Source organism: Muntiacus reevesi, chromosome 3 (genome assembly GCF_963930625.1).
Source record: "Muntiacus reevesi chromosome 3, mMunRee1.1, whole genome shotgun sequence".
In the NCBI taxonomy this organism is placed as follows: domain Eukaryota; kingdom Metazoa; phylum Chordata; class Mammalia; order Artiodactyla; family Cervidae; genus Muntiacus; species Muntiacus reevesi.
The window spans coordinates 109,629,544-109,770,745 of NC_089251.1; the positions used below are offsets into that span (position 1 = coordinate 109,629,544).

Here is a 141,202-nt window from a genome sequence, read left to right on the forward strand (position 1 = left end):
GACTGAGCGACTTCACTCACTTTTCACTTTCATGCATTGGAGAAGGAAATGGCAACTCACTCCAGTATTCTTGCCTGGAGAATCCCAGGGACAGAGGAGCCTGGTGGGCTGCTGTCTATGGGGTTACACAGAGTTGGACACGAATGACGCGTCTTAGCATCAGCAGCAGCTTGGTCATAGCTTTTCTTCCAAGGAGCAAGCGTCTTAATTTCATGACTGCAGTCACCATCTGCAGTGATTTTGGAGCCCAGAAAAATAAAGTCTCTCACTGTTTCCATTGTTTCCCCACCTATTTGCCATGAAGTGATGGGACTGGATGCCATGATCTTAGTTTTTTGAATGTTGAGTTTTAAGCCAGCTTTTTCACTCTCCTCTTTCACTTTCCTCAAGAGGCTCTTTAGTTCTTCTTCACTTTTTGCCATAAGGGTGGTGTCATCTGCATATCTGAGGTTATTGATATTTCTCCTGGCAATCTTGATTCCAGCTTGTGCTTCATCCAGCCTGGCATTTCTCATGATGTACTCTGCATATAAGTTAAATAAGCAGAGTGACAATATGCAGCTTTGTTGTACTCCTTTCCCAATTTGGAACCAGTCTATTGTTTCATTTCTGGTTCTAACTGTTGCTTCTTGACCTGCATACAGATTTCTCAGGAGGCAGGTAAGATGTTCTATTATTCCCAACTCTTTAAGAGTTTTCCCCATTTTGTTGAATCTGCACAAAATGGATCACAAATGACTTGCGTTGGCATAGTCAATAAAGCAGAAATAGATGTTTTCCTGGAACTCTCTTGCTTTTTCAATGATCCAATAGATATTGGTGATCTCTGGTTCCTCTGCCTTTTCTAAATCCAGCTTGAGTATCTGGAAGTTCACAGTTCACATACTATTGAACCCTAGCTTGGAAAATTTTGAGCATTACTTTGCTAGTGTGTGAGATGAATGCAATTGTGCAGTAGTTTGAGCATTCTTTGGCATTGCCTTTCTTTGAGATTGGAATAAAAACTGATCTTTTCCAGTCCTGTGGCCACTGGTGAGTGTTCCAAATTTGCTGGCATATTGGGTGCAGCACTTTCACAGCATCACCTTTTTGGATTTGAAATAGCTCAACTGGAATTCCATCACCTCCACTAGCTTTGTTTGTAGTGATGCTTTCTAAGGCCCACTTTATTTCTCATTACAGGATGTCTGGCTCTAGGTGAGTGATCACACCATCATGATTATATATGTCATGAAGATCTTCTTTGTGTAGTTCTTCTGTGTATTCTTGCCATCTCTTCTTGATATCTTCTGCTTCTGTTAGGTCCATACCATTTCTGTCCTTTATTGTGCTCATCTTTGCATGAAATGTTACATTGGTGTCATTGATTTTCTTGAAGAGATCTCTAGTCTTTCCCATTCTATTGTTTTCCTCTATTTCTTTGCACTGATTGCTGGTTACTGAGGAAGGCTTTCTTATCTCTCCACTCTGTTCTTTGGAACTCTGCATTCAGTTGGGTATATCATTCCTTTTCTTCTTTGCCTTTAACATCTCTTCTTTTCTCAGCTATTTGTAAGTCCTCCTCATACAAGTATCTTGCCTTTTGCTTCTCTTTTTCATGGGTATGGTCTTGATCACTGCCTCCTGTATAATGTCTCGAACCATTTATGTATGACCTAAATCAAATCCCTTGTGATTATACATGGAGGTGACAAATAGATTCAAGGGATTAGATCTGGTAGACAGTACCTGAAGAACTATGGATGAAGGTTCATAACACTGTGCAGGAGGCAGTGACCAAAACCACCTCAAAGAAAAAGAAATACAAGAAGGCAAAGTGGTTGTCTGAACAGGCCTTACAAATAGCTGAGAAAAGAAGAGAAGTGAATGGCAAAGGAGAAATGGAAAGACATACCCAACTGAATGAAGAGTTCCAGAGAACAGCAAGGAGAGATAAGAAAGCCTTCTTAAGTGAACAATGCAAAGAAATAGAGGAAAGCAATAGAGTGGGAAAGACTAGAGATCTTCAAGAAAATTGGAGATATTAAGGGAATATTTCATGCAAAGATGGGCTCAATAAAGGACAGAAACAACAAGGACCTAATAAAAGCAGAAGAGATGAAGAAGAGGTGGCAATAATGCCCAGAAGAACTATACAAAAAAGGTCTTAATGACCCAGATAATCACAATGGTGTGGTCACTCACCTAGAACCAGATATCCTGGAGTGTAAAGTCAAGTGGACCTTAGGAAGTATTATTTAGAACAAAGCTAGTGGAGGTGATGGAATTGCAGCTGAGCTATTTCAAATCCTAAAAGATGATGCTGTGAAAGTGCTGCACTCAATATGCCAGCAAATTTGGAAAACTTAGCAGTGGCCACAGGACTGGAAAAGTTCAGTTTTCATTCCAACCCCAAAGAAAAGCAATGCTAAAGAAAGGTCAAACTACTGTACAATTGCTCTCATCTCCTATACTAGCAAGGTGATGCTCCAAATCCTTCAAGCTAGGCTTCAATAGCATATGAACTGAGAACTTCGAGATGTGCAAGCTGGATTTGGAAAAGGCAAAGGAACCAGAGATCAAATTACCAATATCCGTTGGATTATAGAAAAAGCTAGAGAATTCCAGAGAAACATCTACTTCTGCTTCGTTGACTACTCAAAAGCCTTTGTTGGATCACAACAAACTGTGGAAAATTCTTAGAGAAATGGGAATACCAGACCACCTTGCCTACCTCCTGAGAAACCTGTATGCAGGTCAAGAAGCAACAGTTCTAACCAGACATGGAACAACAAACTGGGAAAGGAGTATATCAAGACCATATATTGTCACCCTGCTTATTTAACTTCTATGCAGAGTACATCATGTGAAATCCTGAGCTGGATGAATCACAAGCTGGAATCAAGACTGCAGAGAGAAATATCAATAACTTCAGATATGCAGATGGTACCACCCTAATGGCAGAAAGTGAAGAAGAATTAAAAAGCCTCTTGATGAGGGTGAAAGAGAAGAGTGAAAAAGCTGGCTCAAAACTCAACATTTGAAAAAAGAAGGTCATAGCATCTGGTCCAATCACTTTATGGTTAATAGATGGGAAAAAATGGAAACAGTGACAGATTTTATTTTCCTTGGTTCCAAAATCGCTGTGGATGGTGACTGTCACTATGAAGGAAAGAAAGGAGGAAAGCTATGAGCAACCTAGACAGCATATTAAAAAGCAGAGACTTCACTTTGCTGACAAAGGTCCATCTAGCCAAAGCTATGGTTTTTCCAATAGTCATGTACGTGTGTGAGAGTTGAATTGTAAAGAAGGCTGAGTGCCTAAGAATTAATACTTTCAAATTGTGGTCTGGAGAAGACTCTTGAGAATCCCCTTGAACAGCAAGGAGATCCAACGAGTCAATCCTAAAGGAAATCAACCCTGAATATTCATTGGAAGGACTGATGCTGAAGCTGAAGCTCCAAAACTTTGGCCACCTGATGTGAAAAGACAACTCACTGGAAAAGACCTTGATACTGGGAAGAATTGAGGGCGAGAGGAGAGGGGGTGACAGAAGATAAAGTGGGTGGATGGCATCGCTGACTCAATGGACATGAGTTTGGGCAAACTCTGGGAGATAATGAAGGACAGAGAAGCATGGCATGCTGCAGTCCGTGGTGTCACAAAGAGTTTGCCATGACTTATCGACTGAACAGCAAGTCTGACTGGTCAAGTTGTATCTTGTGCTCATCTGTGGACCAATAACAGCACCAAAACAGTGCCAGGAGCTGCTAGTATTAGCCTTCACTGACTCCACCCCTAGAGCTGAAACTGGGGCAAACATTCCCAGAATAGGGGGGCTGGCCAGAGGACTCTGCTAGGAAGGTATAAGGAGGGGTATGGATGCAACTTTAAAGAACTGCTGGCCCTTGTTAGCTGGAGGACTGGGGGAACCCTGGGTTACACAATCCTGTGTGCTCATCCAGTGTCCAGTGGTGCTGGATCCAGAGGAAGAAGAGGTTTGTTTGGATTGAGGGTGGAGGTATGTTTTTGGAGGATCCCTGGAGGCTTTGCCTCTGAATCTTGAAATATGAGAAAGATTTCCTCAGCCAGGAAAGTCTGGAAAGAGAGTCAGAGAGTATAGCATGAGCAAAGATCTGTGGATCTGGGGGAAGTTGGGACCCTGGGCAGAGTAGCCTGGGGGGAGGGAGGTGTAATGTGAGATGGGGCCTTCAGGGCACAGGACTCCTGTCCTCCCCACCTCACCTCTGGGCTGAGAGGACCAGAATAACAGATAACATTACCAAGCGCTTGTTCTCTGTGCATACTTTCTGGGCAATTAATCCTCATGACAGCTCTAGGGAGAGGTACTGCTACTGTCCCATTTTACAGCTGGGGAAAGTGAGACACAGATTAAGTAATTTGCCTAAGATCACACAACTGGACAGGGCAGGCCTGGGCTACAAATCCAAGCAGTCTGACCTCAAAGCCTATGCTTTCAACTTGCCCTTGACCTTCCTGGCTTGTCCCCATCCCAATAGGGGCTGAGCAGCATGGGGCGGGGGGGGGGGGGGGGGGGGGGAGAGAAGTTCCATCAGGCCTGTGCGTCATTTTGTGTCACTGCAGCTGGTGCTTGCCGCAGCAGGGGCACCTGCATCTGGCAGACAAAGGCTCAAGAAGGTTTTGTCTCCAGTGGGCAGGGAGTCGGCCCCCTTCCTGAGGCACGGGAGACAGGGAGAAGGTGGGAGAGCTGACGTGCAAGGAGCTTCAGAGCCAGGAGATCTTCCTTCCTAGTACTTGAGTTCTTTGAGTCTCCGTTCTCTCCTTTGAAATAATAATAATTCTCATTATTCCAAATATCATGCTATTAGGAGGAGGCAGATGGAACTCGGTAAAGAATACAAAGCTGCTTTTTACCACGTCATTCAAAGGTTATTTGTTTTTCTTGCTAAAGCAGAAATCCTGGGTTGGAAATGTTAGCAGTGATTGCCTTTGCAGCTTCATTCTTTGTTCTGCTTTTCATTCTTTTTTTTTTTTAATCTTCTATACAATGAACATATTTTACTTTTTAATGGACTCTCCCCCACAAAGAAGAACATTAAAATTCATTATTAAAATTCTTCCATGGGATATATCTACATAAACCTATGCAGATGTATGTATAATGGCTTTGGAAGACAACCCAGGAAAATGACTGCGTGCTGCCTGGGGGAGGGGAAATAAGAGCCGGGGGTGGGGGTGGGGGACTGCCCTTGAGCTGTAGGCTCTCTGGGACTGCTTGAATTATTATTTATTTATTTTACCCCTTGCTTGCATAACCTCTCAAAAACTGTTTTTTTTTCAGCCAAGAGAAAGAATCAGACCCAAGCCCCAAATCCTCGCTGGGTCCCCTGGTGACCATACTTGGGATCCATCTCTGAGCTCCCCTTCCCCTTCTCTGTTCTGGCTTTTTAAGAGGTGCCTTCGGGAGGGACCCCGGTGGGACTGGAAGACTGACTTGCCTTGTCTCCCAGCCACGTGGCTGATTCCAATGAAGTGGGTGCCAGACATCTTGTGGGGGGCGGGGAGTTCTTCCCCCACTCAGCGTGGAGCTACTCACTGCAGCCTCCACACCAGGACCACATTTCTTCTGTTTTTAGTTAATAAAATTAATTAATCTTTAGCTGCGATGAGTCTTCGATGCTGTGCATGCTCAGGCTTTCTCTAGCTGCAGAGAGTGCGGGCTACTCTTCGCGGTGGTTCGAGGGCTTATTGTGGAGGCTTCTCTTGTGGAGTGCGACTCTAGGTACTCGGGTTTCAGTAGTTGAAGCCTAAGAGGCTTAGTTGCTCCGCTGCATATGGGATCTTCCCAGACCAGGGGTTGAACCCACGTGCCCTTCATTGGCAGGCGGATTCTTAACCACTGGACCACCAGGGGAATCCTGGCCACATTTCTTAGGGCAGTATAAGGCCCTCCCTGCCTGGCCTTTCCTCTGTCCAGTTTCACCTTCTCCACCCCCTCATCTCAGACGGATGGCCAGGCACCAAAAGAGCCTATCTTCTCTCACCCCAGGTCCACGCACAAGCTGTTCCCTCCACCTGAACAGTCCTTCTCCCCCGTCTGCACAGCTAATACCAACTGATTATGCAAACCTCGTCTTAGATGGAACCTCCTCCAGGAAGCTCTCCTTGATCCATCCTGTTAGGGGCCCTCCTCTGGACTCCCACAACACCCTGGGATCCCCTAGTGCAGAATTCTAGCTGCGCCACTTTTGCCCTGGCTGTGTAACTCTGGATTAATGATCTAACCTCTCTGTGCCTCAGTTTCCTCATGTGTAAAAGTGCACTTAGCTCAGAGTTGTTGTAAAGATGATATGACTCAACGCAGATAAAATGTTCAAAATCGTGCCTGGTACTTTGTAAACTCTGGATAACTCTCGTTCTTATCACGTGATATTTGGAATGGCCTGTTTATCTGTCTCCCCTGCTAGATTGTTATGAGCTTCCTGAACTCTGGGTCATGTCCTGATGTTCACTCAGGGCCTGGTACATATTAAGACAATCTTGAAAAATTCCTGTTAAATAAGCGAAATAATCTGTTCAGATTAATAAACATTTCTTGAGCACTTGCAAAGCATGTACAATATGTAACACTCCTTATTAGACACAGGGCTACTAGGTACCTTCTAAGCAATATTTCACTTAACCCTTATTACAAGGGTTTGAGTTAGGTACTTGCAGCATTCCCATTTCACAGACAGGTAAACTTTCTGTCCCCATGACCTGTTTCATTTTTTCACCATAGCACGTCACCTCCTGACATATCATGCATTTATTGGTCTGTGAGAGAGCCTTCCTCCCCTGGCAGTTCTGTAAGAGCAGAGAGTCTATTTTGTGTTATATTTTGCAGTGTTCGCAGGGCCTAGGACAATGTCTTACACAGAGCAAGTGCTCATTTTTTGTCTGTATTAAACACCATTGCCTCTTTTTTTTTTTTTTTTTACCATTGCCTCTTGAGAAAACTTTGATGACTGCCTTCCACCCCAGACTAAGTTAGATGCCCCCATCTGTGCTTTCGTAGCACCTGGAAATTATGTGCACTTCCCCTAAGCCAGCAGTTATCAGGCTTTGCTGATATTTCTTCTTAAATCTTGGCCAATTGGCAGACTCTGGGAGGGCAGGACCTGTGGTTAATAATACTAATAATAAACAATGAACATTTGTTGAGTATTTAGCGTGGGACAGCTCTTTCCATGAGGTATCTATCCCACTCAGCAGTATCTGTCCTCCTCAGTAGGACCCTGTGAGGAAGCAAGTTGTCTCCATTTTACAGAGGAGGAAAACTGAGGCTCCTGGAGGTGAAGACACTTGCTGCAGATAAAGTGAGTAGCAAGTCACGTGCTAGCAGTGCCTGGCCCGGGCAGTCCGAATTTAGCACTGGGATCCTTAACCACTACACCTATTGCCTCTTTAGAAAAGACAACAGCTATTTATGCCACAAACTGAGTCAGGAGCACTTGAGAAAAGTCTGCTGAGTGCCTCTGACAAGCAGGAAACAAAAAGGTGTTCCCGGTTCCGGTTCTGCTCATTTCTGGTCCACTGGACACAATAGGGGGCGGGGTGCTGAACCAGTCTGCGCAAAGCGAGGAATCACGCGGGGCTTTCTGGAAAGGGCGCAATAGTGCCTCTTCCTTCTCTCTCCGCAGCGCAGGTCCCAGAGGCTCAGAATCCCTGGAAAGACCAGTGGTTAAGCCGGTACTGCTGTTATTTCCTGGCTGACCCAGCCCTTCTGGTCAGACTTGGGGGTGGCCCCAGCGATGGTGATCTAAAAGGCTGGAATGTCTTCCTGGCTACTAGCAAAAGGGAAACCAACCAACACATTAAAAAGTCCTTCAAAAGAGAGATATCATAGAATGAGTTCCGTTGCTTCAGCCACTCCAAGAGAGCGGGAAAAACTCCCTGGATTTCAGTTAGGGATCTAGCTTTTCCTGCCTCCGGGCCCCTAGGATGTTTATTTTAATTTAAAACAATTTCAAACCAACAGAAAAGTTGCAAGAATAATATGAAAGCTCATATTATTGATAAGTTTATTTATATGAGATATATAAATATGTTATTTATATATGAGAAATATATACATATTTGTCACCTAGATTCCACAAACTTTTTACATTTTGCCGCTTTTATTTTTTCTCTCCATTGATAGATAGATGATAGATATTAGATATAGGTCGATAAATAGATGGATATTAGACATAGATAGATGGTAGATGTTAGAAATATGGATATACATCTAATTCTAGGATATATACTATGGTTTCTGAACCATTTGAGAGTAGGCTGCAGACATCACACTCCGTATCCCTTGATACTTCAGTACATACTTCCAAAAAATAAGGATATTCTCCTCCATAACCACAGTACAGCCATGAAATTCAGGAAACTTAGCATTGACATGATTCTGTAATTACTATGCATACTGCCATTCTGTCAGATGACGCAGTAACTCTCTTTATGGCATTCCTTTCTCTAGTATAAGCTCTGGGCTGAGGTTATGTGCTGTGTTTGGCTGTTGCGTCTTTTTACTCTCCTCTAACCTGGAAAAGCCCCCTACCTTTCTTTACATTTGTGACATTGAAATCTTGAAGAAGACAGAGCGTTTTACAGAATGTTGCTCGTCTGGGGTGTGTCTGATGTCTTCTCATGATTAGATTTGGGTTATACACTCTCAGCTGGAATCTTACAAAAGTGATGCTGTGTGCTTCTTCGGATATCACTTCAAGAACCACCCAATGGTTGTCTGCTTGGAGAAGGTGCTCTTTTTATTTTTCCTAACTTGTTATTTAATATTGGAGTATAGATGTTGTGGTAGTTTCCGGTGGACAGCAAAGAGATTCAGCCATATATATAAATGTATCCATTCTCCCCCAAACTCCCCTCCCACCCAGGCTGCCCCATAACATGGAGCAGAGTTCCCTGTGCTACACAATTGGTTATCATTGGTCCTCATTGGTTATCAATTTTAAATAAAACAGTGCGTACGTGTTGATGGAGAGTGTGCTCATTTTGATCACCGGGTTAAGAGGTGGTCTGGCTTCTCCACTGTACAAGTTGCAATCTCCTCCCTTGCCGGGGGGATAAAGCAATCTGTTAGGGGTCACTTGAAGGTCAAGTAAATATCCTGTTCCTGCTGATTCTTGCAGTGTTTATTTCTGATCAGCAGGAAAAGGTGCCCCATCCCCTTTTACCGTCTTTGTCCCAGTCAGCCCCCACACTGTGAAGCTGGGATGAGGCCTCTCCTAGCATACTTCATCAGCGTTCTGTGGGGCTCGGACATGTTTACCCCACCTGACCCTGTTATTTGAATCCAGGGACTCTGGTGCATGCCTTAACAGGGTGGACTCAGCAGCTGAAGGGTATGGACAGGTTTTGGGCAGGAAAGGACTCCTTTTAGAGTTTCACTTGAAAACAAAGAGGCAAACCAAGTGGGAGGAAAAAAAATAAGTGTTGGGCTCAGCCTTCAGAAGCCTGGCCATGTCTGCGGTCAGCTCAGGAGCAATGGCTGTGGTCCTTCTGTTAGGGACTGTCCCCTGTGTATATACAAATACTGGCAGTCCTGGTCCAAATACAGACAGCCCAAAGGAAGCACAGTGCTATTTAAGGAGATGAGTGACTGATATGGGAAACAAACAGATCAACTAGCCAAGCCTCCAAGTATCACCAAGCCACCGACCACGGAGGGAGCAGGTCAGAGCATGTGGGATGCAGCTGGGAAAACACCAACCCGCGGCTCGCAGGTCTCCTCTGGCTGCTGAGAGTCGGCGTGGCTCAGAGCTGGGGGCCCTGTTTATTCTTTTGAAGCGTGAATGGTACATCTCAGCTTTGAAAAAATACAGTCGCCAGCTTGAGTTTCAAATAGTTCAACACCCTCTCTGCTACCTAGCTGTGATCTAAAAAACTGGGATCGTTCAGACCTCAGAGTACCAAATAAATGAACTGTGAATGCCCAAGGATTGAGAAAGAAGTGTCCTTATTCAAATCAATCTTTGTGGCTGGAAAAGATGGTCGATTTTTGGTCTGATGTTTCAGGGAAGCTGCTGGGGGCTGGAGACCCACCCCTGCGTTCTCCTGTGGCAGCACCTGGCTGTCCCTGCACCTTTAAACGGTAGGAAATGGACAGCGCATCTGAGTCGAGGCCTCCAGCTCTGGCGCTGAGAGCTATTTCTCTGTGCTGAAGGTCATATCCATGGTCTTAGGTCAAGAGGCAAAGGGTGGAACAGGCATTTGGTGGAAGACGGTTGAACACAGGCTATTGCCCACAGGATGGCTGTGGGTGATGGGAGGGGGTGGTGCAGTCTGGAGTCAGAATCGAGTTGGGTTCAAATCCTGCCTCTGTCTCTTACTTACCAGCTATTTGACTTGGGCAACTGATTGAGGGTCTCTAAGCCTCAGTTTCTTCCTCTGTAAAATGGGATTCAATAATAACAGTGGACTTGGGTTGTAGGTATTATATGACATTGTGTATACAGTGTACTTAATACAGCACGTATTAAGTGCTAAAAGCACCTCTAGTAATAAGAACAGTGATGATGGCGGTTGTCATTATTATTATTTCTGAACGTCCAGGCTATGTTTGGCTTGGCTAGGAGGTTGGAGTTGGGGTGGAGGTAGGAGTGGGGATGTGGGCCGAGGGAGCAGTGAGTGGCACTGAATTGAGGCCACCAGGCACAGAATGCCATCATCCTGATGGCCAGCTCCACTAGCTCCTACCCTCAGCAGCAGCCTCATTCTCAGCAACCTTGAACACCAATTTAAGCGACTGTGTATTATTGCATTGTGTGGATGAACTATGGGGGTTTTTCAAACTATGCTTTATTTGAGGAATTTTTAACAGCTGCAGAATATTCCAGTGATTGGTTGGATCATGTTTTGACAGGGGAACAAAATGGTATATTAGAATACAAACAGGCTTTGGAAATACAGATCTTCAACTGTTTAGTCAACATTTTTTGAGCATCAACTTTGGGCCAGGCCCTGTGCTGTGTGCTGGTCATACGAGGGTAAAGAAGACTGACGGGGATCTGCCCTCATGATGCTTAGGGTCTAGAGGGGCCGACAAGCATGCGAGCGGACCTGAGTTTAAACCCCGGCTGTGTGATCTTAGTCTCGTGTCTTCCCTGAGCCATAGTATCCTCGTATACAGAGGCTCAACGTAGAGTGTTACAGCCACAATATTTGGCCAACAAACATTAGTTCTCTTTTATATATATGTGGTTTTATATATATGCACATATATGTGTGCATATATATGTGGCTTTATATATATGCATATATATATGCTTTAGTGGTTTTATATATATGCATATATATAAACATTTATACATATATATCTGTATTATATATACATATCTAATTATAAAATATACTATACATAATTATTAATATATACATCTTTTTTTGCCCTTATGGGTAATATAGCCATGGATAGCTTCCTAAAATATCTTTTTCTTTTGGGGATGGATTATTTATTGTCATGAGATGATTTTTGCTATCTAGCTAAAGAAAGTTTTTTTTTTTTTCCTTTGTTTTTTTAGGCTGTGCTGGAGGCTTGTGGAATCTTACTTTCTGGACAAGGACTGAACCAGGCCCTGGCAGTGAAAGCACCAAGTCCTGACCACTGAACCATCAGGGAATTCCTTGAAGAAGTTTTTCTAAACCCTCTGCTACTCTCCAGTGTTCGTCGGGCAAGAAGTGGGCAGGAGCCACTGAACTGGCAGGAGGTCTCAGCAAGCAAGTAAGATCTCTTGTTTCCCATCTGCCTCCTTTGTGACACCAAGGGAATTCCTGCCTCAGCGCCTTTGCACTTGCTGTTCTCTCTGCCTAAAGCACTGGATGCTGCCTAGACATCACCTTCATTTTCTTCAGGTCTTTACTTAAATGTCATCTTATCAGAGAGGCTGTTCTTAACCACTCCCCCTCAACTCCTCTCTTCATCTCCTTTCTCCTATTTCTTCTTCTTCATAACTCTTATTACCTCCTAGCATAGGTATATTGGCCTGGGTATTGGCTTATTATCTGTCTTCGTCAATGTTTGTGAAAACCAGGATGCTATCTGACCTGGGCCTGGAACAATGCCTGGCATATAGGAGGCCCTCAATAAAAATGTGTGGCATAAGTTAATAAAGAGATCACATGGGACTGCTCATAATACGTACAGTATATTCTAGTGTCTGGAAACAGTAAAAAGCTGTTCAAATGAAAGGGAGAATGAAAATAATTGGAAACTGAATATAGTACCTTATTTGGGTGATAGGCCATTGAAGATCTTGGCTGGGGTGTATGTGAGTGGGGATTGGGGTCGGAGAGACGGTATTTTTTCCCTGCCAAGCTGCAGTGAGAGACTAATGGCTTCTATGGGGATCCAATCCAATTAAGGCCCTGGCTCCAAGTCAGCTCGGGTTCCCTTGCTGGCTGCAGCAGCTTCCAAGTAACAGAATGAAACTTGTAACTTTCCCAAGATTAGACAGTCTCCAGGCGAGCAGGGCAGAAAGGGGCTGAGGGTAGGGTTTCTGCTCCCAAGAGAGCAAATCTGCCTTGCATGCACATCGTTCTAAAATTCTGTGTATGTGTGTGTGTGTTTGTCTGTGTGTCTATATGTATGTCTGTCTGCCTGTCTATGTGTGTCTGTGTGTCTATGTGTGCGTTCCAGGCAAAGTGGCTATTTACCATCCTCAAAAACCAGTGCTCACAGTGAAGCAGCTGGATGCGGTGGAAAGACGTCAGAGGCAAAGCAAGGGGACGTGGGTTCTGAGATCTGCTCCCACATAGCTGTGTGACAGGGCAAGAAACCAAGAAGGCAGGGAGGCTGAGACCTGCCCCGACTCACACAGCTCGCTACTACAGAGCTGGAGAGGTGACTGTCCACAAGTTTAGGTTTCGTTGCACTCAGAATGCTCTTTCAACTGTTGGGTTGTTTTTTTTTTCCTTTAAAAAAGCATTTTTTGGAGAGGTAATACATAGCCAAAGGAAAAAATTTTAAATTTTTATTAAAAAAAATCTCTATTGTAGTAAACAAATGTACACCTCTATCCCCAGTGAGCTAGTTCTCCATTCTGGGGGTAAACACTGTGTCCAATTTCTTGTGTATCCTTCCAGAGAGAAATGCACTTGTGACATAGAGTTATGAAAAGGTTATTATGGTATGTGAATGTGATACACAGGCATGCAGAAATGATGCACAAGTATTACATTAAAATTTAGACTAATATAGAGAAATCTAACATCACAGGTATAGATTATGCTTCTTCATGTATCCAAGCATTTTCAAGGTTTTTTGGTGAATATATTATATGTGTGTGTATGCTCAATTGCTCAGTTATGTCTGACTCTGGACTCCCTGGATTGTAGCCCACCAGGCTCCAATGTCCATGGGATTTTCTAGGCAAGAATATTGTGGAGTGGGTTCCCATTTCCTATTCCAGACTATCTTCCCAACCCAGGGATCAAACTCACGTCTCTTGCATCTCCTGCCTTGGCAGGCAGATTCTTTACCACTTTACCACCTGGGAAACCTGGTACATATATATGGGTATCAGTTCAGTTCAGTCGCTCAGTCGTGTCCAACTCTCTGCAACCCCATGGACTGCAGCACACCAGGCCTCCCTGTCCATCACCAACTCCCGGAGCTTGCTCAAACTCACATCCATCAACTTGGTGATGCCAGGTGATGCCATCCAATCATCTCATCCTCTGTCATCCCCTTCTTATTCTGCCTTCAATCTTTCCCAGCCTCACGGTCAGGGTCTTTTTCAATGATTCAGTTCCTTGCATCAGGTGGCCAAAGTACTGGAGTTTCAGCTTCAATATCAGTCCTTCCAATGAATATATATATATATATATGAATATATATATTCTAAGAACGCATTCTAAGCATATATATATGCTAAGTTGCTTCAGTTGTGTCTGACTCTGTGATGCTATGGACTGTAGCCCACCAGGTTCCTCAGTCCATGGGATTCTCCAGGCAAGGATACTGGGATGGATTACCATGCCCTTCTCCAGGGAATCTTGCTGACCCAGGGACTGAACCCGGCTTTCTTTTTCCTGTGTTGCAGACAGATTCTTTACTGCTGAGACACCGGGGAAGCCCAATTTCCCTTATAAGATGCTTTATATTATATATCAATAACATATATGTGCCATATATATGTATGTTTCTCAAAAACAATTTTGATAGAACTTCACATATTATTGGAGGGATTTCTTATACCCAGATATTTTTATGTTTTTGGTTGCAGTAATAACTGACATGTTTACTTCTATTATAATTTCGAATGGGCAGGGCTTTGAATATAGGAACACTGGTTTCTAAAAAAAGTAATAACTTTATATCTTATCATTTCCATGAGATTACTCACTATTTTGTTGTTGTTGTTGTTGTTTCAGTCATGCCATGTGGCATGTGGGATTTTAGTCCCCAGACCAGGGATTGAACCCATGCCCCCTGCAATGGAAGCATGGCGTCTTAACCACTGGACTGCCAGGGAAATTCTAACGTTGCTTATTGTTGCTTACGGATTTCCAGTTGTTTTTCTTTGTAACTAATTTAGAAGACAGCCCAGTAGATCCTGCTCCCATGGATGCTTTGTTAATAAACTCTTCTTAATGTGACTGATGACCTATCACATCTGTGTAAACTTCCCCTTCTTTCCCTGACTCAACATAAGCCTCTGTTATAGATATTATCCCCACACTTGACAGAAGAAATTGTGGCTTGGCAAGGTGAAATGATTTGCCTTAGCTAGTGAGTGGCAGACCTGGCATTTCAACTGAGGTCTGTTATGCAAAATCTTTTGATCTTAGCGTGGCGAAACGAAGGAAAGAAGAGGTTAGAGAGGGATTTGTGCAAAAGCAGCAGAAGACGACATTTTTTGAATGCTTAAGCCATGCCAAAAACTTTATGTACTATCTTTTTGAATGCTCATAAGACCTCTTGGAGGCCAGTATTATGAGCAGATGGTTGGCCAGGGCCTGGGCTCAAGGACAAAGAGATCTGGGTTTGATTATTAGCTCGGCCGCTTTCCAGCTGTGTGACCCTAGGCACATTGCTTAACTTTTCTGAGCCTCAGTTTCTGTGCTGTATCTTGTTACAAATGGTGCCTGAATGGTCCTCCTCTCAAAGGTCTGTGTCCTGGAGCTTGTGGCCAAGAACACCTCAGTCCTTGGACCCACACACTGGAACTCTGTTTCTAAAGCCTAGAAAAGCTGAATTGACATGTGTCTCCAGCTCCTATGTTTGCTGAATGACTTTGCTTCCTCCAGAGGAACCCATATCTACAGGGAGGTGGGAAGTTGGTGCTTCTGTGGACACAGCATTCAGGTTAAACTTTAGCCAAAATTATGGCTAAGTCACAATTAGCAGGATTTTATAGGACCTAATTGTGGGGACACATCTGAAGTTCAAAGATGCATTGGGATTTTCCAGAACTGAGTTGACTGACATCACTGGAGATTAGTTTGTTGTTGTTGTTTAATCGCTCAGTCGTGTCCCACTGATTTTGACCCCATAGACTGTAGCCCATCAGGCTCCTCTGTCCATGGGATTTCCCAGGCAAGAGAACTGGAGTTGCCATTACCTACACAGGGGATCTTCCAGACTCAGGGACCAAACTCATGGCTCCTGACACGTCTCTGGCATTGCAGGTTGATTCTTTCCTGCTGAGCCACTGGAGAAGCCCCCAGAGATTAATTAAGCACCTGTCACAGGTGCAATGAGAGAAACGACGATGTGAAACTTAGGAGATGGAGGTTAAAAGGCAATGTTTGAATTTTACTTATTCTTTCACTGAATCTCATCAAACTTGGGGCTTCCCAGGTGGTGCTAGTGGTAAAGAACCTGCTTGCCAATGCAGGAGACATAAGAGTCTCAGGTTCAATACCTGGGTCAGGAAGATCCCCTGGAGGAGGGCGTCAAGATTATTATTATTTTATTATGTCTCAAGCACTGAGCTAGGTATAAGAAAGTATAAATAGGAACTATAGGCATACATGATTTTGTTGTACATCATTGTATTGTGCTTTGTAGATATTGCATTTTCTTACAAATTAAAGGCTTTTGGCAACCTGGCATTGAGCAAGTCTATTGGCACTATTTCTCCAACACTGTTAATTTATTTAATATACTTATTTTTAAAATGTATTTCACATCTGTAATGTATCAAGTACTCTGCTAAATCATTTGCATGTATTATCTCACTTAATCCTCACAATTACCCTGTGATATTAGTATTCTTATCACCCTTATCTTATACATAAAGAAACTGAGGCTTACAGACTAATTTGCTATTTTTCCCATTGTCAATTTAGTTAGCAAAGAATAAATATTTGAAACCCAGGTCTAGTGTACCAACAGCATTATTTTTACTTACTTAATTACTTTATTTATTTTTGTTTGTTATTTTTGGTTATGCCATGGGATCTTAGTTCCCCAACTAGGGATCAAACCTGCGCCCTCAGCAGCGAAAGTGTGGCATCCTTCCGCCAGGGAGTTTCCTAACAGCATTATTTCTTTTTTGAATTTTTAATTTTTTTAAAACTTTTAATTTTGTATTGGGTTATAGCCAATTAGCAATGCCATGATGGTTTCAGGTGAGCAGCAAAGGGACTCAGCCATGCATATACTTGTGACCATTCTCCCCCAACCTAGACAGCATGTTAAAAAGTAGAGACTTCACTTTGTCAACAAAGGTCCGTCTAGTCAAGGCTATGGTTTTTCCAGTAGTCATGTATGGATGTAAGAGTTGGGCTATAAAGAAAGCTGAGAGCCAAACAATTGATGCTTTTGAACTGTGGTGTTGGAGAAGACTCTTGAGAGTCCCTTGGCCTGCAAGGACATCCACCCAGTCCATCGTAAAGGAGATCAGTCCTGGGTGTTCATTGGAAGGACTGATGCTGAAGCTGAAACTCCAATACTTTGGCCACCTGATGCGAAGAGCTGACTCATTTGAAAAGACCCTGATGCTGGGAAAGATTGAGGGCAGGAGGAGAAGGGGATGACAGAGGATTAGATGGTTGGATGGCATCACCGACTCAGTAGACATAGGTTTGGGTGGACTCTGTGAGTTGGTGATGGACAGGGAGGCCTGGTGTGCTTTGGTCCATGGGGTCGCAAAGAGTTGGACACAACTGAGTGACTGAACTGAACTAAACTGATTCTCCCCCAAACTCCCCTCCCACCCAGACTGCCATATAACATTGAGCAGGGTTCTGTGAGCTGTACAGTAGAACAGCATTATTTTTTTAATTAAAGTATGTATATTATTTTTTCAGGATAATGCTACTACACACTTAATAGACTACATACAGTGCAAACATAATTTTTATATGCACTGGGAAACCAAAAAAATCTGTGTGACTTGCTTTATTAAGATACTGGCTTTATGAGTTAGAGGTAGCTGCAGAGGGAATTGAAAACTTAGGCTTTGCTGTGGTCATGTTTCTTCAGTATTACTACAGTGGGCAGGGAGACCAGGTCTACACGCTGAAGAAGCCTGACTCTATGGGACAACAGACCCACTGGGCCTATACCGCTCAATTCTCCCTGGACGACAAATACGCTCAAGATGAAATTACCATCAAGAAATGCTTCAAGGTGTTCATGACCCAGCAACCTCGGCCCGTCCTCTGAGGATCTCTTAAAATCTCATATCCCTTCTGCTGCCTGCTAGCCCCAGGAGACTTTCTGAAACCATGCTCTTCAATCTGTGAGCCTTGAAGTCTTGCTACAACTCTTGCTTCTTGAATCCGGTCTCATCCTTTCCTTTGATCATGCTTGTTGTGAAGCAATTATGGTAGCATCCTCTTTAAAGGGAAGATGTTTGAATCATCTTTTCATACTCTGAATCACTGCTAGGTTATTAAAATGATTTGAAAGAGAAAAAAAAAGATACTGGCTTTATTATAGTGGCCTGGAACTGAACTCACATCTCAGTGGCCTGCCTCTCATGTTTATTAGCATTTAGTATATGTCAGGCAGTGTGTTAATAAGCTTTACATTTATTTACCTGTTTAATCTCCATAATGACTCCATGAGATAGGTATTGTAATTATCATCATTTTATAAGAGGAAATTGGTATAGAGAGGACTACTTTCTCAAAATTCACAGCTGGGAAATTTCGCTCAACTAAAGATGGATATAAGGTTCCTTCTACTCTGAGAATCTCACCATATACCAAGGAAGAAGACATTGATATGAACAGTAATAATAGCTAACATTTATTAAATGTTTATAATTAAATGCTTTACATGGATTATCTCATTTAATCCTCAAAGTGACTTTATTAGGTTCTATTCTAATCTCTTGTAATGAGGAGGCTTGCTTGAGTTAAGTAACTTGTCCAAATGGAATTCAAAATCAGGCAGTTTGCAAAGAAGCTCACGTTAGTACATGCAATACCACCTAACCTCCTTGATGGATGATGTAGAATCCAGACCAATACACTGGTTCAAGGCAGCTCCTTGGAGCAGGGGGATACTTGAGTTGGGCCTTAAAGGATAGGTAGAACCTTACCCATACCCACTAAGTATACAATGTGGTGAAAAGATAATTGTGGGTTGAACTCTCAGCTCTGCCATCTTCCCAATTGAATGACTTGTGTTTAATCTCCTCCATTCCCTAGTTTCCTTAATTGTAAGTGTGGACAATGAAAATTATTCATCTGAAACACCATGAGGAATACAGTTTTTTTAAAATTTTTTTAAGAGTGCAGTCTCAGTAGTTGTGGCACGCACAGGCTTATTTGCCCCAGGGTATGTGGGATCTTCCAGATGTACAAGCTGGATATAGAAAAGGAAGAGGAACCAGAGATCAAATTGCCAGAATTTTTTGGATCATAGAAAAAGAAAAGGAAGTTCCAGAAAAACATCTACTTCTGCTTCATTGACTATTCAAAAGCCTTTGACTATGTGGATCACAAAAAACTGTGGAAAATTTTTAAAGAGATGGGAATACCAGGCCACCTTATCTGCCTCCTGAGAAACCTGTATGTGGGTCAAGAAGCAACAGTTAGAACCTTACATGGAACAACTGACTGGTTCCAAACTGAGAAAGGAGTACATCAAGGCTGTACATTTTCACCCTCTTTATTTAACTTATATGCAGAGTACACCATGCAAACTGCTGGGCTGGTCACAAGCTGGAATCAAGATTGCTGGGAAAAATATCAACAACCTCAGATATGCAGATGATACCACTTTAATGGCAGAAAGCAAAAAGGAACTAAAGAGCCTCTTGATGAAGGTGAAAGAAGAGAGTGAAAAAGCTGGTTTGAAACTCAACATTCAAAAAACTAAGACCATGGGATCTGGGCCCATCACTTCAAGGCAAATAGAAGGGGAAAAACTGGACGTGGTAACAGATTTTCTTTTCTTGGTCTCCAAGATCACTGAGGATGGTGACTGTAGCCATGAAATTAAAAGATGCTTAATCCTTGGAAGAAAAGCTATGACCAACCTAGATAGCATATTAGAAAGCACAGGCATCACTTTGCCAACAAAGGTCTGTGTAGTCATAGCTATGGTTTTTCCAGTAGTCATGTATGGATGTGAGGGTTGGACCATCAAGAAGGCTGCTGGTGCTGCTGCTAAGTCGCTTCAGTCGTGTCCGACTCTGTGCAACCCCATAGACGGCAGCCCACCAGACTCCCCTGTCCCTGGGATTCTCCAGGCAAGAATACTGGAGTGGGTTGCCATTTCCTTCTCCAATGCATGGAAGTGAAAAGTGAAAGTGAAGTCTCTCAGTCGTGTCCGACTCTTAGCGACCCCATGGACTGCAGCCTACTAGACTCCTCCGTCCGTGGGATTTTCCAGGCAAGAGTACTAGAGCGGGGTGCCATTGCCTTCTCCCAAGAAGGCTGAGCACTGAAGAAATGATGCTTTCTAATTGTGGTGCTGGAGAAGACTCTGGAGAGTCCCTTGGACTGCAAGGAGATCCAATGAGTCAATTCTCAAGGAAATCAACCCTGAGTATTCATTGGTAGGACTGATGCTGAAGCCGAAGCTCCAAAACTTTGGCCACCTGATACGAAGAGATGACTCATTGGAAGACCCTGATGCTGGAAAAGAATGAAGGCAAAAGAAGAAAAGAACAGCAGAGGATAAAATGGTTAGATAGCAACATCAACTCAATCGATATGAATTTGAACAAACTCTGGGAGACAGTGAAGGATAGGGAAGCCTGTAGGCCATGGAGTCGCAAAGAGTTGGATGTGACTTAGGGACTGAACAACGATATGTGGGATCTTAGTTCCCCAACCAGGGATCAAATCCACATTCCCTTCATTGGAAGGCAGATTCTTAACCACTGGACCCCCAGGGAAGTCCCCATGAGGAATAAATGTGATTGGATATAAAAACACTCAGATATCTAGCATGCAGGGAGTTCAGTAGTGGAGATTAAGGACAGATGGGTTTGAGACCAACAGTTCGTTCCTAAGCAGCACCAGGCACCATTGCAAGCATTTAACATGCATTTATTTATCCACAATCCTATTTACTCATTAAAAATCATAACTATAATTAGTTACTATTTTTAGACCCATTTTATAGAGGAGCAAAGGGAACACAGTGAAGTTAAATAAGGTATTCTGAGCCAGCAAATGACAGTGGCAGAACTGGAACCCAGGCAGTCTGACCCAAGAGTCCACATGCTTAGCACTTCGCTGCCTCAGTGGCAGAGAGTGGGTTTGAGACAGTCAGCTAGAGCAGCACTACAGAATCAGAACTGGGAAGAGGCACGTGTGCCAGCAGTGGGGGCTTTCAGGAGGTGCCACCTTGCCCCTTGGAAAACCTGACTTCTCATGTAGCAGCAATCATAGACAAACACAAACCACCCGGCCTCTCAGAAGGGGTGAACAAGACCTTCCAAAGGGTACATCAGGGGTACAGGAAACTGTAGCTTAAACAAGGCACATACACCCATTCCATAAGTTCTTACTGTGTATTATGAATTGTTGTATGAGCTGGGAATATCAGCCATAACCAAAAATCAAACAAAAAGTTCTGCCCTCATAGAATTGATGTTTAGTGGCAGGAGAGAGACAATAAGCAGCTAAACAAGTAAAATGTATTTCAGAGGGTGATAAGTGTTACGGAGAGAAATAAAGTGGAGAGTAGAATGAGGTTGAACCACTTGCAATGTTGAGTAGGATGGTATTGGGGGAGATTTCCCTGAGAAAGAAGTATGTGAGCAAAGACCTGAAGGAGGCAAGGGAACGGGAATTGCAGGAATCCTGGGAGGAAGAATGTTCCTCTGGGGGAGGAATGTTCCATAGAAGGAGAAGAGCAAGTGCAAAGGCCCTGAGGCAAGAGGCCATTTGGCACATTCAAAGAATAGCAAGGAAGCAGGTGTGCCTGGGATAGAGAGCAAAGGGGAGAGGAATAAGAGATGAGGTCAGAAGCGGGTGGGGGTGGAGGAGGGAGGAGAACACATCTCTACCTGTCTTCAAGATCTGCGTGTGTGTGTGTTATAAAAACAAAACAATATGGAATGTAAAGCATGCATGCATTTCAATACTGGAATATGAGACTTAAATGCAATATGCTTGTGGACCCTCCCCCACATACACTTCCTGGTTCTCTCCCTTTCTACCTCTCTCTGGACTGGCTCTGCCCCTTCATACAAGCCACATGGTGGTGGAAACTGGGAAAAGTAAGTATAAGTGACTGTGATCAGATTTCTAAGCACAGGCTCTGGGTCTCAGCCTTGGAGATCATCACTGCCTCAAGGTTCTGTGGGGGAGGATGTCAGTGGCTTCCTCTCAGTTAGGATCTGCTTCAGTAAGGCCTAAAAACTCCTGGTCGGCTCATCCCTCCACGCCTTGGTCACTTAGATGTCCTCGGCCGAGAGGCCAGTATGGGGCTGTCAGCAGACACTCACCACAGGTAACAGTGACTTGATTCAAGCTGAATTTGATGACCATCAGGCAATCTTTGGAAAAGAGAACTGCCTGGAAATACTCCTTTGCCTCAGGGCCAGTCTGGGGTCATCTTGGAGGTACCATTTGATTGTTTTGAACCTGGATCTGCTTTGAACTGGTTCACCATTTTGGTTCCTTTTCAGGCAGGGAGAGACTGGAAGCAAACTTTGGTTCACTTTCCTGACCCCATGAAGAACTAACACTAGGTTCAGTTGGCACTTCAGTTTTTGTTTTGTTTTTGTTTCTTTTTTTTTTTTTTGGTTTGGGTTCTCATCTCGGGGACAGCCTCCTAGCATTTACTTCTTTTCAACAAATGGGCTGGTCTCAGAGAGTTGAGTATGATGCCATGCTTGCCTGCAGGGGTGGACAAGGACAGTAGGAAGCCTAGAGTAGCGATAATAGCTATCACTGACTAAGCAGGAGGTGAGGTAAGGAAGGTCCAGTAACAGCCCCACCCCCATCTAGAGAATGAAACTGAGGCTTAGGGAGTTGGGGCGTCCCAGGTGGCTCAGTGGTAAAATAATCTGCCTGCCAATGCTGATTCGATCCCTATGTCGAGAAGATCCCCTGGAGGAGGAAATGGCAACTCACTCCAGTATTCTTGCCTGGAGAATCCCACAGACAGAGGCGCCTGGCAGGCTACAGTTCATGGGGTCGCAAACTGAGTGACTGAACAGGCAGGGATTGAAGGATCTTGCAGTTTTAGGGCTTAGGCTGACTCTAGATCATGTGCTCCTAACCCCTGGGGTAGGATGTTTCTTTAACAGAGTTCCTGCAAGAGAACTTGAGCAACACGCTATGGACTGGGAGAGGGAGGAGCTGCAGGTTTCACTATATTTTCACACACACGTTCAGTTTGTTAAAACATTCTGACAAGTGCTACGCTCTGAAGACGTGGAGAGATAAACATCAGTCTGATCCTCTCAGGACTCAGCCTTCAACTTAAGCTAGGAGGTGGGGAGGAGTAGCTGAGTCATGTGTTACCGAAAGTTAGAAGAGGGGACAAGTAACTGTTTCCAGAAGGGATGACACTTGCCCCAGGCGTTCATCAGTCGCAAAACCAGACCGGTGCTTACCTCCTGCCTGACTCAAAGTATACCGCCACTGTCCTCAAGGACTTCAAATCCCAGTAGAATTTTTCCAGTTTGAAGACCATCCGCATCAAAAAGGTCCCGGTGCTTGTTAAAATGGGAATTTGTCTCTTCCCCTCCGGAGGAGAATCAGAGAATTGGGTAAAGCAGGTCTGGGAGTAGCACCCAGGTGATTCTGGTACACACTTCAGGTTTGCCAGGTGGATGGGGAAAGGAAATCACTTCAGGGAAGAGGAACCCTATGGATTAATGACTTGAGAGTCCTTCGTAGCCTCGGGCAGAGGCGTTCAGCTCCAGACCTTAGGCTCTCCGAGGAGAGCGATCACGGTCCGTGCTGTTTACTGCGGGGGCGGGGGGGTAGGCACACTGTAGGGCCTGATAAATATTTGTTAATACGCTGGCTCCCAAGACAGAAGTGACGGGAGAGTCAAAATGGAAAACGGAGAAGTCGGAGAGGAAGGATAAAACAGTGCTTCTAGGGGGATGAAAACTTTCTCCGAAGAGGCAGAAGGGAGCTCTGCCTAACTGAGGGTGCTGGGGGGAGGCGACTGCTGAGGGAAAGGGGGACGAGTCCCGGGGGGCTGCAGCAAAGGGGAGAGGGCGGGAGATGCCGTCTCACTGCTCCGGGCCGGCCGAAGGCTGAGGTCACCTGGCGCAGCGCCAGCAGCAGCTGCGAGGACGGGCCCGCGCTTCGGCGGGAGGCGGTGTCAGGCGCTGGTCCCTGGGGGACTTTCCCCTCCGCCCCACCTCGGGAGGCGAGGCTCGGAGTCCCGCCCTCCGCTGGCCCAAGCCCAGGCTTCTCTTGGTCCCCACCGGCGCCACGCCCCTGAGCCGAGGTCAAGCCGCGTCAACAGCCTCCAGGGGCCCGAGCCATCCTTCGGCCGCCAACCCCCCGCCCCACCTCAACACCCACTGGGCCGAGGCCACGCCCCCAGCCGAGACCCCGCCCCGGCGCCCCGCCTCCGCGACTTGAAGGGGCCGGGGCTGCGGCCGCCTCAGAGTCGCGCGCGCGGGGCGTGGGGCGGTGCTGAGGAGACGAGCCTGAGGCACGGAGGCTGAGGCTAGCTAGACGCCAGGACAGTCCAGGGTGCTGCAGCGCGGCGGGAGCCCGTAGCCGGAGCAGTCCCGGAGCAGAAACAGCCGCCGCCGCCGTCCGCGGAGTCCAGCCGAACCGGCCATGGCGTTGTCGATGCCGCTGAACGGGTTGAAGGAGGAGGACAAAGAGCCCATCATCGAGCTTTTCGTGAAGGTGAGCGCTCGCCGCCGTCCCGTCCTCCCAGAGCCGACCACCCCCCGCCCCCCACCCCGCCCTGCGCCCGCCGGGCCGCAGGGGGCGGCGGCCCTTGGGCGCTCCTCCGCCGCGGCGCCCCCACGCGGCGCAGGGCAAGCGGGCTGGAGGGGAGCTTTGCTCCCGCGCCCCCGGCCCATTGTCTTGGGCCCACCCGCGCCTTCCCGCCGCCGAGGCCGGTCGAGGGAGCCGGGGTGGGACCGGGACCCCAGAAGGCCAGCACTGCGGGGCGGGGAGGGAGGGCGGGCACCGCCTCCAGCCGCGGGGACCCCGGCGGATGCCTCACCATCGTCCCGCGTCCGGGTGGGGCGAGCTTCTCCCTCCACCCGCGCCGCCACCCCGGGGCCCCGGAGGCCCCAATTCCTGGGACCGGGACGTGGGTGGGTCCTGTCACCCCCCTCTTCCCAAGCCACCGCCGGGGCGCCCGACCCCACCCCACCTCAGCCCTCGGCTCTCGACCTAAGTCCACTCCCAGCCCGGGAGGCGAAGCCTCAGCGCCGTCGTGAGCTGAACTTGCTTGAATACTTTCTGAAAGAGCGTGTCACTCCCGGCTGTAGGAAACTAACTTTAATTTTCAATTCCATCTGAAAAAAATATTTTAAAAAGAGCAGACATTCCTGGGCCTCCGGAAAAGACCGAGATTCCCAACTTGGGTTTTCCTGTCTTAGGTATTTTACCACCATCTGGTTTCTTGTTTCTCAAGCGCGAGTGTTTTGTATGATGCAACATTTTGGCTGCTCCCCTCGGTGTTGCTGCCTCGGGAAAGATTATGTGCCCTTTTGTTTTGAAAGAAAAACTGATGAGGAAAGAATTCGTAACTTGTTTGGGCTTTAAAGGGTTGATTTTTTCCCCCCTTCTTGTCTCTTCAGTTTTTATATCTTGGAACTACCATGTTTGTTGACAGGTACTACCTCTAGCCCTTTACTTTTTTCTTCAGTATTTTTCTTCTTCGCAAAGGAGAAAGATAGAAGTTATGAACATCTGGATCCAACTGCCTCTCTCAAAACTTCTTTAAAATCCTCGAGATTTTCTTTCTTAGTCACTTACTTAAGCCAGCTCTCAGATTTAAGCTCTTAGTTGGAAAATTTAACAGAAATCCAGAACAATTTTGTTCTTTATTTCCTGAGTTTTTCTTCTGAAGTACAGAAGACATTTAGGGGTGTGTTTGAGACATGGAAGGAAGAAATGCTCTGCAAATAATGGAACGGTGTTTTAAGATTTCTTTCAGTTATCAGTTTTAGAAGCAGTTTGATTCAGGGAACTGAAACAGCAGACAGGTATAGAACCCGCAGAGTATCTTCAACGAGTTTCAGTTATTTATAGTGGCAAATATAGTACTTTGAGACACAGAGAATGTAGGAAGAAATCTGAAATAAGAAAAAGGAAGAGGCCTGGAAGGCAGCATGGAGAAGGGAGAGGGGTGGGTCAGAGAGAAGTATTCAAAAAATTTCACTGAGCCAAGGAATAGGAAGGAATTTCCATAAATTCAGAAACAGTGTATCTACTGAAAACCTAAAAAAAATGTTACTTCAACATATTACTTTAGAAGTATCATTAAATTTACAGTCAGATAAAGGTGCTATCAGTAGTGGCCTTTCAGCATTGTACTGGAGGTCTAGCCAATACCATAAGACAAGAAAAAGAAATAAAGGATTTGAATTATAGGCAAGGAGATCAGTGCTTAATTCCCTATTGCTATTAATTAACTCTTCAGTTAGGAGAGATATGTGGTGCCTTGTTTCCAAGACTTGAGTCACTTGTATACATCCCTTCTTAATTTTCTGTATATTTCTTGAATTGGTCTTACTACTAAATCCAGCTCACTTTTTAAAAAGCATAAACACATTGCCCTAAGCAATAATGCTTGGGAAACTGGATTAGGTGTGGTGATTATATTTCTTATGTGCATAACTATCAAAATAAATGTTTGTGAGCCATTTAAAAGCATCCTGCTTATCAATAGTTGTAAGCCTCTGTCACTGGGCTTGGTGGCAAAGAACCAGGTTCAAGTCATAGTTCTGTGTTCACTGGCTAGTTTAACCTGGGCAGGTTATTTTCCCTCTCTGAGACTTGTTTTCCTTTCCTTCTCTGAGACTTGTTTTCCTCTTTATGAAGTAAGAGGTGAAATGTTTTCTGCTGCCCCATGATTCTGCATAGGCAAAACTTTGTACTGATATAAATCAGGATAGCTGTTTCAAAGAGGGAAAAAGGGACAGGTAAATTGTGGTAAAGAGTATTCTTGATTACCAAAATCTATGTGTGGGAAATGCCAGTGGGGAAAATATTCTTGTAAATAAAATTATTTTGAGAGCAGCAAAGGGGTGGCAACTGGTTGTCCAGTGTGGTGTATTAAACATCTGAGTTTGTAGCAGGAAACTGTTACCTACACCTAAAGGAAATGAGTATAAACATGCTGCCTGTTTAGGTAGCATTAAATTTTATGGAAATAGGCTAGGACCTTACGAGCTAGTGTGACTAGACTCACTGCTACATTTTTTTCCCTTGTGAGTGTTGTTTTTGGAGTTGTCTGTTCATGAGCCCAGTGAACTCTCATTGCCTATATAACAGCAGTGCTCCATTTTTGGTTGTTTACCCCAGCATGTACAGGATGGGGGGTACCCTCCCAACAGTAAAAGAGGCCTACAAAGGCAGTCATCCTCAAGAGTTAGGATGCCCTCTTTTTCCTACTCTGAGGGGCTTGGTATGGATTTTGATACACTAGTCCTACTTGGGGACCACTGATTAGTAGGGTGAAGTTCAAGCCCTTTAGCAAGGTCATAAAGTCTCTTATCTTCTGCCACGTTTCTAATCCAATTTGTCTACTTACTAATTGTGAGTCCCAGACACATTGCTTAAACCTCTCTATGGCTCATCTGCATAGGTGAGATATTAATAGACCAACCTCATGGGATTAAATTAGTTAATAGATATGGTGATAATAAGCTTAGAACAATGCCTAGTTCTAAGATACTAGAAGTAAGTAAATAAGTAAATAAATGCTAGTAGTGTGTCATTTTGTATACACTTATTTGTATATACATCTTCCCTACTTGAAAGGCAGTAAGTTTCTTGATGGTAAGGTTTGTGTATTGTTCTGAGTGAGTACCTAGGATGGTACCAAATAGTTGGAATGATATTGTTTCCTTTCTGAGCGTTTTGGTGTCGATATATGTGTCTGACATGCTTTGGAATTGAGGGCTAGTTACTTTTTAGATCCTGATGGTCTGTGTCTCAAACCTTGGTCCTTTATTTGTTTAACTTTGCTTACCCTCCAGCCTCCAAAACTGTGTGGTTTTATCTATTTTCCCTTCCATTTTTGGTACTTCTAGTATGTTCGTGTATCTGCCATATATTTTCCACCAGTATTTCTTCTTTGTTACATTCAGAATTTGAAAACCCAGATTTCTATATGCGGTAAAAGTAAATACTGTGTTGAACAACAAAATGAGAGAAGTTGAGAAGAGTCTGAATCTTTGGATTTTTCCTTTGCTTCTATATCCCTAACTCCTATTGATTCCCCTGCTGCCCTTTGGCCCCACCCCCTGCTAGAATCTTTGGTATGATGTGATGGTGTTTCTGATCTTGGGGAGGAGGATTCCCTTTGCAGAGTTTACTTTTATTGGCTGGAATGTAAAGTCGTTGGTGTTGCCGTTTTGAACTGGGACACTCACTGTTGGCTGTCATTCCTAAACTGCTAGAATTGGAGTGGTGTAAAAAGTTAATCTGGTGCAGAGTGGCTTAACACACAAGAATGATTGTTTCTTTGAGGTACTTGGCAGAATTTTTAATGTGCGTGAACCCTGACTGCTTGAAGCCAGACTGCATGGCTTGAATCTGGCTTCTAGAAGTGTGTCAGGGAAGTTTCTTAAGTTCTTAGTACCTCAGTTTCTTGACCTCTAATATTGAGATGATGATAACAGCACAATTTTATGGGGTTGCTGAGGGGATTAATTGGTGATCTTTGTGTATTAATTAGGGTAATCTAAGCTTCTGTAATAAGTACTGTTATCTACCCCAAACAGTGGTTCAAACAAAATGGAAGTTAATTTCTTTTCTCACTTGGCAACCCAGGCAGGGTATTCTCAGTGTTGACGGCTTTCCTCCTTAGAGTCATTTAGGGACCAAAGCGCTTTTCAGCTTCTTTTCCCACCAGCCCCATGGCATTGTCCTCTCAGTTGGCCGAGCTGGTAACAGAAATCCTGGTTGCAGCAGTTGGTGAAGAGTATGGAGGAGGCTCATCATAAGGGCACCAGCCTAGAACTTCTACCTGTCTCTTCCTTTCATTCTCCACTGGGGAGAACTGTAATCACATGATTTCATCTAACTGCAAGGAATGCTGGGAATTATGATCCAGCCATATATCATCCTATGTAAAGTATTAGGAATAGTGCTTGGCACACAGTAGAACAGTGGACACCTATTTTCGTTCTTGATAATATATTTTTCTTCTTTTTTTGGTTGTGTTGTGTGACTTCGTAGGATCTTATTTCCCACCAGGGATTAAACCCAGGCCATCGGCAGTGAAAGTAGAGTCCTAACCACTGGATTTCCAGGAAATTCCCAATAGTGTATTATTCATAAGCACGAGCTTCATTAATTGGATTCAGGGGATTTTGTAAATCCTTAAAATTACATCTAAAATTCTATATGAATCTCTTTTTCTGGGAATTAGGAGCCATTGTTCTAAAAAGTATATGGTGGCATTCTGATTGTTGAGTATTAATTCATATAAGAAAGATATATAAGAAAAGTTTGACCTAGATGATCCCTAAAGTCACTTCCATTTGTTATCTGTGATTTAAAGCATTTATTGGAAAGAAGTAAGTGACTAAAACTGAGTTAGGTGTTAAGGGAAATATAAGAAATTATTAAACATCTTCTGTTTTTAGGTTTATAAATTTTATTGGAAAGAAAACAACAATACAGGATAGTACATGCTTAACGAGTCAACTGTGGTTCACATTAAGTTGGGCCAGGACAGATGGGTAAAGGCAGAGAAGTAAGCTTTGACTTGACTTTGAAAAAATAGCTATCGTAAGGGAATTGGGAATAGCCAAGAATGGGAATGTTAGGGGTGTGTGTGTGTGTTTTATAATTTTATTTATTTATTTTGGCTGTGCTAGATCTTTGTTGCTGTGAGGGGCTTTTCTCCTGTTGCTGTGTGCGAACTTCTTATTTCGGTGAAGGCTTCTCTTGTTGCAGAGCACAGGTTCTGGGACATGCGGGCTTCAGTAGTTGCAACTCCCATCCTCAAGAGCACAGGCTCAATAGTCGTGGGATAGGGACTTAATTGTTCTGCATCATGTGGGATCGACCTTTTACCAACCCAAGTCTCCTGCATTGACAGGTGGATTCTTTACCACTGAGCCACCAGGGAAGCCCTGGGAATGTTAGTTTTGACATCATTTGTAAACTCATTATGCAGGAAACAGTAGATAGATGATACTTTCAGAAGAAGGAACCAGCAATGTTTCAAACCCATAGTGCCAGGGAGACGAGTTATTTAAAAGTTGAGAATGAGATTTTCAAAACCTAAGTCTGAGTCTCATTGTTTTCCCAATACTTCTCTACTTTTTGGATTGCTGTCTATTCATCAGCTTCTCATCTGCATTTGGAGAGGTGCAAATGGATTACAGGCAGGCTCGAAGCTATCTTTTTTTTTTTTTTATTGTATAAAGTGGGAGTTCTTTATGTTTTGTTTTGAGGGCAGGCTTTTTTTTAAACACAGACAAATGAAATTAATTTTCTATAGGCAGTGATGCTGAGAACCTTGTTTTAATAACTGAACAAAAACTAACCCAACATCAAGACAGTGTTACCTTGGATGAATTGCTTTGACATTTATTTGAGGTTTTCAGAGGGGAAAATTCAGGAGATAGAAATGAATGTAAAAATGTGAAGTTAATGGCAACTCTGTTTTGTTATGTTTTGTCTGAGCTGTTACTGAAGACTTAACAGTGCAATTCTTGGCAAAGGCCAAGGTGATACCTTGATTAAATGTAAAATTCTGAGAGAAAGGGGCCCCAAATGGGTAACAGATGGGAGGATTCTGAGACAAGGTGACTGAAAACATGAAAAGTCTAACATGAAGGAAGGAGATTGATGGGAGGGATAAATTATGAGGTAGAGGTTAACACATACACACTACTATATGTAAAGTAGATAACCAACAAGGATCTACTCTCTAGCACAGGGACCTATACTCAATGTTTTGTAACACCCATAAAGAAAAAGAATCTGAGAAAGAGACTGTGTGTGTATAACTGAAGCACTGTTCTGTAGACCTGAAACATAACATTCTAAGTCAACTGTATGTCAATTAAAGAAATTCTAATGGTATGAATAATAATAGGAAAGAGCAATGCGGAGGACCTGGCTGTCACTAAAAGTTAGAGTTGGTTTGGAAGGGTGCTTACAGAGATGCCTGAAAGCCAGTAAAATGATGGTGAGCAAGACTTTCCCATTTCCTGTTTCATTGGCAGTGTAGAACCTCAGTGTTCTTATGTCTCCTGACTAGGGAATTAGTGAGTCCATAAAAGGGAAATTTGTTAGCCAGGCTGAAGAGTGTGATTAAGACAGATTTCAATCAAGTAGGGGAGTAAGTTAGGATGGGTTTGTCCACTGTATAGAATTTTGTAGAAAATGGAAAGGGAGTTTCTGAAGGAAAGTAACATTAAGGTCATGAATGCAAACTGTCCAAGTTTGATTTACTAGAAATCTAAATTTAATTCAGAGATCAGTTTGTGAATTCTTTTAGAAGTTTTAATCCTTTTGTCTTTTTGGTAACTTGATTTTATCCCTCAGTACTCAGTACCAAGAAATGGTATACAGAATATCAATTAGCCTTATTTGATTTGTTATTTTCCTTTATTTAAAATATAAAACCAGGAAACTATATTAGTATAAATTGATGAAAATAACAACTTAATGTAGATAAATGAGACTGTATTTGAAAGGTGTGCCAAAGATGGTCTAGGAGTATTTTATATTTTAATATTTTGAAGAAGTAGTAATATTAGAATCAGGGCCAGGTATTGACCCTCAGAGCATATATTTTGTTTTATAGATTTTTTTTTTTTTGCTGCTTTGTTTAGAGCTGAAATACAGTATGACTCTGGGCAAGAGGTATAACAGTTTTCTTCCTTTTTTTGTAATAAAATTATTACTTCCAACTTTACAGGTGAAATAATTTATTTTTATGGAAATAATTAAGTTTTCATTATAATAGAATTGTAAAAATATCAATCATCTGTAATAATTTAAGTATTAAATTTTACCATCATATAGCATAGCTATTTATTTGTATGTGTGAGAGAAGGAAAAAGGAGAATCTGAATAAATATTAGAGACTACAAAAGCAATTAGCTGAAAGTTGAATTTCAGCTAAGTAATTAATTAAGTACTAAGTAATTAAGAACTTTTAAGAATATGTGAGTTCTGTGTATGTTTTCTTAGTTAACAACCTGTTGCTTTATTATGGAGGTAGAGACAAGGTAGTAGATTGCTAGAGTGAAAGTTCATTAAAAGCTAAAGATGACCCAATTAGTCTGCTGTGCTGTTTAGGAAAATGGCAGCGTGGTAGCTATGAGCCAGACTACATAGACTAATTGAGAGAAAAGAAGACAGACTTAAATGAAGTTTTGGCCTTGAATATACATATGCCCTAGACTTAACTGAAAAATTTGCAGAGGTATAAACTTATGAAGAGTGTGAAGTTTTGTATTGTTTGATTCTGTAGGTTACAGAATATATTAGTTAACATGTGAAATGAAAGACTCTTAGTCGTGTTCGACTCTTTGTGACCCCATGGTCTATACAGTCCATGGAATTCTCCTGGCCAGAATACTGGGGTGGGTAGCCTTTCTCTTTTCCAGGGGATCTTCCCAACCCAGGGATTGAACTGGGATCTCATGCATTGCAGGTGGATTCTTTACCAACTGAGCTATCAGGGAAGTCCATATTCGTTAACATAGGGATCTAAATTTTTGATTTATAGGTATTGAGGGCTTGTTGATCTTCATTAAATCAAGTAAAAACTAACGCTAACCATCAATAACATAGATTTTACTGACATTTTTACTTTTCAGCAGGACCCTTGATTGCAAAGGTATCTAAAAAAAAAATGACTCAGCATCAGTGGTATCTAACCTTAATCTGTTTTAGTTTAAACAGTGGCCCTAAATTTGAAAAATAATGTCAGTTTTCTTCTGCTTCCTAATATATTCATCTGTACCTATTATGCTTTAAAAAAAATGTTTCTAAAAAAAAATGTTTCTTTCTAGTTATAAACCAAGTTATTTACTGTAGACAACCTGGAAAACACAGAAAAGCATCATAAAATAAAATTACTTTTGTCTCTCTTTTCTTAAAATGACTACTGTTGCTATTTTGTTATATGTCCTAATCTTATCCAGAAACTTGCATGAATTATTGGTGACAGTTTATGTACAATGTTTTAATGTTCTTCATGCAGAATACTTGGAAGAATGAAAAGTAAAACCCAATCTAAAGTAACGTATACTGAGTTAAATGAGTTGGTTTAAAGAAAATTAACTTCATTTAAGTTTAACCAGAGAAACTCAAATTGAATTTGGATTTATTTTCCTAATGGCACTAAAAGAACATTTACCCTGTTTGACCTATGCAGGAAGAAGGGAAGCTTTTATGTTGTGAAATCTGCCAACACGTATAATTGCTCTTAGTATAGATATTGTTTAAATGGTTTGAAGGTAGGCCCTCCTCTGTGCTCTTTGGGATGTCCATTTTGAAAAGTCTTTTTTTTTTTTTTTTTTTTTTTAAGGTATTTCCCCCCTCAAGTTCTATCTATTAATAGTAGGTTGAGGTATGCCCACTTTATAGTTGGAGGATATAAGATGCAGTCTTTGTTTAGGAACAGTCAAGCACAGTATAGGGATCATAATAGAAGCAAACATTGAATACTTTCCATGCACCAAGTGCTAGAAAGATAAAGGAATAAGAACCGTTTCCTTTGTCTTCAAGGAACTCGGAAAACAGTTTAATGGACAAGGGTGAGTAAATGCAAAACAGTTTAATGGACGAGGGTGAGTAAATGAGCCGTGTTTGATGATGTCATTTTCCATGTAATACGGTGACTTTTTGTCTCATGTGCTTTTTAAAATCCAGTTGAACTAAGATCTTAAGACACAATTTATGTGGCAACCTAAATGACATAATTGACTTAAGAGATGAGTGAAATATTTATGTTGTATTCTAACAGATGAAGGGTAGTTGGTACTACTGAATCTACCAGGTATTGTATATTATTAGTTTGAAGAAACTTTTATCCTTTCCTTCAATAATTGTGTTATATTCTGTGATTTTCCCTGAAATAAAACTGGTACTTTAGTCATAAATTTTAAAAGGATCCTCCTTTCTCTAGCTGTTTATTGAATTAGATACAAACTCCATGATCTAGCATTTGTAGTCTTTCAGATCATGATCCCAACGTATTTTCAGTCTTATCCCCCCACTGCAGCTGCAGATATATGTTATGTTCTAGCTAGATTGGTCCTCAGCATGCTCTGTACTTCTCTGCCTTCATGGAAGATTTTTGTTCTTGTTTCTTTCATCTGAAATATGCTAGCCTCTCCCCCTACCTCCAGTTTCTGCCTGCTGGAATAATATTTGTTATTTTTTCAATCAGTCATTTAACAAATAACTGTGATACTGTTCCATGGACTTGGATATACCAAAGAACATTATGGCATTCATATTCACTTGAGGGAGGCATGTAGTAAATGTATGTCTACTAGTGATAAGTGCTGTGAAGAAAAATGCAGTGTAGGGTAAGGAGTATGGAGAATGATAGCGGTGTTCTTTTTGATTTAACAGGACATTTAATAGAATATTTAGCTCTGCAGAAAGTAGCAGATAGGGAAGTGAGGGCAGAAGCAAGGAGACCAAGTAGTGGACTGTCTATAACTAAGGCAAGAAATGGTGGTGGCTTGGGCTAAGGTGAGAAGTAGTCTAATTCTGGATATATTTCTAAGATGGAGGTCGCAGGATTTCCTGATAGATTGGATGAGGAATTTGAGAGAAGGAGAAGTCGAAGATGATACTGAGATTTTTTTTTTTTTGATAACTAGAATGATGGAGTTGCTATTAGCCAAGATGGGAAATGCTTTGGGAAGGGCTAGTTCTGATGGAGAGATCAGGAATTTTGTTTTTTATATGTTAAATTTGAATATTTTAAGACCTCATAGAACCTGTTGTCTAATGAAAGAGGCTTCTGTTAAAGAAATACACAGATATGGTATATAATTATGTTAAGGACAAGAACAGGGTATCTGAGAAAGAATGACAGGAAACCAATTTAGATGGAAGCTTAATGGGAGCTTCTCTGAGAAAACGACTTGTAGGATGAATGGTAATTAGGGGAAGAATGAGAGGAAGAGCATTCTAGGCTGGAGGAACTGGCATATGTAAAGGCTGGAAATACTCAGTGGAGGTATTCAACAAATTGAGACAGTGTTTGGAATAGAGAGAACAAGACTGAGGTGCAGAGTGAGAAATAGACAGGCCACATCATGGAGGTCCTTGTGTGTCATGTGAGGTTTATCCTTAGTAAAACGGCAGTGTCATGATTTAATCTGTGTTTTAGGGTGAGTAGTCTAGCCATTCTGTGGCAAGAGTGGAAACAGGGAACACTACTTGCAGGCTGTTGTGATGGACAAAGATGGTGGTGGTGGTGGCTTGAATTAGGATGGCGATGGAGAGAATAGAATGGATTTGAGATAAATTTTGGAAGTGGAGTACATAAGAAGATGCTGAAGGAGTTCTGTGAGATGACGGGGGCATCTTAGTAGAATCACTGGTTGATAGTGGTCCCTTTTATGAGAAGGAGAAGGAGCAGTGTTCAGGTTTTGACTTGTTGAGTTTGAGATGACCGAGATGTCAAGCGGACATTTCTAGTAGAAAGTTGGATGTACAGACCCAGTGCTCGGAAAGAAGTCTCAGGAGGGTAGGGAAATTTGGGATGTGTGTGTGTGTGTGTGTACATACTTTATTTGTTTATGTGGTGTTTAAAGTGTGTGAGGTCATTCTGTAAATGAGTGAAGAGTAGGAAAAATGCTCAAGACCAAATTTCTGGGAGCTCACAACACTGAAGGGTTGTGTAATAAAGAATCTGGAAAAGGGGAAGAAGGAGGAGTTGCAATCACGCAATAGTGGGAAGAGGAAGGTGATAAGAGCAAGGTACCAAGGAAACTAGAAATTTTTAAGGAGGGAGCAATTGGTTGTGTCAAGTAAAAGTTGGGTGTTCTGTTTGACTTATCAGTCTGAAAGTCATGGGTAACCTTAGTAGTAACGGCTTTGATGAAGAGGTGGTGGGGAAGCTATAGCAGAGCTAGAAGAGTGAAGAGGAAGTGAGAGAGTGGGCCCAATGAGTAAGTAAAGCCAGACTCTTAAGAACCTTGGCTGTGTCAAAGAGACAGGTTGGTAGGTAGAAGGGGATACATGTCAAGGGAAGGGCTTTTTTAAAAAGTTCAGCTGTAAGATCTTTAATGTAGGAAGGAAAACTTACAACATCATCTTAGAGATGAAAATAGTTCTCATGAGAATCATGATAATTCACTGACTGGGATGCCTTTTTACTACAAGGAAGATCTGATTTGTAGATTTTAAAGAACAGATGCTTAATCTCACTGACTTAATTTTCCTGTTGCATTTTCCAAATGCACGAGATAGAAATGTAGAAGAGTATTTCATACTTAACTGAACTAATATAAATATTTATGAGGTGCTTTCTATGTGCCAGGCACCACTGTTCACTGCATTACGTATATTAACTCATTTGATTCTTCTTCAATAAAATATTTGCTGAAAGAATATACAAAAGCTTTGTGTTTTTTTCCCCCCTGTTCCCTTGAACAGGGTTGATTCCAGAGGAGACTGGGGGGGGGGGGGGAAGAAGAAATAAAAAATCACATTACTGGGGAAAAGCAGATGCCTATTAAATTCACAGAAATCTTCATATGGAGAAGCCAGAGAAATAGGCTGAGAGTATAGTGCACATCACAGGGCTCAGTTCATATTTGCAGTTTTGATTTAGTACCTCAAAATCATTGTTACTTTAGATTGAAATGAACAGTTACCTTTTTTCCTGGCAAAATAAAAAATTTCAGGGAGAGTCCTTGGCTGCATTCTGGCCCTGAGTTTGTGGTTTAACAGCCGCTGGGGTAAGGAGTTGCTATCATTGTCCTGATGACTCAGCAGGGACCCCATGCTAGATTGTAGTGTTGCCTCAGTGCTGGTTGCAAAAGTTCTTTCTATCCTGTGTAGTATTTGAGATTCCAGATCCCAAAGTCAGAGTCAGGGAGTGATTGTTGACTTGAAATATCATTTGTATTCCCTCTATGGGCACTGAAATAGTCTACTTCAGAGTTGAAGATCATTAGGATTAATATTTCAAGTAAGGTAATTGAAGTGTCATTTGGAAGACTGGTTCTTTGTGTTACGTTGCTGCCACAGGGTAGTGGTTAAGAGCATAGGCTCTGAAGCCATGTAGACTGTTTTAATCTTAGTTCTACCTTTCTTCCTGAGTGTCTCCACTACGTAACAGTGTTTACTTCTTGGGTTTTGTGAAAATTAAGAGTTAATATAAGAAAAGCATTTAATGTCTGACACAGTTAGCATTGTTTGCTTACTATCCCATGGACCTTTGGGAATGCTGAGTTAAGCCTGCCTGTGGTGACTTTATATGTTTAATGTATCTGGTTTCAACCACCAGGATGTTACTATGAGAAGCATCTGCCAAGCTGTCATAGGTGGGGAATTTTCTATTCTTTATCAGAAGACCAGGTTTAGCACAAAAAAAGGTTAGTTTTGAACTTATTCCTGAATTTAACTTCAGTGAACCATGATCCTGTTGACACTTACTAGGTAACCACAGACAGTCAGGTTGGACTCTGCCATCTTAGAACATCTGCCTCAGCAACTCTTTCTGGACTTGGAGCTAAAGCTGAGAGTCCATTATTATCGAGTGTTTTTCTTATTTTTTTATTTCTTCTTATTCTTTCTTTCTTTTCTTTTTGTGACAGCATGAAAAAAAATAAAGAGAGAATCTAAAACATATAGGATCTAGTGGTTCTGCAGAAGTATGTTATAATTATGGATCTTGGTGTATATGTGTGTGTATATATATGTGTGTGTGTGTGTGTGTTAGTTGCTCAGTCATGTCCAACTCTTTGTGACCCCATGGACAGTAGCCTGCCAGGCTCCTCTGTCCTTGGAATTCTCCAGCTAGAATACTGGAGTGGGTTGCCATTTCCTTCTCCAGAGGTTCTTCCAAACTGAGGGATCAAACCTTGGTTTCATGCGTTGCAGGCAGATTCTTTACCATCTGAGCCCCCAGGGAATCCTATATATTTTATATATATATATATATATTTTTTTTTTTTTTCCATTTAGCTCCCTGTGTTACTAAATTTCACTGTTCCTTGATTTTTATGGTAAACTTTGGCATGAATATAATTGATGCATGGTGTAAGGATCATAAAGTGACTTTGAAATACTTCATTTTATAACATTATAAGCTTCTTGAAACTACTTGATTTATTCCTATGCAAGATGGAGTACAAGTACACTGGTACATGAAAATGAACAGTAGGTTTTTGTTTTCCTAAAAATAGTCATAAGATGATAGATAGCATTGAGTGCTTGCTGTGGTTCATGCACAGTGTGCCAAGCCCTTTAACTGTGTTAAGTAGTTTAATCCTCATATAAACTCAGAAATAAGTACTATCAATACTGTTTAACATAATGAGGTTTAATTCATTTTTTGTGTATGGTCACAGGGCTGGTAAGTAGCAGTACTAGAATTTGTACCAGGGTCTTTGTAATTCAGAGAGGCTGCCTCTTAACCATTAAGAGCTTTTTTATTTGTTTGTATTCTTTTTCTCTATTTGAAACTTGAATTTTTAAACTAAGTTTTGTTTTCACTATTCACTATTTTCAGTCACCCTGAAAAATAAAAAAGAAAGAATTCAGAGAATGTTTAGGAATATTTTTAAAACACTAACCCATGGACTTAGATGGTTTTTAAAAGAGTTTGGTGCTTCCAATTCTCTTGGTTAAATTTGAAGGAAGCTGTAAAATTTCCATTACTTCATCTCTTCGCATTTTGGGGGTCTGGTTAATTAGTATTTTTAAAAGTACTTAAAGGGTTTATTTATAATCTTGTTGAGGAACTTGACTTGAACATCACATATTTGATTTAAGGATTGTTTTCCAATTTAAAAGTTTCAGACAGTCCCAAGTTTAAGAAAAATCACATACTAAATTGTTAGTTTTCCTGTTTTTTTTTTTTTAACCTCTCCCTTCAGAGGAGCCTGCACTAATCTTTTCATTGTTGATAGGAAAAAAGCAAGGAAGTTTCTTTTTGTGGAGAGAGGAAATGGCTGTTAGTTCAGGACTTTATCCATATTAGGTATAAACTAAATATAGATGTGTAATCCAGGAGTGAAGTCACATCTATAAAGTTTCTTAAGCAGAGCTAATGACATCAGTTAGTGCTTTTGGATCTGGGTTTTTTCTTTAAAATTTTTTTGTTGTTGTTGGACTTTTGGTTCACTAAAAGGTTACCAAACTTATTAGTTCTATGATCTGCCTTCCATGTCCCTTGAATTTTTTAATAAGGAATCTTTCTTTAAGCAAACATAAGTAAATTCTGCTTTGTCTGTAAGGAATGTTTGCTTATTTTTTTTTTTTTTTTTTTTGGCTGCACTGCATAGCTTGCTGGAACTCTGTTCCCTGACCAAGGATTGAACCCTGGTAGTGAAAGCCCAAAATCCTAACCACTAGGTCACCAGGGAACTCCTGCTTATGCCTCTTTTTGAGGGGCGGTAATAAATATGTTAGTTTCTTTAGTTTCTTGATCCTATTGTTATTTTCCTATCTCTGTGTTGTTGTTGCTGTTTTTTTTTATACTTAGTTGCGCCCTTAAGTCTTCTTTACACATATTGGTACTACAAGGCTAGACTCTTGTTTTGTGTAAGAAATGTGTTTTACTTAGCATCTTCTTGGATTTAAGTCAGATCTCAGTGTGGCCAAGTGGTTACAGGATTCTTCTGATTAGTTGGTTAGTACAAATACTGTAGCAGAACAGAATGAAGGAATAAATTTCCTGTTTCTGGCCAAAAGCACAAATGAGGACTTTTAAAAGACTCTCCAAAGAATTCTTATAAATGTCAGCTCTTATGCTTCTTCTCAGAGCCCTTTGCAAGCATGCCAACACATTCAGGCACTTGGCACTGTACAGTGTGGCTGAAGAGAAGGAGGATCTACCTTTATGGCATGTCGTCATTGTAAATACCTTAAAATACAAACTAACTGTAAAAAAGTTTATCTTAATGTGCCTCAAGGATTTTAGTTTATGAAACCAGTGCCCTCCAAGGTTTAAGTTGAAATATCTTGTGATTCTGTCTCTGACTTTGTTGCTCCCTCAGCGAAGTTAATCCTTTCTACTGTCTGTCTGGAGCACTTTGTGTATTTGCATATTCTGCCAGTCATTGAATCATTTTTCTTCATATCTTTGTTCCAGTTAGAATGTGAATTCCATGAGATCAGGGATCAAGGATTATTTTCTTCATCTTTTGTATCGCCTAACACAAATCTTGTTACACAGGAGGTAACTCATTAATTTAGTAAATATCTATTAATGTTTTGGGACAAATTGGTATGTGTAGTCTGGGGATGGAAGCATATAAGAGAGTATTAAGCCTGTTTCTGGTATTGTATTCTATATTACCTCATAGTAAAACACCAGAAATAAAAGCAGTATTCAGTTATTGAACTTGAGACTTGTAATTTGGGTTTTATGACTAAGCTGTTCACTAGACAGCTGTTATTCTAAACTTAATAATAGATTGGTTTAGAGTGTGAGGATCTTCAAATTAGGTTTACGTTGTTCAAATCAGGTTTGCGTTGTTTTCATCTGTAAATCAGGTGTGGTTTCTTAGAACTGATGACCACTCTAGCTCAGAATTATGTTATGTACCTGAAGTAGACTTAGTCTTGAGTATTTAGGCTCAGACAGAAAGTTGAGACCTGAGATTTCAAAATTAGGTCCAGATAATTAAATTTTCATAATTGGAAGCAGTTTATTAGAAAACAGATAGAAATGGAGCCAATAAAATTTCTCAGTGATAATGGGGACAGTTTGCCAGAGAAGTGAAAAATATTTCAGGAGTGACTTATTTGACCAGAAAGAATATATTGTATTTTTCAAATAAGCTACCTGAAAGATAATGGGAAGATTTTTGTTGTGTCTAAAAAAAATAAAATATATAGATTCTATAGAACTTAGTTCTATAGTTCTTGTACTATAGTACAAGAAAGGACTGTATAGTATTTAAGGCACCCATGCATTAAAATGGTAAGTAACTTTTCACACTTGCAATATGTTGTTGAATATATAGTTTTAAAAGAAAAACTTATTTTGTAATATATTTTAATGAAAAATTTAAACATAGATAATCCGAAATAAAATACCAGAAAAAGATTAAATCATTCATGTGTTCATTGTGTGCCAATATTGTGTAGTAAAATATTCTATAGCATTTTTATGACTTCAGTTTTGCATTGCTCATTATCACTACTAATCCTCTGTTCCTAGTCATTTAGAGGTCCAAAATTTAGCTCTTAAACAATCCTGTAGTGTAATGAGCACTTGAAAAGGTGCTTAGCATCTCTAGTAATTAGAGAAATGCACATCAGAACTACAGTGAGGTATCACTTCACACTGGTCAGGACGGCTATCATCAAAAAGTCTCCAAATAATAAATGCTGGACAGGGTGTGGGGGAAAAGGAACCCTTGTACACTATTGGTGGGCTGTAAATTGGTACAGTCACTATTGAAAACAGTACGGAGTTTCCTTAAAAACTAAGAATCGATCTACCATATGATCCACCAATCCTACACCTGGGCATATATTTGAAAAAGATGAAAACTCTAATTTGAAAAGACACATGTACCCCTAATAGCACTGTTTACACTAGCCAAGACATGGAGGCAACCTAAATGTCCACTGACAGATAAATGGATAAAGAAGATGTGGTACATACATACAATGGAATATTACTCAGCCATATAAAAGAATGAAATATTGCCATTTTTAGCAACATGGATGGACCTAGAGATTATCATACTAAGTGAAGTAAGTTAGAGAAAGACAAATATTATACGTTATCACTTTATGTAAAATCTAAAAAATAGAATCAATGAATCTATATATGAAGCAGAAACAGATTCATAGACATAGAAAACAAATTTATAGTTACCAAAGGGGAGAGGGAAGGGTAGAGTATGGAATAAACATAGGTACACTACTGTATATAAAATAGCTAAGCAACAAGGATTTACTGTATAGCAAAGGGAACTATGGTCTCCCCTGGTGGTTCAGATCATAGAGAATCTGCCCGTAATGCAGGAGACCTGGGTTCGATCCCTGGGTCAGGAAGATCCTCTGGAGAAGGAAATAGTAACCTACTCCAGTATTCTTGCCTGGGGAATCTCATGGACAGAAGAGCCTGGTGGGCTATAGTCTGTGGGATTGTAAGAGTTGACATGACTTAGTGACTAAAACCACCATCATCACAGGGAACTGTATTCAATATCCTGTAATAGCTTGTAATAGAAAATAATCTGAAATATATACATACATAACTGAATTACTTTGCTGTGTACCTTGAAAAGTGAAAGTGAAAGTCAGTCACTTAGTCGTGTCCAACTCTTTGTGACCGCATGGACTGTAGCCCACCAGGCTCCTTTGTCCATGGAATTCTCCAGGCAAGAATACTGGAGTGGGTTGCTATTTCCTTCTCCATGGGAGTGTATACCTTAAACTAACACAAAATTGTAAATCGACTGTATTTCAGTTAATAAAAAAGGCAAAAATAAATAAGTAGGTCAAGAAAAAAAATACCCCGTGCTGTAATATGTATTTTTATAGCCAATTTTCTGTGCATAACCATAACATGTAATTGTTTTTAAAGACCCTCACCTATCTTTTATCCTCTAAATTCTTCATTTTCCTTTATTTATTTATGTAAAATGTGATGTCTTAGATTCTTTGTGCTCAGTTGTGTCCAGCTCTTTGCACCCCCATGGACTGTAGCCCGCCAGGCTCCTCTGTCCGTGGAGTTTTCCAGGTAAGAATACTGGAGTGGGTTGCCATTTCCTACTCCAGGGTAGATTCTTTACAAAGGAAGAAACTTTTGACTCTACTGCTGAATACTTGATGGAATTTCTAGTTAAAATTGCTTGGTCTTGGAACATGTTGATAAAGAGAAATAGCTGTTACTTACTTTAGTTAGGTAGTTGCCATAAGCACAGACTGGGGAGGGAGTATTTTTTTAATGCTTCATTGTTTTCTTCCTCTCCTAGGATTCTTTCTGTATATTTTTACACTACCTTTAGCGATTTTGACTTGCATTAGAATTTCACTCATACCTCTAACATATTTGTCTTCAGCTGATAAGCAAAGGAGCACTCTGACAGTTAGTGAATTTATCTTTGGTTAGAAGATGTTAAGAGAACAAGGCTTAGGCAGTGACAAAGTTTGAGATACATTTTTTGTATGTGACCAAAATGAGAATCTGTAATTGTAAAGGGGATATGTTTATTTTTAAAACTAATATAAACATGCCTTAATATAATAAACATTAATTAGTTTTCTGTGTTCCTGAAATTAACTCATTTAAATGTCAAACATTCAAATTCTATATAGTTTTATCTGAAAATGTCTTGATTCACCTCCATTCCAAGATATTTTTCCTGGATGTAAGGTTTGGGGGTGATTTTTGTTGTTGTTGTTGTTGTTTTTATTTCAGTATTTAAAAAATGTAATTCTGTGTTTTCTGGCCTCCATTATTTCTGATGAGAATTCAGATGTCATTCAGATCATTTTTCCTTTGTTTGCAGTGTGTATGTTTGTTCTGGTTCCTTTTAGGATTTTCTTTTTTTTTTTTTTTCACTTTCTAGCATTTTAATTATGATCTACCTAGGTGTGACTTTCTTTATGTTACTTCTACTTGATGTTAAACTTCTTGAATCTTTAAATTTGTCTTAATTTGGGAAAACTTTGGCTGTTATTGCTTGAAATTTTTTTGCCCCCTTCTTTCCTCTCTTTCTGAGATTCTAATTAAACATATAGACCTTTTGATATTTTCATAGGTCTTTGAGGTTACCTTAGTTTTTTTCACTTGTTTTCTTCTGTTCTTCAGATTGAGTAGTTTCTTGCATCTGTCTTCACATTCTTAGATTCTTTTCTCTCTGCTGCTGCTAAGTTGCTTCAGTCGTGTCCGACTCTGTGCAACCCCATAGACGGCAGCCCACCAGGCTCCCCCGTCCCTGGGATTCTCCAGGCAAGAACACTGGAGTGGGTTGCCATTTCCTTCTCCAATGCGTGAAAGTGAAGTCGCTCAGTTGTGTCTGACTCTTAGCGATCTTATGGACTGCATCCCACCAGGCTCCTCCGTCCATGGGATTTTCCAGGCAGGAGTACTGGAGTGGGGTGCCATTGCCTTCTCCATCTTTTCTCTCTATTCTACTGTTAAACCAATCTTGTGGTTTTTAAAATTTTTCAGATACTGTATTTTTTAGTTCTAGAATTTACATTTTATTCTTTTTATGGTCTCCTTTCTGTACTGAGAATTTTCCACCTTTCTTTATCATGAGCTTATTTTCCTTTGTCTTCGAACATAGTTATAATAACTGCTTCAGAAATTCTTGTCTAGGGACTTTGCTGGTGGTCCAGTGTCTAAGACTTCATGCTCTCAATGCAGAGGGCCTGGGTGCACTCCCTGATCAGAGAACTAGATCCTGCATGCCCCAGCTAAAGATTCCACATGCTGCAATGAAGATCAAAGATACAGCATGCTGCTCCTAAGACTCGGTGCAGCCAAATAAATAATACTTAAAAAAAAAAATCCTTGTCTGTAAAATGCAGCATCTGGATCAGTTTACCATCTGTCTCCTTGATGATTTTTTCTCTTGAAAACGGTTCATGTTTTTTCATGTTTTTATAGGGAATCATTTGGATTATATTCTGGATATTGTGAATAATAAATTGTAGAAAATTTGGATTTTGTTATATTCTTCTGAAGAGTATTTTTTTTTCTTTCTTCTTTTTTTTTTCAGGCTGATAGTTTACTCGACTGAACTCAAATGTCTCTTGAAGTGAAGGCAGCTCATATTTCAATTCAGTTCTTTTAGCTGGCCTACTTGGAATCTGCCCTATGCATGTATATGCCAGGGATCAGCCAGAGATCTACACAGAGTTTTGTGCAGATTTTAGGACTCTCTCCCTCTAGTTCTCCTTTTCGTGATGTTCGATGTTATTTTCCACTGGTGATGGTTTCCCTGAATCACTGAACTCTGTTCTTTGCTTCTTTAAGCCAGCAGGACTGTGAATTGTTCATTGGAATTTTAGCTGCCTTGCATAGCACAAGGTTAAAAGATAAAAATTGGAGAAGCTTGTCCAGTGCATTTTCCTCCTGGGTATCAGCTCCCCTCCAGCATATGTTGCTTCTGTTCATTCTGCAGTGTAGTTCGCCCCAAGTGGTAGTTTCTGTCTCGATGTTATCATTGTTCTGGGTGCAGAGGGTTGATCTTATGGGAACTACAGTTCAGTCCCTCAGTCGCGTCCAACTCTTTGTGACCCCATGAACTGCAGCACGCCAGGCCTCCCTGTCCATCACCAACTCACGAAGTCCACCCAAACCTATGTCCATTGAGTTGGTGATGCCATCCAACCATTACATCCTCTGTCGTCCCCTTCTCCTCCTGCCTTCAATCGTTCCCAGCATCAGGGTCTTTTCAAATGAGTCAACTCTTTGCATCAGGTGGCCAAAGTATTGGAGTTTCAGCTTCAGCATCAGTCCTACCAATGAACACCCAGGACTGATCTCCTTTAGGATGGACTGGTTGGATCTCCTTGCAGTCCAAGGAACTCTCAAGAGTCTTCTCCAACACCACAGTTCAAAAGCATCAATTGTTCAGCGCTCAGCTTTCTTGATAGTCCAACTCTCACATCCATACATGACTACTGGAAAAACCATAGTCTTGACTAGACAGACCTTTATTGACAAAGTAATGTCTCTGCTTTTTAATATGCTATCTAGGTTGGTCATAACTTTCCTTCCAAGGAGTAAACATCTTTTAATTTTATGGCTGTAATCACCATCTGCACTGATTTTGGAGCCCAGAAAAATAGTCAGCCACTGTTACCACTGTTTCCCCATCTATTTGCCATGAAGTGATGGGACTAGATACCATGGTCTTAGTTTTCTGAATGTTGAGCTTTAAGCCAACTTTCTCACTCCTTTTTCACTTTCATCAAGAGGCTCTTTAGTTCTTCACTTTCTGCCATAAGGGTGGTGTCATCTGCATATCTGAGGTTATTGATGTTTCTCCTGGCAACCTTGATTCCAGCTTGTGCTTCATCCAGCCCAGCGAACTACTGGGCCATACTAAATGCTTCAGATTGTTTTTTTAAAGCTAACTTTATAATTTTGGAATAGTTTTAGATTATAGAAAATTTACAAAAATAGTGTAGAGTTATAATTGGTTTTATTTGTTTTTAAAACTTATTTACTTTGTCATTGTTCTGGGTCTTCCTGGCTGTGCACGGCCTTTATGTAGTTGTGGGGACGGGGGCACTACTCTCTAGTGTGATACATGGGCGTCTCAGTGCAGTGACTTCTCTCATTGTGGAGCGTGGGCTCTAGGCAGGGAGGCTTCAGTAGCTGTGGCGCAGGGGCTTAGCTGCCTCGGGGCCTGTGAAATCTTCCTGGACCATGGATCAAATCCATGTCCCCTGCACTGGCAGGTGGATTCCTATCCACTGCACCAACCAGGGAAGTCTAAAATTGATTTTAAATGAAAATATTTCTAAAATATGTTAATACTTCCTGGACTTCTTAAAATGCTGAATTTAACTGTCAGTTAATGTCAGCGTTCTGAATACAAATTCAGAAATGCTTGATGGCCTCAGAAACTGTTGAGCTACGTGGACTATTTTTGCCTTTCTGCTAAAGGGCCTCAGCTATTGTGTTTTTTGAATCTCCTGTGTGTGTGTGTGCGTGCATACCATGGCTGCATGTGTGTTTATGTGTGTGTTTTCTATTTCTTCCTTTGCCAGCTGAACTCTATTGATGCAGCCCATTTCCTTTAATTTTCTATTGTAGTCTTTTGTGGCTTGGGTAAGCCAGATAAACAAACTCATTAAAGTTTGTTTGAAATAAGAGTAAATAATCTGAGTTTCAGTGTTGAGTTGATGCATCAGGTACATGACCTTTAGTACATGGTCTCGGTGACAGACATTAGTGTTTGTTGTTCACAGACTGTTTATCTGGCCATGTGCTGTCTGGTATGATAGCCACTAGCCATATGTGGTTGTTAAGTGCTTGTTTGAATTGTGATGTACTCTTAAGTATAAAATATACACCAGATTTCAAAGATTTAGTACAAAGAAAATAAGCTAACAACTCTGTTGATTATATGTTCAAATTATACTAATAATATTTAGATATATTGGATAAAATAAAATAGTATTTAAATTAATTTCACTTTTTTTTCTTTTTAAAAAAGGCTGCTAGAAAATTTTAAATAACATTTTGGATCACATTGTCATGGTTGTGGTTCAGGTAATTTAATTTACTTGATAGGAACGTCATGTGTAAGATGGTGGTTGTACCATATAGATCATGAGACTAAGCAGGTGCCATTCCAGGTTTTCGTTCTTACCTTGGTGTTAGAAACTGTAAACGTGGTTAATAGCATGAATTTAAAGTTCAAACTTCAGTTCTGCCATTCCTCAGTTGTATGACCTATGGCAAGTTACTTAGTTATATGAAGAAAACAATACCTAACTTCATGTGGTTATTGTGAGGATTAATATATCAATAAAAAGCACTTTCCTATAGTGCATGTTGAATGAGAAATTAACCACTAAATTAAACAGTAGCTGTTAACTTGTTTGCAGGCAGTTTTGGCAACATTTTCACTTATTATTATTGATTCTTATAAGGAATACTCTCAAGATTGATCCAGACAAGGAAAAGGGTTATACCTTTGGCTGTCTTTTTTTTTTTCTTTCTTATCATTCAGTGTTTTTAGTTATATGGATTATAATTTGTTCTGAAGAGATAATAGACTTTGTTCCTCCTAATTTAGACTTTGGGTGGACTGACTGTGAACAGAGCTTGTTTTTTTCCATTATGGTTCTGTTGTTCTTAGATGGAAAACCTGGTCATTGTATATCTGGCACTTAGTTTTAACAAATGATTCTGGCTGGGACAGTTCAGATTTGATTTTAATCTTGATTAGAACCTTTGTTTTCATTTTCAGCATACACTTCAAATATGTAATGGAGAACAAAAGTAGTACTCAATAGAATCTTGACTGTCATTAATTCCCTATGTTAGTTCAGGTAGTAGTTTTTGAGTTTGCATTCAGAATTTCTTTTGAGTTCTTCATAGTGCTTGAAAAAAAAATGCTGTCATATTTGAACAGCTTAATTTTTTGACAGTGATGAGAAGCCAGGAATAAGATTATCATGTATAAACATGTGGGACATTTTCTTAAATTTTTTCTTAAATCTTAAGAAAAAACAGTACAGAGATGTATAAAGTTAATACCCCTGTTTCTACCTTTCCCCAAGTCTGTCCTGAGGTATAAACAATGTTGATTTTGGTTTGTAGTCTCCCACACCCGAGAAATACCTTCAAATTAAGGTTATAGCTCTTGTGGTTAAGAGCTGTAAGTGGTTATCGCTTGAAGGGATTTCTCTTTCTGTCCTCCAACAAAGAATAGGCAGGCACAGCCTCACCTCCATCCATCTTGAGGCTTTTCTCTACCCAGTTGCTGAAACCCAGAAATCTAGAAGATACTTGATTTCTTCCTTTCCCTCACTTCCCACATCCAAACCATCCACAATGTAGGATTGTACCCTTCCAAATTAAATTTAATCCATGCATTTCTTTCCACCTTCATTGCCTCCCTGTAATCCAAGCCACATCCCGCTGGGACTATTGCAGTAGATCTCTCAGCTTCCATTATTCATCAGCTCCATGCTCCCAACCTGTTTTCCACTTGGTAGCAAGTGTTATTTATTGTCTTGAAATTGAAATTGGATTTTACCCTCATGTACCCCCACCTACCAAAACCCTTCAGTGGTATCCTATTACCCTCTCCACACAGACACACACCTAACACACACAAACTCCCCTCCCAACACACGCATGCCGATTCCATAAAGTTGTACCCCATTAACACACACATACTCCTCCCAACACGCACACACACATGCTCATTCCGTAAAGTTGGAATATATTCTCTTCTTGGCACATACTTTGTTACCAAGCACCTACCACATGCTGGCAATATTTTAAGAGATCTTCATAATATTAACTCATTTAATCTCATAAATACTATGAAATGGATATTATTCCCCTTTCATATATAAGGAAACTGAGTTCCAGAGGTTAAGTATGTGCCCAGTATCATACAGGTGTTAAGTAGAAGAACCCTTATGTCAAACCAGGTTCTCTGCTTTCAGAATCCTTGCTCTTATGTTAAGTAATTTTTTTTTTTTTACATAGAGGGTGCATGGTAAACATTCGTTCAATGAATATAAAATTGTTCCTTCTGCGAGTATAAGTTTAAATTCCTTAGTTTGGTCTAGAAAGTCTTTCATGATCTGGCCCCCTCCAACACCACTTTCTCTAGTATTCATAGCAATCTAGTCACACTGGCTCTTTGTGGGGCTGGTTTCTTCTCATTCTTAAGGTCTAATCTTTTAGGACCATCTTATCTCAAGTAGGCGCTCCTTGTCCTCTCTCTTAGTACTTTGTTTCCCTTTAGGTACTTATTGCAGTTTACAATTTTAACTTGATGGGTTTATTCTGTTTTCTTCCACAGTCATGAAGTCAGCTGTTATCTTTCTCATTCACAGTTGTTTCTCCAGTGCCAATCAACAGCACTTGGGAGATAGTGAGTCCTCAGTAAATATATGTTGAATAAATAAATATATCTGGGTCCTAGGCAAGGAGGTGTATGTAAGATGTTTGTGAATGAGGAAGAAGAGCTCATAGCTTGAACTTCAGTGGCAAGTATCACACAGACTGCTGAAATCCTAGAGCAAAGTCTGAATGGCAGCCTATGAAAATAGAATTAATTGTAAACAAGCCAGAGCCCTGGTTATTATATCTCCTTTAACTTACCTTGTGAATTTTCTTCTTTCATTCCGTACCACATTTACATATTTTTTTTCCTCCTTTTGTTTTTTTTTTTTGCTGTGCTGTGGAGGCTTGCAGGATCTTCCCTGGCCAGAAATTGAACCCACACCCTGGGCAGTGAGATTGTGGAGTCCTAACCTCTGCACCACTAGGGAATTCCCTCTTCCTGCTAGTCTTAATTGGAGATAAATGGCAATGTTAGTTTGGATACTTATGTTTGTAAATAACAGAAAACTTTGCCCCAGATTGTCTTAAACCACTAAAACAAAGTGCCTAGTGAACAGGGAGACTGGCTACTGTGTGATTTTCTTGTGTTGGTTGTAGCCTCAGGTTACTGTTAAGTTGGGCACATCAGCCACAGGTTTCTCACTGAAGGATTTCCTCTCCTGGTATCTTTGTCTTAAGAGTGAGAAACTTTTCTGTGGGGACTGTTGACTAGAACTGGGTCACATGACTATACTGTCAGTCACTGGCAAGAGGATTGGAACTATCATGACTGGCTTAGAATCAGTCAGGATTTACCCCTAGAATTGGAGATTGGGTTATCATCCCCTGTGTCTCTTAGGGGAGGGAGGAATGGATTGCTGATCAAAATTTCAAGGTCTATCAGCAAAAAAAAAAAAAAAAAAAAATGGGAGAATGAATCTTGGGCAAGCAACTGTCAGACTTTGCTTGTAGCGGTTTCTGTGGTTTGTTAACTTTATCCCAATGTGATTTGGAGACCTAATTAAATTTTTTGAAAAAACTTATTAAATCAGAAAGATTTGACTTAAGTTTTTCTATACTGATAATCCTTTTTTTGTGATTCAAAAGCTTTCATTGTTAGCAACCAATAGAAAGCTATTAAATAGTGAGACATTTGCAGCAGATGAAGTCCGATAGATTAAACAAAGTATGGTGTGTCACTGAGTTTATAGTCTAGTTCAGGAGATACAGTGCAGAGATACGAATATTAAAGTAATGATACATAGTAGTGTTTTAAGAATCATAAGGCAAGTCACAATTAACTTTTAAAAAATGATGTAGAGTTGCTATATCTTAGGAGTTTGTGAGACTCAGAATCTTGGGCTTTACCCAGGACATACTGAATGAGAATCTGCATTTTAACAAGATCTTCTTCCCACATGCCAAAACTAAAAAGATCTCCATGTCCTAACTAAAAAACAAACAAACAAACAAACAATCTGCTTATTTGTGTTGAAATCAGGGTTTGAAAATCTGGAACAGAAAGTTCTCTTGCGGGTGAGACTGGAGCTTGACCTGAAGGACAGGTGCAGCCAGGGGCATTCAGATGAGGGTAATGTGACTTTCGTCATGAAGGTGTCCACATATTTACTGCCTGTTGTACAGGATGAATGCAAGGGGATAAAGGAATAGTAGTAGGGATTCACTCTAGGAAAGAAAGAAAACTTTTGCAAGACCTCATTTTTTAAAAAAATTATTTATTTATGGTTGCCCTGGGTCAACCCACTCCAGTATTCTTGCCTGGAGAATCCCAGGGACAGAGGAGCCTGGTGAGCTGCTGTCTGTGGGGTTGCCCAGAGTCAGACACGACTGAAGCGACTTAGCATGCATACATGCATGGGTCCTTGTTACTATGCCCAGGCTTTCTCCAGTTGGAGCAAGCAGGGGCTACTCTTCAGTTGTCACGTGCAGGCTTCTCATTGCAGTAACTTCTCGTTGTGAAGCATGGGTTCTAGGGGGCACAGGCTTCAGTAGTTGCAGCATGTGGGCTCAATAGTTGCAGCTCGCAGGCTCCTAGAGCACAGGCTCAGTAGTTGTAATGCGTGGGCTTAGCTGCCCCACAGCATGTGGGATCTTCCCAGATCAGGGATCCAACCTTTGTTCTTTGCATCGGTGGGTGTATTCTTAACCACTGGACAACCAGGGAAATCCAAGACCTCATTTTTAAAGACTGTTGTACATGTTTGCTGTGCTGTGCTTAGTCACTCAGTCATGTCCAACTCTTTGTGACCCCATGGACTGTAGCCCGCCAGGCTCCTCTGTCCGTGGGATTCTCCAGGCAGGAACACTGGAGTGGGTAGCCATTTCCTTCTCCAGGGGATCTTCCTGACCCAGGGCTCAAACCTGGGTCTCCTGCATTGCAGGCAGATTCTTTTTTTTTTTGCAGGCAGATTCTTGACTGTCTGAGCCATTGTACATGTTTATAAGTTTTTAAAAAAATGTATTAGCTAAGGTAGATAGTTGAATCATAATTTGATCACTTATTGAAGGAAAGAAACTGACAACCTTTGAAACTACTGGAGTTGAATTATCACTCCTATTTGATAACTGGACAGTTGTGAGAGAACTGTCCATACCTTGACATTTAGCTAAAACAATTGGCTTAATCATGTATCTTACGGATTTCTTACAATGGCATTCAAGTAACTTTGAATCTTAAAGACTTTAGTAATAACTATAGATTTTAGTGGCTTGTTTCAGATAGGTAAGCATGATAAGGGCTTCCCAGGTGATGCTAGTGATGAAGAACTCACTTGCCAAGGCAGGCGACATAAGAGACACAGCTTTGATCCCTGGGTTGGGAAAATCCCCTGGAGGATGGCATGGCAACCCACTCCAGTATTCTTGCCTGGAGAATCCCCGTGGACTGCAGCCACCAGTCCATGGAGTTGCAAAGAGTTGAACATGACTGAGCATGCACACACACACACACATACAGTTTTTTAGTGGAAAATCAGGTATTGGTTCTCATCCCTAAATCACAGCAGAATTTGGTTTTTTTTTTCTTCTCTTGACAAGTCATTTAGTAGTATAACATACTAATTAAAATGTGTAATTGTTCTTTTAAGCCAGATATAGTCATCCTGCAGCATAAAGGACTTGATCTGTAAAGGATTCTAGGTCACCATCATTGTCTTTGACATTATATTTGGTCTTAAGATATAGACAGTGGTGGTAGTGGGCTTCTCTGGTGGCTCAGAAGGTATAAAGAATCCGCCAGCAAAGCAGGAGACCTGGCTTCGATCCCTGGGTCGGGAAGGTCCCCTGGAGGAGGGCATGGCAATCTACTCCAGTATTCTTGCCTGGAGAATCCCCATGGACAGAGAAGCCTGGTGGGCGACAGTCCATGGGGTCGCAAAGAGTCAGACATGACTGAATGACTAAGCACAGCACAGTAGTGGTTTACTCGCTCCGTCATGTCTGACTCTTTGGCTTAAGATAAGCTTCTAGAAACTTTAATATACTGTTTTGTACCAAAAGATACTTGCCTCTGCTTCTTAGATTGTGTGGAATAAGAATGAGTGTTTAGGCTTTAAGAGGCTTTAGGCTACTAGTTTGGTTTAAGTAACTTGACTTTTGCCAAGTTTGAGGCAAGATAGCTTGGCATTCCTTTAAAGTATGAGAGGAGACTGTTATTTATCAAATCCGACCCTAGCAAATCGTGACTAGATTGCTGGCTTACAAAGAGCAGAGTCCAAAAGGCATCATGAGGAATTCAAAGTTTAACGGTGGAGTAAAGTTCTTTCCTGTCTTTTATTTTTTGGCATGTTTTCTCTCCATGTCAGTGTTTACCAAAATATGGTCTGCCCACCAAATGCATGAGAATTAGAATTGTTTGAAGTACTTGTTAAAAACTGCAGATTCCTGTACCCCACCACAGATGTTCTGAATCAGTGTCTGGAGGTGAGACCTGGTAATCTGTTTTAAACCCACTTCCTTAGGGATTTATGTATCCTAAGGTTTTGAGAATCCAGTTTCTACGTGGATTTCTTTTATTTTCAGGTCTTTTCCACATTCATCTATAACTTATGTTTCACTTAATTTTCATATGTTGAGGGCAGGAAGTTTTTTCTTTCTTTCTTTCTTTCTTGGCTGAATCACACAGCATGTGGGATCTTAGTTCCCTGACCAGGTATCAAGCCTGTGCCACCCACAGTCCTGCAGTGCAAGCAGAGTCCTAAACACTGGACCACCAGGGAATTTCCTAGGGTAGGAAGGTTTCTGGGGCTTCCCAGGTGGTGCTAGTGGTAAAGAATCCCCCTGGCAATGAAGGAGATATAAGAGACTCGGGTTCGATCCCTGGGTCGAGAAGATCCCCTGGAGTAGGGCATGTCAACCCACTGCAGTATTCTTGCCTAGAGAATCCCATGGACAGAGGAGCCTGGCAAGCTACAGTCCACAGGGTCGCAAAGAGTCAGATACCACCAAAGCGACTTAGCATGCATGCAGGAAGGTTTTTGATTGCTTGCTTTTTGTTGTTGTTGTTACATGAGAGATTCATGTGCATGGTATGAATATCAAAAAGTATGAAAGGACATACAATGAACAATTCACTCATCTCCCTGTTTTAGTGCTTTGTGCTGTTCTAAGCCCTTTAATATATTAATTCATTCAGTTCTTCCAAACAATCCAGTTAGGTAGTTCATGTTACTGTTCCCATTTTATAGAAGACAGAAACAGGCCCTGAAAGGTTAAATCACTTTTGAAAGTCACACAGCTGGGATGTGCTGGAATTGTCTAGGAGTCTGACTCTTAACTCTTAACCACCATCCTCTGCTGCACGTGAGAAGGATATAAGGGTTAACTAGATTAAAACATGTGAAGAGCTTGTTTTGGGAGAGTATAGAGTTCATCTTCAACATGGTAAATGTTTCACATGAACTCTTAACAGCCTACCCTGGAGTTTCGTCTAAGCATGGTATCTATTCCTCATGTAATTTTTTTTCAAACTAATCTGTTCTTCTCTAAATTGCACTGACTCTCATCTGGAGAGTAGACTTCATGGATTGGTAATACTGAACAAGAAAAATGGTAGCAACTGAGGTCTTTTCAATGTCCTCTGATTGACTGGCTTTGTTTTATTTACATGAGCAGAGCTTGGGATGTGATAATTCTTCCTTTACACATCCGTTGCCTTTATTTATGGAGTTATTTCTATGATGCTTCTTTCTCTTCCCCTAGTCATAGCACCCTTCACCCCCAGCCCCTTCAACACAAAGAGATATAGAGAAACCAAGTTAAAGCTCTCTTCCGAGGGTGTTTTAAAATCTGACTATTCTGAAAACTGATTAAACTGGCTTTTCTAAGTGAGCAGTTCCTTAACCTTGAATTAGTAAAACATTAAAAATATTTATGGCACCTACCACTGACTCCTCTTCTGCAATGTAGTAGTTAATCTGGGTAGTTTCTGAATAAATACTAGTATTGGGCAATTCAAGAATTACAACAGAGGTGGGATGGGAGAGGGTGAGGAATAGAAAGTGTACAAGAAGAGCTCTCGATCACAGATTAAACAAAAGCACCCTTTTTATAAGAGCAAAACCTAAATGAATGCTAAGACGCATTATTTGTATGGAATTAGTGGTTGTTTCTGTCAGTGGTATTGTTCATGTTTTTGCTTTGATTATTCGGAATAATTAATTTTTAAAAAAATGTTTTCTGTAATATGAAATCATAGTTTAAAAACTATGTATTCCAAATTAAAGTTTTGTCTAGTCTGTATATATTTATACTTGTAATCTGTATATACATTTAAAACAGCTTTATCGCGATATTCAGATATTACTCAATTCACCCATTTCAAATGTACAATTCAGTGGTTTCTTGGTATACTCACAAAGTTATGCAACCATCAGCACAGTCTAATTTTAGAACATTTTTATCACTTCAAAAAGAAATAACTACCCATTAGCAGTCCTTCTCAACTCCCTTTTTTTTCCAACCTCTCTCCCCTATCCTTAGCCGTAGGCAACTACTAATCTGTCTCTTTGGATTTGCCTATTTTGGACATTTCATATAAATGAAATCATGTGATCTTTTGTTACTAGCTGCTTTTTTTTTTTTTTTTTTAACTTTATTGCTACTTTTTAAATGTTTCTCTTTATTTGGCTGCACTGAGCCTTATTGCAGCATGTGGGATCTGGTTCCCTGATCAGGGATTGAACCCTGGCCGCTTGCATTGGGAGTGCAGAGTCTTAGCCACTGAACCACCGAGGAAGTCCCTGGCCCCTTTTATTTAACATAATTATTCAAAGTTCATCCAAGTTATAGAATGTATTAGCACTTCATTTTATGTATGTATACTACCACCTTTTATATATTTTTAATTTTGTGTTTTAATTTTTATAAATTTTATTGACATATAGTTGCTTTGCAATGTTGTGTTAATTTCTGACATACAGCAAAATGATTCAGTTATACATATATAGTTTTCATTTTCTTTTCCACTTCCAAATGTTCATCTGTGTTGTGTTTTAGATTCCACATATAAGTGATATCATATAGTATGTGTCTTTCAGACTTAACTTTGCTTATTAATATACACTCTAGATTTATCCTTGTTGCTGCAAATGGCATTATTTCTTTTTTATGGCTTAGTAATAATCCATTGTATTAGTTTTGCTTTTAAAATTTAATACATCGGAAAAACTTGCACTTCTGGGAAGATGGAGTAGTGGATGGTGGTGGTGAGTTTCCTGAGTTCTTGCTTCGTATATCCCAGACTTGGCACTACAAAAACCAGCAACCTGGAAACACCTACAGCTGCAGACAAAACACCACCACCAACAGAAGTCTGCTGTCTCTAGCCAGAAAACCAGGAAAGGGACGGCCTAAGCAAGACAGAAAACTTTCAGACAATAGCTGCTCTACTCCAGACACCACAGGTCCTATCCCCCACCCATGCCAGCAAAGGCCAAATGGGTTAGCCCTGACTTCCACCCTCTGGTGGGGTGATAACATTTACCAGATCCTTTACTAATGGGCCTTGGGTGGTTGGGGGAGGGGGTCTCCAATGTTTTGTTTTCTGGTTCCTCCTTATATCTTGAATTTCTTTGCTGAAGTTATTTTTATGTTTGTTTTTATGTTTTAAGCTGTTCATACTTGCTCATTGAAGCATCTTTATCATGGCAGCTTTAAAATCTTTGTCAGATAATTCTGACATTTCTGTCATCTTGATATTGACATCTTTTGACTGCTTTTTTTAAAATTCAGTTTGATATGGTTATTGGTATGACAAGTGATTTTCAGTTGAAACCTAAACATTTTCTTACTATGTTATGAAACTCTGGATCTTATTTAAACCTTCTCTTTAAACTTCTCTGACATGCAAATAAGGCTTCTCTGACATTCGTCTGGAAGAGGGTGGGAGAGAAGAAGGATGGTGGGAAGGAGAAGCCGGGTGGCGATAGATGTCCAGGTAGAGATGGAAGTCCGTGTGCCCCGCTTGGCCTCCACTGATACCCAAGGTGGGAGGCTCCTCAGTATCGCTGGGCCAGGATCAGAGTTCCAGCTCCCCATGGGGTCTCCACTGACACCCCAGTTTGAAGTGGCCTCTTTAAAGCTGGTTGAGCTTGAAAAAGTCCTGGCTACTCTGTTCTAGGCCTCCTTTTCTGACACCCCTCACCCCACTTCCCTCCTGCCAAGGAGAAGGGAGGGTTCTCATCACTGGCTGGCAGTGTTGAAGGCCCTGGCTCCCTCCTTGGCCTTCTCTGATGCCATCCTGGTTGGGACATTTACAGTCTCCAGAGGACTGATTATGTTAGTTTGGGAATAATATGTTATAAAAAACTATGCAGTATGATCACATGTTTAAAAGAAAAAGTAGTGTGTATGTAGAAAATAAAAACCTATAAGAATGACTGGTGAATGGCTCAAGGGCAGGGGAACTCTGACCTTCTGTAGTGTTTCAGTTTTTGTTTTAAAAGTAATAGAGTTAAAAGACCTATACTCAGAAAACTATAAAACACTGATGAAAGAAATTAAAAGCAGTGCAAACAGATAGAAAAATATACCATGCTCTTGGATTGAAAGAATTAATATTGTTAAATAATCAACGTTCAGAAAACTAAGATCATGGTATCCAGATCCATCACTTCAAGACAAATAACAGGGAAAAAAATGGAAACAGGGATAGACTTTATTCTTGGACTCCAAAATCACTGTGTTGACTGCAGCTGTGGAATTAAAAGATGCTTGCTTCTTGGAAGAAGAGCTATGACAAACCTAGACAGTGTGTTAAAAAGCAGAGACATCACTTTGCTGACAAAGGTCCACATATTCAAAGCTATGGGTTTTCTAGTAGTCATGTACAGATGTGAGAGGTGGACCATAAAGAAGGCTGAGAGACAAAGAATTGATGCTTTGGAACTGTGGTGCTGGAAAAGACTTTTAAGAGTCTCTTGGACAGCAAGAAGATCAAACCAGTCAATCCTAATAGAAATCAGTCCTGAATATTCATTGGAAGAACTGAAGCTGAAGCTGCAATACTTTGGCCACTTGATACGAAGAGCTGACTCATTGGAAAAGACCCTGGTGCTGGGAAAGATTAAAGGCAGGAGAAGGGGACAACAGCGGATGAGATGGTTGGGTGGCATCACTGACTCAATGGACATGAGTTTGAGCAAGCTCCAGGAGATGGTGAAGGACAGGGAAGCCTCGGGTGCTTCAGTCCATGGGTTCATAAAGAGTCAGACATGACTAAGTGACTGAACAACAACCCAAGGCAATCTACAGATTCAGTGCAATCCCTATCAAAATACCAATGGCATTTCACACAGAACTAGAACAAATAATTAAAAATTTTGTATGGAAATATAAAAGACCCTGAGTAGCCAAAACAATCTTGAGAAAGAACAAAGAGGGAGAAATCATGCTTCCTGACCTTAGACTGTACTACAAAAGCTACAGTAATCAAAACAGTGTGGTACTGGCACAAAGACAGATTTATAGATTTATAATAAGCCCATTAACCCACCCACCTATGGTCAATTAATTTATGATGCAGGAGACAAGAATATGCAAAGGAGCAAAGATCGTCTTCGATAAATGGTGTTGGGAAAACTGGAGCTACATGTATAAGAATGAAATTAGAATATTCTCTGATACCATACACAAACTCAAAATGGATTAAAAACCTACATGTAAGACCAGATACTATAAAATTTCTACAGGAAAACATTGATAAATGAGGTTTTAAAGTGTACCTGTAGTGTGGTAGTGGTGGTTTAGTTACTAAGTTTTGTCTGACTCTCACAAGCCCATGGACTGTAGCCCTCTTGGCTCCTCTGTCCATGAGATTTTCCAGGCAAGAATACGGAAGTGGGTTGCCCTTTCCTTCTCCAGGGGATCTTCCTGACACAGTGGTCAAACCTGTGTTTCCTGCATTGCAGGTGGTTTTCTGCATTGCAGGCAGATTCTTTACTGCAGGGCCACCAGCGAAGCCCAACTTTTAGCATGGATTTTGTCTAAATTAGCTGCTAAATTCATGAAATGACTTTCTTTGATTAGATTAACCTAGAAGTCATATAGAACAATCTTTGACATAAATTGCAGCAATGTTTGTTTGGATCTGCCTACTAAAGCAAAGAAACAAAAGCAAATAAATAAATGGGACCTAATGAAACTTAAAAGCTTTTGCACAGCAAAGGAAACCAACTACAAAATGATAAGGCAGTCTACTGAATGAAAGAAGATATTTGCAAATGATAGACTGTTAAGGGGTTAATATCCATTAATATCCAAAATATATAAACTGTTCATACAACTCGACATCAAAACAACCAGATTAAAAAATGGGCTGAAGAACTAAATAGACATTTTTCCAAAGAGGAAATGCAGATGGCCAAGAGGACATGAAAAGATGCTCAGCATCACCAATCATCAGGGAAATGTAAGTGAAGACTACAATGAGGTATCACCGTGCACTGGTCAGAAAGGAAATCCTCAAAAAGAATGCAAATAGCAAACGTTGACAAGGGTGTGGAGAAAGGGGACGCTGAGACACAGTTGGTAAGAGTGTAAATTGGTACAGCCACTGTGGAAAACAGTATAGCAGTTTCCTCAGAAACTAAGAATAGAACTACCATGTGACCCAGGAATTCCACTCCTAGGAATATATCTGAAAAAAACAAAAACACTGATTCAAAAAGGTACATGCACCCCAGTGTTCATAGCAGCATTATTTACAATTGCCAAGGTAAATAATATGGGAGCAAGCTAAGAGCCCATCAACAGATGAATGGATAAAGAAGATGTGGTATGTGTGTGTATATATATACACACATATATACATAACATACAATGGAATACTACTCAACCATAAAAAAGAATGTAATTTTGCCTTTTGCAGCAACGTGGATGAACTTGGGGGGCAACAGAAGACAAGTACTGAATGATATCACTTATAAGTGGTATCTAAAAAATGCAACAAACCAGTGAATAAAACAAAAGAAGCAGATTCACAGATTTAGAGCACAAACTAGTGGCTACTGGTGAGGGGGGCGGAAGGAGAAAGGGGCAGTAGAGGGGTGGGAGTAAAAAAAGGTTATTTTGGGATTATATGAAATTGTGTGGAACTTTTAAAAGTTTTAAAGCACTATAGAATTTAAAGAATCTTTCATTTAATAAAAAAATTGAAAATGTGTGTGTTACTGTTAGAAGAAATAACAAAGAAAAAGCAAAACTTTAAAAATGCTATATGTATGCTTTTTAAAATGCTATATGTGTCTTTTTAAATGCTATGTGTTCATTTTTGTCATCAATACAAAACTGAGTGTAGAATAAGATACCATGATTCCCAGTTGTAGTATGCTTTTTGTATACTACACTGTACCATAATACCCTTCTCAGTCAGTTGAACCAACTATTCATTGTAGTTGATACTCAAAAGGTTGATTTAGATCCTTTAACTTTGTTGAAATGGAATTTTATTAGTACAACTTGGATTAAAGGAGAAAGTTTTGATTTATGACTACTGGAAATCTTGAGTTTTTCCACAGTTTCATTCTACTTTATAAAAACATCATCTGACTAGTAACTCCCAATTTTTTAGTGGTCTTATGACTTTGGAAAAACTTATTCATGGTACTATTTCTTATTTGAATTGTTTTAGAATTTTAGGAGAGTAGTTAATAAGAAGCCTTTTTCCAAATTTGTATTGGAGAGTGCACATACTGTGTTTTTTTAAAATTAATTAATTAATTTCGCTGCACTGGGTCTTATTAGTTGTGGCATGTGGGATCTAGTTTCCTGACCAGGGATCAAACCCAGGCCCACTGCATTGAGACGCAGAGTCTTAGCCACTGGGCCACCAAGGAAGTCTCCTACGTGCTATGTTTTTACTTGTGCATAAAGGAAAGTAGCTTGATGAGGAGTATGAGATAGAGATAGCTTTTGCTCTACCTGAAAGAGAAGTAAATTGGTAAAACTGGTAGAAAATTATAGACAAAAGAGGTGAAAACACAGGGACATCTGTAGTCTGACCAGGTTTTCATGGAGCAGCTAATGTACCGAGATTCCTTTGTCCATACTCTAGGATGTGCTGCGCAGACCACTGTAGGAAGTGGAGGTGCAGTGTCTTTGACCTGTGGCCAGTCACTGTTTACCTCCAACTTGTCTTCAGTTTAACGTGTTTCCCGGTGCTTGGATATAACATCTTCGTTACCAATTTATTTATTTTCACACTGCTGTCACAGAGACTTGGAAAATATAGTTAATTTTATAGATTAAATAAATGAAATAGGATGAAGACGATAAGCCATACTCATTCTTTGTCTATCAAACTACTGTTTTTCCAGCAAGTCTCAATTTGTTCAACTTCTTCTTATACTTCTGCTGCTAAGGATATTAAAACTGGGAGGGGAAAAATGCAAAAAATAAAATAAAAATTGGAGCATATGAAGCTACAGGTTTGTATGAAAATATTAATCATCAAGCTGTGTAGAAAGGTAGTGTGTTACCTTTTTATCTGTGAAAATTTTAGTTGTTTGTTACCCGTGTTCCATATGTTGTTTAGATGGTCAGCATCTTCTAAAAAGCGGATTTGGGTGCTGACTTATTATATATTTAACCTAGTGGTATGACTTAGTACTGTAAACTGACTTGTGCTCTGAAGAAAAAATTACTGTCCTCACTTTTCCACATCAGTGTTTCATCATGTATCCAGCAGATGCCTCACTTTGTCTCCTTGAAACGTGAAAGTTAGTTGTTCTGTCATGACCTCATGGACTGTAGCCCACCAAGCTCCTCTGTCCATGGAATTATCCAGGCAAGAATATTGGAGTCGGTTGCCATTTCCTTCTCCAGGGGATCTCCCCAGTCCAGGGATGGAACCCAGGTCTCCTGCATCGCAGGCAGATTACCATCAGAGCCCCGAGGGAAGCCCCTCTTCAGGTTGTTTTTAATCACACCAAAGTTTAAGAACTAGATCTTTTTTAGGAAGTAAATTTTTGTACAAGTTGTAGTATTATAAATGAATATAATTCATGCTGGCTACAATTTGGTGTTTTGTTACTGATAAAGAATGATCAAAAAAATTTTTTATGAAACCAGGCATATCCCGTGCTATGTGATTAGGGTGGAGTTCTGAGATCCTCCTTATATGCCCATGTGTTTTGTTGGTTGTATCAATATTATCTTTAATCAGGTAACTGCTTTTGTTTTAACTCCATTCCATTTCCCTGTTAGTATAGGAATTAATGACTTTTCTAATGTAGCATTTTACTGCAATGGCTTCTGAAGTTTTTTAGAATTACTTTAGGAAAATGAGCTATTTTTACCAACATCTTTGAGTGACTTGTGTTGAAAGGTAACTTCTGGCCCTATTCATAGACTTCATGGTGAAGAGGGCTGTGTTGGCTGCTGGTCAGTGTCAGAGTGTTCTCTTCCACCCTGTAGGCTCTTTCTCTCATTTCTTGCTCCCCCTTGCCTCCTTTATAAACTCAGGGACCTACATGATGGAGTTAAAAATTTGTCTCACTCTGATTTTTAGGAAAATTTTGTGTCGTTGTTGAGCTCAGTGAAATCAACTGCTTCCTTTATTAAGCAGGATTACAGATAACTTGGCTTCCCTGGTGGCTCAGACAGTTAAGCGTCTGCCTACAATGCAGGAGATCCGGGTTCAGTCCCTGGGTTGGGAAGATCTTCTGGAGAAGGAAATGGCCACCCATTCCAGTACTCTTGCCTGGAAAATCCCATGGATGGAGGAGCCTGGTAGGCTACAGTCCATGGGGTCGCAAAGAGTCAGACACGACAGAGCAACTTCACTTTCACAGATAACTTATTCTAAAGATATCTTTTGTTATTTTCTTGTTCCCTGAAGGAATGTGTAAGCAGGATACGGGATTTTTGTAATGAATAATTTAAAAATTATCATTTTAAATTGGTGATTTAAATATTGGGGGACTTTGGCGATTAGTTTACTCTTTGGAGGCAAGCACATGTTTCCTTTTTTTATGTTGCCCTGTAAAGAACACTGTCTCATAGAGTAAGAAGTAATTTGCATTTCACAAAACCTGTGATAGTTTTTGCCCCAACGCAAGGATATGTGTTCCCCTAGGGGTTGATTATACCTGTGCTATCCAATATGGTAGCCATTAGCCACATGTGGCTGTTTAAATATAAATTAATTAGAAGTAAATAAAATTCAGTTCAGTTGAACCAACTACATTTTAAGTACTCATTAGCCACGTATCACAAATAACTACTGTTTTGGACAGTGGTAACTCAGGTAGTTTCTATCATTGCAGAAAGTGCTCTTGGACAGTGCTGTATTAGGCTAGCCATTTTTAAGAAGAGAAAGAGGTGAGAATTCTTTGGTGGTCCAGTGGTCAGGATTGTGTGCTTTCACTGCTGAAGCCCCGAGGTCAATCCCTGGTCAGAGAGAGCTAAGATTCTGCAAGCCACGAGGCACGGCCAAATAAATAGAAGAGTGAAAGAAAGAGGCCAATGAAAGACCTGAGTTTCTTCCTTCCACAGTGCAGCTTTCCCTATCTCCTTGTACCCTTGATTAAAAATTCAGAAAAAGGTCTGTAGTTTTGTATATCATCACTTTGACATTTTTTTTTTTAATGTTCATTTCTGTTTCCCAGGCTGGCAGTGATGGTGAAAGCATAGGAAACTGCCCCTTTTCCCAGAGGCTCTTCATGATTCTTTGGCTCAAAGGAGTTGTGTTTAGTGTCACAACTGTTGACCTGAAAAGGTAAGATTTGGTTATAGTTGGGGATCAACTTGAGTACATACTTTACTGTTTTCAGTTTGATCCTCTCCCCATCTGTCACTTTGCTTGCATATGTTCTCTAAAGAAATGTATTAAAGTTCAGCCGATTGATGGACACATTTAACATGCATTAAGTATTATAATTCACAGTGTCAGTATATTGCATGTGACCACTCTGTGTTTTTAAGAACTTATTGTATGTTTACCCTATATTTCAAGAGCAGCACCAGGAGCTATTTTAGTGTAGACGCAGTGACATCTTTGACGTTACAGGATGAGCATGGAACTATGAAGAACTTTCTAAGCAGATGACTTCTCATGTGCTAGTAAACACATGGCCTATGTATCTGGATTTTTAAAGCCAAGCATGGAATTTTAGGAGGCTGATTACTGCTGTGGTCTTTTTCATTTAATCTACTTTTCAGGGAATAATAGGAGTTTTCTGTAATATGATTTTGACCATATTTGGTTAAATACAATTATAGAGTAAGAGCAATTATCTTGCTCTATGGCCCTGTGATTGTTCTTGCTAGTTGAAGGATGTTTCTAATTTTCTCTCCATAGACCAAAGTGGAGAGGGCTGTGAAGAGCCCTGATAAGCAGTAAGCTGTTTTCCTCAGGAACTTCTGTTGTCCCCTAGCAAACAGATCTGAGGCGAAGAACATTCATACTTTTTTTTTTTTTTTAAAAAGGTTTAAGCCAAGGGTTGAGAGCATTTATACCAATAGGCAGTTTAGGATGTGGCAGTGGAAATGTATTCCTCTTGACACAAACGCCACGACGTGCATTGCTGTTTATTTTGTGAGCATGTCAATCATGGACAGTATCCAAGCAACAGTATTGACAGGCTGTCACTTGTGGGTAGCAGAATTCACGTGCATTCTTCTGGGCATCACAAGGTGAGAGTTATCTGACAGCTGTAATTCCATGCCCTGTTCTTGGTAATCATTCTATGGGACCTTAAAATTTTCTTTTTTTGCTTCACTTAATTAGATTTTGAGGACTTAAAATGTCTTTATTGGGGAATTCCCTGGTGGTCCAGTGGCTAAGACTCTGCGCTCCTGATACAGGGGGGCTGGGTTCGATCCCTGGTTAGGGAACTAGGTCCCACACGCCACAACTAAGACTCTATGTAGCCAAATAAATAAAAATAAAAGTTTTTAAAAAATGTCTTTATTGAAAATAAGTCATAAAGTCTTCTAGGAACCCCTTTGGTTATATATATGAGCGTAGAAGTAAGCCTTGGAAATTGTAAGAATTAGAACTACAGGTTCATTTGAAGAAAAACCTGGCTCATATTGGACAGGACTGTTGTAAGAATGAAATAATTTATAGTTACCCTTCTATTACTGTTTTTTTCCTACACGCATTCACAAAGGGAGTTTCCCAATATAACTCCTAAAAATAGACCATGCCGCCAAGCACACACCCTTAGTGTGTCTTAAAATACATGGATTCCTCCTATTCCATTTTTGGCTTGGAGTAAGTGAGTTGACTGCCATGCTTTGAAAAAAGCCTTTTTTGAACAGCTCAATACAGTGCTTGATTGTGGTACATACCAGTAATAGCACAAAAAACGAAGGGAATCTATTTCAGAAAAGGAAGTGAACTCGTAACAGCCATTTCTAACTCATCTGTTTCACTTTTCACTTATAAACTTTTTAAGACATTATTCCTGGAAGTTGATTGATATTTGAGGGCTTGTCTATGTTTAGGGCTTGTATATGTAATGTACCCTACATGTAAAAAGTGACACAGAAGTGGGATGAAAGATTCAGGGTTTTCTCACAGAAAATCCACTACTCGAGATATATGTTTATTTCCTAGAGCTTTGTGTTAAATAAACAGAGAGCACTGAATATTGGAGCCTATATTCTTTAGCTTTCTTTAAAAATCTTAGGTCTACAATATATATTTTAAAAGGAAAAACCTTCCTAAGATCAATTAAAAGTATATAGCTAGTAAATGGTAATGAGTCCCCTTCATTCCCAGCCTTGGTCATCAAGTTCCCCTTCACAGAGATAATTGAACTTAGGTTTGGTGTTTATCATTCTTCCAGACCTTTTCTATGAGTTTCACCCTTATATGGGCTTCGCAGGTGACTCAGTGGTAAAGAGTCTGCCTGCCAAGTAGGAGACATGGGTTTGATCCCTGGATTGGGAAGATCCCCTGGAGAAGGAAATGGCAACCTACTCCAGTATTCTTGTCCGAGAAATTCCATGGACAAAGGAGCCTGGCAGGCTACAGTCCATGGGGTCGCTAAAGAGTTGGACACGAGTGAGCAACAACACCACCCTTAATATGTAGTCTTAAGTAAGATTTCAAAGAGAAGGTACCTCAAGAAAGTAAACATTGGCTCAAAAAAAAATGTAAATAGAATAAAGTTGTCACAGAAGAATAAAACATCATGTAGTAAAAAGTACCTTTTATAATTTTTAAAACTTTAAATGTGACTGTTTTTAGAAAGCTGTGGGGGAGAAAAGATTTGGTACCCACAGTGGTTGTTTTCCTGCTTTTTCTGATAATTGCCTAATTTCTTGGTGAAATGTACTGATCCCAGAACAAGCTGGTGGAGAGCAATAGAGCTCTCCTGAGAGCTTTTTAGAAGCCCACTCTCTGCTCTGAAAAAATTATTGTTACATGACATTTCATCCATAAGAACAAGCCAGTTTCTAGTTCTGGCAGTGTATGACAGGTTCTCTTTGCAGCTCAGTTGGTGTTGATGACTGTGCTGGAGGTATTCATATGCCCCCGTGAGACTTGGAGCAGCCTCCCGTTGCCTGCCTGCCAGCGCTGCCTTAATAATTCTGTGGGAGTAATTTCTAAACCTAATTTTTGGTTTATGCTGCAATCATATTACAGAACTTTTAGATTAAAAAAAAGTTTGTAGGTTTTAGGAGGAATTTAAGTTTATCAACTGCCATTTGAACAAAAGCTTCAGGCAAATGTAAGTGAAAATAATAAAATGTGGGGCACATTTCAAGATGTTATCACATCATCAAAAGGGGAGCAACCATGGCATAGTAGAAAATGCGAGGGGCAGAGGCCTGGATCTGTGCAGAGAGAGCCTGTCCCTGGTTTCCCTGGGACCTCGGGCAAGCTACCTTATCTTCTTGGAGGTCAGTTACCTCATTTTTAATCTCAGGAAGGAGGAAGGGGAAAATAAACTGGCATTTCTTCAGTGTCTATTACATGTTAAATATCTTCACCATACTTATTAGAAACTACTCATATCAAACCATGTTCAGACCTTTCATTGAATAGAATTGTTTTATCACACTGGTGTTATAGGGCCTTTCTGGCTAACAGGTTCATGGCAGTGATCAAAATCTTTATTTAAAGACTTCCACTATCTTCACTGTGATCAGAAGTTCCTAAATCAGAAGTCAGCATCATCAGAGCACAGATAAGCCTGAGAGGTAGGCTGGGGGAAGAGAGAGAAGAAAGCATGAGAACAGTAATGAGAGAGACAGTCACACTGACTGGGCTGTAGTTGAGTGTGGCCATGTAGTTGTTAGGGTAAACTCCTCTGGTTTGGGGAACTGAGAGTAGAAATGATAACTTTAAGAAATTAGCTTTTTATTTTAAAAGCAGTGTTATATTACTAGTGCATAAAATTCCTCCTCCATGATATTCTCAGAGAAATTAAGTAAATTGAAGACCACCTTAAAAGTCTGAGCAGTATTTGTTTTCATTTTCCATTCCTATCTTAAACATTGAAACTCTCATTCTTTGAGGTGTTGCTAATTTCCTTCTGCTTTAGAAGTCTGCACACCATTTGTAACATTGTGTGAATCAGACCCACAGTAAGTTGCCATTGTCATGGCATAAAGTTTGGAAGATTACTATGATAGTTTAAAACAATTTTGAAGTAATTTAAAATGTTACAATGGAACTATGAAAATAATAGCTCTGTATATCTTAAAAGGACTTATAAACTCAGAACAAAATCTGATTTCCAAGTATATTTTTGAGGTAATTTGCTTTCATTATCACTTTCATTATCTCTGTGGTTCCACCCTTCTGAAAATAGTCATTAGCAAGTTGAGAGATCAGTTTGAGTTCCAGGTATGTCTTTAGTAAACAGCAGCTTGAATAACAGGTACAGAGAGACTAAGTGGAGTGGAACAGTCCAGCCTTTTAGAGAAATCTTTCATTTCCTGCTGCTGGTCAGGCAGGAAAGTACATACTGTCCTTTCCCTTCCTGAAGTTGACTTGGGCTACATGAAGCCCTTGTTAGAATGGTCCTACAATTGAAGATACATGTCTCATGAATGCATTCTGAATCACATGTGTACTTTCGGTGTGTGTGTGTGAGACAGACAGACAGGGAGAATTTCATTGCCATGTGTCTTTATGTTCTTTTTCGAGATAATTTCAAAGATGGAAATCCTGTTGAGGCCACTAAGAGCTGAATTAGAAAATTGGATTGTAAATGAAAGGTTTTCTAAACCTGTTATCAGTGTGTGTTCTGAGTGCTCTGGTCACTTGAGTCATGTCCAACTCATGTCCAGACCCTATAGACTGTAGCCCTCCAGGCTCCCTCTGTTCTTGGGATTCTCCAGGCAGGAATAGTAGAGTGGATTGCCATTCCCTCCCCCAGGGGATCTTCTCCACCCAGGGATTGAACCTGGGTGTCTCCTGCATTGTAAGTGGATTCTTTACTGCTGAGCCACCGAAAAGCCCTGTTATCAGTATACATTCTGCTTATAAACTATAATCTGTTAAGAATTATAAAAGTTGTATTTGATACCTTTTCATAAATGCTATTTTGTTTTAAAATGATTGCTCCACAAATTGACTTTCAAGTAGACAGGGATCAGCAGTATACCACATTTGATCTCAATAAATAAAATCCTTTAACTGGTTGAACTGGGACACATAAGCAGATGCTTAGTAACAGGGATCTTGGTGTGTGTGGTTTGATGTCCACAACAATTCAGTCATTCAGTTAGTGATTTAGTATTAGTCAGAATATAACAAATCTAGTGAAGAATAATTAATAGGAGTAAAGTGATCTGAACCAAAAGATTTGTGTTGTTACTTTTTCTTTTTTGCTTATTTGCCATATACTATGTCTAGCATTCTCTTATGTGAATTAATTTTATGTCTGAAAAATCAACACCTTTAAAGTTTTAAAAAGAAACTCAATTAACAAATAAGTCTACATCCTTAGTATTTTTTTCTATTTAGTGAGTCGACTAGTTACATTTGGTCATTTTTAAGAACCAGCTCCAGTCTCCTGTGGCTGTGCTATACTCATTTTTACCAAGCAGCTGGAACTGAGCCACCAGCCCAAGGGCCTCCAATTGTTTGTGCTGAATTAAATTTTAATTGAAGTTAACCCACTTGAGTTGCTTAAAGTATTAGCTTCTATAAGGTGCCTCCTTTTCATTCCTTCTTTCTCTTCTGTTTTTTTTTTGTTTGTTTTAGTTTTTTCTCTTTATATATTTCCTTTTTTTAATCTGGAAACAAAATAGGCAATAACAGAATAATTTTTTTTTCATCTAAATAGAAGACTACTATAAAAAAAGACTTACTCTGATGAGTAACTGTGAAAATAAATAGCCTCCAAAGCATTCATGCTCTCATATCAAGGCATAAATTCTATGCACTTTACTTTCCTAGATATCTGTTAAGGGAAACATATGAATGAATTGCTGAATACTTATTGAAGGCCTTTTATGAAATAAACCAAAGATGTCCTGAAAATTTGAGCCATTACCTGTTCAAGTTTCATTTTTCTCACGTTGCAGTTCTTGAAACGTCAAGTTTCTGTGAAGCATCTGTGAAAATGAGCCTTTGTGGGTCAAACAAAATATGAGACCTTAGAGTGCCCAGTGAGGACTCGAAGGTGAAGCATCTTAGATTCTATCTGGTTGCTGACTTGATAATAGCTTCTAAGTGAGTCACTTCAGTGCTTGCAACTTGTCCATTTGAAATCTGCTGATCTGTTTAGAGGCATTAAAGTTTTTTCTCAAGTCTACTTTCACTTGATGTGAAATGTCTACCTAACATGATTGTCCTTCATCCCAACAGTTAATCCTGGAAAATAGTTTCATCACCTTAAAAAAAAAATCTGTATAGCCTTTCAGCAGAAACAAGGACTATTCACTAGTTGTGCATAGTTTCACTTTACTTACACACTTCTTTGTTAATCAGATTTCTTAGTACCAGCTAATGCTAAATAACCCAGACTCAAATAGAATTTTGAACCATCAGATTCAGAGTTTAAAATTGCCACTTTCATGAACAATTGTATAAAGTTTAGTTCACTTTCATACCCATTATTTGATTTGATCTTTATAGACAAATCAAGTCTTATATCCATAATACAAATGAGGAAATCTAGGCCCAGAGAGGATGTGATTTATTTGGTCACATAGCTGATGAATAGCAGAACTGTTCAATTTGGGACTTTATCCAGGTTCTTTTTATTTGGTTTTTTGGTTCTTTCTTCTCTAGCATGCTAACTTTATCCCTCCTCTAACAAATATTTTTGTTTGGAAACCTTGAGAATTATAATTTATTGTAGAAGTAGTAACTGCTATTTATTTTGCCACCCTACCTTATGGATTATTTTATAGCATTGATTTCCTTCTTCTCCTTTACCTAACTCTGCCCTGTTCATGAAAAAATGATTACCTTATACTTAAGCATTAATGGACTCTTCGTTAGTCATAAGAATGTTAGTGGATATGTTTTATAACTTTGAAGTGAGAAAAGTGTCTTCCGGGTGACCACAATTTGTGTGTGACAGATTAAAGGATGTTCTTATTCATCACTGGCATTGATGGAAGATATGTGTATTTTCTTTCTCGTGTATTTTATACAGTTTTATTAGCCCTCCTTGCAGTGATGAGATACTGTTGTTCTTTCTTACCTTTGTGCTACTTTCTTAACTTTATTAAGTGTTAGGAGTTGGAAATAAATATATAAACCCTAAATTGTTAGGGTTTCCAGACTCTTGATTTTGTGTATGGTCTTTCTGAGTTGAGGAGGAAATAAATTATAAATGGGAACAAATGTGATTCTGAGTGAGAATATGAATGGGTGACTTGAAGACTAGAGATGACTACCGTCTTGGACATGCTGGACCCTTTAGTGATCAAAGAACAGGTGGTTAAGACGAGTAAAAAGGAATAACAAAAAGAAACCAGTGGCAATTCCCTGGTGGTCCAGTGGTTAGGGCTGCCGTGTGCCCATGCCCAGGTTCAGTCCCTGGTCAGAGGACCTAATATTCTGCAAACCATGCAGTACAGCCAAAAACAAAAAAAGAAACAAGTGAAATGAAAAAGAGCAATTCTAATTTGGAGTTGAATACTTATATAAAAGTTACTGGAACCCTCTAGTCATACCTCACTATTTAACTCACATTCCATGCATTCCGATTATTTTGTGCTCAACTTTACCTTGTCCAACCAAAGAATGCTCAGTAAAAGAATAAGAGTTGAAAATCAGATCAGATTTTGACTTTTAAAAGTTCTCTTCTGGAATTTAGGTTATTGCAGAAGTTGATAAATAGTGTTACTTTTTCTTTGGCTTGGGATGGAGATACGCTGTAGAACATGAGTAGAGGGGGCCCTGAGTTAGAACATCTGAGCTATTGGGATAGTTCCTAAGTCCTGGTATTTTTGATTGGAATATAATAGTAGATGAGGCACTCTCCAGACCTAGACTGCGAGAGTTAACGTGGTGTGGGTGGGGTAAGGGGAGGTAAAGAAAGGGAGAGAGAGAATTGATGTGAATTAGCCCAGGGGAAATTGATAAGCTGGACTGAGTATAGATTTTAGGGTACACTCTATTTTAAAAATTCTTTTTAATGACAAAATATTTTACCTTCATGATACACTTAAAGATATCCTTTATTTTATTCAAATTGTGTGCATTTGTGGTAAGGAGGGAAGGAAGGAAGGTCTGTACTAGGGGAAAAGTTCTTTGAAGCAGTGTGTTAATTTTTTTAAGTTTTTAATGTTCATCTTCTTAATTATGAGAGTTCTCAAACATATACAAAAATGAATCAACTTCCTTGTAACTTCAGTTCTATTAACAAGGTTTTGCTTCCATTTGCTTTGTCCCCCCTTTTTTTTCTTCCCTGAAATATTTTAAAGCGCACCCCAGGAATACTGTCATTTCACCTCTATTTATTTCCTTGTATATCTCCAAACAATAATGACATTTCTTTACCTAATCACAATGCCATTATAATATCTAGTTCCCAGTGTATAATCCGGTTTCCCTGTTGTTTAGTCACTCAGTCATGTCCGACTCTTTTGCAACGCCATGGACTGTAGCCCCCAGTCACCTCTGTCCATGGAATTTCCAGGCAAGAATACTGGAGTGGGTTGTCATTTCCTCCTCCAGGGGATCTTCCTTGAGACCCAGGGACCAAACCCGCAGCTCCTACCATGTCTCCTGCATTACAGGTTGATTCTTTACCGCCGAGCCACTGGAGAGGTTCCCTGACCCAGTTTCCTTAGTTGTCTCCAAAATATTTTCTCTTTCACTGGTTTGTTCAAATTAGGATTCAAACAAATTAAACTCATATTTGGTTGTTATGTCTCGTAAATTTTTCTTAATCTACAGTAATCCCTTCTAACTCCCACTTGTGGCTTTTTGTCCTTCTGTCATTGACTGGTGAAAATCCAATTAGTTGAACTGTAGATTGCCCCAAATTCTAGATTTGGCTGACTGCTTCCTTGTGGTATCACTTAACTTTGTCCTGTAATGCCTCATGTTTCCTATAAATGAACTTTTTGGTCCCAGGATCCCTTTATTCTTTTAAATTATTGAAGACCTCAAAGAGCTTTCAGTTAATATTGATTTTACTATATTAGAAATTAAAGTGAGGAATAAAATTTAAAATTTCTATTTAAAGTTAGAAATTTAAAATAATTATTTACTAATTCATTTAAGTAGAATAATCATGAACTCATTGTCATCACAGTTTTTAATTAAAAATAACTTTATTCTCCAAAATTAGTGAGAAGAGTGGCATTGTTTTATATTTTTGTACATATCTAATGACTGCCTTAATAGAAGACAGATTCTTATATCTGCTTCTGTATTTGTTACTTTGTGATATCACCAAGTAACCTGTGGAAAACTCCACTATACAACATGAGAGTGAAAAAGCTACATGATGTCTTTGTATTATTGGAGTGGTTTGGACCTCATGGACTATCTGATGAAAAAGTGAAAGTTGCTCAGTCGTGTCTGACTCTTTGCGACCCTATGGGCTACACAGTCCATGGAATTCTTCAAGCCAGAACACTGAAGTGGGCAGCCACTCCCTTCTCCAGGGGACCCTGGTTCCCTAGATCACAGACTGAGAGACAGCTGCCCTAGGAGGCTTGATTGGTAAGAATGCTTTTAGGTGGTGATGTGTGCTTCATGTTTTATCATTAGGATGCACACCATATCTGGTCATGCATGTTGGGCTTAGTTGAAGCATTTTGCTTTTTAATAGGGCAACATACCAGTTTTCCCATTTTTATTAGTCTTCTGTGTATTTTCAGTTTTTCCTAATAGGAGGTGAATGTCTTCATTCTTTAATTTTGAATTTCTTTGATAATTGGGTTTGTGGACATTTTTCCATATTTTTCCATTCTGTGTTGCCTTTTATCTTTGTTTATGCTCTCTTTTATATATTAAAGTATTTTGATACTAGTCAAATCTTTTGATTTTTTTCCATCAAGTCTGGACTTGGAAAATGGAAAGGAAGTAACACCTGAATTTGAAATGTTATGGAAAAGGATTGTGGGAATCAGCTACTCCTCTCCCTTATTCAAAAAATAAAAGGCCTAGAGAAGTTATAGTTTGTCCATCTTTATACAATAAGTTGATGTCAGGGTCTAGACTAGAGACTGACTTTCCCAAGTCATCTTCCCCTCATTCTATCTCCATTTCTAATAAGTACCTCAGTTAAATTTGAAACATGAATGAAGGACTTTGTAATTAAAATCAGAGATTTAAAATTTTCTTATCATAAATTATATGCTTTGTGGAGGTTTGCCTCTTACTAGAGTACTGTTGCAGCTATTATACTTAGTGGAAAAAGTATATTTTTTCTTATTCATTTTTATATACTTTAAAATTTAGAATCACTCTGAGAATGTGGAGTATTGTTGCCTTCTTTAGTTAGAGTTAAAAATGACCTGATTTTGACCACTGTTTTGCCTAACAGGAAGCCTGCAGACCTGCAGAACTTGGCTCCGGGGACCCACCCACCATTTATAACTTTCAACAATGAGGTCAAAACGGATGTAAATAAGATTGAAGAATTTCTTGAAGAAGTCTTATGCCCCCCCAAGTGAGTATCCAAGAAAATATGCCTGGAAATAGTGCTATCTTTTTAAAGCTTTGTCTTATCTGGCCCTTAGAGACATTTCTATTCATTGTACTTAAGTTAAATTGTCACAGAATTAAGTTGGAATTACTAGGACTTCTCTTCATTCATTATAATGCTACACAGATGTCAGAATTGGCTGCTGGCTAGGCCAGTGAGCCATACTAAGAAAGGTAGGAATCGGGTTAAGCTGGAGAATACTTGGTGTTTGGGATATGTGAGACAGGTCAGGAAAGACTGATTATTTGAGGTCCCAAAATGAGAGTGAAATTTAAGGATAAGAAGAGATGGGGAAAGACCTACTCACATTGAACCCAGCCAGAATGTCTAAGCAGGAGTGTGGTACAGGTTGCTGGGAGATTTCCTATCAGGCCATTTTAAAGGTAATTTTCTGAAGCTACTACCCAAGGGCATTAACTTTTTAGACTGAGTCCCTGGGATTCCATTTTTATGTATATATTTCTTAGAGGTGTTCTAGATCCCCTGGTCCTGCATATTAGCCCACGTGGTAAATGATTTTAAAATACTCAACTATTGCCTATAATGTGAGATGTAGTTGAGAAATAAAGGTACTGTAATGACAGTTACTTAAATTGCAACGATGCAGGTTTGCATCATAATGTAATCTTGGCATAGATTCAAAGCCTTTTAGGCTTTTCCAGTTTCATTATCCTGAAAACCAGGTTTCTTTTTTTTGGGCCCCAAGCTTTTTCTTGTTAGTTGTCCTTACTCTCCACACATACAGATAAATTTCCCTGGAATGAGATTATTGAGTTAGAGAGTTCTAAAATAATAGTTACTCAGTATTCATTCCTTCATTCACTGGTTTATTCTGCAGTTACTGGGCAACAAAGCTCTATGGATACAATATGAGATAGTTCCTGCTCTCTAGAGGTGCAGTTGAATACGGACAGATAGTGGTGCTATGGGAAGGTGAGTGGAATCAGGAAAGGCTTTAGAAAAAGAGATAATATTTGAATTAAGCTATAATTGAAAAAAAAAGATTGGCATTCCACAGGTGAGTGCAAAGATGACAGATGTTCTAAGCAGAAAAATAATTTTGAATAAACTGTTTCTTTGGAGGACCTAAGGATGTAACTGCAGCATAGCATGCAGGGTTGAAGATGGTAGGCAAGAAGGCTGCCAGGAGGTATATGAATAATGACACCCCTGTCTGCAACTAGTTCATCTTCAATTAGGAACAGAATTACCCTCTATTCAGCAATCTTATACTAAGCTTAAAATTTCATTTTCTTAATCCTATATTCTAAAGTTTATCCTCTGCTTTCCTGTCTTTCTGAGAACCTCAAACTTCTTTTCTATTTTCCAAGAGTCCTAACCTACCTTCCATCCCTAGTAAAGTTTCTGTAGACCAATATCTATAAAACTATGTTCGATTTTTCCTCCAGAACATGTATATAGTTAGAATACTGATAAACTGAAACTAAGATCTTTATAAAATAGAAACTGAATATTTATATACATCAGTAATGAACTATAATGAACGTTCATTCAAATAACTGTTGAGAGAAAATGGAACCTGCCAGACCTCTTTTTATTCTTTTTATGTATGTGTATATATATATGTATGTATGTATATCTTACCCTTTTCATTTTTAAAGTCTGTCAGCTGTGAGGAAAGTTCCATATTTCCTAGTTTATCCTCAGATGCTAGGGAAAGTAGTCTTTCTCTCATAACTGTAGATTATTGTATCAACACTAAATTATAAATAGAGAAACAGTTTGAATGACATTCATTCTCTGGGAGGGAAACTGTTATGTTGTTTCAAATCATAGTCTGAAAAGTTTCTTGTGTAAATCCTTCCGAGGATACTTATGTTTTTGAAGTCAGTATACTGATAACATATACCATTTCAGTAAAATGGGGGTATTTTTACATATTCTCTCCTAACCTTATTCAACAATATCAGCAATAACAATAACAAATTTCATTATTATTATTTTTTCTAAGAGGGAATACATATTAAGTAATAATATTAAAGTTATTAATAAATAATAGCTTCATAATAAATATTAATGGAGCTAATATTAAAATATTCTAATTTTTTGGCATCCAGGACTCTCTAAGACATCATAACATTTTTAATTTGATTTGGACTTTGAAAATAAACATTTTCACTTTTTTTTGGGCCACATTTTGTGGCTTGTGGGATTTTAATTCCCCAATCAGGGAATGAATCTGGGTGCTCAGCAGTGAGAGCGGAGTCCTAACCACTGGACCACCAGGGAATTTCTTCACTTTGTTTTTTATATATAGAAAATTTAGCCTCATTTCATTTGGGCATATTTAAAGAGATACTCTAAGCAGAGATGATCTTTTCGTTTAAATAATTTAATTTAAAACTTTGGAGATCTTTCTGTTTTAAAGGGTTCTTAATCTGCTAAATTCTCTGTGGTTAATTTTCCTTGTTTTTATGTTGATGTTTCTGATGGCTCAGATGGTTAAAGAATCTGCCTGCAATTCGGGAGACCTGGGTTCAACCCCTGGGTAGGGACGATCCCCTGGAGCAGGGAATGGCAACCCACTCCAGTATTCTTGCCTAGAGAATCCCATGGACAGAGGAGACTGTCAAGCTACAGTCTATGGGGTTGCAAAGAGTCGGACACAACTGACTGACTAACAACTTTGACTTTATATTCTGAAGAGAGTTTCTAAATAAAGTTTAAAATTTTACTTTAAATAGAAGGGAGTATTTTTTATGTTACGAATGCCTCTGCTGTTATTAACATTCAAGTGCTAATTATGTGCCATGCACTGTCCATTGTGGAGTATTTTGTGGAGTATCTCAGTCCTCTCCAAGACTTTATGGAAAAACTGAAGATGAATAATCAAAATAATTTGTCCAAGGTTTCACAGTTAATGGTGGCAGAGTTGGCATGTGCATACTGCTTGCTAAGTCGCTTCAGTTGTGTCCGATTTTGTGCGAACCCATGGACTGTAGCCTGCCAGACTCCTTTGTCCATGGGAATTCTCCAGGCAAGAATACTAGAGTGGGTTGCTGTCCCTCCTCCAGGGGATCTTCCCAACCCAGGAATTGAACCTGGTTCTCTTATGTCTCCTGCATTGACAGGAGGGTTCTTTACCACCAGCGCCACCTGGGCAGAGTTGGCATACTTACTTTCAAAGCTAGATCTTTTTGCCTTCAAAAACCTATGTTTCCTCTTACTTCTGTTTTTCATTTGGTTGAGTTTGACTTCTGTTAAAGGTAAACTGTGAGTCTTTAATTGGAATTGTGCTTTAGTGAGTACAAAATTGAAGGGTAGCTCAAGTTTAGAGGAAGGGTTGGATAGAAAGCAAAGGGAGTTTGTTTTACTGTGATGACCACGTGAGACTGAAAGTGGTTGTCCAACTTAATTTAGTGAATCCTTTTTAAAAAGTAGGGGAGGTTTAATTTCTGATGAGTTTTTGTTTATATGCACGGGAGCAGCATGTTTGGATTGAGAGTACTTTGCCCTTAGTGGGTTCTGTAACCCGTAATGTGAAATACTGATCAAACAGCATGTTCTCTGTCACACAGACTTGCTTCTAGAGGATGAGAGAGAGAAGGAAGTGGGATCATCACATGCATTCTTTTCCCTTTCCTCTGTTCTAGGGCAGTCAGGGATCAGCCTTTTCTCTAGGATGAGGTCTTCGGGTCCTTAGCTGATCCTATTCACACTGATTGTAAGCCTTGTTTCCAGGTAGGAGGAGGAGAAAAGGCAGAAGAGTTGTATAAGCTGGTGAACCAGAATCCAGCATTTCTAATAACATGTTTTTGGCATTTGATGACTGAGAACAGAGGGGTTTTTATGTGAGCATTTCTAATTTAATCATAACAAATATAAGCTATTCTAGAGTTGTTTAGAATTTAGAGACTGATGAAAAGCTAAAATCAAGGAACTTTTGCTAGTCTAGGTAACTATAGATTTTAACGGAGAAGCTGTCTTCTCTTCTGGGGTATTTTTTTTCAGTTTCCCCCTTGCTTGAAAGAAGGAACTACTTTGCCAACCCCCCCACCCACCACCAAAAGGTTTTAAAAAACTTTGAAATTTGGATTTGTAACTGAAGCAGGCTTGTGTACTTGGCCAACTTACTGATAAAAGGAGAGAAGGATAGAGGAAGATAGGTAATTTTGGAGAAAAGTTCTATAAACTGTTGTTAAGCCTTTTTTCTTTCGTTTTTTTTTTAAAGAGAAATAACAATGAATCTTACAGGAATGAATTTACAGGAATAATTTAATAGACTTTTATAACCACACTTTATTCTCACATTAACACAAGAAAGGAGAAAATGTCTGAGATCTTTCTTAGAAAGGATGGAATTATTCTTAGCTAGTCTACCATAAATACTAGTCAGTGATGTGATACAGGGTATAATAAAGGACTGATCTTAAAGTCTCAATGCCCTGGATGTGCATGTCTGTTCTGTGGTTGACACATAACCTTTTATTAATCATTTACTTTCCTTTTGTTAAATGTTAAAGTAAATGTTCATAATAGTTGGAAAGTATTGCTTAATCAAGCAGTTTGCCAAAACTACTACTAATGAATTATTAAAATCCAGTGTTTGGGGGAAATGCAGAAAAGTTGACAACTGATTTTGGACCTAACGGTTTAGAATTTGATTTATCTTTTTGAACTTGATCTGTAATAAAAACAACAGCACTGGACTTGGTGACAGGAGATGTGAGTTTGATGATACTTTTAATAAGTCCAATGATTTGGGGGTAACTATGTAAGTTTTCTGGAATATAATTTCCTTTTAGCAAATTGAGAGATTTAGGTTGAGTGATCTCTTGTACCTATAGTATTGTGTGCATTAAATTAATAATACAAGTTTAGTTGTTTGTCTTAGAGAAGAATAGGGCATGTTTTAGAGAACTAGTTTTTGTTTTTTTAAAGAGTTGTAATAGTATCTGTTTCCATGTAATAAAGGATACGCTGATTGCAAGTCCTACATTTTTACCTGCTCATTAAAATAGGTCTCTGGTAAGTATGATTCTGTGTATTCGTCTTTATAACCCCAGTACTTAGTACAACTTCTGACACATAGTAGATACCTAATTATTAGAATAAGTCAATATATGCATAAAATGAATATGTAAATAATCTATAATTCAAATCTACTTCCCTATAAGTTACTTTGAGAATTATGAAGTTTACTTCATTAGAAAAAGTAGGTACTCTTAAATATTGGTTGGGGAAAAGAAGAATAAATTTGGAAACTTGGCTAGAGGAAGACATAGGTGTACTGAAGAGGCGCTTTTGTTCCTTGCACTATATTTTCTTTGGAATGAGTCAATGAAGGTACTGTATTATAAGTGGTGGAAATATTTAAACTACCGGCTGGTTATTTTCATAGTCAAGGGAAATCCAGGGATGTTGAAGCTGGAATTAACTGTTTCAGCTCAGGCAGGGGGTGGGAAAGAGAGATAATGAAGTTTCTAATATCCTGTAGTTAATAGGAAAAAAAACCATGTTATATATGTATGTATATAAACACACATCACACACACATATATAATATGCATATACATACACTCAGGTGAAATTTATTTACTGTAATCATTCACTGAAAAACTCATTATGTAGTTAATATAACTTCTAATTATAAAGAAACTTTTAAGCTTAAAAATAGATATTAAAAAGGAAATAACTTGAGCATATAGGTATTTAATAGATATTTTATATTTTCCTTCCCAGTATAGTACTATGTCTAGTTTAGAAGATATCTTTTCTTGAATTTAAAATGGTAAACATAAAAAATATGAATATAAAAACTAGCCTGAAACTACAACTTGCAATTGGACTAAATTTTTTTCCTAAAAATTTTTCATTTTTAGTTTAAAGAAAAGTGGTAAGAAAGCATCTTAAAATGCATGAATAAATCTGAATAACTAGTTCAATGTAAGATTTTTTTTCTGTAGTTTTACTGCCCCAGTCTGTTTTCCAGGGAAGTTTTGCAGGGCTTTTAAGAAAAGTTCAATCTTTCCTAAAGTGGTGCTAAAAGTCTGGATTTCTCTAGTCCTGGCTCCTTGGAGTTGCTGCAAACTCTACTGAAGGAAAAAGTAAAGAATTGGTCTTTTTCACGTGTGTTTTCCAATTTAAGGAAGAAATAAAAATTAAGTATATGTGTTGAAATTTGTGTATATAAAATACACATGTGTGTGTCTTTTTTAAAAAGCTGTTGTTTCATGAAATGTCTTTTCTCAAAGTAGAAAGACTTTGTAATAACACAACAGAGCACTTGTTAGCAAAATTCCAATGTCTTATTTTTCTGTTGCTCGGTGTCACCCTTACTGTATTTCGTATATGGGAAGTTGTGGAAAATCCTGAGTGTGGGGCTAAAGTGAATGATTGGCCTCCTGCTGTTTTTGTCCTTGACCTAAATTTGGCCAGTCTAGATTCTTTTCCTACTGCCACAGTTCTGTGGTACTGTTGTGCACGGCTGGCTCGGTGCATGGCATACCAAAGATGTCTCTTTGGCATTCCTATCTGAGAAAGCTCTACAGTTGAAATGTGGCTAGTGCAACTGAGGAAATGAGTTTTAACTTTATTATGATTAATTTAGATTCCTATTTGGATAGGCACAAGTCACTAATGGCTACCATATTGGACAATTCAGATATGTAATATTTCCGTCAGCACAGAAAGTTCTTTTGGACAGCTCTGCTCTAGAGTTCGCTTACTAAGACGCCCATTGACTTGGCACCACTCTCTGAACAAGTAGACTGTTTTCCCAGCATTTTAATTTATAAAATGGAGATGGGGTGCGGATGCCCTTTGGGTGCCAAGAATATTAATATGTGAACAAAAGCACTGTGCAGAACTTTGTTTCCTAAGGAAAAAGCACATCTTAAAAAATTCTGTGGAAAACTGATGATGGCATTTCTTAGAGTAATAACTGTTAAAAGATGTCTAGTAACTGCTAGCACAATGGTTTGATAGGATTTATGCAAATGTCTCTTTGGAGGCTCTATAATCCATTATTACATTTTTCATTTAGGTACTTAAAGCTTTCACCAAAACACCCAGAATCGAATACTGCTGGAATGGACATCTTTGCCAAATTCTCTGCATATATCAAGAATTCAAGGCCAGAGGCTAATGAAGGTAAAAAAAAAAAAACAAAAAAAAACCAAGTGGTTGAATTAGCAGTGTAGAACCAGTCCCTCTTACTTACCCCCCAAAAAACCTCCAAAACAAAACAAAAACAGGAACAAAGATCAGGAAACCCTATTATGACAGTGATTGTAAATGATTACTTTGGAGGCCGTTCCTTAAAGTATTAAAAACTAGCTTTCAGGGTTGATCGGAGATTTGATGATAAACCAGAGTAAGTCCTTAAATTGTTCTTTTTCTTTGTTTCTTGTTGATTAACTGTGCCTAGCATAAAGTGGGTGTGTGATTAAATGTTTATTGAATGAATTTGTTCACATATTCTTCTGAGAAGTTACCATGAAGGGAGCTATACAGAAAATTACAGTGTCTCAGAAACAATGGATTGGGTGGTTGTAGTGGTTGGGATAGATTGATATAGCTTAATTTAAACTATTACTAAAGCTTTTGTTTATTGTTGGGTGCCAGGAACCTAAAGTCAGCCTGGGTGGATTTTTGTGCTAATTACTCTTATGAGCAGTTTTTGGAGTTGCTCTAAGAGATCATTTGGACACACCAGCCTTGCAAAGGTCTCTGTATCCTAAAACTAAGGTTTTCGCTTCAAGTCCTGTTTTCGTGGTGAGAGTGGTTTGTGTAGTACAGATGCTGCCTCCTTCTTTTATTTATTAAAAGACACTGTCTTATCATTTCATTTACCAAACTTACATATAGTAGAAGGGAAATCTCTTTGAAAGAGGTCCCATTGAATGAACCTTGTCTTAACTACACCATTCAGTCATCTCCCCTTTTCTTCTCTTTGGGATGTTAAGCATTGTTCTTTCTGCCAAAAACTATATAGAAAGAGCATTAGTGTTTAATTAAAAGTATCAGTAATTACCAAAGAGCCAATTCCTAAAGACACTATAATCCATCATAATTTTAGAGTGTGTGGTAGCTTGGGTGGGGCTCTTTGGGTGGAGTTTATGGCCACAGATGAGCAAGAATACCAAAGGGAAAAAATATCTCAGTGCCAGTTGAGCAAGAATAAACATTTAAAACACATTTGCCGATTTCCTTCTGTTATTTCAATGGGTAGATTTCCAAGCTATTCAGACTTTTAAAAATTACTATTAAATTTTTAAATTGCAGCATTTTACAATTTAGTATTGAATTTCAGTGATTTCTGGAATAATATTCACTGCATAAAATCGTGTTTCTATAGGGAAGGGAAAAACTGTAGTGCTCAGGCCTGTCTTACATCTATTAAATGTGTTTCAGTAGCTGCCACAGCTAGGGAGCAATTTTCCTTAGTAATTGTCTTTTTTTGTCCGACTAGTGGTTCTGTATGAGTCTCTCATACGCTCAGTAAACAGTTCACTGGAGCCCCTCCTGTCCATGGACAATATCTCTGCTCTGCTCTTCCTTCCTTCCTGCAAGTGGCTGTTCTCTGTACACCCAGTTGTTCTTGCTGAACATCTTCTATGAACTTCTTCTATGAACTCTCTAAGTTAAAGTCATAATGTTTTTATTTCTCAGTGTGGCTGTTGGAAACTGGAGGGTGGTTGAATTTCTTTTGATGCTTGGTAAAGAGAGGGAAATAAAATGTGTCTGCTTTAAAAAAAAAAACCACTGCTTTGAGGGATGGGAATGGGGGAGGAGACTAGGGGAGAAAGTGACTCACTTAATTATAACTTTGTATTCTATTTTCCTATCAACTTGTTCCTGTCTTAAGTAGCCACCTACATGTACTGTCCTTTGAATGCTATAACCAATAAGAACAAGCGACATAATAGATTATACCATGCGTAACTTAGAAGGCCTTTTATATTAAATTACCTATTGGTAAATAAGAATTCCACTTGCCAAGCAGCTTCTCCCCACACTGCCATGTGATTTCAGAAAACAGTATTCCACATCACTTGGAGCTTAAGGGGTCTCCCTTGTGTATATTTGTTGCAGGCCTTTTATCTGTCTGTTTAGTACAATTAAATACCTTAAATAAGCCTTAATGATCTACCTCCTTATTCCCCCAAATAATCAACAACCTACATACACATCAATTGGTTTTTCATTTTACATGGTAAATTAGAGTAGGCAAGTCTTTGATTGGTTTTAAAAACCTATTAAATATTTCACAAAATTCAGTATATTTGGACAATATTAATGCCCTTTAAGACCTACTTCTATCTATGTAAGCGATTAGATGTTTGGATGCCTTAGCAGTTGGGCGAGTGAAACAGAAGGGCCAAAGCTTTTATCAGCGTACAGAGTAAACAAAAAAGCTTTAGAGAATAAAATAAATAAAAGGAAACATAGATAGATAAAACATATAATTCTTTAGTAACTTGTCTAAGGTGACCGAGAGTAACTGTGTTTTCTTTTGAACCATTAAAGGAGAAATTAATGGGTAATTACTTTCATGGAATGGGTTAGGTATGACCTGTCCCAGATCTCTCTTGTTTTTTTAAAATTCTTTGAGTTCATTAATTTATATAATTTATTAAGCTCCCAAATGTAACTCATAGATAATTTGTTAGTCTGTTGATGTTTATAATATTCTTAAGAGGTCAGTGAATTTAGCAGTGATGAAATATGCCACTATATCCTCAGAGGCATATTCCATAATGTCCCAATTCCCATTTTTAAATGGAGACAAGGAATCGTTAGGTTCTGATTAGTTCCTTTTTATTCAAGGTTTATTCTCCCTCCCTACTTACCTCTCTTGCGCTGCCTGCCCTCGACTAAAAAGCGTGTGAAGTCAGAGGATGGTTGTTCATCATTGTAGCAGTGAGACTGTATTGGGTGTTTAATCGTGTTTAAATACTTAATACCTCTCTCTGTTTTCTGCCAACGTGTTACCAGACCTTTAAAAATTGCTTGTGCAGGATTACCTCTTTATTAAAACTAGCAGTAGCTTTAAAATAGTTTTATTGATGTAAGTGCACATAATTTTTTTCTTCACTGTAAATTCTTTTTCTGTAACAGAAATTGTCTTGTTTAGTTAATGCCTTCTGCCTTGTTCTTACTCATTCAGATTATACAATTCATAGAGTAATGCATGCTTATTGAAGAAGTTAAAATAGTACAGAAATTAATAAAACTCCAGTGTCCTTTGTGAGTCACATCACATAACCTGTTCCCCAACACTTAGGATGTCTCCTCCTTTTTTCTATGCACACACATTGTACTTAAATATGTACTTGTGTGTGTGTGTGTGTGTGTGTGCATACAGCAGTTGTTTTTATCATGTATTATATGGTAGAAATACTTCCATTTCAAAGTGTAGATCTACCTCACTTTAAGAAATGCTGCTTGATATTCCATAATATGGAGTTTTTAGTTAACTATTTCACTGCTGATAGACATTTAGATTGCCTCAAGTTTTTTCATTACGACAAACTATGCTGCCACTGATATCCCCGTGCTAGATTTCAAATAGGTCAAAAGATTTTGTTCTCCAAAGACTATACCAGTTTATTGTCCCACCGTGAAGGTATTCATTTCCCCACACTTCTGATCCTGGTGTGTTTGTGAGAGTGTTTGTTAATATTTTGATTTTTCACAATTAAATTTAAAAGATAATTTGTATAGCCTCTGTTGTACTTAGTAATTTTTTATTGAGAACTTTTGAAATACCTTCTTAGAGATACAGCATTAGTACAGTAGGGATATTAGAGAATAATAGTGCTTGTTACTAGTTACAAAAGACAAGGAGCTTAAACAAAAAAGGAGTTACTTTCTGATGGCCTGCTACTGCCTTCTAGTGGTTAATCTTGAGATTTTCATCTTAACCAATTTCAAATTCCTTTGTGATGGTTTGTTTTCAGAACTTTATTGTGTTTATTAAATGATGTTCTTTAGTTCTTGTTACCTCATTTTTCACTGTTATCCATTCCTTATATTCTTACATAAAAATTGTATCAAACTAATTCATCCTTCTTTGTTTTCATTAATACACCCTTTATTCCAACATTCTTAACTATGAAAAATCACTAACATTGGTCGACTACAGCAAGTTAGCTTCATTGCAGGTATTTTGCTAAGTCCAAAATTACAGGGCAAAAATAAACAAAAAGAAAAAAAAATTAAAAAAGGAAAAAAAAAAAAAGAAGGGAAAAAAAAACAGGAAAAAAAGAGAAAACAACAACAAACAAAAAAAAAGCGAAGAAAGAAAATTAAAAAAAGAAAAAAAATTACCGGGCAGCAATTGTAATGTTCTGTTAGCCTCTGAATTTTAGTGCCTTACAGCTACAAATATAAACACTGTACATTATAAACCTTGTAAATTTAGGATATTTTATTTTTCTTTTGGATACTTTTGAGAATTAATTCAGGAAAAGGATTTATTTAGAGCAGATCAGAGATCATATACTTGCTCAGACTGGTCATGCCACTCAAGTGTCGTTTGAGACATTATTTCAGTGTTTGAATTCAGTATTATCTTCCTTGTAGACCATGATCCTGTTCATTGTAATCTGATCAAAGAACAAGTCCTTGTATCTAACGTGTATTTATTCTGTATTTACTGCTTTTGACAGAAGCATATTGAATCTTCAAAAGTGAAAGCAAGCACTTTGAAGTATTTTATTTTTGCCTCAAGATTTGACACTTATGTTTACAGCCCTGGATCTATATAAGGGCTTCTCTGATAGCTCAGTTGGTAAAGAATCCGCATGCTATGCAGGACACCCTGTTTCAATTCCTGGGTCAGGAAGATCCACTGGATCATGTACTTGCTAACCAGTCAACTTTTTCTTACTGCCTCCTCTATGAGCCTCTGAAATTTACAATTCACTTTATAATATCAGGGAGTTGTAACAAGTCAAATTCCAAGATGTCAGATCTCCTTTCTTTGATGTTGAGAAAAGGCAAATGCTCTTCTCCTTTATCTCAGTATCTGTAAGATAGGATAATATCTGCTCTATGTCCTGTGGCTGCTCTGAGAATCAGTTCTGTTAACATGTTCATCAAGTTTTTCAACTGAAAAATAGGAAAGTAATGATTAATTGTTTTTTATTTATGAATTTTAAATGGTAATGGCAAAATAGACATCTTCAAATAAACAGAAATCAAACATTCATGTTAGCAGACTCATACTAAATGAAATACTACTAAAAGTAGCTTTTCAGGCAGAAGGAAAATGATTTCAAATGAATACCCAGAGATGAAGGAAGGAAGAGAATCCAAAAATTTGTGTAAATATAATAAAGTATAAATGAATACTGTCTGTATAGAATAGTAATAACTTCTGAAATTTAAAATATATGTCTAATTAATACAAAAAACAATAGTAGCATGTGATTGAAGTGAAGTCACTCAGTCGTGTCTGACTCTTTGCAACCCCACGGACTGTATAGTCCGTGGAATTCTCCAGGCCAGAATACTGGAGTGGGTGGCCTTTCCCTTCTCCAGGGGACCTTCCCAACCTAGGGATTAAACCCAGGTATCCTGCATTACAGGCAGATTCTTTACCAGCTGAGCCACAAGGGAAACCCATGTGAGACAGGAAGGCAATTAAATACAGATAGAGTGCTCTAGGGCTCTTGCCTACCATTACTCCTGGAAATGGTAAAAGTTATAATTATGCTTTAGTAAGTCAAGGAAACATTCTAGCCAAAAAGATGTGTAATACACGAGTAGAGGGAGAAATGAATAATAATTTTTTTTTAATTCAAAAAAAGGCAAGAAAGAAGAGAACAAGAATAGGTTAATAGAAAACAAATGCATGATAGCAATTCTAAACCAAAGTTTGTTTAGATGTAAATGATTCAGATACTCCCAAGTAGAAAACAAAATATGCTAACAGGATTAAAAATAGTTGTTTATGTACAAGAAGAAATACTCCCCCTTCACACATTTGAAATACACACAGATAGATAGACCGATCATCAGACCCAGGAAACTTGAATGTAACAGTGTAAATACTAACCAGAAAGATGGTAAAGCTATATAGACATTGCACAAAGTAGACTTTGAGGAAAGAAGCATTACTAGAGATAATGAAACATGTTTCAGAATGATTTAAAAAGGTCAACCTACCAGGAAAATAAAATAACTCTAGGTTTATATTTATAAATAAATTAACTACCCTGGCCTGGAGAATTCCATGAACTGTATAGTCCATGGGATCACAGAGTCGGACATGACTGAGCAACTTTCACTTTCACCCTCAAAATATATAAACCAGATTGACAGAGCTAAAAGAGAAATAAACTAATCCACAATCTTGGTGGGAGATCTTAACTGACTCCTTTAGTAACTTTTAGAATCTGCCAAAAAGAAAAATTCAGTGAGAATATAGAAGAATTGAATAAGACAGTGAACAAGTTTAATCTCACTGATATTATAAATTTAATCTCATAGTGCCCCAAAACTGCAGAATATACCCTTGTTTTTCAAATGCACATGGAACACAAAATTGACTGTAAAACTGATGTGCTTGTGCGCTTAGTCACCTAGTCATTGTCTGACTCTTTGTGACCACATGGACTATAGCCTGCCAGGCTCCTCTGTCCATGGGGATTCTCTAGGTGAGAATACTGGAGTGGGTTGCGATGCCCTTCTCGAGGGGATCTTCCCAACCCAGGAATTGAACCCAGGTCTCCCACATTGCAGACAGATTGTTTACTATCTGAGCCACTCAGTTCACTTCAGTTCAGTTGAGTTGCTCAGTCATGTCCGACTCTGTGACCCCATGAACTGCAGCATGCAGGCCTCCCTATCCATCACCAACTCCTGGAGTTTACTCAAACTCATGTCCATTAAGTCGGTGATGTCATCCAACCATCTCATCCTCTGTCTCCCCCTTCTTCTCCCACCTTCAGTCTTTCCCAGCATCAAGGTCTTTTCCAGTGAGTCAGTTCTTCACATCAGGTGGCCAACGTATTGGAGTTTCAGCTTCAGCCTCAGGCCTTCCAATGAACACTCGGGACTGATTTCCTTTAGGATGTACAGATTGTATCTCCTTGCAGTCCAAGGGACTCTCAAGAGTCTTCTCCAACACCACAGTTCAAAAGCATCAATTCTTTGGTGCTCAGCTTTCTTTACAGTCCAGTTCTCACATCCATACATGACCACTGGAAAAACCATAGCCTTGACTAGACGAACCTTTGTTGACAAAGTAATGTCTCTGCTTTTTAATATGGTGTCTACGTTGGTCATAACTTTTCTGCCAAGGAGCAAGCATCTTAATTTCATGGCTGCAATCACCATCTGCAGTGATTTTGGAGCCCCCCAAAATAGTCTGTCATTGTTTCCACATCTATTTGCCATGAAGTGATGGGACCAGATGCCATGATCTTAGTTTTCAGAATGTTGAGCTTTAATCCAACTTTTTCACTCTCCTCTTTCACTTTCATCAAGAGGCTCTTTAGTCCTTCTTCACTTGCTGCCATAAGGGTGGTGTCATCTGCATATCTGAGGTTATTGATATTTCTTCCGGCAAGCTTGATTCCATCTTGTGTTATCCAGCCCAGTGTTTCTCATGATGTACTCTGCGTATAAGTTAAATAAACAGGGTGACAATGTACAGCCTTGACTTACTCCTTTCCCAATTTGGAACCAGTCTGTTGTTCCTTGTCCAGTTCTATCTGTTCCTTCCTGACCTGCATACAGATCTTTCAAGAGGCAGGTCAGATGGTCTGGTATTCTGAGCCACTAGGGGAGCCCATAAAGCTGAACCATAAAGCAAATCTGAAAAATTTTCCAAAAGAAATTTGTATCGTATCAACCACAAAGAAAATAAGCTAGATATTGGTAGCAAAAGTAAAGCTAGAAAATTTCTACATGTTTGAAAAATAAGCAGTGTATTTCTGAATAATCCATGGGTTGAAGAATAACATGATGAAAATATACCACGTCTAAATTTATATGCTATCATTTGGGCTTCCCAGGTGGTGCTAGTGGTAAAGAATCCACCTGCCAGTGCAGGAGACACAAGAGATGCAGGTTCAGTCCCTGGGTTGGGAAGATCCCCTGGAGTAGGGAGTGGCCACCCATTCTGGTATTCTTGTCTGGAATATTCTGTGGACAGAGGAGCCTGGCAGGCTACAGTGTGTGGGGCCGTAAAGAGTCTGACAAAACTGAGTGTACATACACACACACACATATACACACACACAGCTTTGTTCAGAGGAAAATTTATAGCTCTAAATGCATATATTAGAAAAAAAGAAGAGCTAAAAATCGGTAACCTTAAAGTATCCACCTCAGGGGTTTAGCTAGATCAGCAAATTAAACCCAAGAAAGTAGAAGGAATGAGATACTCAAAGAGTAGAATTTTATGAAATAGAAAACAACTAGGAGAGGATTAGCAAAGCTAAAAGTTCTTTGAAAAGTATAAGAAAATTGATGAATTCTTGACAGGAAAAATCAAGATAAGTAAAAGAAGGTAATAACCAATATTAGCAATGAAAGGGAATTACTACAGATCTTACATTTAAATGATTTGGGGGGGATGTTATGAAATGTTTATGTTTATGTATTTGAAAACACTGTTGCATAAATTTACAGAGAGTACCATGTAAGAAAATTGTTACAAGAAGTGATGCAAGATGTGAATTGTCTTATATCTATAATTAAAAACTGTCTCACAAAGATGGCTTTGCTGATGAACTCTTCTAAGTATTTGGGGAAGATGTAACATCAGTCTTGCATATACTTTTCCAGGAAACTGAAAAGAGGATATACTTCCCAGCTTGCCTTTTGAGGTCAAACGATACAAAAACATCAAAAGGAAGGAGTCTTTCAGACCAGTCTCTCTCAAACATAGTCATAAAAGGCTAAAACAAAATATGCCAGATCCAGCAATATGATAAATACATATGATAAATACATATAACCAAGTTGAGTTTAATTCAGGAATGGAAGATTGGACATTCAAAAAAATCTATTCAAATTGTCACAATAATAGACTACAAGAGAAAAATTATGATATTATTTCAATTTATGCAGAAAAAGTACTTGATAAAATTTAGTACTTATTAAAATGTTTATTTTTTAAAAGTACAAACTATATATAGCAAGGAATTTCCTTAATCTGACAGAGAATCCACAGAAAAGTCAGACTTAATAGAGGAATAGTGAAAGATTTCCTCTTCAAACCGAGACTAGAAAACAATGCTATTGTCACCACTTCTATTTAGCATTGTATTGGTGGTTATGACCAGTATAATAGGCAAGAAAAAGTAATGAATCGTATGAGACTTGTGAAAGAAGGGATAAATTTGTCATTATTCTTAATATAATCGAAAATGTAGAAAATCCAAAGTAATCTACAGACAAACCCTAAGAATTTTTAAAAAAAGGGAATTATCAGAGTGACTGCATATGAGGCTATTATAAAGATCAGTTTTATTTGTGCCTGCTAGCAAGAAGCAATAGAAAATGTGATAAAAATATTTATACAATAAAAAATATCAGATATTTAGGAATAAATGTAACAACAATGGACAAGACTTCTATATAGAAAACATAGAAGAAATCTCTTTTAATTTCATAAAATTGAATAAAATTTAAAAAAATCATAGATTGGGACACTCAAAATTATAAAGATTCCAGTTCTCAAATTGGAGTTGTGTTGAATCTATAAATCATTCAAAAGTTCAACAGTTTGTGTGTGTGTGTGCTTACACACATGTAAATTAGCATGCTAATTCTATAGTTTATTAGGGATATGTAAGGAGCCAGGAATAGCCAAGATGATCTTGAAGAAAGATTTGTTTGGAAACTTAATACTGCCTAATATCAGGATGTGTTGTAAAGGTACAGTAGCTAAAACTGTGGTATTAACAGAAGGACAGACAAATAGAACAATGAAACAGAATACAGAGTCAAAAAACACCCCTGTCTCACACTATACACAATCAATTCTAAGTGTAGAATTGTAGATTAGAGATATAAATATACTTGGTAAAATATCTTCTAGAATATAATGGAAAATAGCTTCATAATTTGGGTTTAGGTAACCAAGGCAACCACAGCCTTGTCTAACTCAGTAAAACTAAGCCATGCCGTGTGGGGCCACCCAAGATGGACGGTCATGGTGGAGAGGTCTGACAGAATGTGGTCCACTGGAGAAGGGAATGGCAAACCACTTCAGTATTCTTGCCTTGAGAACCCCATGAACAGTAGGAAAAGGCAAAATGATAGGATGGCTGGATGGCATCACCAACTCGATGGACATGAGTTTGAGTTAAACTCTGGGAGTTGGTGATGGACAGGGAGGCCTGGTATGCTGCGATTCATGGGGTCGCAGACTCAGGCACAACTGAGCGACTGAACTGACTGAACTGAACTAAAAACGTTTCATGGATATAAATCCAAATAGTTTTATAGGAGCAGGATTTAAAATTGAGGACAAGAATCTCAGTCTCAGCAAGACTTTCTTCCCTAGATTTGAAATAACAGGTTTGTCTTTTTAACCCTTTTTTTTTTTTCTCCCCAGTTTAGACATCAACCGTGTTGGGCCATGATGTGTTTATATATGGGGCATTTAGTTATTAAAAAATGTTTATAGATGACACTATCTGAAATTATCATACTTGTTTTTATATTTATCTGTAAATTTGTTCGTCTCATCTCTTTCCCGCAAGTGAATAAATAAGCTCCTGGAGAGTAGGAACCTTGTCTGTTTTGTACCCCAGCGTCAGAGAGACCAGTTACTGACTGAAGGAGTAACACTTCTAGACTTTGGGGATTGGGTGATTTTCCTTTTTATAGCATTTCCATCTTTCTTTCTTTTTTTTTTCTTTTTTCATTTATTTTTATTAACTGGAGGCTAATTACTTTACAGTATTGTGGTGGTTTTTGCCATACATTGACATGAATCAGCCATGGATTTACATGTGTTCCCCATCTTGATCCCCCCTCCCATCTCCCTCCCCATCCCATCCCTCTGGGTCTTCCCAGTGCACCAGCCCTGAGCACTTGTCTCATGCATCCAACCTGGGCTGGCGATCTGTTTCACACTTGATAACATTTCCATCTTTCTTTCAGCTTTGGAGCGGGGTCTCTTGAAAACACTGCAGAAACTAGATGAATATCTGAATTCTCCCCTCCCTGATGAAATTGATGAGAATAGTATGGAGGACATCAAGTTTTCCACACGTAAATTTCTGGATGGCAATGAAATGACTCTAGCTGACTGCAACCTGCTGCCCAAGCTGCACATTGTCAAGGTAGGCCTGCAGGATGTGGGGTCACGTTGCTATTAAACCTGATACCTTTGTACGAAGACAAGACTCCCCCTGTGTGTAAAACTTGGCTGATATTCTGACAGTTACAATTTAGAACCTCCAAACAGTGTAACTTAATGTTGTCTAGGCAATAGATGAAATACCCTAAGGTGTATTAAGTGGAAAATTGTGTATTAAAATCAATGCCTATGCGAAATGGAAAATTTTTTTTCTATGACTGCATAAAAATTCAAGGTAACTTTAAAGTGGTTGCTACACTGACATACAGCATCAAACTTTGTTCTTTGATCACCTGGCTTTTTCTTTTCAAGGCAGAAAATATTTATTGAGCATTTATTGTGTGAATACATTTACTGGGCTTCCCAGGTAACACTAGTGGGGAGACATAAGAGATATGGGTTCGGTCCCTGAGTTGGAAAGATCCCCTGAAGGAGGGCACAGCAACCCACACCAGCATTCTTGCCTGGAGAATCCTATGGACAGGGGGGCCTGGTGGACAATGGTCCACAGGGTCGCAAAAAGTTGGACTGGGCGACTGACACAGGTGACAGTGTGTGAGACACTGTGCTGTGTGGTTGTGCAGTGAAGATCAAGGTCAAGAAAAACAGATCGCAGCTCGTGTGTATGTTTGCAGCGATGTCTTTTTCAACCCATCTCTCAGAATAATGGAAATAAAAACAAGAATAAACAAATGGGGCCTACCTAAACTCAAAAACTTTTGCACAGCAAAGGAAACAAACAAAATGAAAAGACAACCCAGAGATTGGAAGAAAATATTTGCAAACGATGTGACTGACAGGAGATTAGGCTCCAAAATTTACAAACATCTCATGATTTTTAACAACATCAAAACAACCCAATCAAAAAATGGGCTGAAGACCTAGACTAGTGTGTATGTTTTAAAGTATTTATCCAGTGATTTCACTTGACTGTTTCTGGTGTTGGTAAAGTCACCACCACACTTCTGAATCTCTGGTATAGTTTACAGTCCTTATCATTATTTTAAATGTCTAGTTATAATGAAGGGGAGAGACTTCAAGTAGAGGCAGTTTTGAGAGGCTCACAGAATTAATTTGCCCTAAAATCAGATACATGTCTGGTTTATAAGACATGGCATATAAATGTTAACATTTGATCTCTTTGTATTTCAGGTGGTGGCGAAAAAATACCGCAACTTTGATATTCCAAAAGGAATGACTGGCATCTGGAGATACCTAACTAATGCCTACAGTAGGGATGAGTTCACCAACACCTGCCCCAGCGATAAGGAGGTTGAAATAGCATACAGTGATGTAGCCAAAAGACTTACCAAGTAAAAGAGCACTTACGAGAGAAATGTCTTCACATCTTCCCCTGACTAAGAACACACTTTTCCTAACAGACTGCTCCTCTTCCTAGAAAGTAGAAACTTTATTTGGCACGAACATGCAGTTATTCCAGATTAGGATAAAGGATAGACAAGGTATAGTAGCTGTCTTGAAATATATATACTCTCTAAGCAGTATTATTTTAAAATTCCTTTACCCTGCCTATATCCCCTAGCCCGTATCCTCCTTTCCTCCAATTTGGAGACACTCCATCACAGACTTTCACTTTAAAGGTAGTTTGCCATCTCTCTGGAGCCTTCATCACTGGAGTCCATTCACTGTGTATCGATGTCAGAACTTTTGAGGTGCACTGTTCAACTCTTAAAATAGTAACCGTAAAAAAATAAAAAAAATAAAATAGTAACCGTGACCCCTTCAGTCAGGCCCAAACTGGTGCATAATGCATGGTACAAGGAATATTTATGTATTTTTGGAGTTTTATAATATTTAGTAAGAGTATATGAAAGGATTGCTACTGTATCAAAATACTCTCTTTCAGTTTAGTCTATCCTGGATATGTACTAAAGGATGTTACCACCCGAGAAGAGTGCTTTTACAGAAAGTCAGTGCAGATTTTGTTATTTTACTTTGTACATGGGTTTTTACTTTTGCCTAAAAGCATTTTTCTTTCATACTAACGATAACATCTGACACTACTTAGAAGCTGAAAGTTTAGAGGGAAGGATGGTATTTTCAAGATCTTCTCAAGCATATATGTATTTTGTCCAGTGCCATTCATTTGGAACATTATTCATTTCTTCCTTTATTTTAAAAGTGCTCTTTTTTAAAGTAAACATCAGCCTTGCTGTCTATAGATCTTTTGAGCAACACTACGTAAACTGTTATTTAGTTCATTTAGCTCTTGCAGTACAGTGATTAGTAATATAAAAGTTAACCTAAGGAATATAGCATGGGTTTGTCAAAATATCAGGCATATTTAATGTGGATAATCTAGAGTGTAGTATAAATCCTAAATTAAAAACAAGATAAAACAAGCTATTATTCCACCCCATTTACTGTTAGACATCAGGTAGAGGATGGTTCACTCCTTTTGGACTAAATTATAGTTGTGATGGTGACTTCATATTTACTGCAATTTTGCCTAATCTCAATCATTGCATTTCCTTCAATTAAATTTTTCTGAAGCTACATTGAGGAATAGCATGTTTGTTTCTTAAACTGAAGTCCTAAACCAGGAATTTTTTTGTGTTGTAACAAGGAAGGATAAACATGATGAAAATAAAACTTTGCTAAATATTTATTCACTTAAAAGAAGAAAAAATGACTTTCTGTGTACTACTCCAAAGACTGTGGTTGTGACTGTAGTTAATGTTTTTGGTCATTTTTATACCTAACTTGTTTAAGAAGTGCTCTTTCTCATAGACTGTTTTTGGAAATTTTAAGTATATTGCTTTAAAATGGCAATTTTTTTTTCCCTATGATATGCTAACATTTAGTAAACACTGGCTTTAAGGAAGCAGCCTGATTTTTTTTATAAGCATTATGCATTTATTTAAATCTATCAGTAATTAGCTTGGTGTAAAAAGATAAGAAAAACTCCATATTATATCCATTTGGCTCAGGGAGATTTCTTTGCTTTACCTTTTTTAGAACTCCTTATTGCTGAACAAAGTTAGGGTACCCACCATTTTGTAATAAAGTATTGGGTGATGACTTATCTTGTTCCAGGAAGAACAGTATCAGGTTATATATTGAGAAATTCTATGGCAGCAGCTTCCGTGGGTGAATTGCGTCACCTCTGCACCAGTACACAGACGGCCATATTCACTTTTCACTTACTTTTACAATAGGACTAACTTGGCATCAGGTGATATTGAATCTTGCCTCATAGCTTAAGGCATAATTCAGAAGTAGGGCATCTATTTCAGGTGAACGGTGGACTAAGTGATGCAGAGTAGAGGGCTAATGAGGAAAGAGCCCACAGTCCTCAAAACAGGGATGAAACACATTCTGAAGTTCAGTTGTAAGAGTTTTCCACTTTGGATATTTATTCTCTTCTTCTTTTTAAAAAATGTACCCCATGATTACACTTGGCTGTCTCTCTAGATATCCAAGGAAGGGAGGGTCTATCTGTTATAATTTTGATGAAGGCAGAGTTATGTTTCTGTCGAAAGACAGATCTTATTACTTTATCAGGAAAGTTAGTCAGATGAGACTGAAATTGGCAAATGGACCAAAGCTAGTAGAAGACGGTCCTGGAACAGACTTTTCCCCCATCTCACACTGTGGAGAAGTCACAGCTCACAATCTTGGGAGACTCGGAACATGAAAGATTTTCATGGCAGCTCATGTAGTGTATGGGTTGACGTAATAGAAATCATCTGATATTATTTCTACAACTACTGAATCATTCCCCCCTTCATTTAAACCCCTTTTGTTCCACTTAAACAAGATAAGAGTCTGAATGGAAGATCTTACAGTTTCCAAGGGATTCTGAGAAATTTTGTGTTCAACATTTGGAAGGCTGTCTACCATTTCAGTTGATATAACTTCCCCCTTTAAAAAAAAAATAGATGTGGATTTTCTGTATAGTTCTGTTATTTTCTTTTACCAAGATTGTTGACTTTTGTGATAAAATTCATACAAGATTTTATTTCTTGGTAACTTCGGCTTATACAACTATCTTTAAACCCTTGAGCGATCTGTATACAATGAAGAGGTTTCTGACATTTATTCTTAAACTCATTTATTTGACTTTAGAATTTAGGCACGTTTACTTCTGTTGTTTTGAATCTCTTTAGAGCTGTGTGTAGATAGCCTTTATTTCTGTGCATTTAAAATAATCCATTTAGAAAATATCTACATGGTAAAAATGAGAAGAAATAGAAATGTATTTTTTCATGAACATTTTGATATACATTTCATCAAATTTATTGATTAACCAATTTCTTACACTGGTTATAATCAGTATTTGATTCAAAGAGAGGGAAGCATTCATTATTGTTATACTGTATCATCATTTTTATTCCATCCTTTACAAATTACCAAGGTTGGGGCTGTCAAAATTATACTTCTATTATGGAAAAAAATTTCAACTCCCCCCAAACCATAATGTTGAACAGAATTGAAGTATTTTTTTTAATTACTTGAAAAGGAAAATGAAAGCTTATTATAGAATGCTTGTATTTTCTTTTCTCTCTCTGGAACCAGTATATTGCTGGCAGCTATTGTATTAAAAAATAAAGTATATTTTCACTATCATAAAAGGTTCTTTTTTCCCCCCCTCATGAAAATAAATAGCAATTTGGGGTAAAAGTGTTTATTTGAGACTACCTTTGTTTTTCTTGAGGGGACAGTTCACCACATTTAATAGATTAAAGGGAAAAAACATACAATCATCTCAGTAGGTGCATAAAATAACTTACAAAAACTTTCATGGTACCCATTCTTAGCAAAGCGGGATCAAAGATTAACTTTTTTTTAACCCAATAAAGACATCTGCCAAAAACCTACAGCAAATTTCATAAATAAGTGTGAAACAAGCCGTCATTAAAGTCAGAAGCAAAATACGATTGCCTTCTATCACAGCTATTACTCAGCTGTTTTACATAACTACTGTATTAGAGGTATCCTACACCAGTACAGTAAAATCAGTAAAAGGAATAAGGAATGGAAAAAGATGGACCAAGTGACTTCTCCTTTGTAGATGATACATATATAAGAAAGAAATTCAAAATAATCTATTAGAAATAATAAAATTCAGTTGCTTACTAGATACAAGATTGAACTATATACTAACATTAACCACTTTAAAAATAAATAGGTAACATTCATTTCTTCTAGAAGAAAAGACATTCTAGTAACATTCATTTCTTCTAGAAGAAAAGACATTCTAGTAACATTCATTTCTTCTAGAAGAAAACTGGGTGACAGGAAAATGGATGAAAATTGTCAGTGTTACTTTTTTGAGCTTTTGGAAATTTGTACCATAAATACACTACCTATTCTTTTTAAAAAATACTTTAAAAGATCATCTCTAAGGTATTTGGAATAAAACCTGATAAAGTATATGCAATTCCTTGATGGAGAAAAGTACAAAATATAATTAAAGGACCTAAAAGAAACCTACTCAATGGATAGGTATACCATGTTCGTGGATGGAGAATGTAAAAGTTATAAGAATTTCAGTTTTAAGTAATTTATAAATTCAATATATTTTCCCAGCAAAATCCCAAGAGGATTTTTTTGGGGGACACAGATAAATGGATTTAAAACATTCATGTGGAAGAAGTATGCTCCCCAAATAGCCAACATATATCTGGAAGAAGAGGGAAAGAAAAGAAACTTGCTTGACAGGATATAAAGTCTTAAAAAGCTTAATATAATTGATGAGTAGGATATATTAGGTCACATCAACACAAAACTCCTGCTGCAACTACCAGAAAAAACTGGTTTAAAATACCAAAAATTCAATACTGCTTTTAAACATCAGAAAACTACGGAAGCAATAAAGACTAAATGAATTGGATTTCGGAGGAGAAAGCCTTTCTGAGGTGAACTGATGATCTGGCCATTTTTTCCTTAGCCTTTGCTGATTCTGGGCCTGGGATTGAAGATTGGGTTTAGCCCATGCAGAAGGGCACACTTGGTAAAAGAAAGTAAAGGTCCTCGGTGACACATACTGGACGCCTGAGACACCTCACCTAAGTGACTGGTTTTCTCCCAGGACATTGGCTGAATTCCAGCGCTCTACATGCCATGCCAGATGCTAAGCCCAGGGCCACCAAAAGGCAGAGTGAAACGTCCCACAGTGACACAACACTTAGGAGACAAAATCTCATTAAAAGGTGGGCTTACCTGAAACAGAGCAGCCGTAGCTTAGTGGTTGCCTGTTACTAGGGTTGGGAGTTCACCAAGAGTCAAACACGACTGAGCAAGTGAGCAACAGGGTTGGGAGTGGGAATTGACTGCAAACGGACACGAGAGGTCTGCTTTAAATACAGTAGATGAAGGTCTATACTATCCAGAACATAGAAAGAATTGTTAAAACTCAATAATAAAATGACAACCCAGCTGGGGGCTTTGCTGGCAGTCCAGTGGTTAGGAAGACTCTTCCACTGCAGGGGGCATAGATTCAGTCCCTGGTGAGGGAACTTAATATCCCTGCATGCCATGTGTGTGGCCAAACAAAACCCCACAACCCAATCAAAAAATGAACAAGGGTTTAAATATACATTTCTCCAAAGATCTACAGATGACCAGTAAACACTTCGAAGCTTAACATCATTAGTCATTAGGGAAATCTAAATCAAAAACCATAAAAAGCACCTTTTAGGATGGCTTTAATCAAGAAGACAGTGTTTGCAGTGATGTGGATAAAGTAGAACTCATGCATACATTGCGGTGGGAATGTAAGGATGGTACAGCCACTTTGGCAGATCCTTAAAAAGCTAAGCATAGGACTAGTAATACCCAGCAATTCCACTCCTAGGTTTATAACCAGGAGAAATGATGCTCATGGCATGGTTTTTCATAGTAGCCCCACATGGAAACAAATAGCCATCAACCAGTGACTGGATGAAATGTCCATATAATGGAATACTATTTGGCCATTAAAGAAGTACTAATACAACCTACAATGTGATCCTTGAAAGCATGCTTAGTGAAAGAAGCCAGACACAAAAAGGCTACATATTATATGGTGCCATTTATATGAAATGGCCAGCTTAGACAAATCTATAGAGACAGTAAATTAGTAAATTAACAGCTGGGGAAGGAGAGAATGGGAAGTAACTGCTAGAGACTACAGGTTTCTTTTTGGAGTGATGAATGTTCTGGAATTAACTAATAGTGATGATTGCACAACTTTGTGAATATACTAAAACCCACTGAGTTGTATACTTTAAAAGGTAAACTTTATGATATATGAATTATATCTCAATTTTTAAAAGTTACAAGGGGGCCATTCTGCCTGCTTAAAAGTTTTGGGTAAGCTGTGTATAGACAGGTTGATTGGCAAAGCTAGTGATGTCTGTTTCCTTTGTATTTGACTTAAATTTCAATTTAGATGTCATCCAGAATATATTCTTAAAGAAGAAAGAGGGGGAAAATTGTGTTAATGGCTGCCCAACTTAATAAATCTAAAAAAATTTTTGTTTGCCTAAAATGGGTGAATTCTGCAGTTTGTAAGTTAAACCTCAGTAAAGCTGTTTGAAAAGAATTTTGCAATAAAAGCTCAAATCTGAAATGAAGAACTCACTGTGTGGGTTTAACAGCAGCGTGCACAGCAATAGAAAAATTCAAATGGAAGCAAACAGTAAAAAGAATGTACAAACCAAACAAAAAAACAGCATAAGAAACATGGTGAACACAACCTAAAGATGCATGTAACTGAGGTCCCAGATGTAAAAGGGAATGGGGCAGAATCAATATTTGATGAAATAATAACAGAATTTTCCAAAATTGTTGACAAACTTTAACCTACAGATGCATAAAACTCAGCAAATTCATTATGGAGTAAAAGCAAAACCAAAATGCACACTTAAGAATATCTTAGTCAGACTGCTGGAAACCAAAGGCAGAAAATTCTAAAGATGGCCAGAGAGAAATATGTAACCTTTGAAGGAGCAGTGGCTGACTTTTGAGCAGAAACTTTGAAAGCCAGAATCTTAAAAGTCCTGAGAAAGGTCTGCCAACTTGGTGAAAATATTATTAAAAACAAACTAAAGGCATTTTCAGACAGACAAAAGCTGAGAGAATTAAGCACCAGCAGACATGTGCTACAAAAATACTTAAGGAAGTACTTCAGCCTAAAGGAAAATGACCCCAGGTGGTAGTACAGAACCGGAAGGAAGAATAAAGAGCAATGAACAGGGTAAATATATAGGCAAATATGAAAGAATATTGACTATTTTAAACAGCAGTAATGTCTTGACATGTATTGTTAAAAATATGTGATATGGAATAGGTAACAGTGGTTATATATTATACATGTATAATACTGTGGAAGGGTAGAAGAAAGGGTTGTTTGTACTTGGCAAGTGGTAAAAGTACTAATTTTTAAAAACTGTAATCATAAATATTGTAATCTCTAGAGAAGCTTAGGTATTATTAGGATAACTATAAAAAATAGCTTGAAAATCTAAGCTTCAAGAGTACATGAATGCATTTCAAAAAATCTAAGATGCAAGAGAAAAATGGAATTTTTAAAAAATCCAGCGACTCCAAAAGAAAAAAGGACTAAAGGAACAAAGGATAGGATTAACTGGAAAAACAGCAAAAGATTAGCTATCAAGTCTACACCATTAGTTATAGTCAATATAAGTGGGGTAAACAATCCAACTAAAAGGGAGTATGAAACTATTTAATCAAAACCCAATATATGGCATTTACAAGAAACAAACTTTATAATGACACAGAAAGTTTGAAATTCACGGATGTAACAGTTAGTTCATTGACACAGCAAACGGGAAAGCAGATGTAACCATTATAAAAAGCAGGCTTTGAGGTAAGAAGTATTTACCAGAGACAAAGAAGGATATTTTACAATATAGACATGTATAATGCCCTTTTATAATTATGAAAGTTTTATTCACTAGGAAGATACGAGAGTCCTAAATTTATACTCATCTAATAACACAGCCTTGGATACATACAGCAAAAGTTAGTGAAGCTGAAAGGAGGAGTAGACAAATTCACCATCATAAGGAGATTTTTAACAGCTCTCTCACTAACTAATAGAACAAGCAAGAAATGAACCACACACACGCCCACATGCTCAGTAAGGAATAACTCAATTAACTAATTTGACTTAATTGACATTGGAACATTACATCTGGCAGCTGCAGAATGTACATTCTTTTCAGGTGCACATGGAGGTTTTAGGAGAACAGTCCATATGCTGGCCCAGAAAGGAAGCCTCCACACATTTCAGAAGAGTGGCATCATACAAGGCAAGTTCTCCCAATGCCGTGGAACTGAACGAAAGTTGGCTTGGATGAAAGAGAGCAAGAGGGCTTCCCTGGCGGCTCAGTGGGAACGAGTCTGCCTGTCAATGCCAGAGACACAGGTTTGACCCCTGCTGGGGGAAGTTGGTTTTTTTTTTTCCCCCTGCAGTGGAGCAACTAAGCCCCTGGGCCACAACGAGTAGTGAGTCTGTGCCCTAGAGCCCAGGAACCGCAGCTACTGAAGCCTGCCCACCCTAGAGCCTGTGCTCCACAAGAGGAGTCAGGGCAATGAGAAACCCTTCCACCAGAACTAGAGAGTAGCCCCCCGCCCCTTCTCCACAACTAGAGAAAGCCTGAGCAGCAAGGACGGTCCAGCACAGCCAAATATACATATATATATAAAGGCAGCAAGAAAATCCCCAGAACAAGGAACCAGTTACAGCAATTCAACAAGCCTTCAGCCTACAGTGAAATTTAAACAATTTAACAGACGCATGTGCACTAAGCCAGGAAGCTGTTCTAAGCACTTGTACATATGTTAACTCGGCCTTCCCTACAGCCTTGTGGGGTGGAGTCTGTGATTCCCATTTTATGAATGAGGAAACCGAAGCACAGGGAACTTGCTCACGGTCACACAGCTAGGAAGCGACAGCAAACAATCAGAGCCCTGGAGCGGGGCTCTGCCATCTTCAGAAGTACTTCTATGCCTTTCTCAGTAGGGTGGGCTTGGCTCCGACCCCTGGACTGCCAAGGTAATTGGGTTGCCAGGGTCTTCCCTGTAGCTCAAACGGGGAAAGAATCTGCCTGCAACGCAGGAGATCCGGGTTCCATCCCTGGGTCAGGAAGATCCTCTGGAGAAGGGAACGGCAGTCCACTCCAGTATTCTGGCCTGGAGAACCCCCATGGAGAGAGGAGCCTGGCGGGCTACAGTTCGTGGAGACTCGCAAAGAGTCGGACACGACTGAGCGACTAAACACTACGAGGTAAGCAGAGCCCATCTGGAGCAAACCTGGCCCTGTGATTCTTTCTCTGCGGTGTCTGGCAGGCAGCCGAAGATAACGGATCCAGGCCCAGGCAAGCTCCGTATCCCCCCCGGAGACTTACCCACCCAGGGCCTTTACCAACTAAGGGTGAAGGCGGGAGAAGGGGACGACAGAGGATGAGATGGTTGGATGGCATCATCGACTGGATGGATATGAGTTTGGGTAAACTCCAAGAGCTGGCGATGGACAGGGAGGCCTGGCGTGCTGCAGTCTATGGGGTAGCAAAGATCGGACACGACTGAGCCACTGAACTGAACTGAATTGAACTGAGGAGGAGGCGGTGGTCGAGTCCTGGTCCCCGCAACCCGGCCCGCTCTCCGGGCCCGCGGGACGGTCGCTCCGAACGACCGGCAGGGGGCGCAGGCTCCCCGGCCTTTCGGCCCGGCCTCCGCGCGCCCTCAGAGGCTGTGACAGCTGCAGGACTTTGTCGGTTTGGGGAGCCGGCAGCTCGGCTCAGCCGCGTCGAGGGCTTCCTTCCTCTTTTATCAGATCTGTCAGGGCAGCCGCGCTGTGAAGGCGCCTCCGGCCTCTTCCCTCCTTCCTGTGGCGAACCGACGTGCCCCGCGCCGCCGCTCATCTCCGCCCCTGCCGCCGGCCGCAGGCCCCGCGGGCCCCGCTCGCACCCTTTTCTGGGGGTGGGGGCCGGGGGGTGCGGGCCCCTGCTTTGAGGTCAGGTCTCCGGGGGGCTCTGGTTTGCCCACCCGCCCCCCGGCCGGGGGCCGCGCGCGGAGCCGCTTCTTGCAGCTCTTCGCGCACTTCTGCACGCGCTCGGCCCGCGGCGGCTGGAGGAAGCGCCTCGGAAGCGAAACTCTTGGCAGGTCTGGGGGCAGCTGGGACGCGGGGCCGGGGTGCCGCAGACGCTAAGGCCCGGGCCTCCTCCTCGCTTCACCCTCGCGCCCCCACCCTGGGTCCAGGTCCCGCAAAGTGCCCCGCCGCCCGCAGAGGAGACCCGCCCGCGTGCCTCCGCCAGGGGTCCCCGCGCTGAACTTGACCCTGTCCCCGGGGAGGAGGGCCCCGCCTGCCAGACGGCCTTGGAGGGCGGACTGGCCTCAAGGGAGGCGCGAGCTGCCTCTGGGACGGCCTTTGGGGCAGGGGGCGGGTGTGGGAAGAAAAAGCCAGCCACCCATTTCTGATCTCAATTCTTATAAGAAATGGACCTGCTTCCGTTCCTTCCAGTGTTTCTTCGTTCTCCGGTTTCCTCATTCAAAGAAGAATAAATGCTTTTCCTTAAACACGTATGCCCGACTCTTGGTGATCCCATGGACTGTAGCCCGCTGGGCTCCTCTGTCCGTGGGATTCTCCAAGCCAGAATACTGGAGTGGGTAGTCATTCCCTTCTCCAGGGCATCTTCCCAACCCAGGGATCAAACCTAGGTCTCCCGCACTGCAGGCGGATTCTTTCCCTTCTGAGCCACCAGGGAAGCCCCAAGCCCCTGCCAATTACTCGGCTTTATATGCATACAGGTACAAATATATTGTTAATATAGGTAACTGTTTCATCATTTCAGCTTGTCAACAGTCTCTTGGAGTATTGACCCCATTTTAAAGATAAGGAACTTTGAGCATCTAGAGGTTCAGTAATTTGCCCAAGCTCACGCAGTCAAGAGCGGATGGAGGCCATCTGGCTCCAGAGCACCGGGTTCTCGGCTGTCACCTCTCCAGTGTTAGAAGCGGTTCAGGTTGGGGACACAAGAAGGCTGATTTCGTGGCACTGTGGTGGAGCAACCCTGAGCTTCCCACTGGACTTCTCTCCTGGGGAGTTTGGGAGTTCCTGGTTACACCATGCCCAGCTCCAATCTCTGAAGGGCATGCAAGAGGGGACAAAGCAAGCGGAGCTCAGGGTTCTAATACCAAGAACCAAGCTTCAGGGCAGGCGCTCCATTTCTGTGTGATCGAGAGGGTCCTGGTTGATAACAGGGGACTCTGGGAGCCCGGGGAGAGCAGGAGGGGCCTCTTCACCTTCGGCTAAGAGACAAACGTGCAACTCCCTGCTGTCTGCAGAGGTCACTGCAAACCAGCAAAACCACCCTGCTGCGTATGAATGCAGAATTCTGGACCAAGGAGGGGAAAGAGAAGAAAAGCCCAGGATCCTCTCCATTCCCTGCCCTCACTGGAAACACTGACGTTTCAATGAGTCATCTCATTCTCTGAAATCATTGACTGTAAGAGGAATTGTTGCTTATCTCTACAGATGCTCCAGGAATCCCAGGGTCCTTGCCAGAACCTTAAGGTTGCCTAATTTAATTATTAAGATTGACGATAAAGACAAAAATGTCAATGAAGTGGAGCCCAGCTCACGGGTGCACATTATTGATTTGGTTTATCAATAGAGGGTGTTTTGCTTTTTTATTTTTTTAAGAAAAATTCTGCCATGTTCTGAAGATCCCTTTCACCTTGGTATTCCAAACCAACTTTCACTATCAGATGCTTTTTAGAAATTCTAGTGACAGCAAGCTAGAAGTACTCCAGCACCTTTGGTTCACACGTGAGTGAACCAAGGATGAGTGACTTGCCCAGAGTCCCGTAGGTAGTTAACTGCAGCATGAGGACTCCTAGGACAGTGCTCTCAGGACTAGACAGCAGCTTTGGCATAAATACCTGATGGCTTCTGGGTTGGGGCAGAGTTGCCACTAGAATCCATTTTTTGATCTCCTTGTTCTTGGCTTTCAGGGAGTCCTACTTCAGGAGGCTTGGGTTTAACATAGTCTTTGGCATCCTGAATCTTTATCTCATGTGAGAAAACCCTTAACTGTATGATATGCTCCATTCATTTAAAAATAACATTTGGAGCTCCTCCTGGGTTCAAGGCACTGGCTGGATGTGAATAAATGGAGACATGTGATTTCTGCCTTCTGAGACCTTCCAGGATCACGAGGGAGAAAGCCATATACACAAATAACCAGGCAATAAAAGCAGAAAGTGAGAAACAATTCACAAGAGTCTTAAAAGCATTATTCACTCATTTGCTCACAAATATTTGTTGAACCTACGTGTCAATTCATAAAGGGAGCAATTGCTTTTCATTAGAAAAATCGACTGTATCAAGGAGAATAATTTTTTTTTCAGATGTTAACTATTTAAGTGATTATCAAAGTAATTCTGCACACTTAAGACATTTTGGAAAGCACAGAAAGCGGTAAAGAAGCACATATACAAATTTCCCCTAAGTTCACCAGCCACAGGCAATCCATGTGTGGTGTGTTTTCCCTTCTGTTGGCTAAAATTTTTTTTTCTTTAAGTTGAGAGCTTACTTCCCACTGCAAACCTATTACCTCATAAGCATTTCCCCACATCATTTGGAAGCCTCGACTGTTATACGGTTTTTTACCCAGTGCTTTTAGTCACATGGACGTACGGTAATTGCCTCACCCGCTCCCTGACCGTAGGTCACTTAGGTTCTTTCCAGCTTTTCGTTACAGCCTGTTCACACTGCAGCAGACATCTCTTTACGTACATCCATCTTCAGCCGCATGTCAACTTGTAGATTTCAGAGAAGAAAATAATCAGAACTATGAGTCAAAAGTACAACCATCTCAAGAAGACTGATAAATATCAACAAGTTATTTGCTGAAAAGTTTCTAAAGAAACAGTAAAAAAAAAATGTGAACAAAGTAGAAACATTTTTCAGGCTTTTGATAAAGATCACCAAGTGGCTTGCCAGAAATAGCTCACAAATTTACAAGCCCCAGTGCCTACACGAATGCTATCCCTCTGTGCCTCAGTTAGCAGGGAGCAGTGTCTTTGATAACTTAATCTATCTTATTGCTATTTGCGTTTCTTTGACCTTTAGAGAGATCGAGCATTCTTTCCCCCTCCAAATGTCTGTTAGCCTCTTATATTTGCTTTTTACTAAATCATTTGCCCTTTTATCCATGAGCATCTTTGTATAAGTATCTTCAAAACTGATTTATGTGGGTTCTTTCTAAAGTAAGGGTCCTCACCATCTGTCTGTGGTATCTGTTGCAAACATTTTCCCCCAGTTGTTTGTCTTTTAATTTTGCTTGATTTTCTTAATCGCACCGGAATTTCTTGTTTTTATGTAGCGTGGGACTGTCAAGCATTTCCTCTGTGGTTTCTTCCACGGCTTTGAAGCTTAGAAAACCCTTCCCCATTTAAAGATCATTTAGTGAAGGGAGTTCCCAGGTGATAGATACAGTGGGCCCTTGGCCAGGTGGCCGGAGGTGACAGTCTGGGGTGCCTGGGTTGCATTTGTCACTTTTTACCATGCTGGGCCAGATCAGGAACACTTTTTAAGGTTGTGCTGGGGGTTACAGGTGGGGGAATTCACTGACTGTTTTTGAGCTGGGAGAGGGCATACAGAAGGAGTGTGCCAGAGTCTGTGTCTTCAGGATGCTACCGAATACTGAAAATGTGTGATTTCTACTGAGAACAATGTGGAACCTGTTCTGGAAAGCTGTTATGGGAAATCCAAAATTTATAGCTCAGTGAAACTGGAGAATTTTCTCCACTGTCTTCTGAGCCTGCAGCTGTTTGGGGATTTGAAGGTGATGTTTCTGATTCTAGTACTATCCGCACTGGGAGGTCTTCTGCAGGTCCGCAAATTTCCTTACTTTGCAGCAAATTAATACCTGCTGCTCTCTTTGCCCACCACATCGCCGACACCTCCTGTCCGCCTGGCCTAGCTTCTCTCCACGCCCAGCTGGACCGCGGACTTTGAGCGTGGGCGCCCACTTTTCTGCTTAATGAGGACGGCAGTTTCAATAACTGATTCTGCTAGAGAAACCGCACTTGAACAACTTGTGAAATCTCTGGGAAGGAGTTATTCTGGGTGGTCAAATTTGGGGTGAATAAAAAGCTTACTCCTTACAGGATCGTATTTTAGTTTCTGGTTAGACTCCCTGTGAAAATGTATTATACCTCTCAGTCCTTTTTTCATTCTCTATGACAAGACAGTCTAATACATTCCTAAATAAAATGCTTCAAAGATTTTTAAGTTGCCCAGAATCCCTGCCTCACAATACAAACATTTCATCTTTTTTCCACCCTGCCTTCTGTGTGTGTGTTTTACAAGACTGCAAATCATTGTATAGGCTCTCCTGAAGTTCTGCCCTTTTCATGGCCCAGAATCTGATTTTAGGTCTCTAGATTTCAAACAGTACCCATACAATGATCATTTAAAACCATTTCATATTGAAATATAGTGTGCATACAGACTATAGCATGCATCACAAATATACAGCTTTATGAATTTTTACAAAAGAAGCATACCCATGATCTAAACTATACAGCCCCTAGTCTCTGGTCATACCACCCCGAATGTGGCTGATCTTGTCTAAACTATACAGCCCCCAGCCCAAAAAGTGGAACGTTATCAGCACTTAGAGGCTCCCTCCTAATTGGTCCCAGTGGCTACCCTGCTTCCCCTCCCAAAAAAGAACCACTACGCAGACAGCAAAGATTAACTTTGAGTGTTTAGGATCTTTGTGCCAATAAAATCACAGAGAATGCCCTCTTCGGCTTCTTTTGCTTAACATCATGTTTATGAAATTCATCATGTTTGTGAAACTACTGCTATTGTGTGAATAACAGTAGTTTAATCACTTTTTACTTTTGCTGCTGTATGAATTACATCATGTCTATTGCTTTCAAACAAATGACCCAAATCCTAGTGACTTAAAACAATGGCATTTATTGTCTCTCATAGTTTCTATCTGTTAAGAATGTCAAGAGCGGCTTAGCTGGGCACTGCTGGCTCAGGGCCTGTCATGAGTTTGCCCTTGAGATGCTCGGTAGGGCTGCGGTCATCTGAAGGCTTGACTGGGGCTGGCCATCCATTCCCAAAGTGGGGCACCTACCTGGCTCTTGGCCAGAGGCCCCAGGCCCTCTTCGTGGCTTGGGTTTCTCTACAATGTGGTGGCTGGCCTCCCCCAGAGTGAATGATCGAGAGACCGAGACAGAAGCTGCAACATCTTCCAGGACGTCTCCTTGGAGGTCACACATGGTCACTTCCACCCAACCCTACTGGTTACAAAATCAGTTCTATTCAGCATCTAGAAGCGAACGTCACCAGGGCATGACTACCAGGAGGTGAGATTCACGGAGGGCAATTTGGGGACTGGCTACCACATATGGAGAAACTACTCATCATAAAAAGTCGCTTTCTAAAGCATCTCCCATCACATTGTTGGGGCTTCCCCTGGTGGCTCAGCTGTAAAGAACCTGCCTGAAGTGTAGGAGATGGGGCAGGAGACGTGTGTTTGATCCCTGAGTCAGGGAGATCCCCTGGAGAAGGGAGTGGCAACCCACTCCAGTATTCTTGCCTGGAAAATCCCATGGACAGCCCAAGGGATTGAAAAAGAGTTGGACATGACTTTGCGACTAGACAACAAAATCACATTTGTCGTTTTATAAGTCATTTGCTAGTGTAGTTAATACCGATACGAACATCTTTATGCCTGTCAATTTCTATTTTTTTTTTCCTGCTGAAGTGGTTCTTAGAAATATATGCTTGGGAATGGAATTCCTGAGTCAAAAGGTCTTAACCTGTTTATGAGTCTTGCTCTGTTGTCACGTATTGCTTCCAAAAAAGGATTGTACTGATTTTCTGTGCTACCGGCAACCAAATGGCACATGGAATCCACTGCAGCTTTATCTGCATTAGGCATTAACACTTCCAAATAAAACATTGTATTCAGAACGTAAAAATGACCTTCTGTCATCAAAAGACTTGGCAAACAGCCAGAAGGGCAGTTGTTTTGTGAGAAACTGGTGGCTCTTCTCTAAGAAGCCCTAGATAATGGATACTCTAAAGCAAACCGGTTCGCTCGTTTGTTTATTTATTATGTGCCAGGTCTTAGTTGCATCATGCGGATCTTGCGTTGCAGCACACAGACTCCCTAGTTGTGGCACGCGGGCTCAGTCGTTGTGAGGGTTTAGTTGCTCTGAAGCATGTGGGGTGTTGCTAGCTCCCGGACCAGGGATCAAGCTCATGTCCCTTGCATTACAAGGTGGATTCTTAACCACTGTATCCCAGGGAAGTCACCAAACTGGTTTTGGAGCTGCATTTTCTGCCACCTCTTGGAGAGGCAGCATGGTGAGTGGAGAGTTGCTTTCTCTCTTAGCGTCCCCATCTGCAAAATGGGGATCAAGGCACCAAACTCCCAGGGTCTTGAGGTGGAGATTGAAGAGATAATGGATGCGGGGTTCCCAGCCCTATGCTTGCCACCCAATAAGCACCCAACAAATATTGGTCACCCCCCTTGCGCCCTCTCCCACTCCCTCTTCTTGTTTAACAAGAGTCACACATTTTACCTTCATTTGGATGAAATACTTCCTGCGATATGTCCTTGGTTTCTCCTGGAGGGGAAGAAAAAAGCATAGTAATTTTTTTCTAATTATAACACCGATGTGTGCTCACCCAATAAAAATTTGGAAACTGTGGGAAAGTACAAAGAAGGAAACAAAAATTACCCGCAATTTCACACCTCAGATCTGCCACTGCGAACGTCTGGGTGTGTCCTAAGGGGTGTTGGGGCTGCTACTTCTTCTCAGAATTCTAAGGTGTGGCTCAGGCCAGCGCGGCATCACCCCGTCCGGGCCCCGTCCCAGGGATGCCGAGGATGGGGTGCGCTGGAGCTGTCGGGTCCCAGCTGTGACCGGCTCCTCCCGGCCGCCTCACTTTTTCCTGCACACGGGAAGCAGATAGGATTTCAAGACTTGTCCTCACCGCCCGTGGAGAGCACGACCACGTGGGGCAAGCCCTGTGGGGCAAAGGGCGATCTTTGTTCTTCCCCCTTTCCTCTGCAGGGCCCTGACCAGACTCATCCAGACTCGGGCACTTCCTGTCTCTGGGCCCCAGTTTCCTCATCCATCCGATGAGCAGCTGGGCCTTGCTTTGCAGGACTAACCCTGGGTGGCCTCGGTGGTGTCTGTGTCACCTGTGCACACACGCGTGTCTACTTTATTCCTCTGGTGCCCATCCCTTCTCCTCCCCCAGCTTCAGCTCACGCTGGCACCTGGACCATCTCCAAGCAGGCTCCTCAGTTGCTCTGGGAGTCTCGAGTCAGGCACGGAGTCCTTCTGAGAGCTCCACGAGGAGGAAATGGAACAACATTGTGTACAGGCCTCTTTGCTGATACGGTAGAGCTGTCATGATGCCACTGGTAGAGAAAGACTGTCCAGGTTCAAATCCCAGCTTTGCCACTAACTGTGTGGCCTTGGGTAAGTTCCTTAAAGAGCTGTGTCTCACTCATCTGTAAACCAGGAAGGATGAAGATGGTAATGTGTGTTAAATCGTTTGTGGATTAACTGAGTTAACATGCCTAACATCCTTGGCATGTGGTATGTACTGTTATTGACCAGTTGCTCAGTTACGTTAGATTCTTTGCCACCCATTGGAGTGCAGCACTCCAGGCTTCCCCGTCCTTCAGTATCTCTCAGAGTTGGCCCAAACTCTTGTCCATTGAGTCGTGATGCCATCCAGCCATCTCATCCTCTGTCACCCCCTTCTCCTCCTGCCTTCAATCTTTCCCAGCATCAGGGTCTTTTTCAATGAGTTGGCTCTGCTCCATCAGGTTTTGGAACGTCAGCATCAGTCCTTCCAAAATGAATATTCCAGGTTGAGTCTCTTTAGCATTGACGGGTTTGCTCTCCCTGCCGTCCTATGTGGGTACTGGTATTACTACACTGTCTAGAAGGTAGTCAGTCAGTGGCCTGAGATGTGTGCTCTGTAGAACTGTAAGCAGTTTCCAAAAAATGCAAATGTGATTGACGTGGAAAGTGAGTTTCTTCTCCGTCACCTACTCTCACACTCCAGAAATAACCACTGAGAATAGATCAGCGGGCCACCTTCCAGAACATATATAGGGACTGTTTCCTCCTAAAAGCATTACATATTGTTCTGCAATTTGCTTTTTCACTCAGGATGTTATTGAATATACTTTCACGTCACATGGTGCAGAGATGTGGCTGTTAAATTTATGCCTCCAACTCCCTGTAAATGGACAGTTAGACTAGTTCTAGTTTTTGACTATGCGAAGTACAGCAAGGAACATCCCTCTTTAGAGCTTCTCATTCCCAAAAGAGTACCCTGGGGGGAGGGGGTGGGGGCCATGACCTGTTCATTGTTGCTACCCTGGGAAGGTCTAGTCAGTGCTAGTGAGTGTTCTGAGTGGATCTACTGTGCCACCCTGGGAGGACCCCCTCCATATCCCCAAAGGAAACAGGAGGGTCCCTCCTGGAGGTGAAGACAGCAGTGCACCTTGAGGAGAGGACAGCGGGCACTCAGATGACCCTAAGCCCCTTTCTCATCATTTCCTTTTAAAAATTATCATTTAAATATCTTTATTATGAAATTATCAAGCACATGTAAAAGATGCAAGACTAGTCTAACATACATGCATACAGTAGTAGCAGAAGTGTTCGTTGCTCAGTCGTGTCCCACTCTTTGCAATCACATGGACTATACAGTCCATAGAATTCTCCAGGCCAGAGTACTGGAGTGGGTAGCTTTTCCCTTCTCCAGGGAATCTTCCTGACCCAGGGATCTAACCTGGGTCTCCTGCATCGCAGGCAGATTCTTTACCGACTGAGTCACCGGGGAAGCATTCATGCATATAGCTACCATTAAATATAATGACAGTTGTCACGTGGTCATGTGTGTTTCCCCATTTATATTATATCTATCTCTATCTCTAGCCCTATAGTTTGGCTGGAATATTTCAAAGTAAGCTGTAAACTTCACAACATATCCCTCTTAAATAACTCAATGTTCATCTGCTGAGAATATAGATATTCTTCTATATAACCCCAAACCTGAGGAAATTAAAAGGCATTTCTTAATATCATCTAACAATAAACAGATTTTCAAATTTCCCAAGCTGTCCTCCATATAAATAATTTTACAAACCAGGCAGGCTCCAGTGACCTGGGGCTGGATGACAGTCCTTGGCAAAGGCTGATACTGGCCCTGTGACGGGAAGTGGCCTGAGCTCTGCAAAACCTATCACTACCCGTGTGGCGCGTTTGGAAAGAGTAGAAAACATGCCCCTGTGGGCACAGGTCCCATGCCAGCGTGCCTGGCTCCTTGGGGGCAGGTTGGAGTCCAGCCCCAACGCTGGCGACCACACTTTGTGCAGTGCGCAGACTAGGCCACTGCATGTGGCAACCCTGCCTGGGAGGGGCAGCTTGGTCAGCAAGGCAGGGCAGAGAGCGCTTCCAGCCCGAAAGTGAGCAAGGTGAGTGGTTAACAGCGGGCTCCCCACCTCCTCGCGACAGCCCTGACTGCAGCCGTGTTTACTGGGCATCTCGCCGTCCTGAGCCCTGCGCTGGGCACTGTCTCGAATTCTCTCCCGTTGTTTCACTGGTGCCAGGATTACCCTCACTTGGCGGATGAGAATACAGGCCCAGAGAGGTTCGGTGTTCGCTCAAGGCTGCACCGCTCATAAGGGGCTGAATCAGGGCTCGGTCCTGGGTCTGTTGGCTCTCGGGGTTGTGCCTTAAGAACTGCGCCCCAGGTGGCATTAGGGGCCCAGGGGTGCATTCCAGGGCCAGGACCTCAGGGGTTCCATTTCGCAAGTCCAAAGTGGGGTCTGTGTAGTCAGGTTTCAGATGAGGCCCTCTCTACCCACTCCAGGGCATACTCATGTGCCCCCATCCCCACCATTTAGGAACCACTGGGCAACCAAAACATCTGGAAATCCAGGGCCCCGCCCTCTCTTGGCGACTGTCAGCGGCTGTTTGCTGACCCGCAGGTCCCCAAGGCAGAAGTCCCACCACCTGGAGGTGCAAAGGGGCGTCAGGAAGGCGGCGGGGATTCTGTGACTGGGGCCACAGCGGGTCCCAGTCTTGTCGCTCCCCCCTCCCTGGGGCATCAGACACGGGCAGGGTGGCAGGAAGGAGGTGAGGTTGGGTGTGACCCACAAAGGCACCCAGCTGTCCTGAAGACCCTACCAGCTGCGTGGCCCCTGAGAGACTGGAGACTTGCTCCGGGCTCCCCCAAAATGCAGAGATGTTGCTGCTTCCTCTCCCCTGGCCGTGACCATAACTGGGGCCTGGGGAGCCCTGGAGAAGGGGGTGCAGATGCTGAATCTGCGGCCCTGACACCACCCTCTCCAGGCCCTGGGCCGTCCTCTAGACAATGAGCAGTTTACCACCCGCCTGCCCAGAAGTTGGCTCGCAGGGATGTGGGTTCTGACGGGCACTCCCTCTTGGCAGAACCTGTTGTTAACTTGGATGAATTGACTACATGGCCTCTGCCGTCTGGGTAGGTTCTTGAGAAGGCTGGGGCGCGGCCTTGAATAATTTCAACTCTGCACTCACCGGCCTGGGACTTGCCAGGTTACCTGTTCTCCAGAACAAACATCAGAACCCAGAGCTGTTTCTCAATTGTCAGATAAAGTGATGTTTTGTATAAAGGGGTCCTAAAAGAAATCAGGTGGGGCTTCAAGCAGATCCACAGCAGACCCAAAGACACTTGGATCGTGACTCCTGGATTGTTTGTTTTGGAGGGAGAGGCAATTAGTAGAAATTCTTGACTGCTGCCTGAGCTAGGGAGGCTCGGGGTGAGGAGGAGGGCGCAGGTTTGGGTGTGTAGGAACCATGCTTGGTGGGGCCAGTGGGCAGCGTCAGACTGAGCCACAGACGGTGGGGAGGAGGGACCCCGAGATTCCCAGAGAGGAAACTGAGCCTCAGAGTGGTCAAGGGTGAGCCCAGGGTCACACAGTTTGAGGCAAAGCTTCTAAGTACAACTGAGCGGACACCAGACATCTTTCCAGGCCGCTCCCTGCCCCTCCTCCTGGTGACAGATCCCCCTCTCCCTCCTAATTTATGCCAATGGTGGATGCTCAGACTCCATCCTCAGGGGACCCGGGGGTCCCTGCTCTCATCCACGTCCAGTTTTCCTTTCTGACTGCCATCTAGGTGACCTGCAGTGACTCAGGCCTCACCCCAGCTCCCTAACTCTACTGTGGACCCTCACTGGGCTCCTTGGACAGGCCTGATCCCTGCTGGGACCCTGCTCAGAGACCCCTCCCTGATCCCTTATGCTCCGGCTTCCTTGGTCTTCTTCCATCTCCCTCACCTCCCCCCCAACCCACCCAAACACAGGGTCTCCCAAGGTCCCTGCTTATGATAATAACATGACATAAAAATAATATCTCCCATCTACCCAGACTGTACCAGGCCCTGCAGCTAAGCGCTTGCAAGTCTCATCAGGCCCTCAGGCCACACCGCGTGGGGAAAACTCTCTCTTCCTGCAGCCCAGAGGGTGGGGCGCTGGCAATTTTGGGCACCCCCCCCACCCCCCACCCCCACCCCATGGAGGACCTTCTGATGGTTTGGTCAAGACGTGTAGATGAGGGAGAGGGAGAGAAGTGTCTGGAGCCAGGCCCAGCTCCTGTACTTTGGGAGGGGCAGGGGGACAAGGAAGTGAGACCCGGCTGTCCGGGGCAGGTGACCCTGCACTGGAGGGTTCGAACTGAGGGGGTCTGCTTGGGATGCGAGGGGGTCTGCTTGGGATGGCCCAGACTTGTGACCTTGCAGGTGTCTTTTCTCCCCAGTCCCTTTCTTCTGGGAGCAGTTCTGTGTGTGTGCGTGTGTGGGGGGCACACGTGCGTTTATATCCACCGTGATCCGATTTCCTGCGTCTCGCGATTCGCCATCCCCTAGACTTTCCGGAGTCGTCCTCGTTAGCGGCCGCCGTGGTTCGCCGTGTGAGGGGATTTAATGCGGCTCGTAAAACACCCGCTTGACGATGTTTACTTTTCCCCGCTTTTCTCTCTCCCGGCAGCGCGGGTTTCTCCCCTGCATTTGGCCAGATCTATAAAATAAATACATCCACTGCACGGGAGGAAGTGACCTTCGGGTCTGGGGGCCTTTTTAATGGGGCCTGAGCTCTGCTGACAGTCCTGGCTTCCCGGCTTTACCCGCTGGGGTAAAGCCTCGCGAAGCCCTCCAGTCACCCCCATTTCTTGCTTGGAGTTACCAGCTGAACCTCTGTCATAACTTCCCACAGCTTTGTGCTTGCTTGCTTTTCTTTTCTTCCTTTTTTCAAGTAATAAAGAAATGTCTGTCTGTCTGTCTGTAAGACTGTAAAGAACCCAGACCCGAATGTCCTCGTCTCTTCTTGTCTGAATGGCCTGCACTGTCTTGGGAGCAGCTATGGATTTATCATCCCTCGACTGGAATAGAAATTGCGTGAGGCCCCTGTTGGAATCCTCAGCTCCCATCCCCCATCCTCGGTGGGGGGCCCTTCACCGGGGGCTTGTGTATCCATCTCAAGAGGTGGGCGTGTGTCCGAGGACATATGTCATTTCCTTGAAGCAGGAGGCCTGGCTTGCTACAGGCCCCTGGCAAAGGTTGAGTGAATGAATGAGCAAATGAATGAAGGAGTGAATGCACGAGTGAGTGAATGCATGAGTGGATGAAGATGCGCTGAGCAGTCAGCCCCCACGTGGGTGAATCATCCCGGGGGCACCCTGTTCCGCTTTCCTGGAGTTCCATCTGCGGCTCTCTGTGACCTGGGGCAGTTGTTGTTTCTGGAAACTTCCGTTTTTCCATCTGCTGACTGGGGTATCACCTGCCTGTTTCCCATCACGGGCCCGTGAAGGTGAAGGTAGAAGGCAGGAGGGAGGCACATCCTGGAAGCACCAGGACATCTCAGAGACAAAGTGCTGATGGGAAAATCAGGTTCAGGCTGAGCCACACAGGATGGTGAAACTCATTTTTTTAACTACCCCCCCCCACCATCCCCCGCTGTACCCCTTCCCCTGCCTTATCTCTCCAGATGCGGTGGAAAGGTCTGGAATGGAAATTACTCACCAAGCCAACAGCGGTTGCTAGGAGCTCATCAGCTTTATTTGCAATGTTTTGGTAACAGAAATGTACTGAGGTTGTACTTTTGTATTGAAAAGCTTTTAATTTATTTGCAGAAGAATAAACAACATTAATCGTGGTCTCCATTGATTGGACTCTGGCTCTGTAGCAGACTGTGAGGGTTATTAAGATGTTCATTTTCCGGGTGAGGAAACCAAAGCCCAGAGGAGTGGGTGACTGTCCCAGGGTCACACAGCCAGGAAAGGCCGAGGCCGATTCTGGCCCCCTGCACAGCTGACCCCTGGGGGATGGTTGGGCCCTAAGCAGACCTTGACCACAGCATCCCCTCGGTGACCCGCTGGGCAGGGCAGGACTCAGAGTGGCTTCCTGGTACAAGGCGAGAAGCAACCCACACAACGTGTTACCAGGGCCAGAATTCACAACATCCTGTCGAAGAGCGGGCAAGGGTTTTAGCATCAGAAAGACAGGCTGGTGTCCCGGTTCTGCCGCTTGCAGGCTGTGTGACCTCAGGCAGGTCCCCTCACCTCTCTGAGCCTTTGTTCATCTTCGAAAGGGCTCAGAAGCCACCTGCTACTGGGCTTGTGTGCACCTAATGTGCTGTGGACCCAAGGGCATCGTGTAAACCGCCAAGGGCTGCTTATTTGTTCTTGGAATGAACATCTATAACACCCCTGCTTTCGTGCCTGGCAGACCCTTCTCACAACAGACTGAGTCCTGGTCCCCCGAGGTGACCTATGATGCTGGGAACCGACAGTCAACCCGGAGGCCAGGGAGAGTTGTCCGGAGTGGTGACCCGGTGTGGGGTGGAGGGTGGGCGCGGGTGGGAGAGCCGCCTCCGAGGCTGGGCGCTGAGTGGGTGGCCAGTGAAGGCCTCTGGGGAAGCTGACATCTGACAGAGGCCAAGACGTGGGAGGTCAGCGTGGGAAGCTCTTCAGGGGAGTGCCCTGGGCAGGCGACAGCCCCGAGGGAGGGAAGCGCTGGTGTGGTTGAGGTGCTAGGAAGGCCAGGGCAGGGAGCGCGGGGAGAGGGTGGGGGCCGGGCCGGAGCTGGAAGGCCCTGTGAGGACAGTAGACGGCTTTCCCGGGGCGCACATGTGACTCCTCGACGCCCCCCATCCTCGGCCGGGGGCCCTTCGCAGGGGGCTTGTGTATCCATCTCAGGAGGTGGGCGTGTGTCTGAGGACATATGTCATTTCCTTGAAGCAGAGAGGCTTTCCTGCTGAGATCATGGACGAGCAGGAAGGCTTTGGGCAGGGCTGCAGGGAGGCGGGAGGAGGAGACACCTGTCCAGAGGCCCGGGTCCCCGGGAGCGGCCAGGGTGGATTAAAGGGCGGCAGTGGGGCGCAAAGTAGCGGAGCTCATGGGGAAAGAAGAGCCTAATGTCCCCAGATTTGGGAAGATGTGAACAGGCCCAAAGCGGGGGGTGGCCAGAGGGGGACCCAGGAGGCCCCAGAAAGGGGCTCAGAGAGGTGCCCAGGTAAGCTCTGGAATGTATTCTCCCAGGCACCCCCATCGGAGGCAGGGGTTTGGACTGGTCCCTGGAGTTGCCACACCCTCAAAAAACCCCAGACATCTAATGCCCATCTGCAGCTCATAATCCTTAGCAAGATGGGTCTTTCTAGAAATGCCATTTTCTCCCCAGTGCAATAGGTTTGATGGGGGTGCCCGTGGGACGTCTCTAGGAGGGCGCCCTGCGGGGGTGGGCCTGCCAGTGTCAGTCTGGTGCCCTGAGACATTTCCTCCCTGCCTGCAGCTTTTCTGGAAGGCTTGAGGCACTTGTACTTGCAGAGCCCTCTGCTTAGCACTTGGCCCAAAGCGAGGAACTGGCAAGGCGGCTCTTCCAGTCCTGGGTCCCCCAGTCACAGGATTACGGACTCTCAGGGTGGGAGGTCCCAGAGCCCACCCCTCTGTTCGGTGACTGGTCAATTCTATGGAGTCCTGCTGGGCATCACCCACCTCAGCTTGGTCTCCTCTGATGACAGGATGCTCGCTCCCCACCCCTCAAGACAGCTCAGTCCAGTCTTAGGCAGGTCTACTGGCAGTTCTCCCTTTTGCAGAGCCCAGCTTTATATCCTTTATCTCCTCCCAGGGGTTCCAGTTTTTTCTCCTGGGACTGCAAAGAGCACGTGTGGGCATTGGGCTTAGTCGCTGGGTCGTGTCCGACTCTTTGTGACCCCATAGACAGTAGCCTGCCAGGCTCCTCTGTCCGTGGGATTCTCCAGGCAAGAATACTGGAGTGGGTTGTCATGCCCTCCTCCAGGGGATCTTCCTGACCCAGGGATGGATTCCTCATCTCCTGTGTCTTCTGCATTGGCAGGAGGATTGTTTTGACCACTGAGCCGCCTAGGAAGTCCCATAGAGCACATCACGTGTCTAATCCACACACAGATTACGGTTACCTGGGTCTGCTCTCTGGTCCCGCCAGCCACGCTCCATCAGGATGTTCTAGCTCTGATCCCCCACCTCCCACCCCTTCATTTGTCTGGATCCCTTTGCCATGCAGGGTTGAGCATGAGACTAGGTGCAGAACGCAGAGAAGACACAGGGGCCTCCGACCTCCTTCTTGTATGAGGTCGGCTTATCTGACATCGGGGCCTTTGCCAGCCGTCTCCCATCCTTTCCTTTCTCTGTCGTCCTAAAAGCACAGACACAGCTATCTGAGGCATGGAAGGGGGCTCCTAGACTGCCCCCTTCCTTAGCCAGAGGAGGGTCAGGCTGAGCCAGCCACGTGCCCAGAGACCAGAGGAGACTCCTGGGCATTTTTAACTTAAAACACCTTTTCTTCCTCTCGTCTTTAAGTGACAAAAATAAACCAAGCTCACTGTAAAACTATGAAGCAATTCCAAAGTGTATAGTGTACAAAGCAAAGGCCCCTTTCATAGCTCTCTCTCCCCAAATCTTAACCTCTGTCGACAGATTGGTGGGGCTCCTTCAAGCATTTTTCTTTCCTCATGGAAGTAAATCTCTTTTCCTCCCAAAGGGAGCACTACCCACAGTGATCGCTCATTTATCAGGAACAGGTTTCCACGTCAGCATGCTGAGCACAACCTCATTCTTTTTTTTTAAAAAATATCAATTATGAAAAACAACTTTACTGTTCTTAGAACAATGCTGTGCCCATGCCGGCCACGTAAACAGCATAAAGGATTTATTGTGAAAACCGAGTTATTGTTCCATCTCATCCCCCACCCCCGCCACTGCCCTTTGCTCTGAGCTCTCTGCACCGCAAACCCACAGGGCCGGGCAAGTCACATCGAGTTTGGTCAAACAGCTGCCTAGGGGTGGGCCGACTATGCTTTGGGACTGAACTCCTGCTCATGCCACTTAGGTTACCTCTAGCTTTTCACTTCTGTTCTTGTATTTTGGGGCTGCTCCGCAGCATGTGGGATCTTACTTCCTTGACCAGGGATTAAACCCATGCTCCCCCCCATTGGAAGCCATAGTCTTAACTGCTGGACCAGCAGGGAAATCCCTAGCTTGTCACTTTTAAACGCTTAGAGCTGTGTAGAAAACCTTCTCAAGGGTGGGCTGGCCAGGCCACCGCAGCACCAGTCCCTGCCAGGGTTGCCAGCAGCCCTGAAGATCCCGATTCACTCCTGGGAGGTGGGAGGTGGCCGGGGATAGGATAACACAAGAGGCGAAAAGGCACCAGGCCAGGAGTCAGGAGGCCTGGGTTTAGAGGGAGCCACTTCCCCATTCTGACCCTCGTCCTTCCTCCTCAAATGAGGATGCTGGCCCAGAGGGCACTGGTGGCCGTTCCTGGCTTGCATCAGACCCCAGTGCATAAAACGGCACGGAGTCTTCTCCAGCGCCCTGCAGTTCTTCCCCGCCACTCAGAAGGACTCTCTGCTCAGGTGACCACGAAAGGCTACTGGACTTGTCTGATGGTCTGCAGGAGGTTCAGTCTCTGCTCTAGGACCTATCTGGGTGGAGGCAGACAGTCCGGTGCCACATCAGAGGGAAGATGGCACTGGGATAGGAGGGGAGGACCTGGCTGAGAGTCAAAGGCTTACGAAGGACCTTCTGGATCAACCTCTACCCCCGATTTCTCAGGACAAGGCTTTCCATGTGGCTTCAGTAAGGACTTGTGTCATTTCGGGCTCGATTAAGTAACAGACACACTCTAGGTGTTTCAGATTGTTGTTGTTCAGTCACTAAGTCTTGTCCGACGCCTCGCAGCCCTATGGACTGCAGCATGCCAGGCTCCTCTGTCCTCCACTCTCTCCTGGAGTTTTCTTCAAATTCCTGTCCATTGAGTCGGTGATGCTGTCTGACCATCTCACCCTCTACCACTCCCCTTTCCTTTTGCCCTCGATCTTTCCCAGCATCGGGGTCTTTTCCAGTGAGTCTTTTCACATCAGGTGGCCAAAGAACTGGAGCTTCAGCTTCAGTATCTGTCCTTCCAATGAATATTCAGGGTTGATTGACTGGTTTGATCGCCTTGCAGTCCAAGGGTATTTCAGATAGAGGTACTTAAAACAGGGCGCTGGTTCCCCAGGTTGTTTATAGGGGAGCTGAGGAGCCAAAGCGGGGAATGCTGAGTCAACCCAGAGATCAGCCACCGTGGGAAGCCGCCACCACCCAGGGGTGGAGGGACCAGAGGAGGCGCTGGGGTGTGTGGGGCCCAGGGTCCCGGGCCAGTTGGTTCCAGCTGGAACCTGGCTGGGTGGAGCACAGAGGAAATGCAGCAGCCTCCAGTGACCACCCCTCACCCCGCCCCCCGGGGCAGACTTGAATGTGGGAGGAGTAGCCCAGCTTCTCCCTTCATGCCCCCCGCCTCCATTTCCCCTGCTACCTCGACGGGGCAGAACGTACCTGAAAACTGGCTGGCAAGGGAGCCTGGGCAACAGGGCCCACAGACGTCAACCCCCTCTGCAACACAGACAGGGAAGTGTTTGAGGCTGGAAGCCCACCCTGGCTCATGACTATTTGTGCTTAAATGCTCCAGGTGCTGGGGAGCTCACTCTTTAACCTTAGGGGCGGCAGCCGTAGTCCGTTTCACCGCCTGCTGAGTACAAACACTGGCTCAGGATAAAGGAGAAGCGTCCGTGACTTCCATCCTGAAGACGAGGATTTGCAGCAGGAACCCTTTGTGTAAGACAGTTGCCTCATGCCTCCCGGCTTTGTTGACGCTGCCGTAACTGCCAGGAATGCCCCTCCCACCCAGTTGACTCTCACCCACCTGATGAGATTCAGCTCCTCCCGAACACCTCCCAGCACCCCATGCTGGGTGATGGCACCCTGTTGCCCATTCAAAGCACCTCATGCTTCCTTCCCTACTTAGCACTAAGTATACTACGTCATGCTCAAATCTCCCTGTTGGTCCATGTGATTTTTGACGGACTTGACTCTGCCTCCCCAGTGCTAACCTACTAAATACTTTGCATGCATTATTGAATTCTCCCAACTACGGGAAGTTAGCTACTATTATCCTCATTTCTCAGCTGGGGAATCTGAGGTTCAGAGAGGAGAGCGTCCACGCCCACTTGGCTCTGGGAAACAGAGCTGGGATCTGAACCCACTTCTCATCTCTGAAGGCCAGGTTCCGTAAGTGCAGGGCCAGCCCACACGACCTTGCCCCAGTACAGCTGGGCAGTGGGGTGGAAATGCACAGGATCCCTCCCTGGGAACGTTTTCAGTTCAGCTCTGGTGCCTCGTCCCGTACCCTCCGTCCAAGCCCCTACGTCAGCCCCCTGCAGATGAGGAGGCCGTTCCCATGGCCACTTCTCCATTCTGAAATGACCAAGAGGCCAGGCTGGGGCGGCAGGTCTAACCACAGATTGACAGATGTTTCCACGTGTGGAAGTGGGGTTTGAGCCTTGACGTGTGTTTTCACGGTTCCGTTTTCACTCTCTCCCTTGGGTAACGTGTCTAGTCATTGTCCTGATGCTTTGAGGTATTTCATGTCTATTGCATACACTCCTTAGACTGTTCTTACCACTTTTTCTCATTAGCAGAGCACTTTCTAGTTTGCATAGCACTTTTATATGCAACAGTTCAGTGGATCTTCCTGGCAAACCTGGGACCTGTGTCTGTTTGACAGATGGGGCCTCAGAGAAACTAAGAAACGACAGTGACAACAGTTTGTTGCCCTTTATTGGGCTCTTTTACGCCTTTCTAAAATCAAGACCCTCAATCATGCTGCATACAGTATCTCCTTTAATCTTCCCAGCAGCTATAAAAGGTAAATGATATTTGCGACCCCACTGACTATATACCCCCAGGCTCCTCTGTTCATAGGCTTTTCCAGGCAAGGATACTGGAGTGGGTTGCCATTTCCTCCTCCAGGGCATCTTTCCGGCCCAGGTATTGAACCTGGGTCACCTGCACTGCAGGTGGATTCTTTACTGACTGAGGCACTAGGGAAGTCCCCAAAGGATATTGTCACCCCTAGTTTGTTTTATTTTGGCCTTGGGGAGGCATGTGGAACTTTCCCAACCAGGAATCGAACCCGTGCCCCCCTGCAGTGGAAGCTTGGAGTCTTAACCACGGGACTACCAGGGAAGTCCTCCTCCCTAATTTAGAGGTAGGAAAACGGAAGCTCAGAGAGGATAACTGACTTGCTCAAGGTCACACACAGCAAATCCAGACCTAGAACCCATCTCGTGATTCCTGGCCCAGTGTTCTAACCCGCTCTCGAGAACAGCTATAAAACTGGAAAAAACACATTAGTATATTTCAATAAATCCACATCACTGAACATAGACATACTAATATTTTATATATCCTAGGAAATAAGAATGCTGTCAGTTAAACTAAGACACGGTACTTTATCACTTGGAATTTGTTTCCTACTTAGTGAAAGAACCCTTTTAGACTTAGATGCATATCTTATATATGTATATTTATATACAACACTTTCTATATACATAAGAGGAAATTTGTGTGAAAACAAATTTATGTGAAATGAAACTAAATTTATATAAAAATAAACTTCTTCACATAGAAAATCTGACTCCAACTCAGGGAGCAGCCAAGGCTCATGCTTTTTCACACAACATCATCCGCTGAGCCAGCCAGTACCGGTGATACAGACCTCGCTCTCGCTTTGTCTGTTTTAGAAACATTTTATGGAACCAAAGTTCTCATATAATAATATGCACAAATCATAAGTATTTCTGATGGGCTTTTATTCACATATGTGTACATGTATGATCAGTGATGGGCTGGTTGTTAAGTATTAATAGCTAGGACTTTTGCAAACCAATTTTTAAATTAAACTCTTGGTCCCCATGGTGGGAATATTTACACCATGGAAATTGGCAAGTGCTACAGTTCAAGGCTCTGCCTCCCCACTACCCTCAGAGGTTGGTATACCAGCACCCCCTCATTGACTGTAACCATCATCAGGAGGTGGGGCAGAGGATGAGACGGTTGGATGGCATCACCGACTCAACAGACATGAGTTTGGGTAAACTCCGGGAGTTGGTGATGGACAGGGAGGCCTGGCGTGCTGTGGTTCATGGGGTCACAAAGAGTCGGACGTGACTGAGGGACTGAACTGAACTGATCTGAACCGTCAGGATCAGGAGCGAGTTTTCCAGCCGCCTAGAAGGCCCCTCTGTGCTCTCCTAGCCCATCTCCACCAAGGAACCTCTGAAGCAGCATTTTTTTTACAAGAATTCCACAGATAGACTGAGAGGTGAGGGTCCTTACACTGGCCCTGCCTTTTGTGGCTCTTCCCACATTTGAGTCCCAGTGAGGAATGTGGCTGAACGCGTCTGTCTGCTTTACCCACTATCGGTTGGTTCCTAAAGGTTAAAAGAATGCTTCTCTATTGTCTCCAGGGTTTTCTTCCAAGCCACAGAAACCCATCCCAGAGTGCTGGGTAGGCAATAGTGACTCCATCCGGAGGGCTCCTGGCCAGCAGAGACTGGGAGACGCACCCTGATTTCAGAGCTATAAAATGTGAAGGCCATCCCTCTTAGGATGGCTGAGATACAGGGTATTATGACTTTTTTGAACATCTTCCTTTGCGGAAGCAATTTCCTTTGAGAAGCAGCTTGTCTTGATGATTAAGCCCTGGGGAGCGGAAGCATCTCGATTTCCTCATGGCCAGCAGTCTCAGTGGTGGTCCCGTCCCTAAGCTGCTGGCCTCTGCCAATTTCTTCAGGGTCAGTTGGGTGTTACTACCTCTGGCTCTGACCTGGAAAGAGAGGGAAACCATGGCTCTGACACCAGACCGCTTCTGGATCATCTTTTCTGGGTGCAGATGAAGGCAGGGCTTGTGCCCTCTGGGAATGGTTCAAGGTGCTCTTTATGGGCTTCCACCGCAGACACACCCCTGTGATGACTATTTCAAAGGGTCAGCGTCCTCTTCCCAGCCTAGCGGTGGCCTTCTGCAAATTTGCGTGTGTCTGTGCCAAGTTGCTTCAGTCGTGTGACCCCATGGACTGCAGCCCACCAGGCTCCTCTGTCCATGGGATTCTCCAGGCCAGAATACTGGAGTGGGTGGCCATGCCATCCTCCACGGAATCTTCCTGACCTAGCAACAGAACCTGCATCTCTTATTTCTCCTGCGCTGGCAGCAGGTTCTTTACCACTAGAACCACTGGGGAAGCCTGGTATATTATGTTCCCTCAAAGTCCAGCATGCCATTGACGTGGAGCAAGTGCCCAGGAAGTATTTAGATGAAGGAGCCAATGACAGACCTGGGTGGAGAGATGTCACTCTGCAGCCTGCCTGATTCCTTGCCCTGCAGAAAAACCACTTCTCCAAAATTGACAGGAGCAACTAGGATGGTGTGCATCCTGGCTTCATCTGAGCTTGGGGGGTTAATTGAAGGCATCGTAGGTGACCCCTTTGGAGACCTCAGGACCACTCCTTTCTGTGTCTTGGTTCAGGCTGCCCTACCCCCACCCAGCCTGGCAGGGCCAAGTCCTGGGTCTCTGGCAGGTGGGGCTGAGAGTGACAGGGAGGATCAGGCTGAGACCTGCTCTGGAGCTGGGGGAGGGCGTGGCAGGACACAGCATCCAGAGTGAAGCCGATCCAGAGCAGTGGTTTTAGATCAAACTGCAGAAGAGCAGGGAGGTTGCAGGAGTTTGCTGGAGATGGACTGAGTGGGTTGGAACACTGGGAGTCTGGAGAGGACCTAGCATGTTCTTCAGGAGCTGGGGTGAATCAGAGGGAAGTGCATGGACCAGAATGTCCAGGCTCAAGTCCCAGCTTGGCTCCCTCCCATCCTCACGACTCCAAGTGGCTACTGCCTATTCTGGACCTCAGTTTCACCACTCAGATGATAACCCTGGTTCTTAAAACCTGCCAGTGTGGTTGTGGGAAAAAATTAAAATGTGCTTATGTGATAGTGAGTCCTTCTTCAGGGGCCAGACCCAGAGCACTTTTCATGAATTAATTCAGGGCTTCTTAAAGTGTGGTCTGGGGACCAGCAGCAGCATCAGCCTCACTCGGGAACTTGTTAGAAAAGCAAATTCTTGGGCTCCTGCTGAATCTGAAGCCCTGGGAACGTGGCCAGCAGTTTTTATTTGAACAACCTCTCTCGAAGATTCTGCTGAAACCTAAAATTTGAGAATCATGGCGTTGGCTTCTTGGTCTGCTCATCCCTGCTGTGAGGCGAGTGCTGTTATCATGAAGAGTAAAAGCCTCAGTCATGCTGGATGCTGCCCAATTTTTCCAGACTCAAAATCAGGTTTTTGAAAAATGATATGATTTATATATTGTACAATTAACCCTTTTACAGAGTGTGCAATTCAGTGATTTTTAGTATATTCACATCGTCATGTAGCCATTACCACTAATTTCAGGATATTTTCATTGGCCCCCCAAAGAAATGATGTACCATTTAGCAGTCACACTCCATTCCTCTTTCCTTTTAGGCCTTAGGAACCATTAATCCATTCTGTTTTAAAGATAGACATTTCTGGACATTGTGGACAATAGACAATGTTAATATCAATGTCTATTCTGGATATTTTCCTATAAATGGGATCATAGTAATATGTGCTCTTTTGTTTCACTTAGCATAATGGTTTCAAGCTTCTTCCATGTTGTACTTGATTCCTTTTTATGGTCAAATAATACTCCATTGTATGGATATACCACATTTTGCTTATACTTTCTACTACTGATGGGCGGTTGGATTTTTTTCCAGTTTTTGCTAAACTCATTGTGCACTGAATGTACAGCGCTTTGTAACCATCACCTCTGCCTAGTTGCAAACATTTCATCACCCCTAAAAGGGAACCTGCACCTGCTTCTTATTCCTCCCTCCCCTAAGCCCTTGACAACCACTCATCTGCTTTCTGTCTCCACGGATTTAACTATTCTGGATATTTCATATAAAAGGAATTATTCAACATGAGATCTTCTGTGTCTGACTTATCTGATTGAGCATAAAGTTTTCAAAGTTCATCTATGTAGTTAGCATGCCTCAGTCCTTCATTTTTTTTAATGGCAGAATAATAGTTTATTGTACAGATAGACCACATTTTGTTTACCCATTCACCCACCGATGGACATTTCTGTTGTTTCCACCTTTAGCTAAGGTGGATAGTGCTTCCACGAACATTCATGTACAAGCACTTGTTTGACTACCTATTTTCAGTTCTTTGGAGTATACATCTATATGGGTCATACGGTAATCTTGCGCACAACTTTTTGAAGAAATGCCAGTCTGTGTTTTCAAAGTGGCTGCACCATTTTACATTCTCACCAACAATTGTATGAGGGTTCCAATTTCTACACATCCTTGTCAACACTTTCCATTTTCTCTCTGTTTTAAGCATTACACACATTCTAGTGGATATAAAGTGGTATCTCATCGTGGTTTCAATTTGCATTTCCCTAATGATTAGTGATACTGAACATCTCTTCATGTGCTGGTTGGCCACCTGAATATCTTCTTTCCAGATTGTCTTTTAAGTCCTTTGTCCAGTTTTGAACTGGTTTGTCTTTTTGTTGTTGAGTTTGAGGAGTTCTCTATATATTCTCAATATTAATCCCTTATTAGATTTGTGACTTGCAAATATTTTCTCTCACTCTGTGGTTTGCTTCTTTACTCTGTTGGTAGTGTCTTTTGATGCACAACATTTTTTCATTTTGATGAAGTCTAATTTATCTGCTCTTTTTCTTTTGTTGCTGTGCTTCGGGGTCATATATCTGAGAAGCCATTGCTAATTTCAAAGTCATGAAGAGTTAACCTCTATAAGCATTATTTAGCTCTTTGACCCATGTTTGAGTTGGTTTTTGTATATGATGTGAGGTAGGGGTCCAACTTCATTCTTTTGCATATGGGTAGCCAATTATCCCATCACCACTTGTTGAAGAGACTAAAAAGAGGCAATAAAGAAAAATGTGAAGTAAAATACTTATGAAGCAGATATGTGCCAGATATGCAAAAAGTGGGTATGTGGTACTTGAGTAAGTGAAGTTTGGGTGAAGCTCTTACTAGTGGATTTTTTGCTCCTTGAAGATTTCCTCTGGCCCGGGGAGATGCTCTGTTTAGTAAAAGATGCCAGGATTGAGGTGCCATGACTGCTGCCTCCCACCAAAAGGGACAACTTGGCAAGATCCCAGCCAAGCTTCTTTTCTGCTACTCTTCCTAGGTCTACATTCATGACTAGGGTCTCCAGGAGCAAAGAAGAACGAGCCCCCTCACTTGCTCACCTGGTGTCCGTCTGCTCCTTCCTCTTCCCTTAACTGGGCCGTGGTCCCGCTGCCAGGCCCAGCACCTCTCCCATCTGGCCAAGTGCAGTTCCAAAAACAACCTCGGGAGCACTGGGATATGTTTCCAGCCCAGACTAATGGTGCTCCCATCCATGGCCCAGACTCAGGTTCCTGTTGGGTGGGGCAACAGCTCCTCATGTCCTGGAAGGTGATGGAAGCATGTGGTTTTGCTTTTTCTCATTTGTTTTTGGAACATAAATATCTTTCCAAGGCTCTCTTGGCCAGATGGTGACAGTGCAGGTCAGTTGGCTTCCTTGTCAAAGCCAAGTGCACCTGTGAGCTGCGTCTCCTGCCCATCACCCAGGTCCTTCCAGGTGTTCTCATTTCCTAGGACCACCATAGCAAAGGACCATGAACTGGGAAGCTTATAACAGGAAGAATGTACTTTCTCTCAGGTCTGAAAGCTAGAAATTCAGAATCAAGATGCTGGCAGGGTTGATTCCTTCTGGGGGCTCTGAGACGGGAAGTCTGTTCCATGCTTCTCCTCTAGCTGCTGGGGGCTGCTGGCAAGACTTGGTGTCCCTAGACTTGTAGCTGCATCCCTCCAGTTTCTGCCTTCTTCACCTGACCTTCTCCCTGTGTCTCTGTCTCTGTGTCTTTTCTTCTCTTATAAGAACATCAATCATCATAGATGCAAAGCCCATCCTACTCGGCGGACTTCCCTGGTGGTCCACTGGCTAAGACTCCATGCTCCCAGTGCAGGGGCCCTGGGTTTGATCCCTGGTCAGGGAACTAGATCCCACATGCTGCAACTAAAGATCCAGCATGCTGCAATGAAGATCAAAGATCCCGTGTACTACAACTAAGAGCTGGTACAGCCAAAGAAACAAATATTTTAAAAAAGAGGACATTGCCTCTTAAAAAAAAAAAAGCCCACTCTATTCATCTAAAGCTGATCTTTTGACCTCATCTTAACTAATTACATCTGCCATGATCCTATTTCTGAATTAAGTCACATTCTGAGGTTCCAGGAAGAAGATGATTTTGGAAGGGACTCTAAGGAACCCCATGCCCGAGGTGAGGAGCTGTGGTCCCTGGGAAACTCGCTGGAGCTGACAGCCTGTTTCTGTGAGGCCCTCCTGGAGGCCTTTGCTTCTAGCAGCCTGCACCTGCGGCTCTCTTCAGAGGCATCTCCTTGAGCTACTAGAGCTGTTTTGTTCACACACACACACACATCCAGACGTGTCTGGGCATTTCTGTCCTCTGGGCCGCCTTAGCGTGACAATGACTGGTCCTCATGCAGGAGTTTGAAAGCCCAGCTCACTTGCCTTCGGCTGGGGACAAACTCTGAGGCGGAGCAGACACTCCAGAGCGCCCCCACAGGTCAGGGTGGAGCTGACCAGTTCCCTCTCCAGGCCCAGCTCCCCCGACTCTGTTCGTGACTTGTTCTGGGAGCAATGTCTCAAGAAATTTGCTATAAAGGTCCTCTGCTCAAAGTCTATTCTAGGCATCCCAACCTGAGACGGATACCCATACCTGGAGCCTGCTGTGGCCAGGACTGATGCAGGAACCTAGGCCAGAGGAGCCACAGAGGGACCATCTCGCAGATCCCGAGACTCAGGGATTTGTGACGGGTGGTGCTTTGAAAATGGACTTGCCCTTTGGGGGCACTGAGGCATCTCCCACACATCCCGCTGAGACTGGTCTTTCCAGCCACGCCATCGGAGACCTAATCTTGTCCTTTCAGGCTTTTGGCCATCCAGTTAGTGCCAACAGGTGGTCCTTCTTCCTCCACATGAAGGGAAGACCATGTGGATAACTCATCGCTGTGCACCAACACAACTTGGCCCTGACTCCTTGACTTCTCTGACAGTTGACTGCAGAGGACACAGGAGAGTGTGGAGGGTCAGGTATAGAGGAAGCGCGAGTGGGTGACCTGGGGCCTGGCACACCTCTTCATGGAACCTGCTTGAATGCTCTGGACCATTCAGTCCCCATTCCAAATGTATCATTTTAATTCTATAATGGATCGTTGCTGTGCCTCCCTAATATTATGACCTGATGGATTTCATAATATATCCAGTTCACAAGGGACATTCAGAAGAGTGCTATAGTTGCTGAGTGTCTCATGGTCAGGCATGCAGTCCCAATTAGGAATCAGGAGAATGTCAGAAACCATTTTTTTTTTTTTTTAAACGAGTAGTTCTCTGCTGCAGAAAACCCAAGGGGTGTACACTAGCGCTTTTCCACTAGGGCTTGCCGAAGACTCTGTCCAATATCCTTGTCTAGCACCGTGGAATCTTCTTGGTCACCTGGCTTAAATAACAAGGCAGCTTGCATTGCAGCCTCAGCCTCGACAGGGTTCTCTCTTTCTTTGTCTCAGAAATGATAGTTTTTTAAACAAATGTTAGCGAGGATGTGAAGAAACTGGAACCCTTGGGCACTGTTGGTGGGCATGTAAAGTGGTACAGCCACTGTGAACAACAGTGTAGGCTGTCAAAGTAATACTGAGCAAGGAGAACAAAGCCAGAGGCATCACTGTCTCTGATTTCTGGCTACTCCACAAAGCGACAATGATCAAAACAAGATGGCACTGGGACACATATATCAATGGAACAGACTAGACAGCCCCAAATTAAACCAATACCGTTACGGTCAACTAATCTATGACAAAGGAGACAAGAATACACGTGGAGAAAAGACAGTCTCTCCAATAAATGGTGCTGGGAAAACTGGGTGGCTACATGTAAAAGAATGAAATTGGAACATTTTCTCACATCATATACAAAAATAAACTAAACATGGATTAAAGGCCTAAATGTAGACTGGAAACCATAAAACTCCTGGAAGAAAACACGGACATAACACTCTTCAACACAAATTGCAGCAATTTTTTTTGGATCTGTCTCCTAAGGAAAAAGGAAAAAGAAACAAAAGCAAAAATAAACAAGTGGGACCTAATTAAACCTAAAAGCTTTTGCACAGCAAAGGAAACTGTCGACAAAACAAAAAGACAACCTATAGAATGGAAGAAGATACTAGCAAATGATAGACTGATAAGGGGTTAATACCTAAAATATATAAACAGCTCGTACAACTCAACATAAAAAATTCAAACAACTCAATTGAAAAATGGGCAGAAGACCTGGACAGACATTTTTTCCAAGGAAGACACACATATGGCCAAGAGGAGCATGAAAAATGTTCAATATCCAATCATCAGGGAAATGCGAATCAAAACTCCCTTGAAAAATCACATCACAACTGTCAGAATGTCTACAGTAAAAGGGACCAGAAATGACAAATATTGGCAAGGATGTGGAGAAAAGGGAACATTTGCTTATTGCTGGTGGGACTGTAAACAGGTGCGGCCACTATGGGAAACTATGGTGGTTCTCAAAAATCTAAAAATAGAACTGCCATATGATCCAGCAACCACTCCTGGATATATTTCTGCAGAAAATGGAAGCACTGATTTCAAAAGATCTATCCCAGTGTTCACATGCGCGGTCACTTTAGCTGCGTCTGACTCTTTGCTACCCTACGGACTGTAGCCCGCCAGGCTACTCCGTCCATGGGATTCTCCAGGCAAGAATCCTTTAGTGGGTTGCGGTGCTCTCCTCCAGGGGATCTTCCCAACACTGGGATCAAACCCCTGTCTCTTACGTCTCCTCTACTGGCAGGTGGTTTCCGTATCATGAATGCCACTGTTCATAGCAGCATTATTTACAATAGCCAAGATATGGAAGCAACATAAGTGACCATCAACAGATAAATGGATCAAGAAGTCGTGGGGTATATATACCATGGAATACCACTCAGGCATGAAAAACAATGAAAGTTCGCCATTTGCAACCAAATGGATGGACTTTGAAGGTATTATGTTTAGTGAAATAAATTAGCTCAAGGATATATTATACAACATAGGGAATATAGCCAATATTTTTATAACTTGAAATCAAGTATAATCTATAAAATTTTTGAAACACTATTTGTACACCTAAAATTGTATAATATTGTAAATCAACTTAAAAAACATCTCCCTCTCCCAAGTATGGTGGCTTCTCAAATAATTAAAAATAGAATTACTGTATGAGCCAGCAATTCCATTTCTGGGTATATACTCAAACGAATAAAAAGAGGGGCTTTGAGGATATATTCTACACTCACAGTATTATTCACAAGTAGTTAAAACATGGAGGCAATCCTGTATCCATCAATGGATGGATGGATGGGCAAAATGTAGTATATCCATACAGTGGTACAGTAGTCAACCTTAAAAACAAAGGAAGTCCTGTCATACTGCAACATGCATGAACCTTGAGGACGTAATGCTAAGTGAAATCAGCCATCACAAAAAGTCAAATACACACACACACACACACACACAAATAAAAGAAAAAACAATAAGTCAAATACAGTATGATTCCACATATATGAGATACTTACAGCAGTCAAAATCACGGGACAGAAAGTAGATGATAGTTGCCACGGTCTTGGGGGTCATCATTTAACAGATACAGAGTTTTCACTTTGCCAGATGAAACGAGTTATGGGGATGGATCGTGGTGATGGTTATAGGATAATGTGAATGAATTTAATACCACTGAACTGTTTACTTAAAATAGTAAAGATAGTAAACTTTTGTTATATGTATTTTAACACACACGCACAAAGTAGATAACTTTCTCATCACCTAATAAACAGATCCAAGTAACATTCCCAAGGGTGGAATATACTGCTTCGAAATTCAAAGAGGCCAAAGGAGGTGGCTTAAAACAGTAAGAGTTGACTCTCTCGAAGTTCTGCAGGTCAGAAGCCTGAACTCAAGGTGTGGGCAGGGCTTGCTCTCTCTGAAGTCTCCAGGACCCATCTTTTCTTTGCTTCCTCTGGCCTCTGGTAGCTCCAGACATGCCTTGGCCTGTGACTTCTTTACTCCAATCTCTTCCTCTGTGGTCACGTTGCTTCCTCCTTTGTGCGTCACTTATAAGGACGTTTGTCGTTGGATTTAGGATCTGCTCGGATAACCCAATATTATACTCTCATCTTGAGATCCTTAACTTAATTACATCTGTAATGACCCATTCTCCAAATAAGATATTCACAGGTTTCAGGGATAAAGATATGGATGTATCTTTTGGTAGGAGGACTTTTTTTTTTAAGTTTTTGATGAGGACCATTTTTAATGTCTTTATTGAATTTGTTACAGTATTGCTTGTGTTCCATGTTTTGGTGTTTTGGTCAAGAGGTGCGTGGGATCTTAGCTCCCCTAACAGGGATCGAACCCACAACCCCTGCATTGGAAGGTGAATCTTAACCACTAGACCACCAGGGAAGACCCTGGAGGTAACTTTTTGCCTACTATGTGGTCAAAGGTGCAAGAATGTAGCAACTTCTCTAAGAGGTGAGGGCGTGACCTGCCTCAGCTCCATGTTCCTCACTATCAATACATCAACATGTTGGACCCTTGAATCTTCTTGGGGGTTTATCTCCCACCCTCTGGCCATGTTCTTGCCACTTCCTGCTTCCGCAGCAGCAGGAGCATGGGGTGCTGGCCCAGGGAGGAGCGGGTGGGTTATCTTCTGACAGCATCCATGACAGTATTCTTGATCCTCTTGCCGTTCCAGACACTACTCTGGGCCACCAGGTTAGCTCCAGCAGCCCGTATCTTCCCCATTCTTTGGAGAACTGCACTCTGTCCCATCGTAGGGAGCCTGTCAGGGAGGTCACTCCCCTATGAGGGGCCGGCAGTCACACTGGCTACCTGGGGGTCAGGTCAGTGGTGCAATTCACCCTCCAGAGACCCCTGCGAGACCAGGAAGAGGAAAATCTCCAGCCCAAATACAACATGGTAATTAGCTTTCTTCTCTTGCTCTGTCCTATTTGTCATTCTGCTTCTGAAACCCCCTACCCCCAAGCCCGCCAACAAAAACCCCTGCCTCTGGATCTGTGTGTGGGGTGCCTGAGTTAACGCAGCCCCCAGGGTTTCCCTGGTGGCACAATGGATAGGAATCCACATGCCGGTGCCAGGGACACGGATTTCCATCCGTGGTCCGGGAAGATCCCACCTGCCGTGGAGCAACTGCGCCCAGGCGCCGCAACTACTGAAGGCTGTGTGCCCGAGAGCCTGTGACCCACAAAAGAAGCCACCGCGATGACAAGCCAGCGCACCGCAGTGAAGCGTAGCCCCCACTCACAGCAACCAGAGACAGCCCGCGCGCAGCAGTGAAGACCCAGCGCAGCCAGAAATAAATTAATTAATTAAAAGAAAGGGAAAAAAAAAAAAGATAGCCCAAAGGAACGTTGTTCTGATGATCAGACGGGGCCGGGAAGGGGGTTCTGTGGTCCCTGTCGGGTAGAGTCAAACTGCTTTGCCCCCTCTCTGCTGCGGGACCTCGTGAATAGGGTCTGGGACCTCGTGAACAGTCGGCCATATCAATGGCTGTCTGCCGGATTCCAGACATGCTGGACACCTTCCAGACGTCTTCCAGGGAAGATGCCACCTGGCACGGAGATTCAGCGATGCCGGGCTGAAGCTCCCGGCAGCCTGAATCCCGTCCTCAGAGGGCCCTTCGCTGACCACCTTTTCTAATCTCCTCCTCCAGCACTCCGTCTTCCGCCATCAAATTCTCCCATCTTCTTCTTTGTAGCCTTTATTCCTTTCTGAAATCACGGCACATATTTATCTGCTTGTTGATGGTCTTTCCTACTAGGGCCTAAGCTCCAAGGGGCTGAGGATTCTGGCTTATTCTCAGCTGCATCCCAAGCCCCCATCATGGTAGTAGGTGCTGAACCAACATGTGTCAAATGGATCAAAGAGTGGTCTGTGTTCTTTCACTTGAAATCAACAGAAGGCAAGCCAGAGGGTTTTCTGCATAGATTTTAAAGTAGAGGCCACTTCTGGGGGTCACCAGGGTGAGAGAAGGCAGGTCAAGGTGGGCTGTCTTCCAGGTGGTGAAAATCCCCTTGGCCCGGCGAGCCCCTCCCTGGCCCGGGCTTCTTGTTGGGTCTGGCGCAGACCTCAAGGAAACATAACATTTTTAATAAAACCTCAGAGTCAATAAAGCCAAATGGTCCCGGGTGCCCCTCCTGCCGGCCCTAGCTGTTGATCTTAGAAGTCAAGAGGTTGGGGAGTCGCCTAATTCCCGTGTAGTTCGGGGAGACGTAAGCTAAAAGGGTCTGGTCCATTTTCTATGAAAAAAAAAAAAAAACACAAAACAAAATAAAACTCACTGGTCCTGGAAAGATTCCATCGCCAGCCAGAATCAAAGGTCCATTCAGAGCGACAGAACCGCTCACACTCGCTGCTAATGAAAACCAAATTTCTGGTCCCCTTGAGCGCTTCCACGGGCTGCAACTGGAAGGGGCCGCTGTGGGCTCCTGGCCACCCCTCCTGCCGCCCAGAGGGCCCCACCGTGTTAAAATAGCTTTATGATAATATGGGCCACGTATTTTTCTAGTTTCAGGCGTCGGTGATTTAGAACTGAGTTGTTTTCACGGAAAGAGAAATAGCACTTGTTTAAGGAGGGGAAGACGGCTGGCCGTCCCACTGTGTGTCCCCCTGCAGAGTGAGGGAGCCTGCCGCCAGGGGCTCCGGCCCCCCAGAGACGCCTCATTCACAGGGCGCCCTCGCCCTTCAGGGGCAGGACGGGCGGTGGGGTCACCGGAGGGTCTAGAGATGTCATTTCTGCCTTTTGATTTCACGCTTCTGTCAAATTTCAGGTTCACAATTCAGAAAGACAGATGCATTATTCTCAGATGTGGAGAAAGGGCTGTAAGTCTGTGTCCTTTCCATTTCTGCTTTTTCTTTTTTTTTTTTTTTTAAGGCATTGTCTCATAACTTATTCCTTTCTTTCTCCCTTTAATGGGCAGCCTTTACGTCAAAGATGATTCACGGGGCACAAACTCAGGTGTGCAAGAAATAACAACTTTCTCCTAAAGTCAACTCTTACTTTGAGCCACCTATACCTTTAGTTGATGGGACATTTAAGCTCAACTTTATCAGGTATTGAAATAACAAAGAAAGAAAGAAAAAGTCGCTCAGTCGTGTCTGACTCTTTGCAACCCCATGGACTGTAACCTACCAGTCTCCTCCGTCCATGGGGTTTTCCAGGCAAGAGTACTGGAGTGAGTTGCCATTTCCTTCTCCAGGGGATCTTCCCGACCCAGGGATCAAATCCAGGTCTCCCACATTGTAGGCAGATGCTTTACCATCTGAGCCACCAGGGAAGCCCTTATTAGGTATTGCTCTACCCTTATTAGAAATAGGAGTGAATTCCTTTCTTGTTTCTCAGTTTTTTTCAGCTTTAAGATGGGGATATTGATAGTATAGACCTTGAGAAGCTGAGTTAACATGGCAAAATGTTTATAATAGTGCCTGACATGCAATGTTAGCTATCAAAGCTATGGTTTTTCCAGTAGTCATGTATGGATGTGAGAGTTGGACTATAAAGAAAGCTGAGCGCAGAAGAATTGATGCTTTTGAACTGTGGTGTTGGAGAAGACTCTTGAGGGTCCCTTGGACTGCAAGAAGATCCAACCAGTCCATCCTAAAGGAAATCAGTCCTGAGTATTCATTGGAAGGACTGAAGCTGAAGCTGAAACTCCAACAGTTTGGGCACCTGATGGGAAGAACTGACTCATTTGAAAAGACTCTGATGCTGGGAAAGATTGAGGGCAGGAGCAGAAGGAGACGACAGAGGATGAGATGGTTGGATGGCATCACCGACTCAATGGACATGAGTTTGGGTAAACTACGGGAGTTGGCAATGGACAGGGAGGCCTGGCATGCTGCAGTCCATGGGGTCACAAAGAGTTGGACATGACTGAGTGACTGAACTGATACTGATACTGATTATTACTTCAAAGATAAATGCAGAGAAGGCCCCAAATTCACCATGAGGTTACCAAGGAAGGCTACCTAGAAGAGGTGACACCTCAGCTAATGTCAAAAGAGTTAGTCCAAGCATGATTTCAAACTCCTCTGCCTGGATATTTATCAAGGTCTTAAAGGTTAATACACTATGCCCCTAACAAATGTGCTCACTTTAGAAAACTTGAAAAAACACTGAAAAATATAAAGAAGAAAACAGGAAACAGCTATAACCACAATCTTCCAGTGATTTCACTCTAGATTCTTTTCATTTGTTTTTTTAACAATATTAATTGATATTCTGTATATACACTGTGTACTTGGCTAGAAAAAAACTTTGTTCCTGGAAAAATGTTTATATATTTCTAGAAAATAAAGATTTGCATGGAGGAAAAATTCCTGAAAATATGAACAATGGTTATCTTTGGAGAGGTGGGATTATGAGTAACCTTTCTTGTGCTCTTTTTGGTAACCTGTATAATCTACATTTTCTCCCAACCATTTCATCCTCTGTCGTCCGCTTCTCCTCCCACCTTCAATCTTTCCCAGCATCAGGGTCTTTTCAAATGAGTCAGTTCTTTGCATCAGGTGGCCAAAGTACTGGAATTTCAGCTTCAGCATCAGTCCTTCCATTACAGCTATTATCTTGTAATAACTTTTAATGAAGTATCATCTGCAAAAATACTGAAAAATAGAGTATACCAAGCTGCATACCTGAAACAAACATAATATTCTAAATCAACTCTACTTCAATTTAAAAATTTTGATTTTAATCTGGGAACCTCAGACATTAGATCTTACAATCATTACATTTTTGGGGTGCCAGGACCAGATTTTGAGCACTGGACCCTTTAGTCTGAGAGGCTGTATGTGACCTCGGGGGTGGTGAGGGGTTGTCATGAGCCAGAACATAAAGCTTCACTAAGACCTGTGAGGGGGTAGGAGCCCGAGGATCACGGACAGGGCAGGGTTGCTGTTATTATGCACTTGGCAACAACAAAAACTATTATCAAAACTTTGTCCCTGGTGGTTCCATCAAATCCCATGAGCCCAGGAAACCAAGAGACACTTGAATCTGAGGTTTGGGACACTGGATCCTTCCTGAATAAACCCTGAATATTCACTGGAAGGACTGATGCTGAAGCTGAAGCTCCAATACTTTGGCCCCCCTGATGGGAAAAGCCGACTCATTGGAAAAGATCGTGATGCTGGGAAAGACGGAAGGCAGGAGGAGAAGGGGATGACAGAGGATGAGATGGTCAAAGAGCATCAGCGACTCAATGGATGTGAACCTGAGCAAGCTTTGAGACAGTGGAGGACAGAGGTCTGCATGCTGCAATCAGTGGGGCAGCAAAGACTCAGTCGGACATGACTCAGCAACTGAACAACAGCAACAACAATCCTTCCTGTGACTTTTGTGCTGAAGATGCCTTAAGGAGCTGAGGTCCTCCTCCAGCCATTTCGCACGGGTGTCACCCTTCTTTGCCTGGACTATTGCAGTAGCCTGTGAGCCGGCCTCTGCACCCTCGTGCAGTCCACAGTCCAGGCTGCCATGGTGATCCCCCCAACACACACCCATCTGAACACACCCCCACTCCCCAGTGCTTGCAGAACCAAAATCCAAGCCCCTCAGCTCGACCTGCAGCCCCTGTGACCTCCTGGGCTGCCCGCCTCCCATATGGTCCCCTCACCATTCCTCCTTATGCTCCAGTGTCCACTCCAGCTCAGATGTACTTCTATCCTCCAGGCTCTGCATGTGTGGTTCCTTCCACCTAGAGGCTCTCCTGCGGCGTAGAGAACTTCTGTTCATCTTTCCATCCTGTCTCAGCCGCACCCTGCATCCCCTGGCTTAGTCCTCCTGTCTTCCTGTCTGCCTGCCCCATGCACTCCCCGGGGGCACAGCTATGTCTTATTGGCCTTTGCTTGCCGGTTCAGCCCGTGGGAGTGGCGTGGGGCTTGGGTCTCTGGTGAATGAGTGAATGAACTCTGGCCAAGGCCTTGAAGACACCAGCCCAGAAGAGCAGAGTGGGGGGTGTGGCCCAAATGGGTGCCACCCATTAGGACACCCACGAGGCCCCCGCGGTTTCAGCAGCCGGCCTGGGCACCAAGGGAGGGTGGTTCCAGAACGCGGACTCTCGGGCTTGGCCCCCTCCCCTCTGCTCAAGGGCTGCCTCCGGGCCGGGCCCAGGGTCGGCTCTCTCTGTGGGTGAATATAAATATATAAAACAAACAACAGACCTTGAGCTGCAAAACTAAAAATAGGAAGCCTGGAATCCGGCTCCCCGGCTCCTCTAGCTGCTGGGCCACACAGGTGTGGACGCGGATGCTGGGGGACGTGGCCCCTCACCCCGGCTCCCCTGGCCCTCGTGGGGAGGAATGGGAGCACCCTGAGTTTCCGCAAGGAACAGTTCATTCTTTCAATCTGGCGCCCCTCCCCCACCCCCACCCCCACCCTCCAGTCCGTTTGACAGCTCATTTCATTTACGACCCCAAAATGAACCGACCCGCTGAGGGGCATTCCCGGCTCGCGTGGCCAATCTGAGTGTCTGGGGCAGCTCAGCACTGCCCCCTGCGCCACGCTGGGGGCGGGGGTGGGGGGCGCCTGGCTGGCTGTGTTTATGGGGTGCAGTCTGGGGCAGCAGGGGAGAGAGGAGGGTCTGAGGCCCTTCCCCATAACACCGGGGGCTGGCCCCACACCAGGCAGCCCCTCACTGCAAGTCTCCTCTGACCCTCACAGATCCACTGCCCGCCCCAGGCCTCGAGACCCCTGCCAATGAAAGTCCAAGTCTTCTCCAAGGCCAGAAGCCCAGAAGGCTAGAAGTCTGTCTGGGGCCACTTCATCCCTCAGCGGGGGGTGCCAAGCACAGCCCAGTGCCCAGCAGACCACCCCTGGGCATCCCGAGGCCTGGACCACCTCTCTCAGCCTCTGGCCAGGCCGCACACAGGCCTGTGGGACTGCGCAGGGGCCGGTGAGCCTGTAGGCGCTGTCCAAACTGAACCAAGTCCTCGAGCCTCAAAATGGAATTCTAGGGTTCAAGGGCTCACGGACTCTGGAACAGAAAGGTCACCCTGGACGGGAGGTGCAGGAGGTGGGGGGCCTGGGCCAGCGCTCCAGAAGTAGGCTGCGGCTGCCGGACTAGGGACGTCAACCTTCCCGGCAAGCCAAGTAAACCTCTGTCCCAAAGCGGGGCCTCTAGGGACCATGGGACCTGGGTTCTGCTACATACCTGGCACATAGTAGGTGCCTGTGTAGTGTCTGAATAAAAAGGGAGGCTCAGAGAGGGACAGGGACCTCCCACGGCCACAGAGCTCAAGAAGGAAGGAAAATCCTCCTTCCATATCGAGATATTTCCCAGGCCCTTCTGGGATGAGCCTCCTGAGGTTAGGAAGTTCTTCTTAATACCTAACCTGAATTCTGGCCGTAACTGAGGCCACGTCCCTTTTCTGCCTTCTCTGAAGGGGAAGGGCCACGCTCCGTCTGCTGCCACCTGCAGGCTGACATAGTCACTGCAGCGCTTGCCCCTTAAAAGCCCCAGAACTGTGTGACCTCAGGCAAGTCCTCAACTTCTCTGGACCTCCGTTTCCCTCTGGGAAGCAGGGTGTGCGGTCTGTGCCTTCTGGGGCGAAGGCGCTGGAGCTCTGAGTCACGGGCTGTGGAGGCCACACCTCCTTTTCTCTCAGCTGCGGCACCCAAGTGTGGCTGGCGGGGAGGAGCTTGAACTGGGGCTCACTTAGAACCTCCATCATCCCCTCCAAGCCTGCTAAGTCACTTCCAAGTCGCATCCAGCTCTTTGTGACCTTGTAGCCTGCCGGGCTCCTCTGTCCATGGGGATTCTCCAGGCAAGAGTACTGGAGTGGGTTGCCATTTCCTTCTCCAGGGCATCTTCCCAACCCAGGGATGGAACCCACGTCTCTTACATCTGCCTTGGCAGGCCAGGGTGCTTTGCCACTAGCGCCACCTGGGAAGCCCTCCAAAGTGCCCCCACACAAACACATACAAGGAAGCAGTGTTATAGATGCTGCTTCAGGACCAGTCCTGCTCATCCAGGCAGAGGCCACTCAGAGCCAGCCTGCCGCTCTGGCTGGACTCCTGCTCAGAGAAGACTCCGCTGGCCCTGTGGCAGAAGCGGTGCTGCAGGGCAGAGGGGCGGGGATCAGGGTTTGGCTGGGGAAAGGGGAACTTCCTGCTGGGTGTTGGGTTTCGGGCAGACCAACCTAACTGAACAAGGCAAAGTCTTGGGATTAACTTTTGAAGTCTTTTCACTCAAAAATAAGGTCTGTTTTATGAAATTTCCCCTCCTCAAATCCCAGCTGGACAGGCACGGCGCGCCAGGCCTCCTTGCTGGCGGGGTGGGGAGGGAGGCAGCCCAGCCAGGTCCCCACACCATCACACCCACGGGCCCCACCATCAGCCACAAACAACTCTGCGGAGAGGCGGAGCCAGATGA

At 42.1% G+C, this 141,202-nt stretch overlaps 1 protein-coding gene and 1 pseudogene across 1 annotated transcript; both read left to right on the forward strand.

Annotated features, from left to right (window-relative positions):
* Nucleotides 1-17,429: 17,429 nt before the first annotated feature.
* Nucleotides 17,430-17,624, forward strand: LOC136163098 (H/ACA ribonucleoprotein complex subunit 3 pseudogene; annotated as a pseudogene).
* Nucleotides 17,625-23,998: 6,374 nt separating this feature from the next.
* On the forward strand, nt 23,999-96,745 carry CLIC4 (chloride intracellular channel 4). Its single transcript, XM_065930077.1, has 6 exons — nt 23,999-24,253; nt 63,383-63,492; nt 73,697-73,822; nt 80,865-80,971; nt 91,952-92,133; nt 93,303-96,745. The coding sequence occupies exons 1-6, from the start codon at nt 24,182-24,184 to the stop codon at nt 93,465-93,467; spliced, it is 762 nt and encodes a 253-aa protein (XP_065786149.1). The 5' UTR covers nt 23,999-24,181; the 3' UTR covers nt 93,468-96,745.
* The last annotated feature ends 44,457 nt before the right edge of the window (nt 96,746-141,202 follow it).

Coding starts and splice junctions, on each gene's coding strand:
- CLIC4 (XM_065930077.1), top strand. CDS start 24,182: ATGGCGTTGTCGATGCCGCTGAACGGGTTGAAGGAGGAGGACAAAGAG. Junction 24,254..63,382: donor TCATCGAGCTTTTCGTGAAG/GTGAGCGCTCGC, acceptor TCTGTTTCCCAG/GCTGGCAGTGATGGTGAAAG. Junction 92,134..93,302: donor CCAAGCTGCACATTGTCAAG/GTAGGCCTGCAG, acceptor TTTGTATTTCAG/GTGGTGGCGAAAAAATACCG.